General features: G+C 41.2%; 4 protein-coding genes, 2 long non-coding RNA genes and 3 other non-coding genes across 9 annotated transcripts; 3 read left to right on the forward strand and 6 right to left on the reverse strand.

The window, feature by feature from the left end:
- Positions 1–48614: 48614 nt before the first annotated feature.
- On the reverse strand, positions 48615–48721 carry LOC141616231 (small nucleolar RNA R71). The gene has a single exon (XR_012530588.1). It is a non-coding gene; the product is annotated as a small nucleolar RNA R71 (small nucleolar RNA).
- Positions 48722–60550: 11829 nt separating this feature from the next.
- LOC141612046 (uncharacterized) lies at positions 60551–63269 on the forward strand. Its single transcript, XM_074430748.1, has one exon. The coding sequence runs from the start codon at positions 61473–61475 to the stop codon at positions 62580–62582; it is 1110 nt and encodes a 369-aa protein (XP_074286849.1). The 5' UTR covers positions 60551–61472; the 3' UTR covers positions 62583–63269.
- Positions 63270–66045: 2776 nt separating this feature from the next.
- LOC141614291 (protein FAR1-RELATED SEQUENCE 5-like) lies at positions 66046–66741 on the forward strand. The gene has a single exon (XM_074433049.1). The coding sequence runs from the start codon at positions 66046–66048 to the stop codon at positions 66739–66741; it is 696 nt and encodes a 231-aa protein (XP_074289150.1).
- A 1676-nt stretch (positions 66742–68417) lies between these two features.
- LOC141615182 (uncharacterized) lies at positions 68418–70941 on the reverse strand. The gene is made up of 3 exons (XR_012529691.1): positions 70712–70941; positions 70528–70599; positions 68418–68638 (listed from the first exon to the last, which is right to left on the reverse strand). It is a non-coding gene; the product is annotated as an uncharacterized LOC141615182 (long non-coding RNA).
- A 3909-nt stretch (positions 70942–74850) lies between these two features.
- LOC141615183 (uncharacterized) lies at positions 74851–77367 on the reverse strand. The gene is made up of 3 exons (XR_012529692.1): positions 77144–77367; positions 76960–77031; positions 74851–75071 (listed from the first exon to the last, which is right to left on the reverse strand). It is a non-coding gene; the product is annotated as an uncharacterized LOC141615183 (long non-coding RNA).
- A 631-nt stretch (positions 77368–77998) lies between these two features.
- On the reverse strand, positions 77999–78777 carry LOC141615184 (uncharacterized). The gene is made up of 2 exons (XM_074433668.1): positions 78410–78777; positions 77999–78311 (listed from the first exon to the last, which is right to left on the reverse strand). The coding sequence occupies exons 1-2, from the start codon at positions 78743–78745 to the stop codon at positions 78090–78092; spliced, it is 558 nt and encodes a 185-aa protein (XP_074289769.1). The 5' UTR covers positions 78746–78777; the 3' UTR covers positions 77999–78089.
- A 6713-nt stretch (positions 78778–85490) lies between these two features.
- On the reverse strand, positions 85491–86582 carry LOC141614292 (uncharacterized). The gene has a single exon (XM_074433051.1). It carries the CDS (start codon positions 86580–86582, stop codon positions 85491–85493), a length of 1092 nt encoding a protein of 363 aa, XP_074289152.1.
- A 28810-nt stretch (positions 86583–115392) lies between these two features.
- TRNAK-CUU (transfer RNA lysine (anticodon CUU)) lies at positions 115393–115465 on the forward strand. Its single transcript has one exon. It is a non-coding gene; the product is annotated as a tRNA-Lys (tRNA).
- Positions 115466–138150: 22685 nt separating this feature from the next.
- Positions 138151–138256, reverse strand: LOC141615921 (small nucleolar RNA R71). The gene has a single exon (XR_012530306.1). It is a non-coding gene; the product is annotated as a small nucleolar RNA R71 (small nucleolar RNA).
- Between the last annotated feature and the right edge of the window lie 5923 nt (positions 138257–144179).

Consider the following 144179-nt stretch of genomic DNA (forward strand, 5'->3'; position numbering starts at 1 on the left):
ATCTTTACTTACTAGATGAAGGAGATGAAGAGGAAGGTGGTACGTCTTCCAACACTAACTTGAATCCCAAGATGAAGGTGTCTATGACGGTTTAGAGAGAAGGGAGAGAGTTTGGAGAGATAAAGAGAAAGGTGGAAATGATTTTAGGGTTAGGGAAGAGACGGGTTTAATCCCGTATTCTGAAAACAGCGTCACTCGACCGAGTGCCGAGTCCACTCAATCGAGTGTACTCCCTCGGCTGAGTTGCACTTCACTCGGTCGAATGTACCTTTCACTCGAGCGAGTGGACCCACTTGATCCGTCGCAACACCACATGGTTTAGGCTCAGGCCAAGTGTAAAGCTATCCTTCCCACCCGAGTGATCTCTTATCGGTCTAACGGTCCTCTTACGCGTCCCAAGGTCTAAGTACGTGTAACACCCCGACTATCTGGCCAAGATAATTGGAGCGTTACCGTCTCGATTTCCCAAGGTAGGGTTTCAAAACTCCAATCAAAGAACATTTTATTAATGTAATGTTTAGTGAATTATATAAACGTAAACAAATGAATAAATAAAACACAACTCGTGACATCTATACTCTTCTAGACAACGAGACTCGTCTCGTGATATCATCAAGCTCGTCCCGTCTCCCGCGTACTATCCAAACAACCTGAACACAACCTGCTCCCCATATGACCAAAGGATATCATATGGATCGACAAAGGCCACCCCAAAAGAGATAGGTGAAAAAGCACAGACATAAAAACGTCAGTTTCAATAAATAAATAAAGTGTAATGTGACTCGTCGAGTGTGTGAACAAACAACATGACTATGATATGAAGGGCATGATATCACACAACCGCCACTACGGTACCGGGACATGCCCAGACATACCAACAACCACACTAGTACCGGGACACGCCCAGACATACCGTCAACCACATTGATATCGGGACACGCCCAAGCATACCGATAACCACAAACAAGTACAGGGACACGCCCAGACGTACCAGGTCCGGAAGCCAACCGGATCCCCTGCCAGACGTCGTGTCTCAACCACACGAGTCCCTCCAAACTCAAGTCATTAAAGTACACATCTCTATTGGAGTAGGAAAGCTCCAAGAGGCGACCGAAGCGGAAGACGGTCTCCCAACCGTATCCTGTCTCCTCAACAACAACCAACAAATACAACCGCATATTATCCAACATATGTGACAGATACGAAGATGCAAAATACCACACAATATATCAATTACCGACTCATCCAATCATCTTAACCAATATCATGTTATAATGCAATGACTATTAAAATACGACTCAAATAACCATCCAAATGCGTATTGAAACTGTGTAGGATTAACCTGCCTCACAACAAATCTGCATAAGCAAAGCATCATATAAGTTAGGTCCGTCTCGTCAAACCGTCTCACAAAACACATTTTCTAAAATACAATAATAATACAAATACATATAAATATACTCATTTAATCATATAAATACATATACAACTACGTATAAATATACTAATCCAATACGTATACCAATACGTGTAATATATTAATATATTTATACCAATACATATAAATATACTAATACATTATACAAATATGTATACGACTAATTAAATAAATAAAACCGTCTTATAATATTCACATCCCGACTCAACCCAAATACTACCACCACCTCCGTTGCCACCGTGGACCACTGGTCACGGCCAGCCGCAGCACTAACGGCCACCACCAACGACCACCCTCGATACCACAACCACCACCAACAAACAACAACAAACACCAACACGCAACCACAACCCGCATACACCAACACCCCCACAACCAAGAGCCGCCACTGCCACCACCGTGGTCCCCCTGACCACGTTTGACCTAGCCGCCCCTGGGCACTGCCACGACGCCCTACCAGCTCCCGACACACACACGGCCCCAAACACGCACACCAAACCCGAACCCTCCCCATTTAACACCTAAACCGCCACTTACAGCCACCCTACCTACCACCAATGAACACCACCGGACTCCCCCCTCAACCCTCGACCAAACCAACCCACCACTTGTCTAAGTCAACCATGGTTCAAGGGTGAAAAGGCTGCCCTAACCCGACTTACCAAAACCCTTAAAACCCCTTTTTACAACTCGGTCAAAGGTCTATCTTGGGTGGCCAACAGCCGTCCATTGGTGGTCAAAGGCAGGTCAAGGTCGGGACGGGTCAAAGGTATGAATTAAATAATATAAAGGTTAGTATAAGACGGTTTACCTTACGATCTCGAGGCGAGGTGACGGAAATCTCCTTTTTCTCTCTTTTTCTCTCTTCTCCCTTATCTTTTGTGGATTTTGTGGTGGATTATGTTGGGATAAGGTTTGAGTGGATAAGAGTGGGATTATAAGGTGAGGGTATGTGTATAAATACATGTACCTTATTATTATTATTATTATTATTATTATTATTATTATTATTATTATTATTATTATTATTATTATTATTATTATTATTATTATTATTATTATTATTATTATTATCGTTCCGTCTCAACATAAGTCGTATAATTACAATAAAATATCATATAATTATTAAATACTGAGTATTACAATCTCTCCCCCCCCCTCCCTTAAAAAGAACTTTGTCCCTGAAGTTCACCTTACTCTCTCATTTCCTCAAATCTCATGCATTCTCTCGCACCTCACATGTTTATCAACCGTATACGCTATTTCTAAACATCACACTCATCCCGAAATTCTTCACTCAATTCTCACTACTTTCTCACATTCTGTACTTTCTCTTTCCTAAATTTCCGAATTATTACATCTACTCCCCCTAAAAGAGAACTTCGTCCCGAAGTTCGACTATCAAGCACAAAATACGATCTCGTACACTGATTACTAAGTTCCACAAATGACTATGTTCCAGGTTCGACATTCTCTCCTATTTATTGCAAATCTATAAATAAATCAGATATGGTTCCAATGCCATTGGTATAGCCCTACTCTATGAGCCTCCCAAACGTCAAAGTACAAGGTCCCGCCCACGGTTCGAAACCCTAATCCCATAACAACTCCCAACCCAATTGGGTCTAAGTCAATGCATAAATCTCGGGGTATAACTCGATTATTACTACAGATATAAATATCACGTCTAATCTCATCATGCACACGTATGCAAATCAATCATAAATATGTATACTCTATGAAACAACCAAATGATGCAACGTCACTCGTCATGTGACTCAACTATGCTCAATATCCCCATTTTTCGGATACCATGCCACGCATATACCGCGTCAAATCCACCACATGATCACACATGTGTTTTCAACATCCATTCCTATCTATTACCAACACTTCCGCTCATACGGAAGACCACAATCACAATCATGCAAACGATCACTATGCAACACACAACTTGTATATTTCCTCTTACTTTACACAACCAAATATAATCACGTCGATAAACATACATCAAACAAGGTCATCATATCATTTCTATCATCAATCTACTCGTGTCAAATGTTGATTCCCATTACTTGCAAAATTCTACACCATATGGTCAAACGTAAACAATTCACACATATCACACATCTAAGGTCAATCGTGGTCATCCAACACAAGTCAACCAATATAAACCACGAAATAAGGGTACATGCTCAATAGTTGGTCAAATATCCACAAAACAAGGGTCAATGCAGTCCACTCGGTGGAGTGTAGCAGGCCACTCGGCCGAGTAGGCGACCACTGGGTCGAGTGCATGGTACACTCGGTCGAGTGTCTCGTGGGGCAAAATGTTTTCATTCTCAACTTGGTTCTATACTTCCCATTTCATCACACAATTGCTAATAACTCCCGATGATGACTCTTATAGTACAATAAGCAACCGATTCCAACACAGCTATCGGCCTTATGGCCATCATTACTACACAACTTAAACAAAACATCCAAGGCATACTACCAACACCACTATATTATTTCATCCCCAACAACTGCACCATAGTGCGACACTCTAGTCACGACGATAAACAAAACACATTACTCTAACTCAGATGCACGACCTAAACACTCATCACTCTCAAGGAATAATAACGACATCATCATTCACTCAAGCACTTACAAAAAAATCACGATGTACACCGTGGGCGGTCCTCGATAACGCTTGGGAGGCAATTTTACAAATAAAATCTATACAACCACTCTCAGTGGTTGGAATCCGACACAACCACTTTCACATATCATGCCTATGTTGTAACACCCCCATCTACCAAGGAGCCTCAACAAGACCTTCTTTAGCAGATAAGGGCGTTACCATCTCGGTTGCCCGAGGACAGCAATAATCAAATGTGGATAAAAGAACGATTGTATTATATTACAAGTGAATTACAACAACTGACGATATAAAAGATACAACTCATAACTACTATCAACTATGTGAAGATATATCTGCCATGACTAGTGGTAAACTCATCCCTCAAAGAACCCAGCTAAGATCCATACATCAACCTGCTAAGACTGACTGCTCACCATAGTGGATCACGGGAGACATAACACAAATAGACAACACAACAAAACCACACAAGGTCAGTGACTGAGATAACAGATATACAAAAGCAGACACAACATAAGTACAACAACACACACACCACACCTCCTCCAACCAACCACACATCTCTGACTGCCCGAAGGTCCAGTCCTGCCAGTGGGGGACCGCACCCGTTCCCACCTAAGCCTCGCTCATCTATTCGAGCGATAAACCCATGTTCCTTAACGTGCAAATCCCTTGTGTGGCGAGTTCCACAGAAGACGAATCAAGGGCGTGAAGCCACTCCCGCAAGCGACTCCACTCAGCCGAGGACGCACCACGAGAACCACAGACAAACAACCACAATCAGTTGTACAAACAACAATCACCAACTATCAATCCAACACAAGACTAATCAACTACCACAACCAATCAACAATACAGACACTAAACCAACCAAACAACATCAACAGACTCTCTAGACAATCAACAGTACTGAGTAGGCGAACCTACCTTTAGCAAACCGCAGCGATTCCGCGTCCGATAACAAGATACCAATCAACTAATCAACCGCCAATACAACCATTACAACCATCTATTACTACCACTATAAACTTGCCTAAAAACAAAGATGACGATGATGACGACGAAATACCTATACAAAGCAATCCGGCGTCAAGACCGCTGCCCGACTCAAGCATCCCCTTCCTAAGGTGTAGACACTCACAAGGACTTCAAGAAGGTAAACCATGGTGAAGGAGAAGAGAGGTAACGGCATTTAGGTTTAGGGAGAATGTAGAGAAATGATTTGGGGTTTCACGATTAACGATTTATAATTCCCCGTTGCAAACCCCGTTACTTGATCGAGTGACCCCTACTCGATCGAGCTCCCAATTTACTCGATCGAGTAACAAGCACACAAAGACTCTCATCGTCACAAGTCGTCACTCGTAAAGTTTCCTAAGGTTAAGATCGGTGTCTAAGGTCAGTCAATGTCAGTCAACGGGTCCCTAAAAGGACGGGTATTACAGTCTTCCCCCCTTAAAAAGAACTTCGTCCCTGAAGTTCGACTCATCCTCCCTCATAACACCAGGTCAAAGAAACCAAGGCAACCACCACTGTTCGTCCGACACAGGTCAACACAACCGTTTAGAAAAACCATCTTGCTAGGAATGCTCATCAACCATCATCATCATCTACCTTAGCACACATTACATTACACAACACAACTTTCTATCAAATCACCAACTTCCGATTGAATCACCAAACACACAATGTACACAAGAACAACCCACTCGACTATTACTTGCACTCATCTCATGTTATTACTCTAATGTAAACAATACCACTATCAGACTATTCCTTCATCAATTACTTGCCAACAACTAACTGTTACAACACTCAAAACGACAGTCCTATTACTGATACACAACAACACATCATTCATTCCACTCTATTACTCAACCATACAACACAATTCTACTAACAACAATTCTACTATGCTACTAACATCCAATTTTCATGACAACATAGTTAATAATTACCTGAAAACAAGATACAACAACATGCTATTCTATTCAACAATTACAAACTACTACTCCATTGCACAATAACTACTACGAAATTACCCAACAACCATTTTAAATTACTACAAAATGTCATTAAAATACTATAAAATTGCCATAATTACGTCATTTTTCTTTGCGACATTACTCTTCCCCTCTTAAAAGGAACTTCGTCCCCGAAAGCTCGCCATCAAAACAACTTTACTACTACACAAGTCGATAAATTATTATTCCATATTGGAATAACGAACAAACCATATTACGCACTTTGACTCATGTCAACCACGATATTTCCTTGACATTACATAAATATGACTCATATATATATATATGATACTATCGAGAAAGTGAACAACACAACGAGACATCCTATCATCAATTATCAGCCATGTCATCACTGACTTCCTTATACGACCATACAAATTATGCAACAAGGGTTATAACCATTATATAATACATTACCTGAGACAATTTGATTTAGCATACGAAATTATATAAATATCACCGAAATTGTATAAATCATATAGATATGCACAACTATATAATCACCTCTGAGACGGGACAATGCTATAACATACCCACAACAAGAAACATTATAACAAGAACCATCAACTTGAAGATATAAACAAATGTTTAAACGAAATAGACGTCCAACAGGGGCACTCGATCGAGCTCATAAGGCACTCGATCGAGTTGACCTTATTCGATCGAGTTTACCAGGCACTCGATCGAGTATGTCAAGATCAGAACGCATCCAAAATGTCACCCCTGCAGTTACTCAATCGAGTGAAGGGCACTCGATCGAGTAGCCACGGGTCAAAATCCCTTAATGCACCATTTTGTAAGTCCAAGGCAATATATATATGAGCCGGAAATATATTCTAACACTAACATCCTGTATATGAAGTCTGAAAAACATCCAAAAGTGTGGCCTTATGGCCAAAATACAAACCAAAGTCTAACAAATGTGCCAAACGAAACAAGTACCAAAAACTACAAATCCATACAAACAAGATAGAAATAAAGGAGCATCATCACTCCAAGGTCTGCTCGTCCATCATCTCGTCTCCACCACCGTCTCCGGACGTGCCCGTACCAGCTGTACCCTCACCCGCGATGTCACCAACGCCAGAATCCGCTCCCACTTACCATGGTTCCAAGCAACCATAGGAGTAACTCGTAGGCTCTCCTCAAGTAGACCGCTCCATGCCAAAGGAATGAAAGACTTCGCTGTCATCCCCAACGCCTCTCCACCACACCAGCTACGCCACCTCGGTCCCGATGCCCTGAACATATGCCATCTCATGGAGGTTCCGGGGTGTCAAGGTGGAAGACACTCACTCTAATCTCAGGGCTGAAGAAGGAAGGATAGCTGGAAAACTGAGGCTGTGGAGGTACATGCTGCTCTGGCTGGGCCTCAGCCATCCTCTCCCTCACTCGTCGTGGTCCTCTCCCCACTCTAGGTTGTCTATCCTCGGGTCTAGCCTGATCCCTCTTCGTCGGCTCAGGCATCATCTTCAAAATATCAACATCAATGAGGTAAAATTGCCTATCAGGGACCTCCTCCTCATCATCAGAATCGGCTGCCACCACTGTCGCCGGTAAAGGCTCGGTCACGGGAAGGTGCTCAGGGTCAGATATCCTCATCCAACTCATCCCCCAAACTCTCTAGGTTAACCCACCACTCTCCAAAGTCCTCAACCATTTCTGGTCTAGAAAGTACTCACGGTCAAAGGTAGGCACCGTCAGGGTCAAAGGTGTATAGGCCGAGGATGCCTCAAAGGTGGTCAGTCTTTCCGCCAACCGTGTGGCGATGGCACCACAACTCAAGAAACGGGTGTCAAATGAGGCCATCAAAGCTAAGCTAGCACATATTATGGCCGGGGCACTGAAAGACACTCTCGGAGCTCGGATGGGTTAAGGTACGCCGCAAGCAACATAACCTCATGTGAGTTAAGCTTACTCACATCTCTCCGCTCATAAAGTAAACCGGCCAAAGCACGAAGAAAGATCTTCAAAGTGATGTGTTGCACATCATTGATCAACATGTTGCTAGAGGTGGGGGCGTTCTTACCGGTAAAGAAAGGCATAGAACTAATGGCTTCACACTCAGTCGAGATGTCCCTAAGGGCTCCCTTCTCTGGTCTAGCAAGGCCGAGGTGGGTGAGAAACATATCCTTGGTCAGAAAGAAGCTAGTGTTCATGAGATGGAATTCGACAGTCTTTTTCGCCGTATCATAATGAAAAGAACTCATGAACTCCAAAGTCAGAAAAGCATATGAGTGTTTCCTTAGACGGTACAACCCGTTCAAACCCAAAGTCTCAAATATGTGTCTCACATCAGTCTCAACTCCTAGGTCCGTCAAGATGGTGGTATCAATACAGCGGGTAGATCTCATACGTCATTTCTGTAACTCGATAAACGCATCTCTTTGCTTAAAATCAGCAAAGATGATGGTAGGGTATTCCGGCACAGGTGGGACGGTAGATCCCCCACTCCCTTCACCAACCTCAGGCTCAGAAGCCCTCCCCCTCTTGCTCTGACGGGTACCAACCATAGGTCTTGGCATCTGTTTTCAACACACATTTTAGATAGACAAACAATCACTTACTCAAATGTACATAAACTTGCATGTATAATCATAGAAAAAGAACTACTATATACACACTTTCACCAAACAATCCAAAAATTTCAAGTACACAACTCTCAAATTCTCATCAGACGGTCTTACAGCTACAAAAATTATGGAGAGTATTACTACAATTAACACATCAACTAGCAAATTTAAAGCATTAAACCTTCAAAATAGCTTTCCAAATAAACAACTATCAAAAAGATTTGGGGCGATTTTCAGTTTGGGGCACTTTTAAGACGGACTTTTAAGGCAAAATTTTGAGCAAAACTCATCAAAATCAACTCTATACATGTTACCCATAACATACCTTACTTAATTTTCCCCATTTCATACACAAAAGATAAAAAAAATCAATTTGAACCCCCAAACGCTAGAAAATTCGGTACATTCAAACCCCCAAACTGATTCGATTTTTTCTATTTCTAGCATCAAATATCAACTAATTAAAGCAGTTAAATCATGTTACAATAATTACAAGCAAGATTTCATGCATATAAATCAAATATTCAGAAAAAATTCCAACAACTTACATGTTTCTAATCAATTAAAAACATAGAAAAGGATGAACATTCTTACCTTGAATGATTAGCAAGTAACAAGGATGAATTAAACAAGAAGAACACCAAGAAGTCGAGCACCAAATCACAAGTTTTGAGAACAAGTAGAGAGATATAGAAGAATTAGGGTCTAGATGTGAAGGGAAATAGGAAGAAGAAAGATAGGAAAAGGGTATAAGAATCTCGTCTTTACCCGTGTACGGTTCACTTACTCGATCGAGTAAGTAAGGCACTCGATCGAGTGGCCTCTACTCTAACGAGTTGGAGCTACTCGATCGAGTTTTCGCTGGCAGTTTCAGCTATTTCGATCTTATAACTCCTCAACTAGATGGAATGAGGTCTACTCGATGGAGTAGGCACTCATACTCGGTTGAGTAAAATTAAGAACAAGGTCAAAAGTTACGAGTTTAGTTAACAATTCCTGCAAAACAACAGCTCTTGTCGATTCCAATGTGTATTTGGAAATCGTCACAGATTATTTCACTCATTCATGACACATCATTACTACTCAAACGTAACTCAACTACTTCATCCAAACGTGACGCATATCACTTCATTCTATATGAACACTACGCAAAACGACTTACCTTACGATTAACTTATTCATACGTACAATCAACATATTACTTTACTTCTAATCATGTACTTGTAAATTCAACAATCCAACTTATAATCACACTACTCTAAGCATTCATCTAAGAATAAACCATCATTTATCATCCGAGTTTGCTAAAAATAATTCGATCATGTCGCAACAAATTATCAATTAAATCATTCGACTTAGATAGGCCATATCATAAAAGTACTCAACAATTCATCCATCATAATTTCCAACTACTACTTGACAAACATTACAACTAGTACAAAACTTACGACTTACTATCATCATCACATACAAGACTCATAATTCCTTTGTAAACTAGTACGCATAGAAAGACTTAGAACGCATTATTATCACTACATCACCCAACATTGTCATGCACTATCGACACTTCACCATCTCTACTACATCCACCCACACTTCCATTCAACCATAACCCTACACAGCTCATCATCAGAATTAGACGCACTAAACATTAACAGATACTCTATCATAGTTATTTCTAACTTAACCCACACTAAGTACATGATTTCCGACTCGATATTCCCATATCTGGTGACTGGCTTATGCATAATGGGGCCATGATTTTGAAATGAGAGCGCCTACTCACCCAAAATCAAGTATCAGCTGCGGCTCCCAATATACATAGACCAGGTTCATTTTATTAGACTCATTACGTTCATTAGGCTAATTTGTTACAGGTTCCAAAATCGTCGCTCTGATACCACTTTGTAACACCCCCATCTACCAAGGAGCCTTAACAAGACCTTCCGTAGAAGATACGGGCGTTACCATCTTGGTTGCCCGAGGACAGCAATAATCAAATGTCGATAAAAGAACGATTATATTATATTACAAGTGAATTACAATAACTGACAATATAAAAGATACAACTCAGAACTACTATCAACTATGTGAAGTTATATCTTCCATGACTCTTGGTAGACTCATCCCTCCAAGCACACAGCTAAGATCCATACATCAACCTGCTAAGACTGACTGCTCACCGTAATGGATCACAACAGACACACCAAAAATAGACAACACAACAAAACCATACAAGGTCAATGACTAAGATAACAGATATACAAAAGCAGACACAACATAAGTACAACAACACACACACCACACTTCCTCCAACCAACCACACATCTCTGACTGCGTGAAGGTCCAGTCCTACCAGTGGGGGACCGCACCCGTTCCCACCTAAGCCCCGCTCATCTATCCGAGCGATAAACTCATGTTCCTTAATGTGCACATCCCCTCCCGTGGCGGGTTCCACGGAGGGCGAACTAAGGGCGTGAAGCCACTCCCGCAAGTGACTCCACTCAGCCGAGGACGCACCTCGAGAACCACAGACGAACAATCACAATCAGCTGTACAAGAACAATCACCAACTATCAATCCAACACAAGACTAATCAACTACCACAACCAATCAACAATACTGACACTAAACCAACCAAACAACATCAACAGACTCTCTAGACAATCAACATTATTTAGTAGGCAAATCTACCTTTAGCAAACCACAACTATTCCGCGTCCGATCACAAGATACCAATTAACCATGAAAACGACCTATACAACCATTACGACCACTATAAACATGCCTAATAACAAAGATGACGATGATGATGACGACGACATACCTATACAATGTAATCTGTGGATGCGGACCCACGGGGGTAAAAAGCGAAGCAAGCTTTTCCTTTCTTGGTTTGTTTGCATTTGTGGAGTCACTACCAATTTATTGTGGAAAATTGGAAACCGTTCGAATACCTCGTGTCATGTCAAGACACAAAGTAATGACATGAACACTAAGCACTCGTCACCCTTAGCATTCTATGTCTAGAATGACTCTCGTGGATGCCAATGAACACGGATGTTCACAGAGATCTGGAGTAAGGGGTGAGGGTACGTATTAGGAAGCTCTTTTGATCGAACACCTAATCCCGCCCGCCTAATGATTAGGGAAGTTATTCATACTCGATATGTTGTCGATTATATGCATGCAATGCAACATCCATTAAATTAGTCCTAGCATGTGAGAATTAATACTAAGTCGGTGAACACGTAATTTAGCATACAATTAGGTCGAAGTAGGAATTTAGGGTTGATTACATGTGAGAGCATACAAGCAATACGATAAAGAAAATACAATGAAAATACAATAAAGAAAATTACAGTAATTACATTGGATTAATTGATTTACGTCGAAAATACATCTAAAACAGATAATTTTAGAAAAGAAAGAATAAATAAATAAACGAACAGATATTAGGTGATAATACGAGTAATAGTTAATTAAAAACGTAATTAATAAACTAGGTCAAAGCAGAAACGGGAATTCAGAGACAGAAATCAACCGGGAACAGGCGCAGCAGAATTGCGTCCCTTGGAAGAGGTGTAACCGTCGCTGCGTCTGTTCCTGGGTTGAGTTATGGCTGTGAAGCCGGAACCGCAACTCGTTAATGCTCATTGGTGATTTTAATTCTTGATTAATGGATAATTGACTCGGATGAAAGTGATTAACATATTATTTACATGTGATTGAGGTCATAAAAACGGTAAAGCATGAATGAAACTAATTAGAACGAAATATTACAAGATTTATAAGATTATTAATTACAAATTAACAAACTAATCAAATTAATTAGACTAAACAGGTTATTAATGATGGACTAATGACGATGATGGTAAATAACAGATGCAAATATATCAAAGATGAATTCCAGAGATTCAATATGAGTAAATCGAACCTCTAAAACCTGAATTGATTTCAATGACGAAAACCCACAAATATGAATTATAAGGGATTTAAGTCGGGATTTCATGATGGATTAATTAATGATGATTTATTTACATGTTAAAATTATTATATTACAATTATCATGTTAAAAGAAATATGAACAATTGAAAACAAAAGTAAAACAAACGGACGAACAAAAGACGAAGGAAGAAGAAAGGAAGCAGGAACTGCGGCAGCCTCACGAAGAGGCGCAGCATGTACTGCGTCCCTTCGAAGAGGCGCAGCAGTTGCTGCGTCCTTTCTCGACGGTTGTCTTCTGCTAATCCGTAAAAAGGGTTTTTAAACAAGGTTTTACAAATCGATTTTAAGAATACTTTCGACATAAATCTTACAATATTAATTACGAAAATAAAGAACAATAAATAGAAGAAGGATTTACACCCTCAGACTTACATGTTTGAAGAAACGAGATGAACAAAGTTAACGTTTAGTGATGCTCGACTCGAATGTAGACGAAAGTGCCCTCTAGGAGGAAAACGAATAAGATTGATTAAGTTGATTGATGTGGAGTTGGTCAAATTGGTCGGTCATGCAAAACGAGAATGGTACTCAGAAAGATCCGAACTTACGTGGTCGAAAGTTCAAGCACGTAGACGCCAAAAAGTAAGAACGTGGTCTAGAATGCAAAGGGAGAAGAGAAGGGCGCACACTCGCGTGAGAAATATGTGAGACCGAAGGTCTCTATTTATACTAATCACACTGAGGAAGTGGGGTTTTCGGAGAAACTTTGGAAGTGAATCTCAAAAAGATACGGAAAATACGCAGAAAAGGACTGAGGAAGAGGCGCAGCAGGCACTGCGTCTCTTGGAAGAGGCGCAGTACTTGCTGCGTCCTTTCCTCAGTGGTTTCCTCATGCGGAAGAAATATTTCCGCGTTTCTATTATGGAATAGCGGATTAATCTCGTTTCCTTAATATTTTGTGTGAATATTACGGGAGATATTTTACCAAAGATCAAAAGATTGGAAAATATGGAATAGAAATATCCGGAACATTCCAGAACATTCTGACTCGGTTATTAGAAAATGAAGACGGTTTTTGACCCGAACTCTAAATGTACTCTAATTACTGCCAAAACGACCGTATCGGCACGTAGATGACAATTAAGAGGTAGACACAAGTGCTTGAGCGATCACTTGACGATAAACTTATGAACTGTCACAAATCGTTCCGTATACCAAACATGCGGCCCAATCATCACCGGGTGGTTTGCGGGAGGTGCATAAATGAGGTATCTACAGAGACCCCACTTTGACTAAGGCTCGGACAAGGCGAAAGTCAAAGTATAGCCATCAGGTTAATCGAAGATTACAACCTGATGACTATGGCGACGCGAGGCGGCTCAAGGGGTCTGAGCCAAGGACCTGTCGTCGGGAACATTTTAGAGTCTGTCGACTATCGGGGACTAGGAGGGTCGTTTAAAGTCCATTAGACTACGTAAGGAGGCTCACCAGCCATAAGAAGAGACCATACCTAAAATTCTTTGAAACTCCAGGGGAAACAAAATGCGATATTGGGAGGAGGCAGCAGGACGTAGTCAGGAACTGCTGGGAGAAATCTGCTTGTGTCGGCTTCAAACAAACTTCGTAGAAGCTTGGGGTCGATGTTGATCTCCATGTCTCGAGAGGGACGATTGTCTGTCCGTGTAATCTCGCTGGGGAAACATAATAGAGGTGTGTCGAAACACCTGTCTGAGAATATTCGCTCGTTGTGATAAGCAAGGTCTTGGTAAAAAATATGGCGACAGTTTGCAGCTAGCTTGGAAACACGGGTCCGGGCGAAGAATAAATGTCAAACGGACCAAATATGCGATATGACATCGAGGAAGAGGCGCACCAAAGATGGGCCCACAAAATAACGAACTCATAACGAATCTTTGAAAATTTGTATGGAGGGAAACTGAGGAAGAGGCGCAGCAAGAGCTGCGTCCCTTGGAAGAGGCGCAGTACCTGCTGCGTCTTTTCCTGAGCGTGGCTTTCCTGGGTAAAAACCCGATGAAACAGAGGTTTTATTTCATAATTTCGAAACATAATTCTCTAATTACTCTCTCAAATTCCAACTATTTTTCGTCAAAATTTGATCAAAAACTCGCATTTTCCATGACTAATCGAGGTATGTGTATTATTCTTGCATTAATCTTCTATAATTGATCAAATTGGACCGACAAAATCAGGGTTTCAACTCTAATTATGTCAAAAATTTGGGGCTTTTCCCCCAAATGATTTTGCCTTGCAAAATTGACCTTGTAAATGGCTAATTAGTAGTATAAGGATCATAACCATGTATTTGTTTCGAATTTTCGTTGAGTTTTGAGCATTTGAGTGAAATTGAGACGGTCGGGTTTGTGGGAAAATAGCCAAAGATGGCGAGAAAAGAGCGATTTTTGGAGCTCCGGAAACTCGAAAATCCCCTAATTAAGGCTTGTCGTCACTTGACGCGGCTTAAATTCACTTTAATTTTGCAGGTGATGAGGCTTCTATGTCAGGGAGAGCTCCCATGGACGTGGATACTGCTATTGACCCTTCTCGTTCACTTGAGGAGGCGTTAGAGCAGGCTTTTACTACTGCGGTGACGGCTGCTGAGGACGAGGTCCTTGAGGAGGAGGTTCTTGTGGAGGAGGAGGCCCCGAGACGGGCCAACGTTGGACAGGGTGGTCGCCAGCTGAGGGGAGCACCTGCGTGGGCTGAGACTTGGGACAGCAGGCACCTACTTTGTGTAACACCCCCATACTCCAAGTGCCTTACCAGGACCACTCAGGTATGAAGATATTACCATCTCGTTTACCCGAGGCATGATATTCATAAGACAATAACGAAACAACTTAAATAATATAACTTTAGTGAAAAGTACAACTGAAACCAAATCCCAAAATACGGGTACAAGTTCTTAAAACCAAGTTAACTGAAATACTGAAATGTCATAAAACTAAAAGACTACAGCGGAAGACTTCTATCGTCAGACGGTGGCACATCCCAGCTATCCCAGTACTCAACTCAAACCTGCTCAATTACTGCTCACCATCCCCGAATGGATCACCGCAGGTTTAAAAAACAACAACCGGGGTCAGTACTAATCACACAACTCAATATATCAACAATAAGATAAACAGACAGCTTAACCGTCACACACACACAACCACACCAATCCCAACAATCTCAATCACCGATCGTCCACTTTGGACCCGACCCGCCATGGGGGGACCGCAGCCACACCCACCAAATCCCCGCTCCTCATAATGAGCGATAACCCTGTCCATTAATGTGTACATCCCCTTCCGTGGCGGGTTCCACGAAGGGCGAAACTAGGGCGTGAAGCCACTCCCGCAAGTGACCCCACTCAGCCAAGCACACGCCTCGAGAACCAGAGACAAACAATCACAATCAACAAACCGTCACAATACAATTACTATATTATTTAATCAACCACAACACATCAACAATCATCCCATTATGGGACTAATACTGAGTAGGAAATCCTACCTGGAAACCACAACTATCAGACGGTCTCTACAGCTGTATCAAAAAGCTTCTTCTAGGAAACCTCCTCCTATCATACAACATACAAATGCTACCAAATCACAAACTACTCAAAAACCCCCAAATCCCTAGATTAGGGTTTAACCAACTTAAAGGAAAGACAACAAAAAGGGTACATAGATCTTACCCTTGACGCAAGGATCTCAGCGGTATAACAAACGATGAAAACCGACCTTCCAAACTCCGGGATTTGCTAACAATGCGATTAAGATTATGAACGTACTTGCTTTCTCTCTTTGACACTAAATTAGGTTTTGGAAAAGTGTTTAGAATGATGACGGAAAAGGTTATATATCTTAATCGCATAATTAACAAAACCCGAGAAAAAGTCCCAGTAAACCGGCTACTCGATCGAGTATCTAAGGTACTCGATCGAGTACCCCCTTACTCGATCGAGTATCCTAGTTACTCGATCGAGTACCCAACAGGTCAGAAACTATTTTAAAACGCAACTTACCCTTACTCGACAGAGTAAGGCCTACTCGATAGAGTACCCAAAGACTCATAAATACGGAGTATTACACTTTGGGCTGTAGAGGGTCACCTGTCCTACAGGATGGTGAAGAGCTTGGCAAATCGAATTCATCACTCTTCATTCATCTTCTTTCATTCCTTTTTGTTATTCCTTTTCTTCTTCATTCAAGCTAAAGATAGCTTTTGTTTTGAACCCAAATAGGAGGCCGGGAACATCAGATCATTCTCGGGCTACACGACGGAGATGGGGTGCTACGAAAGGCTGTTGGCTGAGGAGCGAGCCATCATCGAGCGGGGAGCGTTCGGTGCTTTGGTGCAGGCTTGGAGGGATATCACGAGGAGGAATATTCGGGCTAACCTCAGCCTGGTCCGAGCTTTCTTGGACCGGCTTTGGGATATGACCTCCACATTTCACATGCCTTTCGGCGAGGTGGGGGTCACGTTGGAGGACTACGGCATGATTTCTGGTTTGCCGTGTGGGACTGAGGTGGTGAAGTGGCTGGAGACAGCCATGAGAGTAGACTCGGCTGAGGCTAGGAGATTGATCGGCTGGAACTTGATGCCGAAGGCTGCTGCGGTGCCTGGATTGGTGCATAGTTCTTACGCCCGGGACTATATTGTAGGGAAGACCCCGGCGTCGGTGGTGATTGAGGGGAGGGAGACGGCTCCTCCTTCCTGTACTGTAGAGCAGAGAGTCCGTTTGTGGCTCTGCTGGTTCCTGTCTTCGATCTACCTCGGAGACAAGGGAGAAAGGCTATCGACGAAGCTCCTTCCCTTTCTTTCTGACCTGATCAACCTAGGTCATTGGGACTGGGTCACTGCTGGTTTTGCGGTCCTCATTCGCTTTATGAGGGCCATGGTTCGTCCGGAGTTGATGGAAAAGGGGACTTCTCCTGCCGTTGTTGGCCCTGGACTGCTGTTGGAGGTATAAACCTTCATCTTATTTTATGCAAGATCATTTCCTTTTCTTATCGAACCACGAAAGATCGTTGTTGACTATCTTCTTTTACAGGCGTGGGTGTACTTCTACTTTCCGGGCCTCGCGCCCAAGAGGACGGAACCGTTGGAGAGGGCCTATCCCGTTGTGAGGGATTGGGTGATGTGCCGTACGAGGAGCCGGCGTTCCTTTCACGACGTCTGTCGACGGGAGGTGAACGCTCTTCAGTTGGATGGCGTGAGTACTTTACCTTGCGTTTGTTTGTCTTTCCCTCTTACTTTTTTGAACTGATCATAAAAATGACCCTTCGTTTGCTTTTCTTAGTGGGTGCCCAGGCCTTGGGTGGACTACGCTGGCACTCCTCCTTTTGTGGCTGGGGTCCTTCGACCTAGGAGCTCGAGCCGGTTGCTGCTTAGGACGTCGATGGGTATTGTGTGGTACTTAGGCGAGCGTTTGGCTCGTCAGTGCTCTCGGGATGTCTTGACGGCTCCCATCAATCCTCCTCGGACGATGTTCAGGGAGCCTTCTGAGGCTGAGAGGGAGGCTGACCTGGCAGGCGTTGGTGGTGACGCCCTCCTTCTTCCTGGTGAGGACTACTCGGCGTTCCTCTACGGGAGGCTGGCGTACTGGCCGGTCGTGGTAAGTGTGTTACTCTTTCTTTTGATCATTTTGAGAACACGATGAATGATCATCGGTTAATGGAAATCATTTGACTTTGCAGGAGGTCGAGGCGGCGGGCATCGAGCCACCAGAGTACCCTGAGACCCTTGAGTACACTGACGCGACGAGGATGACGACGATCTCCGAGTTGCGCGACTTTGATGCGGCGGTGAGAGATGTTGGCTTGGACGAGTGGCAGCATCTGATTCGGAGGGTGAGTCTCCTAACTTGTATAATTTTGTGTAAGAACACATTTGCTTGAATCTGTCCAATTGTTTAAGAATCTCTTCTTTTGAAATGCAGGTTGCGCCATCCCGGTTCGTGGCTTTGTGGAGGGTAGCCAACCGGCTGCGGGCTATTGCCGTCGAGGCACTTGTTGGCGGCCGAGGACGTCAGGTATGAACCTTCCGTTTACTTCATTTTCAAATTTTCTAACTTTTGTCATGTTTGAAATGATTGACATGAGCCAATTCTTGATGTTTGCAGAGGGAGCGTGAGCTGGAGAGAGAGCTTGCCCAGTCCCAGGAGGAGACAGCTCGCCTGCTGAGGGAGCTCGAGGTCCACGACACCGAGGCTGCTGCTCTCGAGGCGAGAGTTGTCGAGCTAGGCGACGACCAGCAGTAGTTTGCTTGTTGTTTTTTTTCTTTGGCTGTATTTTGCACATTTTGTACATTCTTAGGACTTTGTTTTGGACATTCGGACTTTGTTTTGGGGCTCGAGCCCCCAGTTTGGTGTACATATCCCCTTTTGGTTGTATATATGATGGCCTGAGGGCCTTTGCTGCTGGGTTGCTTTGTTTGTACCTGCAGGTTAGCTTTGAACAGGTTCGGTAGATGACGGTTTATGCCGTCATGCTGCCGAAATTTACACAGAAATCACATAGAACATACATGTGTACACATGGCCTAAGTTAGCGCAAAACAACGACTCGGAAATGCAAAAAATTTGCCGGAAATGACCGGACGGTAGGGAGGGCTACCCCCTAAAAAAGGAAAAAAAAAAAAAAAAGAAACATATAAGTTTGAAATGTAATGTGGAACGAGAGTGAAATAATTCCCCAAAAAGAAAATTAAAAAGGAAAAGTATATGTTTGAAAATGAATAAATTAAATTGGTGAAATGATTCCCCAAAAAAATAAAAAAATAAATGGATAAGCGTGCTAAGATGACGAAAATGTCGATATCGCCTCGAAATGCGTGCCCGTGGAATTAGGAAACACGAAACATGGCAATTTGATGGATTTACCAAAATAATAACCCGTATGAATAGGAAATTATTATTTGAGGAATTAGGAAAGATCCAACGCGGAAAAAACACAGAAAGAAGGCTGAGGAAGAGGCGCAGCAAGAGCTGCGTCCCTTTGAAGAGGCGCAGCGGGTGCTGCGCCTGTTCCCCAGTGTATCCGTCCTGACGGATTTTAGGAAACAACTTTTAGAATAAATAGAGACATCGAGGGAGGTTTTATTCACATATTTCTTCCGTCTTTCCTTCGTCTTCTTACATAAAGCTCTTAAAAGAAGCATACATCATGAATACTCTAGAAATTCGTCTAAAAGAATGGACAAATGAGTTCTCTAATGTGGAGAAACATGACATGGGTGCTTATAATTTTGGATCACTTTTAAGCTTGAAGTTGATCAAGGTGGTCAAACCGTTCCTAGATGCTTGTCTTGATTATTGGGACCGGAATTATCATGTATTTGCCTTCCCCGGAGGCGACATTTGCCCATTTCCCGAAGAAATTGCTGTGATTGGTAGTTGGGACTCGGAACATTTGCCTGCTATTCCCTCTACTTCTCAAGGATATAAGAACAAGTTTAGGGACTTGCTTGGGTTGACAAGAGCTAAGGTGGACCGTCTTGTGACCTCAAAGGGAGTGCGAATGTTGGACTTCATTGATCGATTCATCAATAGGGCCGATCCCACTATCTCTTATGTTGCCAGGCAAAGGGCATTCAGATTTTGCCTACTACATGTATATGTCCTTCAAGGGCATGTTGATGAGAGGTGATCCTCGTTATTTTAGCTTGATTGAGAAAATGGAGCTGCGCAGGAGCCCGGCTTGCCAGTGCTTAGGAGAGATCCTGTTGGGGTTAGATAACAGGAAAGCCAACCGTGACCTTCCTTATCTGGGAAGTCCCATTATTTTGCAGGTAAAAGAATTTTTTATTCTTTTTTTTCGTTTTCTTTTTCTTTTTCTTTTTCTTTTCTTTTTCTTTTTCTTTTTTTTTCGTTTTTTTAATACCTGCTTTTGGTAGGTCTGGCTTATGGAGCGTCTTCTATTGATCGAGCCCCCAGTTAATGTTCCTGCTTATCATGCTCGCTCAATCGCGATGAGGACCAGGCTCTACATGGTGGATTTCACTCGAGTCTGCAACTATTGGGAAAACAAATTGAAGAGTGATGATGGTCCCTTGATTTTATGGATCCCACTATGATGGCATCTCAAATCTATCACTGGAGTATCATCCTTGGATCCTACCCGGTCTGTGCGCATTCCTGGCTTGGAGTTTATGATATGCATCTTCCCGGAGAGGTTGATGAGGCAGGTTGGATTGAAGCAGATGATTCTGAAGCTTGATACTGTCCCGCAGACTGCCGTAGTGCTTACCACTGAGAGTCGAAGAGAATGGGCCATCAAATGGGCTCAAAGAAATATGTGGTTCTTGAACTCTTCTGTTAGTGCTCTATGGGTGTCGGATTCCTATCTACGGTGGAGGAAAGCTACTACTCCGGAGGAGCGCGAGAGATTGAGGAAACGCGAGCCTATTGACTACAAGGTTCGTGATGTAGAAAAGGAGAAAGAGAAGCATTTGACTGAGGGAGAGGAAGAAGCCGGGTTTCGAGTTGTTCATCCTTCGAAGGAACCAAAGACTTCTCCTGCCGTCGAGATGGTGGTTGACAAGAATGGTAAATCTAGACCACGAGAGATACCATTGGTGATTAGGTCGGAAGTGGCGCAAGAGCGTTCGGCTTGAGGTCGGGACAAAAAATATGATAAAAACGACAAAGGCAAAGGGAAAATGGAAGAATAGCCTAAGTCTTTATTATTATTTATTATTATTATTGTAATAAGAAGGTGGGGTTTTTAGAATCCTAGCCTATTTTATTTTTAAATGTTTTATTATGTAGCGTATTATTATTGAAAGAAATGAAATAAAAGAGGTTGGTTGGGTTATGAAACCGTTACGATTTTCTATCATTATTCTTGTCGAATTCCAAATGCATTTTTAAATGTCCTTCTATTTACATTTAAAATAATTAATAGGTTGTATCATGTGAAGGATTGCCTACGTATTCATTTAAAAATGAAATCAAACCCTTGCACGTAGTTCAAGTAAATGAAAAAGAATAATTGTTCTAAGCAAGAGCTTGTAACGAACTTAGAAAATAAGCATGAGCTTTCACTTACTCCTAAAATGCATTTCAGTTTATTTGATGATATGAGGATGACAAATTGTCAAAATGCAAGAGCTAGATGATATTAGCTTAATTCAGCTTGGCCAGGGCCGTTTATTTCGTGCCACAAGAGCGACACGTGAGGTTACGCGTGGCGCGTTTTTGCTCCTATTCTAGGCATAGTAACATTTCAGTTGGTCGAGATTTGTCGGGTTGGAAAATTCGTTCCCATCTAAGTCTGTGATCCTAACCGCACCCCCTGGAAGTATGGACATGACTAGAAATGGCCCGGCCCAATTGGGTTTGAATTTTCCTCGTGGATCGACAGGTAAAAGAGCTCTAATTGATTTGAAGACCAAGTCTCCTTCTTTGATGTTCCTTGGCTTAACCCTTTTGTTGAAGGCTCGTTTGATACGTGCCTAATATGTTTGCACATTGTATAATGCACGCAATCTTTGTTCATCTAGGAGGATGAGTTCTTCATATCTATCCCTCTTCCAATCGGCTTTTGGGATTTGACTTTCGAGTAAAATACGCAAGGATGGTATTTCTAGCTCGACTGGTTGTACAGCTTCCATGCCGTAGGTCAAATAGAAAGGGGTGGCCTCAGTGGGCATCCTGACAGATGTACGGTATCCCCATAAAGCAAAGGGTATCTTGCTTGGCCAATCTCTATAGTTGTCAATCATTTTCTTGAGAATCGTGACAACGTTTTTGTTTGCCGCCTCTACCGCGCCATTAGTTTGTGGTTTATATGGCGAGGAGTGGTGATGTTTGATTTTGTACTTGGCTAGCAATTGCTCAGTCTCAGCTTGGAAATGTGATCCATTGTCACTGATGATCTCATGTGGGCAACCGTATCGACAGATGATGTTGGTTTGTATAAACCTTGCCACGTTCTTGGCTGTAAGACTGGTGTAGGAAGCTGCTTCTACCCACTTGATGAAGTAATCGATTGCTACTAGGATGAAACAGTGACCTCCTATTCCGGCTGGAGTGATCTTGCCGATGATGTCAATTCCCCAAGCAGATAATGGCCAGGGAGATGTCATGGTGTAAAGCAATGAAGGAGGGACATGTTGCACATTCCCGAAGATTTGGCAATTGTGGCAATGTCTTACATATTTGATGCAATCAGATTCCATTGTGCTCCAATAATACCCCAAACGTGTGATTTTATTTGCCATCATGGGTCCACTCATGTGAGGGCCACATTCTCCATCATGGACTTCTTCCATCACTTTTCGTGCCTGTGGATGATCAAGGCAGCGTAGGATTACACCAAGAGGTGTTCTTTTGTATAACTCTCCTTGCATAAGAACGTATTGGGAAGCTAGTAAGTGTATATCACGTTGTTCCCTTTTGTCCATATCCGGTGGATAGGTGCCGTTGAGTTTGAAGTTTAGGGTCGCTTGGAACCAAGGTTCCTCTGTGATTTCCTCTTCATCGGTGATTTAGTGCACATAAGCTGGCTCTGACCGCCGTTCGATGCATAAAGGCATTTATACCATGTTATCCGGCATATTAATCAAAGATGCAAGTTTTTCAAGAGCATCTGCAAATTTATTCTCCTCTCGAGGTAGGTGTAGGTAGGTTACTTGATCGAAGAATTAGGCTACTTGGTCTATTCTGGCTTGATAAGGTGCTAAGCTTTCACTTCGGATTTTTCAAGATCCCGTAATTTGGTTGATGATCAAAGATGAATCCCCATGCACTCGAAGATTCTTGATGCCTAAACCTATTGCCGCTTGCAATCTAATGAGACAAGCCTCGTATTCTACAACATTATTTGTCACCTCGAAGTCGAGTTTGACAGAGAATGGTGTATGCTCGCCTTCAGGAGAAATGAGCAACACTCTTATTCCAAATCCTCTTAAGTTCGATGATCCATCAAAATAAAGGTCCCAGGAGTCTACATCGGTTTGGAGTATATCTTCATCCGGAAACGACCAGGTGTCTATCATGTGTTTATCATTAATGGGATTTTCTGCGAAGAATTCGGCAACGGCACGCCCCTTTATAAATTTCAGAGGTACATACTTGAGATCGAACTCTGAGAGCATCAAAGTCCATCTTGCTAAGCATCCATTGAGAACGGGTTTCTCGAAGAGGTATTTGACAGGATCCATTTTGGAGTATATTTTGACGGAGTAGCTAAGCATGTAATGGCGTAGCTTCTTCGTTGCTCACACAAGAGCGAGGCATGTCTTCTTGAGTGGCGTGTATTTGCACTCGTACTCCAAGATTTTCTTACTAAGGTAGTAGATTGTCTTTCTTCTTTCCCTACGGTTTGAGCTAGCATGGCGCCCATGGCCATTTCGGTTACCGTGAGATATAAACCAAGAGGTTGATCTCGTTGAGGTGGCATGAGCACTGGTGGTTTGGCTAATATTTCCTTGATTCGGTCGAAAGCCTTCTGACAGTCATCATCCCACATGGTGTGATCTATTTTCTTTAACTTCTTGAAGATAGGTTCACAGATCATGGTGAGTTTCGATATGAATCGACTTATGTATTTCACCTTGCCTAGGAATCCTCTAACTTATTTCTCCGTTTGAGGTTGCGGCATTTCTATTAGAGCTTTTATCTTAGAAGGGTCTATTTATATTCCTCGTTGGCTAACAACGAATCCCAAGAGTTTACCAGATGTTACTCCGAATGCGCATTTCTGGGGATTGAGCCTCATGTTGTACTTCCGTAACCTTGAGAAGAATTTGCGAAGGTTCCCAATGTGCCCCTCTCTATCCTTGGACTTGACAATCATGTCATCTACGTATACCTCAACTTCCTTATGCATCATGTCATGTAAGAGCGTAGTTGCGGTGCGTTGGTATGTAGCTCCGGCGTTAATTAACCCAAACAAAGATAACATAACCAGTAGCAATAGGTTCCCCATTGAGTGACGAAGGCGGTCTTATGCATATCTTCTATGGCCATCTTGATCTGGTTATATCCTGCATATCCATCTATGAAGGATAGTAACGCGTGATCTGCTGTATTATCCACCAATATGTCGATATGTGGTAGAGGAAAGTCATCCTTAGGACTTGCTTTATTTAAGTCTCTAAAATCAACACAAACACAGATTCTCCCATCTTTTTTGGGTACGGGTACTATGTTAGCTACCCAGTCTGAGTACTCGGAAAATTTGATGAACCCGGCTTTGAACTGTTTATCGACTTCTTCTTTGATCTTGAGAGTCCATTCTGTCCTCATTCGACGAAGCTTCTGCTTCACGGGTTTGAAACCTGGTTTGATTGGGATTCTATGCTTTGCGATGTCCCTGTCGATTCCTGGCATGTCTTTGTAGGACCAAGCAAAAACGTCTTTGAACTCGTGCAGGAGGTCTATGAAACTGGCCCTTTCGGTAGGGCTCAAGGTTGTCCCTATCCTAAGTTCTTGTGGTTTTAGTTCGGTTCCTACGTTGATGGGTTCAGTGTTTTCTACTACAGGTCCCCCTTCCCCCTCTTGTAGTATTTCTTTGGCTATGTGGGGAGGTATCTCGATCGAGTCTGGGTCAGGGTCATCCTCAGTATCATAGTAGACAGAATTGTATTCAAGATAACAAGAAGAGTAAGTAGAACCTGATTTATTCATATTAAAATATGAGAACAGTTGAAACAAAGAAGCCATCTGATCTGTAGTCAGTGGCGGTAAAGGGACAGTCGTTGGGACATTTCCCGAACTACTGTTACTACTCAATACTAAGCTAGGAGAAATAAGGGGAGTGGGAATGACGACAGGAGGAGACTCTCTAGGAACTTCTCTAGACTCCGACTCTGACTCTGACTTGAATTCATCGTCTTCCAGTTCTCCTTTGAACATCTCTCCTTCTCCAGTGGTGAGCTTGAAGAGTCTTCCTTGATTGTTTGTCCACTTGATCGACTTTCTCCATCCTTTCTGCTGATTGGTGTTGGTTTTTGTGATTAACGCGGTAGGGTTGAAGTGATCGTCATGAAGTATCATGGTAATGATCTCATCCAGCGCGGCTCTAACAAATCGATCTTCTCCAAATAGTAGACTAACAGCTTGTTCGTCTAAGCAAGGTGCTTGACGAGTCTTGACGGTAGGAACCGTTTCTGGAGGAATGAAGTAGCAATCGTGAAAGATCTCAATTCCGGCTAGCTTCCTTTCGAGATAGTGCCAAGGTTTGGGAAATCCGTGAAAGATATCTTGACTTCCTTCCCTAACGAAGTATCCATTTAGGGTAGGAAGGTAAGGTCGCATTTGGATTCCCACATTCTTACGGTTTTGAACTTGAGCGAGCATCTCGAGAACTTCCTCTTTAATGGGTTTGTATCCTAGTCCAAGGGGTATTATTTGTGAGTTACCGTCTTTGTAGGGTGCAAAAGTGTTCCTTCGGATAGGATTCAAAGGCATTCCCGGAAAGTATCCCTGGGATTTGAGCATATGGTTGACCACTAAATTAGAGTAGGGATTGAAGTATAAGGGTGCCAACTCACTTTATATGACATTTAGATATGGAAGCCCCCAAGTTCATGTGCTGGATCTGCAAGGACTTTATTACTTGACTTCTTTTCGATTATTGCCTTGATGGGTGACGAAGTGATCGTCACCACTTTACCATTTAGTGGGATTTTGATTTTTTGGTGGAGGGTGGATGTTACCGCTTTGGAAGCATGAATCCAAGGTCTTCCCAAAAGTATGTTAAAGGATGCTTTAATATCCACTATTTGGAAGTTGACTTTTCGTTCAATCGGCCCTGTGGCTATGGTTAGGTTAACAAGTCCTACTACCTTTCATCGTGTACCATCATATACGCGAACACCTTGGTTGGTAGGGGTCCAATCCGACTCTTTCATGCCCAATTTGTATGCCGTTTTCAAGGGTATGACATTGACTACGGAGTCATCATCTACCAGGGTCATTGGCACATTCTTCTTTAAGCAAATGACAGTGATATAAAGAGCCAAGTTAGAACCAAAGGGTGGCAAATCTTCATCCGAGAAAGTAATGGAATTACTTAGCTTTGGTGATTCTTGGAAGACCAAGTTGACTACGTCATCGGGTGTGGAGTTATGTGCCACATTTAGTTTGGCCAAGGCTTGCAGTAAAGCTTGGCGATGTGGGAATGAGCTTGCCACTAGTTGCCAGACTGAAAGATCAGCCTTTGTCTTCTGTAGTTGTTTTAGCAAATGGTCGGTAGAGCCATCTTCATTATCATTTGGTGTGACCACATTGGTTGGACCGTTCGCCACGGGACCATTTTGAGAAGTGTTTTGGTATGGGCGTCCCGAACGAGTAAGGTGGTCTACATCTTGATCTTCACAATTTTGGACTATTTGCTCACTGATTTTGACTAAGTAGTGTTCAGTGAGATACTCATCTTCATCATCATCGGCCCATATTCCATTGACAGTAGCAAGTTCCCTCATTCTTATGATTTCGGCCTCCAATTGGATAATATGGTCGACTAGTTCATCAACTATGGCTACTACTTCTTGCATTGTAGTGTTTTGAGAGAAGACTAGTGGTGCACGTTCTTTAGGTGTTGCGTTGGGATCACGTAGGGTTGCCACTGCACTCTCTAGTTCCATGACTTGCCTATTCACACTTTTTGCCCATGCAATGAAATCGGTGATGGTTGGGGAAATGGTAGGGTAGTTCCCTTCATTCTCTATTGTATTAATTTCATCTTCGACTGGAGAAATGAGGTGTGAACAATCTATGGTAGATTCTTCACTTGTAATCACTATAATTCCAAGAGGATTCTGAGTGTTGTTAGGCTTACCTCCAGGTGGTATTGGTAGGCGACCGTCTTCAATCATGTCTTGAAGTACATTTTTCAGTTTGTAGCATTTTTCTATATCGTGTCCCTTGCCTCTATGGTATTCGCAGTACGAATTCTTATCCCAAAACTTGGATTTCTTTTCTGGTTCGCGTGTAGGGCCTATGGGTTGAAGTTTACCCAGTTTCATCAACCTTTTTAGAGCATTGGAATATGTGTCCCCAAGATTTGTGAATTTCCTTGGTGGGGTACTCTTCTTAGATGGCTCGAGAAGGTTAACTTTATCAGTTTTGCTAGTAGAGTGATACGTGCATTTTGTATAGTCTTTTTAGCCTATTTTATGCACGTATTTCCATGCTAATATCATAGTTTATTGCTACGAAATGCCCCGAATATGCTACTTTGGTTTATTTTGTCTTATTTGCAGGAATGGATCAAAAAGTAGTGAAATCAAGCCATTTACCGTCCGTTTTGCATGCATTTGGAGGATGAGTGAATTTGGAGCGGAATTATTGCTGTCTTGAGATGCGTGAAGCCATTTCGGGAGCTAATAGGACAAGTCATAGCTGAACTAACGAGATTTTGTAGCTGCTGAAGTCAAGATTCACTCGATCGAGCACTTTACTAGTCGATCGAGTGGTTTTAGGTCAATTAATAAGTCGATCGAGTAGAATTTATGATCGATCGAACAGAGTTATATTTTTTTTTTGGTAGAATGTAAGCTTTTCATTAATAATAAAACACTATTACACCACTAATACTCTTATCAAATTGCAAAAGGCTACAAAGCTTTACAAATTAAATTGGAATACTTAAGCTAAGAAGCCAATCCCTATCCCTATTAGGCATAAAATTCTGAAGTTTCTGTAGAATTCGCGCCTTAACTATAGATTGAATCTCCATAATCACTCTCTTTGGTGCAGCTAGTGTCAAAGAGAGCCTACACTCATTCCTTTGTTTCCAAATAAAGTATCAAGTAGCCATAAGAGCCAGTCTCACTACTTTCTTCTGCATTTGAGTACAGTTCAGATTAGAACCTGCCAAACTCATGCCCAACCAGTGTTCAATACCAGCAATAATCTGCAGACTATACACACAGCTACCAAACAGATGCTCGTGTGTTTCAACAGCTTGGGCACAATTCACACAACTGCTATTATCACTGATATGCAACTGGAACAGCTTATCCCTAGTCTGCAGTCCATGATGACTAATCATCCAACCAACTAACGAATGCTTAGGTATGTTCCAAGAATCCCAAACATCCTTATACCACTGGACAAGGGGGTGTGGGCCCTGCAGCCAGTGGTAACCAGCCTGAATTGAGTAACCCCTGGCATCTAACTGCCAGTGACCACCCACAAAACCAGAGTTCAGTACCTTCTTAACTTTACATATATTCCTCCAGTTCCAGTTGGAATTAGGAGAAGGTTGATATGTTTGCCAGTCTGCTCCCTTTAGATAGACATGGTCAATCCAAAGCACCCATAATCTGTCAGCCTTAGTATGTAACCAGTTAACTAGTTTGCCAAAAGTAGCTATATTCCACACCTCAGCACGTTTTATATTAAGTCCACCTTCCTTCTTCCTGCAACAAATTTTCTCCCAAGCAATCAGAGGAACTCTGTGATATTCAGACTCCCCACTCCAAAAGAAATTCCTGCAAATGGCTTCAATTCTTCTGATAACTCCTTTAGGGATAAGAAATATAGAAGCCCAATAATTATGGAGAGTATTCAACACAGAGTTAATTAACACAAGTCTTCCAGCATAGCTTAACTTCTTTGCACTAATACCTCTAATCTTATGCACAATCTTGTCCAGAAGAATATGACAATCTGCTTTAGACAGTCTTCCAGGTTGGATGGGCAGCCCTAAATATTTAAAAGGTAATACCCCTTGCTGAAAACCTGAGACCTGAACCACATCCATTCTCACTACATCAGAGACCCCATTAAACACAACCTCTGATTTAGAGGCATTAACCTTCAACCCAGAAGTTGTAGAGAAGGTAGATAGGGCCCTCAGGAGAAGCATAATGGACTTGATATCACCCTTACAGAACATAAGTAAATCATCGGCAAATAGAAGATGGGTGAGCTTTAAGCTCTTGCAAAGAGGATGATATCTAAAGTACCATCTTCTAGTAGCATACTCGATGACCCTCGTCAGGTATTCCATACAAATACAGAAGAGTAGAGGAGAAATAGGATCTCCTTGTCTCAATCCCCTTTTTCCATGAAAAAATCCAAAATGAGAACCATTTAAATTGAGGGTATAAGAAGGAGTAGTAATACAAACCATAACCAACTTCCTAAAATGATCAGGGAAGTTAAGAGCTTGTAGCATTTGATCCACAAAGTGCCACTCAATAGAATCATAGGCCTTCTGTAAGTCAAGTTTGAACATACACCTAGGTGAGACCATTCCTCTATTATACAATCTCACCAAGTCTTGACAAATGAGAATATTTTCAAGAATACTCCTCCCCTTAACAAAAGCACCTTGATTCTTACTAACTATATCAGGTAAAACCCTTGCTAGTCTATTACACATTATCTTAGAAATTGCCTTATAGATGACATTACAATATGAGATAGGTCTGAAATGCTTCACACTTGTAGGTCTATCCATTTTAGGAATTAAAGTGATAATAGTAGAGTTAACCTGTGTCAACAACCTCCCAGCATCAAAGAAATTAATAATAGCAGCACCAACCTCATCACCAACAATATCCCAAGAGTCCTTAAAAAATTGGCTTGAGTAGCCATCAGGACCAGGAGAATTATCATTAGGAATACTGAAGATGCTTTGCTTAACTTCCTCCAGAGTGACTGGCTGGGCTAAAATGATCCAGTGTTCATCAGTAAAGCAAGGACCTCTAGTAACAACATGTTGTTGTACAACAATAGTCTGAGTATGGGAACCCAATAAAGCCTGATAAAAGTCCAAAAAAGCTTCCTGGATATCAGCTCCCTCAGTACAGAGTCTCCCATCTTTATCATCAATCTGAAATACCTTATTCATCATAATTCTCTTTTTAATAGCCTGATGAAAGTAAGCAGTATTTAAGTCCCTCTCAATGGACCACTGGATTTTAGCTTTCTGAGATAAGAAGCTATCTCTAGCCACAGTAAGCTCCTTAAGATCACTAGCTAAATCTAACTCTTGTTGTAGAAGATTCAGATCCCCAGGATTGTCAACCAGAGCTTGTTGAACATTAGTTAAAGTCAAACTTGCAATAGCAGTTGTGTTCTCTATATCAGAAAAGCAAGCAATGTTTAATTTCTTAAGAATAGGTTTAAGAGCTTTTAGCTTTTTAATTATTCCAAACATTTTGGTACCAGGATAAGCTCTACTCCATACACTAAGCACACTTGATTTGAAATCTGCAGCTTTACCCCACATATTAAAATATTGAAAGCTTCTTTTTCCTCCTAAGTCTGCATTCCTATGCACCACAGTACAGGGACAGTGATAAAAAAGACCCTCGGGATTAAAATGAGCAATATAATCACCATTCATTGCCATCCATTCAAGATTCCCAATTACCCTGTCCAATCTGCTATAAACTCTATCAGAGGCAGCCTGCTTATTAGACCAGGTGTAAAGTGCCCCTGTAGCTGAAATATCATCCATACAGCATACAAAGACACATTCTTGAAATTGTTCCATTTCAATCTCAGTAGTGTGTCCACCAAGTCTTTCAACAGGAGATAGAATAGTGTTAAAATCACCAAGCCAGAGCCAAGGATCAGTACAATTAGTAGCCACTTGTTTAAGAAAATCCCACAGCTCCACCCTTTCATGTAAATCATTAGAAGCATAAATCATCGTCAAATAAAACTTCCTATCATCAGTTTGAGACTGGACAAACATATGGATATACTGTGCATTATAAGCCAAGAACTGTATATCAAAACAATTAGATTTCCAAAAGAACCAGATTCTCCCCCCTTTATGCCACCTGCAGTTAGTAGTCACACTCCACCCATCATAAATAGAAGTAGGTCTCTTTAGTAAATTACTAGGCTTTAGCTTAGTTTCTAGCAATCCAAAAAGGCCAACTCCATTGTTGTGCATAAACCACTTGACCACTTTCTGCTTATTCAGGTCATTAAGACCCCTAACATTCCAGAATCCAATACTATGCATCAGATATGGTTACTGGAGGGTCCTTACCACTCTCAGCCACTCCCCCTCCAGGAGTAGCATTACTTACCAAAACATCAGCAAAGGTATATGGGCTAAATCTCCTAGACAATCTGATACCATCCAACCCCCCTTGCCTATTGATCCTCATAATCTGCTTAGCAGGTGTAGATTTGACAACAGGAGTCCTTTTAACCTGACCCAATAGAGGGAAAGCCTCAGGTTTAAGAATAGTAGGGGACTGAACACCAGACTGAGCTCTTTGTACAGGCCTCCAAATCTGTTGTGGAATATTTTTTGGTTTAGGTACACTTCCTTGAATCTGCTTCTTCCCTTTTTTAGGACCAGGCTTCCTACATTGTGTAGCAAGATGACCTATACCAGTACAAATGGTACATGTAATAGGTTTCCACTCATAAGAAACATAAACATTAATCACCTTGCCATGTTCATCTAGAAATTTAACCACATGAGGCAAACACTGATCCATTTTCAATTCTACCAAAACCCTCGCATAGCTTAACTGAACTTTATCAACAGTAGGTCCATCCAATTGAACAAAGTTCCCCACAAGACCAGCTATCTTAGGCAGGCATCTCCCCCAGAATTTAAGCGGTATACCAGCAAGACGAATCCAAACAGGGACCACATCAACCTTACCCTTCTCTAATTCAGATGAAACTTCCCAGGGTTTAATAACTATGGGCTTATTATCAAACAAATAATACCCAGATTTTAACAAAGCATCCACACTACCCTGTTTAGTAAAACTAACAAGAAAGATTCCATTATCCAAGAATGACACTCTGTCAACGCCAAAATCTCCCCAAACATCATAGACATAGTCCTCAATAAGCTTCCATGGCGGATTAGCGCCTAAAACATAACAAAAGACAGAGTTTTTCCAAAATTCTACCTCAGGTTGTATGTCCTCTGACGTAAACTGAAGCAGCTCCACCAACTCTTCCTCCTCTGCAATAGGTTTCATGACCGGTTGATCTTTACCATTTCTTCTAAACACCCATCCATCCTGGGAATTGCCCTCTTCTTCCTTAGACAGATTAAGAACAGGAATCCCATGCATATCATGTAAAGATCGCACCTTTGTGGTTTCTGCAGAAGTAGGACCCCTAAAGGTAGGAACTTTAGGTCCCAGCTGTGAAGAGCCTGCTCTAGTACTACCCAGCAACGCATTCTTAGCACCAGCAGCTGAAGATGAAGATGAATTTTTTTGTAAAGGCGAAAAACGGTTATTGTGTTTAACGGCTGTCATGATTTTAGGTTTCCTGAATTTTAGAGCTTTTCTCTCTCTAGTTTATCTCTAGTTTATCTCTCATGATTTTATATTTGAAATTTGAAAACGGTTAACAGAGTTATATTAAGGTTTAGTCGATCGAGTACTTATTTTACTCGATCGAACGGTTTGAGCTCGGATTTGCTCGATCGAGTGGTTTCTTTTACGGGCTTGGGCTTTTTAGTTTTATTCCGTCGTTAGGTCAAATAAATCCTATTTTCTTATAAATAGGATGTTAGGACGTCATGTTTTGGGGGGCTTCTCCTCTCTTCACCTCTTATCATTCTAATACACTGTTTTTCGTTACTTTCTGCTCTGCCTCAAATTTTTCGGATCTTTACTACTGTAACTTTCTTCCTTTCCCTTTTCTCTTTAATTTAATTAATGATTATTGTTTTTCTTCCCTTTATTCTTGTTCTTTCTTTATTTATGTCTAGCTAATTTCTCTGTTAGGATTAGGGTAGTCAATGGACTGTTGTTAATTGTTGATTAGGTGTATAGATTTGTCGTTGTTGTTTTAGTCTATGTTGTTAATCACTGCTATAATTGTATCCTGCTAGTTGAGTCGACACAATTAGCCTATTTAACTTTGGTAAACCTTGACCTGGACCGAAAGGTTGGAAGGGCTGAGACCCGCAGTGAACAATAAGATGCTTTAGTGAGGGCGAAAGTTAAGCTAATAGCATTTTAGGGCGAATTGAGACCGAAAGGAGATATTCATTGCCCCTTAGACCGACACATCGACTAATCTGTGACCTTAGCTGTAATTGATTACGTTCATTGATGACCCGAAATCCTAGTTTTCTCTCTCTCTTTTTAATTTCTCTTATTCCTTTTTAATCTTATTAGTTTAGTTAAAATATTTCAAAACCCCCAATAGTGACATCAGACAAACCGAGTAGACAGGTGAATAGTGACCGCCTCTCTATGGAGATCGACCCTACTTATCGCTAGCTTCTATTAGTTATATTTAGGTATTTATTTTTGGTACAGAAACGACCGTATCAAATTTTGGCCGTAAGAACGACTTGTTGAGCCTTGATATCCACGACCTACCGTTTTGGACAAGAGCCTTTTACGGATTTCATCTTCGATCCTTGTTCCTAGTACGGTTAAGTCTTTGAAGGTCTTAATGTTTTGGTACCTCAAATGACTTGAATAGATGGGCTTGAGGTTGTCCACGAACTTCTCCACGAGGGTAGCTTCATTTGGACGTTCAACAAGTTGAGTACTAGTCTTCCTCCACCTACTTAGGAAGTCGGTGAAACCTTCTTTGTCATTTTGGGTAAGAACCTCTAAAGTGCGCATGTTGACTTGGATTTAAGCATTATCCGTGTATTGCTTGGCGAATTCAATTGCGGCATCGTCCCAGGTAGTGATCTTCTTATTCTCTAGAGAATATAACCATTGTTTTGGGATGGTGTCAAGAGATGAAGGAAAGATCCTTAAGAACATCTCGGGTTTAATGCCTTTGATAGACATGTAATCCTTGAAAGCACGGATATGGTTCAAAGGGTTTTCATGCCCTTTGAATTTAGGGATATCCGTCATGTTGAAGTTGGTTGGCAACTTGGAACTCACGACTTCATATTTGCAATTATTTTCCCTATAAATGTCATCCCCTTTGAGATACATCAATTGTTCCTCCAAGTATTGGAGTCGTTTCTCAGCTGTAGTCATACCTATGGGAGGGTTTTCATCCCCGAAGTTATTCACACATTCATCAGACACTTCACTTTCTCGAGGAGGCATCCTCGTTTCCATGGCATATATTCAGCCTTCGATTGTGTCAAGGCGATCATACACTTGGTCTTGAGTGACTTGGAGACGAGCTAGTGCGGCTAGGATTTGATCATTCTCATTCTTGAGTTGGTTGAACTTCACGTCGCTTGTTTCAGGCATCTTGGAAACTGGATAAGAGATCGACGACGAATCAAAACACGATCGACCATTCTAGCACACTTACTTGAAAATAAATGTTTTGACTCGTGAAGTGGGAGTGTGCCACTTGTGTCAAGTGAGTTTTGAGGAAATGACAAAGTTTGAAAATATTAGTCCTAGTCAACTTTAGTGTAGTTGTAGGAGTGGACTCGGAGTGAGGTTTTGAAATGGGTTTTGAGGCCCGAATTTTGACTCGACAATCGGACAGAGTTTCGACTGGTTTTGCGTTAATATTAGGCCTATGTTTCGAGAATTTTACATTTTAAAAGGGATTTTGATTTTACAAAAATCGTCATGGTTTTGTTTAGGAATGGTGATCACATATGGTACAAACATTATACAAGCATTATAACGGGATGCTGAGTGCATTTAGAAGGGTTTTGGCTTTAAAGGGTGGGTTGCCATACCGAACAATCAAACCCGAGGTCTGTGGAGAGGCTCGTACAAACAAGAGTAAGGCTGATTCCTAGTCCATTTCCTTAACTAGTGAAAGTCCTTGATACAAACAAGAGTAAGTACCATGGTATGGATGATGTTAATCGATATCCATCCTTAGGCCCAAATAAAAATTAGGACTATTTAGAGGGGACGATTGGTCGAATGAGTTGGGTTGGGCCTAGGAAAGCCGAATGAAACGATCTAGGAAGACTGAGTTATGAAAACCGACAGTTGTCTTGTACAAACTATTCCCTAACCTTGTTCAAGTTTCACCCTTGGCTACACGTAAGTGTATTTCCCTAGCGGAGTCACCAAACGGTGGACGCGGGCCCACGGGGGCGAAAAGCGAAGCAAGCTTTTCCTTTCTTGGTTTGTTTGCATTTGTGGAGTCGCCACCAATTTATTGTGGAAAATTGGAAACCGTTCGAATACCTCGTGCCATGTCAAGACACAAAGTAATGACATGAACACTAAGCACTCGTCACCCTTAGCATTCTATGTCTAGAATGACTCTCGTGGATGCCAATGAACACGGATGTTCATAGAGATCTGGAGTAAGGGGTGAGGGTACGTATTAGGAAGCTCTTTTGATCGAACACCTAATCCCGCCCGCCACGATAGCGGCCTCTTCTAATGATTAGGGAAGTTATTCATACTCGATATGTTGTCGATTATATGCATGTAATGCAACATCCATTAAATAGTCCTAGCATGTGAGAATTAATACTAAGTCGGTGAACACGTAATTTAGCATACAATTAGGTCGAAGTAGGAATTTAGGGTTGATTACATGTGAGAGCATACAAGCAATACGATAAAGGAAATACAATGAAAATACAATAAAGAAAATTACAGTAATTACATTGGATTAATTGATTTACGTCGAAAATACTTCTAAAACGGATAATTTTAGAAAGGAAAGAATAAATAAATAAACGAACAGATATTAGGTGATAATACGAGTAATAGTTAATTAAACACGTAATTAATAAACTAGGTCAAAGCAGAAACGGGAATTCGAGGCAAAATCAACGGAACAGTAGCAGCAGAGCTGCGTCCCTGGAAGAAGAGGCGCAACGATCATTGCTGCGTCATTCTGGGTTGAGTTCTGGCTGTGAAGCCGGAACCGCAACTCGTTAATGCTCATTGGTGATTTTAATTCTTGATTAATGGATAATTGACTCGGATGAAAGTGATTAACATATTATTTACATGTGATTGAGGTCATAAAAACGATAAAGTATGAATGAAACTAATTAGAACGAAATATTACAAGATTTATAAGATTATTAATTGAAAATTAACAAACTAATCAAATTAATTAGACTAAACAGGTTATTAATGATGGACTAATGACGGTGACGGTAAATAACAGATGCAAATATATCAAAGAAGAATTCCAGAGATTCAATATGAGTAAATCGAACCTCTAAAACCTGAATTGATTTCAATGACGAAAACCTGCAAATATGAATTATAAGGGATTTAAGTCGAGATTTAATGATGGATTAATTAATGATGATTTATTTACATGTTAAAATTATTATATTAGAATTATCGTGTTAAAAGAAATATGAACAATTGAAAACAAAAGTAAAACAAACGGACGAACAAAAGACGAAGGAAGAAAAAAGGAAGCAGGAACTGCGGCAGCCTCACGAAGAGGCGCAGCAGGTACTGCGTCCCTTCGAAGAGGCGCAGCAGTTGCTGCGTCCTTTCTCGACGGTTGTCTTCTGCTAATCCGTAAAAAGGGTTTTTAAACAAGGTTTTACAAATCGGTTTTAAGAATACTTTCGACATAAATCTTACAATATTAATTACGAAAATAAAGAACAATAAATAAAAGAAGTATTTACACCCTCGGACTTACATGTTTGACGAAACGAGATGAACTAAGTTAATGTTTAGTGATGCTCGACTCGAATGTAGACGAAAGTGCCCTCTAGGAGGAAAATGAATAAGATTGATTAAGTTGATTGATGTGGAGTTGGTCAAATTGGTCGGTCATGCAAAACGAGGCTGGTACTCAGAAAGATCCGAGCTTACGTGGTCGAAAGTTCAAGCACATAGACGCCAAAAAGTAAGAACGTGGTATAGAATGCAAAGGGAGAAGAGAAAGGCGGACACTCGCGTGAGAAATATGTGAGACCGAAGGTCTCTATTTATACTAATCACATGGAGGAAGTAGGGTTTTCGGAGAAACTTTGGAAGTGAATCTCGAAAAGATACGGAAAATACGCAGAAAAAGACTGAGGAAGAGGCGCAGCAGGCACTGCGTCTCTTGGAAGAGGCGCAGCACTTGCTGCGTCCTTCCCTCAGTGGTTTCCTCCTGCGGAAGAAAGATTTCCGCGTTTCTATTATGGAATAGCGGATTAATCTCGTTTCCTTAATATTTTGTGTGAATATTACGGGAGATATTTTACCAAAGATCAAAAGATTGGAAAATATGGAATAGAAATATCCGGAACATTCCAGAACATTCTGACTCGGTTATTAGAAAATGAAGACGGTTTTTGACCCCGACTCCAAATGTACTCTAATTACTGCCAAAACGATCGTATCGGCATGTAGATGACAATTAAGAGGTAGACACAAGTGTTTGAGCGATCACTTGATGATAAACTTACGAACTGTCACAAATCGTTCCGTATACCAAACATGCGGTCCAATCATCACCGGGTGGTTTGCGGGAGGTGTAGAAATGAGGTATCTACACAATCCGGCGTCAAGACCACTACCCGACTCAAGCATCCCTTTCCTAAGGTGTAGACACTCACAAGGACCTCAAGAAAGTGAACCATGGTGAAGGAGAAGAGAGGTGACGGCATTTAGGTTTAGGGAGAAGGTAGAGAAATGATTTGGGGTTTCACGATTAACGATTTATAATTCCCCGATGCAAACCTGTTACTCGATCGAGTGACCTCTACTCGATCGAGCTCCCAAGTTACTCGATCGAGTAGCCTCGGCTAGATCGAGTAACTAGCACACAAAGACTCCCATCGCCACAAGTCGTCACTCGTAAAGTTTCCTAAGGTCAAGATAGGTGTTTAAGGTCAGTCAATGGGTCCCTAAAAGGACGGCTATTACATTTGTACTTAGGTTAACGGTTACCTTATGTATCATCAATGATCAAACTCGTCCATACTTATACCTCTTCACACGGGTTCACTTGAAACTTAAAACAAATCCCTCACTGAATGACGGGCTACCATCTGCAAATCTCCAACTCATCTCTCGTTCTAGCACTCTCTCGTATTCCAGATTCCTAATTCTATCACTATTTATCCAACTCACGTCATTTCCTAAGCAGATTTTCACATCCCCCAACTACTTTTGCAATTCATATTATCACTATCTTTTCGACTCTCCGAGTACCTCAACTATTTCCTCATCATTTCACAAGTTCTAACTTAACCACATGCTAACAAAAACATCTGAATCGTGCTCAAAAGGTCATCCTTACATGTCCTGAAATGGCTTTCACTACTTATGAATCCACACAACTACTAAGTATCCTATTTTGATTTGCCATACTCAAAACATTACATGGGCCAATCACCGTCCTAGTGTTCCCAAATTCTTAAATTTGATGACTATGTCCAGAATCACTCGTCTTGTCGGAACATATGCCTAAGGCAAGAGTGAGAAAACACTCTTTTGGGGCTCACACAGAACTCTATGCTTGGAAATCTCGGGTTAACTCAACGGATAGGGCGATGAGAATTAAAATAAGCCGGAATGGATATGGAAAAGAAAAGAAATCAAATAACATGGAGGGGATATGAAATCAATGGTCAACACCTTAAAGAATGCTCTAGTACCACAATTGAAATATAATGAACTTTGAAAGACGATGCAATTTCGAGATTGAACTTTAGCACTTTACCAACTTGTAAAATATTCTCTCTCATTATGCAATTTTACTCAAATTTATTTAAATGTGAAACGCTATATTAAAACTTTACCATAAAGGTCATTTGTCTCGAACTTTCTCGAAAACATTAATACGGAATAACCCGTCATAGAATGGTACACGTCATTATAGGCCAACTTCAAAGTATTACAATTCAATTGATACAAAGCATAACTTAGAAAAGTCAAAATCCGGGTAGGTATATCATTTATTTTCGAAAAGAAAATTTAGGAACGGAAAATTTCTTATGTACAATCTCACAAAATGTCAAAATCAAAGATTAGAATAATAAAGAGTGAATAAAGTACGTCACGAATACAAAGAAATCTAAGCTTAGAATAATAAGGAAATAAATGAAGTACGTCACGAGCGTAAAATCAAAGCTTATGCATACTTTTCACAACATTTTCGGGAAATTTGTCAACCTTCAAGACGGAAAATTTTGATTCACACCCTTTTGTTACAAAATTCCAAAATAATATTATAGTTTTACAATACCGTAAACCATATTTGGGTTAAAAATCAAAATTATTCATATTCCTCACTTGGTTCAAGATTTTAGGCTAAACGTTTGCAACGAAATCCTCATTTTAAGACAATCTACCACACCACTAAGGATAACGGTAGTCTCTGTAAGACGATTAAAACAACGTTCACTCATGAAAATGAAAAGTGGGTCAAAACTTTTAAATTGAAATTTTCGCATACAAGGTAAAATCCGACATTAACAACAAGCGTTAAGCTTTTCTTGTTCAATATGACCCAACAACAAGCATAAAAATCCGGTTATCGACTCAAAAGCACAAGTTTCTAAGCTCATCCATGGTGGGAAAGAAAAAAAAATTATCATAAAAATCTAATTTTTGACCATTCTCCTGATATAGAAAATTAACCATTACTATGAAATTGAACAAAGTCATGTGATTGTTTTGATGTGTGCCTTTTTTATGCGTCTATTCACATGTTTGGCACACATTTCTATTTACTTATATGATTATTTCATTCTATTTCCTCCCGTATTTGCTACTTTGGGTGTATTTCATGTCTCTTGCAGGTTTGAGACCCACTTATGCATTTAGAAGCCAAATCCGTTCGGTAAAGGAACAAGAGAGAAGCTTGGAAGAGATTAGACGAGCTTAGGAGAGCAAGGAATGGAGTTTTATACATGATGTCTATTGACTTGCTGCTATTGTCGATAGACGGGGGGGCTTATATGTCGTTAGACATTGCCAATAGACACAGACTCCATCAAAGATTGAAGTTTTTACTCTTTGTCTATTGACAACATGCATGTTGTCTATTGACACCTATATGCTGTCTATCGACATTCAGCTGAGTGTCGATCGACCACCCTACACATTGTCGATAGACATGCTTCCCTCTGTTGATAGACACAGGTCCATAGGTCGATAGACATTGTCAATCGACACAGGAGACCGTTTTGGAGAACTTTCAGCTATGTCGATCGACACCCTCTGCAATGTCGGTTGACTTCTATACATACTGTCGATCGACACTGTACCTATGTCGATCGACTAAGTAGACGGATAGACGTGATTTTGCTCGATTTATTTCTTTTATTTGGACCTAGTATAAAAGCTCTTGTAATCTTTTAATTAGGTTACACTTTAATTTATGCAAGCAGACAGTTAGAAACATTACTACGTAGAAACTTTCTCAAACTTTTAGATCTAGATTGAATTCTCCTCTCTACTTTGCTCGTACTCGGATTTATTTTGGTAAGTAATTTTGTAATACCCCGTATTTTATATCGCTAATTGAGTCGAGTTAATTGTTTAGTCGTATTTGATATCGTAGGATCGAGTTATTCGTAAACTTGTTAAGACGGGTTAACTGAACAAAGTCACGACAGCTAATTCTTTTTCTACACTTACCCATTTACCCGTTGACCCAGGCCCGTTTACCCATGACCCAATTAACCATTTAACCTAAGTTTAACCTAATTCTACCCTAACACAAAACGCCCTACTCCCTCAACCCGCCACCCTCATTTCAGCAACACCAATCCCCATCTTCACGCAATTCGAGAGAGAGTGAGAGGGCGTGGGCATTAGCGGCACATCAGGGATGAGCTAGGGACTGTTGTCGACGACCGTGGGTGGCCGTGGTGGCTGTTATGGTGGCGGAAAGGTGACGGATTCGTGAAGGATCGATAATCAAATTCGTTGCTTTGTGTTCTGGACTGCTCGAACTGCTTAATTGGATTTGCTGGCACTTTGAGGTAGGGAAATACACTTGACCTATTATCGTTGTTGGTGAATTGTGTTGACTTGATTCATGGTTGTTGATTTACGTGATGGTTCATATACGGGAAGGTGTTTGACTGAATTGATTGTATCGAGTATGATATTATAACATCGGGTAACCGGCATGATTTCATGAATTATCAGTTCAGCGATTTATATATATTGTGTTGCATTAATTTCTTTTGAGCATTCATATGCATTGGAGATGGAGGATGTTGTGGTGGTGTGGTGTGGTGATGACGATGTTGTGATAAGGCCCAGGCGGGTTCTGCAGGACTTGCCCTGGTGTCCTCAGCTGCGAGCTGGCAGATCGGCTACGGTCGATATATATATAGTCTACCGGGGATCGGTATGGCTGGGTTGTCCGGGGTATGAGATATGAGATATGAGTTGAGATGGAGATGGAGGTGACGGAGGAGCATGCATATCATATTTTATTGTTTCAGTGTTTTCCCTACTCAGCTTTGCGGCTGACCCTGTGTATTCGTGTACGTCTGTGATGATCCAATTATTGGGGAGCAGATTGACAGGTATTTCAGAGACCGATGGGAGCTGGCCGGGAAGAGAGCTTGGATGACTGACTTAGTGCCTAGCCCACCTTAGTTTTATTAGTGGTTTTATCAGACTTTATCTTTTGGGTCGTGTTTTGGAGACTTTGTTTAATTCCAGTTGTAATCTCACTATAAACATTTTAATAAAGTACTGTGTTTCTTTCCTTTGTTATCTACTGTCTCGGATTTCCGAGATGGTAACGCCACCATTTATCTGAGGAGTCCTAGTTCAGGCCCTTAAATAAATGGGGGTGTTACAAAGTGGTATCAGAGCGAACGATCCTCAGGCCTAAACCAATGAACCCAATGAACATAGGAAGAGTCTAAATAAAAATGAACTCCGGGATAGAACTGTTAGGAGCACACTAAGGTAAGGTATGAGTTAGGGGGCCCCTCACACCGAACCAGCGGCCCTCTCAGTTTGACCCGGAAACCCTGAGTGTATATGAGAGAAAGGGTAGCAAAGTTGCTTGAGGTTGAGCATGAAATTCCTATATCGTTGCCTAAGTGTTAACTGATTGATACATTGATTATTGCATAATCGAGTGATGTATACCTTGCGACCAATATATTTTAACCATTCTGCAGGACAACGCTACGGTAAGTATTTTGTATGAATGATGACGTGAGCATATGATGTTGTAGAAATGAGAAATAAAATTTTCAAGTTCAGGTTAATAATCAATGAAGTGTTGTGGTAGCCGTGAGTAGGAAAATAATTGCGAGTCGATGATAGTTACCTAGTTGGATGTTGAATGATGTGTTGATTGTACTATTATGCCTAGTAATATGCGGTTATGTGATCCCGAAGCCATGCTAGTATAGTATTGTGATAGTAATTAGAAACACTGTTGAATTGCATGTTTTTAGTCATAGCAATCGTGATTTAGATGTAAGGAGTAGATCGAGATGCGAAGGGATTCTACGGGATAGATGGTTACAAAAGTACAGTGTGAGATTTAAGTTAGGATGAGTTAGTATCGATAGTATGGTTGTAAGAGTTTGAAACATAGAAAATGAATGACCTAGTGCTGAAACACGTTGTATGATTTTACTCTCGACTTGATCTTACTGCCATTTCCTTTCTGTTTATTGCCTAGGGATGAAAATTTTATGAGAGATAGCCTCGTGAGTTAGTGTTCATTTGGCGTTGGTTTCATGCTTATATGATATACGGATTAGGAGTAATAAATATTTTAGTGGGCTGTGGTCAGGAAGTTCCTGTGCAGTGATGTTTTGACCAACGATTTTGTAAAAATTCTCATTTAAATTGTATTAATAATTTTTGCATAATTCCAACTCCATCGATCAGAAGATTCGCATATGTTTTCAAATTAACAAACCACGAAAATTCTTGATGTCTCTATATTAAACGGTAGGTTTTGCAAATTGACCCAAGTCTTGGACCAATTGCTGTCACATGTTTGTTTGGACCAACTGAGTTGTAAAATTCTTTAAAAATGAATTTTTTTTGTGCTTTGGACCTAATTCTTTTTCCCCTGTGTTTTTAACTCTCCGTGTTTTATAAAAATAATATGAATCAAGTTTTAATCGGACGGTTATTTATTCGTGATCTTTGAAAGTTACAACGTGAAACATGACTTGTAAAATGTGCGTTCTAGGTTGAGTTTCATGCAGTTGTTTGAATAATTCATGAGCCTTAGTAATGTGAATTTATAATGCTTTATATGACGATAGTAGCACGCATGTTCAGTAGTTATGTATCTTAACAAGTGATAAAATTAAAACTTAGTTGATAACATTGTTGGCATGATAGCGTGAGTAAAATGGGATAGCTTAAATTGATTCTTAATCAAGGGTGAAATATTTTATACGAATCCAGTTGTTGCATATTTTATGTATGTTTGGCATGTTGTACTATCTCTAGTATGTTCATCATATTTGCATGATGGTCGGATATATATAAATATAAAACTATGTTGTCATATCTTGGTAAAGTTGATGGCGTTAAAAGTTAATTGATTGTTCTAATATCCACGCATGAATAATTATAATAATTATGTCTAAATGTTTACACATGGATGGTAGTAATGAGTATGTCTAAATGTTCACACATGTAGGATGCATCTGAGTTTTAATGTCTTTCATATGAGTTGTGTGCCCATAATTATATTTATTACCTTTATCGCATTAAATTATTTCAGTTGGACCTACACCTATAACATGATAATAAACAGTGTTGTTATTCCTTATTGAATATGTTCGTTATTACAATGTCATAAAATGCTAAAGTGAGTCTTGCAAATGTATGGGTGTGATATAAAGGAAACTAGTGGATATAACACGACAATTGGCATACCTATATTCTCGAGTCGTTACTACCGATTATATTATAATAAAGATTGTTATGATAACTATGTTGACAATTATAATAAGATAACCCTTTGATGATTCACATGATATGCATTGGTTTAAATGATAAGTCATTATAGTTACATTTAATTGAGCCTACGAGTTGCCTAATTATTCAATCATGCAAATCAGAGAAGTTGTTCAAGTTGCTAATCTTTTATCATAACTAGTGTTCTACAAAGTATATGATGGTAAATATATGTTTAAACTATTTATGCAATATCTCTTGTTTTGCTGAAAATGAATTATACTAAGTTGCTGGACACAAGTGAATGATATGGTTGCTAAAATGTGAAACATAGGTGTGATATGGAAGTAATGTTGTCGTTGTCATTGATCATATGTAGTTACTTTTATTGGGAAACATGTTTTCAGAATTGATATCGTGCAAACAATTTTTATAATTTAAAATATGAATTATGAGTATGTTGTTGATTGCTTAAATTCATCGACCTAATTCGTGACCTAAACCAGTGAGTGAGTAAATGGTTGTATGGACATGTCAATAAGATCCTGTGATTGTGATAGATAGTAGTGGTAGATCTATTTCTGTGATATGTTTACAAATGTGAGAAGTTCTTAAACTGTTTTGTTGATTTTGCTCTCGCTCGTTCATAGTCTATAATTGATCATCAAATTTATTAGTTGTGAAACCGTGTAAACCATGATTCCCTTCTTGTTGTTCTTTTAGTTGATGTTGTGTTTTTAAGTTACGCATGAGCTAGTAATAAATGTTACGTGTTGACAATCAGTTAATTCCTTAATAAAACCTTGTTTCAACCTTAATGTTGATGCGTAATCTCTTATCATGTACTCTTTCCTGTCACGTGTGGTTGATAATGATTTTGTTGCATAGGTATATGAAAATTTGAAAAGAGGTTACGAGGACGTAACCATGTTTCTAGTCGGGTAGGATTGTAAAATCTTAATGTTTATATTGCACTTATTTGTAGATTGTAGTTTTGGTCAAGTTGATGTTTCGTTGTGGGGTACCTATGCAAATGAGTTCTATATGTTTTGTTCCTACTTCTGTTAGTTGGTGGATGTGTAAAAGGAGAGTGTAGTTAAACTGTTGATATTGAGATTGAGATTGGCCACTAGTATTGAGTTGTGGGGCCTTTGTGCCGAGTTACGTTTACGGTTCAGTGTGACCTTGGTTATTGAGTTACTTGAGTTGAGATCGGAATTTTTGATGGAAGATGACGGTGTTCCCAGATGATTATTTAGTTGTTATACATTTGTGTTCTCATGTAGTTATTAGTTGTAGTTAGTTGGGTCAAGTGAAGATGAGTTAAACTTCGGGACGAAGTTTATTTTTAGGAGGGCAGAATGTAACATTTCGTGTCTGCTAGGTTTAATTGATGTGTCAAAAGTGTGTGTTAATGGTGTTAGAAATGCGTGACGTCCGTATGTACGATATACGATACCCTTCTGTTGTTTGAGTACGGGAGCGAACTTCGGGACGAAGTTCATTTTAAGGGGGGAAGACTGTAATACCCCGTATTTTATATCGCTAATTGAGTCGAGTTAATTGTTTAGTCGTATTTGATATCGTAGGATCGAGTTATTCGTAAACTTGTTAAGACGGGTTAACTGAACAAAGTCACGACAGCTAATTCTTTTTCTACACTTACCCATTTACCCGTTGACCCAGGCCCGTTTACCCATGACCCAATTAACCATTTAACCTAAGTTTAACCTAATTCTACCCTAACACAAAACGCCCTACTCCCTCAACCCGCCACCCTCATTTCAGCAACACCAATCCCCATCTTCACGCAATTCGAGAGAGAGTGAGAGGGCGTGGGCATTAGCGGCACATCAGGGATGAGCTAGGGACTGTTGTCGACGACCGTGGGTGGCCGTGGTGGCTGTTATGGTGGCGGAAAGGTGACGGATTCGTGAAGGATCGATAATCAAATTCGTTGCTTTGTGTTCTGGACTGCTCGAACTGCTTAATTGGATTTGCTGGCACTTTGAGGTAGGGAAATACACTTGACCTATTATCGTTGTTGGTGAATTGTGTTGACTTGATTCATGGTTGTTGATTTACGTGATGGCTCATATACGGGAAGGTGTTTGACTGAATTGATTGTATCGAGTATGATATTATAACATCGGGTAACCGGCATGATTTCATGAATTATCAGTTCAGCGATTTATATATATTGTGTTGCATTAATTTCTTTTGAGCATTCATATGCATTGGAGATGGAGGATGTTGTGGTGGTGTGGTGTGGTGATGACGATGTTGTGATAAGGCCCAGGCGGGTTCTGCAGGACTTGCCCTGGTGTCCTCAGCTGCGAGCTGGAAGATCGGCTACGGTCGATATATATATAGTCTACCGGGGATCGGTATGGCTGGGTTGTCCGGGGTATGAGATATGAGATATGAGTTGAGATGGAGATGGAGGTGACGGAGGAGCATGCATATCATATTTTATTGTTTCAGTGTTTTCCCTACTCAGCTTTGCGGCTGACCCTGTGTATTTGTGTACGCCTGTGATGATCCAATTATTGGGGAGCAGATTGACAGGTATTTCAGAGACCGATGGGAGCTGGCCGGGAAGAGAGCTTGGATGACTGACTTAGTGCCTAGCCCACCTTAGTTTTATTAGTGGTTTTATCAGACTTTATCTTTTGGGTCGTGTTTTGGAGACTTTGTTTAATTCCAGTTGTAATCTCACTATAAACATTTTAATAAAGTACTGTGTTTCTTTCCTTTGTTATCTACTGTCTCGGATTTCCGAGATGGTAACGCCACCATTTATCTGAGGAGTCCTAGTTCAGGCCCTTAAATAAATGGGGGTGTTACAAATTTAATCTCCTCTTTCGTTCTTCTTATTTAGTTTTATTTATTTCTCTTACGTTCAATTTAGTTTTAGTTTATGTTTATTTCTCTTTCGATCAATTTAATTATGAATCCTTTTTATTTGTCATCTACTTTAATTATTGTTATCGATTTCAACATGAGTAGCTAAATCTCTTGCTAGGATTTAGGGGATCCATGAAAAGTTAAGGGTTAATAATTAGGTGATTAGGTTAATAAATTTTATTAGTCTTTATTGTTAATTGCAACATTAAATATACGAATAGTTAATTAAAGGCCACAATTGGTTATTTGATTTGGTAAATCCTGACCTAAGATCAAAATCCTGGTAAGGATTAGACATGTTGTAAACATTAGAGTGCCCTAGTAAGTTGCGAGAGCCCGCTGGAAGCATTTTAGGGCAAATACTGATCTGAAATGACCTTTTCATTGCCTTTTAGACCGGTAATAGAGACTGACCTATGACCCTATCTTAGACCCGCGACAATTCATGGTGAACCGACGATCCTAACTCATTTCTCTTATATTTTTCTCGACTTAATTTCTCTCTTTAAACCCTTATATTTTATTGCTTTAGTTTAGAACACAAATCAAACAAACCCCTTTTTGTTACCTAGACAGACTTAATTTGACATGTAGAACGCTAAAAGTCTGCCTGTGTATACGATTCCGACTTTCCTAGCTATATTAGTTAGAGACCAGTTGGTTTATTTTTGATAGGTTGCGACAGCCTCATCAAATTTTGGCGCCGTTGTCGGGGAGGCGACGCATTTTTTCTATTTGTTTTATTTTAGTTTGTCTCTTGTCTCAAGGAACCTGTGTTCCTTAAGGCCGTTTCTCACCTTTTGGTGCTAGTTTTGTTTAAGCCCAGGTCTTTTAGGTCTGAGCTCATACCATTTAATCCAGAACCAGAGAGGACTCTCCGTGCTAGACGAAACTTTTGGAAGGAGATATATCAAGCAGAAGACTTGAGTACGCTTGATTCAGCTTACGCCGCTTTTATTGTAGAAAATCAGTCTTTAAAGAAAGACACCTCTACTTCTGCCCCAACTACGATCATGGCCACATTAGCAAGCCATTCAGAACCCACCCTTGCATCTATTCCTAAGGGATTCAAGTTGCCAACCACTGATGATGGTACCTTTGAGATCCGTTCGTCCTATATTAACCTGGTAGAGCGGAATATGTTTGGAGGAGGAGCTATTGAAGATCCTGCCAAACATATGGAGAAGTTCGTTACATACTATTGCTCAATCCCTTTGACTACCGGGGTAACGCAGGACCAAGTAAAACAAGTTCTATTCCCTTTTTCTCTACGAGATTGTGCTGCAGAGTGGTTGTGTGATTTGGACATACAAGCAAATGCTATTACTGACTGGAATACACTCGCTCTTGCATTCTACAAGAGGTATTTTCCACCACAGAAGACAAATGCTCTTAGAAGCCAAATCACGAGTTTTAAACAGGGCCCCACTAAAGACCTCAATGAGGCATGGGTTCGCTTCAAGAGACTAGTCCGCTCTGTTCCCCATCATGGTTTTCAGATCTGGTTTCTATGCAATCAGTTTTATAATGGGCTGTATGACGACCATAAAGCCTTACTTGATTCTTCTGCCAATGGGAGGTTTCAAAACAACACTACTGGTGCCAATGCTTGGAAATTGATCGATGAGATAGCTACTCACACTGCTGAGTATGGTAACCCAGAGGTAGTATAAGAGGGGGTAGTTCAGATGGCGTCGTTACAGCTCAGTTAGAGGCATTGACTGCACAAATTGCAGAGCTAAAGACTACCCAATCTTTGGGTAAACAGCAGAGCGTCCATGCTTTGGTTCAATAAGAGGTCCCTTGTGAGAGATGTGGTACTAATGGTCATATTGCAGCTAGATGTATGAGTACTATAGAACAAGTTCATGCCTATCAGTCTTTCAAGCAAGGTAGCCCGTACTCCAATTTCTACAATGTGCAAAATCCTACCCCGCCACCAACCAATGCATATGTCATTCCTCAGAATCGTGGTAATCAACCACAAGGGAACTATAATAGGCCGCCTCAACAACAGTTTCAACAGATGCAGCCTCCTCCTCAGGTTTCAAACAGTGATATGTCGGACATAATCCATGTTACAACAGCAAATGGCGGCTTCACGGAAGCAGGAGGCTCTAATTAATCAAATGTTGGCTCACAATAAAATTTTGGACAATCAAATTGCTAAATTATCAAGCCAAAATTCAAGTAGGTAGCAGGGTGCTTTGCCTTCTCAGCCAGATAAACCAAATGAGATGGTTAATGTTATCAACCTAAGGAGTGGTTTTACTTATGACGGACCGGAGATGCCTAAAGATGATGCTGACTTGGTTATTGAAGAATCGATTGTCAATGACAAGATGGTTGATCCATTGCCTATTGCTGATGATTCGACTTCTAGTACTGCTAAGAAGTCAAATGCTGATAAAGAGAAGAAAGCTGCTGAGCCACCAATTGTGATCAAGCTCCCTTTTCCAGCCGAACAGCTGAATACCAAACTTAAGCAACAATTTGGGAAGTTCATCAAGCTAGTCAAGAATCTCCAGGTATTCATTCCATTCACAGAACTCATTACTCAGGTACCTTCTTATGCTAAATTTATTAAAGAAATTTTGACTCGTAAGAGAAATTTTGATGAGGTGGAGACTATTGCTTTTATAGAGGAGTGTAGTGCACTCCTACAAAACAAATCTCCACCAAAGTTAGCTGACCCAGGTAGTTTTTCTATCCCCTGTTCCATAGGCACCCATACTTTAGCTAAAAATATAGGTTTGACTGAGTTTATCTTTAGCTAAAAAGATCCGGTTATCGACTCAAAAGCACAAGTTTCTAAGCTCATCCATGGTGGGAAAGATAAAAAAATTTATCATAAAAATCTAATTTTTGACCATTCTCCTGATATAGAAAATTAACCATTACTATGAAATTGAACAAAGTCATGTGATTGTTTTGATGTGTGCCTTTTTTATGCGTCTATTCACATGTTTGAAACATTACTACGTAAAAACTTTCTCAAACTTTTAGATCTAGATTGAATTATCCTCTCTACTTTGCTCGTACTCGGATTTATTTTGGTAATCAATTTAATCTCCTCTTTCGTTCTTCTTATTTAGTTTTATTTATTTCTCTTGCGTTCAAATTAGTTTTAGTTTATGTTTATTTCTCTTTCGATCAATTTAATTATGAATCCTTTTTATTTATCATCTACTTTATTTATTGTTATCGATTTGAACATGAGTAGTTAAATCTCTTGCTAGGATTTAGGGGATCCATGAAAAGTTAAGGGTTGTTAATTAGGTATTAGGTTAATCAGTTTTATTACTCTTTATTGTTAATTGCAACATTAAATATACGAATAGTTAATTAAAGGCCACAACTGGTTATTTGATTTGGTAAATCCTGACCTAAGATCGAAAGCCTGGTAAGGATTAGACCTGTTGTAAACATTAGAGTGCCCTAGTAAGTTGTGAGAGCCCCTGGAAGCATTTTAGGGCGAATAGTGATCCGAAAGGACCTTTTCATTGCCTTTTAGACCGGTAATTGAGACTGACATATGACCCTACCTTAGACCCGCGACAATTCATGGTGAACCGACGATCCTAGCTCCTTTCTCTTATATTTTTCTCGACTTAATTTCCCTCTTTAAGCCTTTTATTTTATTGCTTTAGTTTAGAACACAAATCAAACAACCCCCTTTTGGTTACTTAGATAGATTTAATTTGATAAGTAGAACGCTAAAAGCCTCCCTGTGGATACGATCCCGACTTCCCTAGCTATATTAGTTAGAGACCAGTTGGTTTATTTTTGATAGGTTGCGACAACCTCATCATGTTTGATAAAACTTGAATAAACATGTTTATATATAAAACCGTTTCGATTTTCAAAAATGAGGGAGATGTCTCAACTACATGGTCGAAATTGAGAAAACGAATCATGAAAATTGGAGTACCAAGCGTAATTCAAACAACAAATCACAATATGTAAACTTGGATTATTTTAAGATAAATCGATGCCGAAGTTACAAGGTTCCAGATAAAAGATAAGGTAGAAACAAATTTTACACGATTTCTCAGCTCACCAGGCTCACTTGGTCGAGTGCTCACGGCACTCGGTCAAGTGTAACTCCACTCGATCTAGTGACAGATTACTCGATCGAGTGGATACTCTCCAGAAGTTTTCCAATTTCTCAAATTTGCGCACTCGGTCAAGTGACAGGTCCACTTGGTCGAGTGAACTGTCCACTCGGTCAAGCGACTCTTCTAATCGGTCGAGTGACTGGTCAACTCGCTCAAGTACTACTCTACTCGGTTGGGTTTAGCCTCACACTCACTATCTATGGCACATTACCCACAAAAATCATAACTATTCTATCAACAATCATCACCATTCATGCTTTAATAACGACACTAGCAAGCTCAAATACGCATATGATGTTAACCTGCCAAGATTTGGGACTACCGTCCCTCATATCAAAACACACTAATCATATTTACAACACATAATTCACGTTATTCCATTCATCCATCCATCACATGTTATCAGATTCTACATAAACGATTCTATCATACTATAAACCTATATTACGAGTCACAAAACATATGCATTCATATCACGATTCACATAATGGTTCCCGTACTCCTAACCACCCACGTAGTGTCCAACTTAGACGATAGGCACTAGCTTTGGCATGAGGGCGCCTACCCATCCAAAATCAATCTTCTATTGTACTCATGCCGGGTTCATTTTACTTAGACTCTCCTAAATTCATTTTTGGTTCATTGGTTTTAGGTTCCAAAATCGACGCTCTGATACCACTTTGTAACACCCCGAATATCCGGCCAAGATAATTGGAGCGTTACCATCTCGGTTTCCCGAGGTAAGGTTTCAAAACTCCAATCAAAGAACATTTTATTAATGTAATGTTTAGTGAATTATATAAACGTAAACAAATGAATAAATAAAATACAACTCGTGACATCTATACTCTTCTAGCCAACTAGACCCGTCTCGTGATATCATCAAGCTCGTCCCGTCTCCCGCGTACTATCCAAACAACCTGAACACAACCTGCTCCCCATATGACCAAATGATATCATATGGATCGACACAGGTCACCCCAAAAGAGATAGGTGACAATACACAGACACAAAAACGTCAGTTTTAATAAATAAATAAAGTGTAATATGACTCGAGTTTACCTGTCAAAATCTGACCCGACCCGAAAACCGACCGTAATCCGACCCATAAATAACCCGCAAATAACCTGGTGTTTTCAACCCGAACCCGTTTTGACCCGTAAATAGCGGGTCAAAACCCGACCCGTAACGGGTTGACCGTTGGGTTAAGGTAATATATCTTCCTTAAAATTGATAATGTCAAATAGGTATTGACTTATAAAATTTTAAGGAAAGATATATGTATATATACGGAATGCCACGTCATCACCTTAAACCATATGCCACGTCATCACATCAAAGTGTGTGCCACACCGTCACTTTCACCATATTACGTCGATCCGTATTCTACGTCAGCACTCCCATGTCATCATTTCAGGCGACATGCCACGTCATCACCTTGAAGTGTGTGCCATACAATTACTTTCACCGTGTTACATCGAACCACATTCCATGTCGGCACTGCCACATCATCACCTCGATCACATGCCATGTCATCACTTCGAAGTGTGACCACAACGTCACTTTCATCGTATTACGTAGAACCGCATTCCACGTTAGCACTGCCACCTCATCACCTCTAATCACATGCCACGTCATCATTATCATCTTATTTGAGTCTCATTGTCGTACTTAGCACGTTAGTGAGGGTAATGATGATGATGACGAGGTGGTGATGGCGAGAATGGTGACAACTAAGTTGACTAAGACGAGCAAGATGAGAACAAACATATAAATGGTAGGAATTATGATATAAAAGAAGTTTTAAAAAATGACAGAAAAAGGTGTTGATCGACCCGTATTTTACCCGAAATAGACCCGACCCGTATTTTACCCGAACCCGAAATGACCGAACCCGTAACCCGCCCGTTTGACCCGTTTGACAGGTCTAGACTCGAGTGTGTGAACAAACAACATGACTATGATATAAAGGACATGATATCACACAACCGCCACTACGGTACCGGGACACGCCTAGACATACCAACAACCACACTGGTACCGGGACACGCCCAGACATACCGTCAACCACACTGGTACCGGGACACGCCCAGACATACCGATAACCAAAAACAGGTACCGGGACAAGCCTGGGCGTACTGGATCCGGAAGCCAACCGGATCCCCTGCCAGACGTCGTGTCTCAACCCCACGAGTCCTTTTAAACTCAAGTCATTAATGTGCACATCTCTCTTGGAGTGGGAAAGCTCCAAGAGGCGACCCAAGCGGAAGACGGTCTCCCAACCGTCTCCCATCTCCTCAACAACAACCAACAAATACAACCGCATATTATCCAACATATGTGACAGATACGATGATGCAAGATACCACACAATATGTCAATTACCGACTCATCCAATCATCTTAACCGATATCATGCTATAATGCAATGACTATTAAAATACGACTCAAATAACCATCCAAATGCGTATTGAAACTGTATAGGATTAGCCTGTCTCACAGCAAATCCGCATAAGCAAACCATTACAGAAGCTAGGTCCGTCTCGTAAAACCGTCTCACAAAACACATTTCCTAAAATACGATAATAATACAAATACGTATAAATATACTCATCTAATCATACAAATACATATACAAATACGTATAAATATACTAATCCAATACGTATACTAATACATATAATATACTAGTATATTTATACCAATACGCATAAATATATTAATACATTATACAAATACGTATACGACTAATTAAATAAATAAAACTCGTCTTATACTATACAAATCCCGACTAAACCCAAATACCACCACCACCTCCGCTGCCACCGTGGACCACCACCACTAGCCACGGTGTCCACGGCTAGCCGCATCACTAACAGCCACCCTCGACACCACCACCACCAACAAACAACAACAAACAACAAACACAACACGCAACCACAACCCGCATACACTAACACCCCCACTACCGAGAGCCGCCACTGCCACCATCGTGGTCCCTCCTGACCACGGTGGACCTAGCTGCCCCTGGGCACCGCCACGACGCCTTACTAGCCCCCGACACACACACGACCCTAAACACGCACACTAAACCCGAACCCTCCCCATTTAACACCTAACCCGCCACTTAAAACCACCCTAATCACCACCACTGACAACCACCAGACTCGCCCCTCAACCCTCGACCAAACTACCCCATCACCTGTCCAAGTCAGCCACGGTTCAAGGGGGAAAAAGGCCGCCCTAACCCGACTTACCATAACCCTTAAAACCCCGTTTTACAACTCGGTTAAAGGTCTATCTTGGGTGGTCAACGGCCGTCCATTGGTCGTCAAAGGTGGGTCAAGGTCGGGACGGGTCAAAGGTATGAATTAAATAATATAAAGGCTAGTATAAGACGGTTTACCTTACGATCTCGAGGCGAGGTGACGAAAATCTCCTTTTTCTCTCTTTCTCTCTTCTCCCTTATCTTTTGTGGATTTTGTGGAGGATTATGTTGGGATAAGGTTTGAGTTTATAAGGGTGGGATTATAAGGTGAGGGTAGTATGAGGTGACGGTATGTGTATAAATACATGTATCTTATATTATATTATCATTATTATTATTATTATTATTCTGTCTCAACATAACTCGTATAATTACAATAAAATATTATTATTATATAATTATTAAATACGGAGTATTACAGTACGGGTCCCACAAAGGCCGGGTATTACAGTTTTCTCATTGTGACTTGCACTTTCTGAGCTTCCATGGGTAGGTGTTAGATTATTTTGTTTCTTAGTTGATGTTGGTTTCGTTTGTTTTCTAGTTGTCGGTCCTTGAGTTTGCTGATAAGTTCAAGTTCTGAATTTTGTCTGCAATCCGTGCTTGAGGTTGTTGGGTGTACAAAATACTTTGTTATTTTTTTTATGGTTTGAACTATGTCTTCACTTACCGCTTATCAGAAGTTTCTTGAAGCATTTTCTTGTGCCCATGTTAACGATGGGTTTATGGAGGATGACGGGGAGAGGATGTTAGGTTGTCTTATGAATCTTAAGGGGTCACCTTTGCTTGAGGTTAAGAAGCTCAAATATAAGGGGAGCGATTTCTTTAGATAAAATTATTTTGATAGGGCTGCAACTTGTTACGACAAAGCTTGTAAGCTTGTAGGTTTGAGTTTTTGAATTATTAGAAGTGAAGATGTCCAATCATTATGTGACCTTGATGTGTCCTTTAACTCTAATCTCGCTGCTTGCCCCCTAAAACTTGAGGAGTTTCAAGCTGCTTGGGATTATTACTCCATGATTTTGGACACATTTCCTCATAACGTTAAGGCTCTTTTCCGTAAGGCGGTAACATCTATGAAGTTGAAAAAGTTTATGGAGGCTGAATTAGATTTGGTGGAGGCTCTGGTGGTTGAACCGAGGAACAATGATGTTCTAAGGGAACTTGAGGTGGTGAAAGGTCACCTTATCATTAAGAAAAATGGTAAAAGAGTGTTGGAGGTTGCTCCCGCGGATGGTGTGGATAGGAAGATCAAGAGCATGCTCAAGTTTCATATATTGATATGAGTATGAAGGAGGATGAAATTATAATGAGGAAGGTGACGGATATCCAAACCAATGATGGCACAAAATATTTTTTGAGCATACATGATATTGAGATTGTGAGGAGGGTGGTGTCTGATGCTCAAAGTACATGTGATATGGATTTAAACACTAACCCAAAGAAGAATGAGCAATTTTCTAAGACGATGGTTCTTGAGTTCTTCAAAAAGGGTGGAGGAAATTCCCGCCTAAGGATTTCGGGACAATCTTATCAAAAGCTCCTTGAAGGTAAAAGGTGAGCTTTTATCATAAAAAAGAATTGTCCACCATAACAGTTCGACTTCGAACCCTTAATTCTGAGGCGTCTAAGGAGAGAGGCATCATTAGAGATCGTGGTAAGAAGAAGAGGAAGAGATGTCCAAAAAAGCAGAAACTAAAGATTAGGGCAGGCATTAACGAAGATTTGACTCCTCTAATTATCACCAATGTTAAGCCCGCTTATCCCGACACAAGTCTGAGTGTGTCCTCAGCTCGTGATATCTCCACATCTCCCGGTTCCCAAATCCTCCATGGACCCACTAAGGTTGTTGCCCATGATTCAAGTATGGCGGTTTTTCCTTTGGTGACTGACGATGGTGCCACCTCTATTTGAACTCAAGTCCAGAATGGTTCTTATGACAACCAGCCTTTGTTTTTTCAGCTTATCGTAAGGGTAAGATGCATTCCTCTTCTCCTGATAAACAGGTTTGCAATCCGAGTACGTGTATGCTTTGTAGGTACCCCATGAAAGCATCATGTGCGAGAGAAAAAGAGAATAATCTTTTCCAAGAAGAAGCATGGCCTAGTAGATGAATCTCCAAGACACAACTTATTTACTTTCTCTGCAAGTAGATCTTTCTTTTTTAAAATCCTACGCCCTCGTGGCGGAAGTGTGTTTTGTTGTAGGTACTTCTCTGAAGCTCAGTTGATAAAGAAGAGAAAAGAAGTGTTAGCTCAATTGGACAGCTCCGATCGTCCCCTCATGAAGCCTACTTTATCTGTCAATGTCATCCTTTGTTTAATTTCTTACGCAAATAATGTAACAATAAATCCCGACTCTGAGAGTCGGGTGTGACTATGTAAAACTATCTTTACTGCTGCAAAAAAGAAAGGTTCTATTTTTAAGATAATATTATTGAACTTCTCAACATTTAACATTTGCTTTTGATGACATTTTTTGCCTTTAAGTTTACTGTTTACCTTGACTGTTTGGCCTGCAGCAATCCACCGTTTTCCTTCATTGTGTATGTAGGTGATAGTCTTCCTGCAAACATCAAACTGAATTCCCACTTCTTTCATTACATCCCTTTTCAGATTTTTATTAAAACTTTTTTCGAATAATATTTGAGTAATCTTATCTTTTTCTAAGTTGGTTAAGTTTTAGTCTTCATTTATTTGGATGTTTGAGAATATTTAATGTGGTAGGAAAGTTATTGTCTGGCTGTTTGCTTATAATATGGTCATTTTGACAACCATTAATCTATTTACAACATCATCAACTTTGCACAATGTTTAAATTTGGAAACCTGGTTTAAAATTAGGCGCAAATTTGAAAACGGTTTGATTTTGAATTTTGGTGCCAAATTTCACAATGCAACAACTCGAGTGTCCTTGAATTTGACAGTTTGCTAATTGGATGTCCAATAAGTTTTTAGAAGGAAGGATGAAGGTAACCCAATGACAAAGTTGAAGTCCAAATCCAAGATAATTTTATCACCTTTAATTTTGCATTCTAACTGTGTAATTTGTTTAAGTGAAGGGATTAGTGTGTAATTTTGTAATGTAACCTCAAATAGAGGAAATAACGGTATAATTTCAAAACATATGTTCTTTTGTTTCCTGCCTAATTGGAGGGAAGTTTAAATTGTAATGTAAGTTTATGTCTTTTGGAGGAAAAGCTTAAGCTTGTTAATTTTAATCAAATTTCACTAATTGTTCTTCTCTCCCCAATCACCTCCGTCCACTAAGTCCTTTATTTATTGTTTATTCCTTCCTTATTTTTTGTGCAAAATGGAAGGGAGAACAAATGAGTAAATATGAAGGAATAATTATTATTAACATGTCATATTAACCTGAAATAGTAGGTCAAAAATCAAGCGAGTCATTTCTAAGAAGATGATATACAAACTCAGGTTTATTATAGGTTAAAACATAGTTCAGTTGATTTTGAGAAGGTAGGTAATAGTATTTAAAAGTAAGTTTACATAGCCCAGGCGGGGTTGAACACCAACACTGAATTCTGTGATAACTGAATGATACCCCAACCGAATATATCCGAACAGATTTAACCGATAGACCAAATTATAATATTTAGTTTCTCATTAAATAACACTCATATTTTAAGTTTTTTTTCCAGCAATTCTTTATTTATTAATAGTATTATAAATTATTATATACAATGTGAAAAACATATTGTAGCACCCCCTTTTTACCCAGCCAAGGTAATTAGTAAATGTTACCGTCTCGGTTTCCTGAGGCAGTGAAATCGGAATTACAATTAAGAAACTCTTTAAATAAATAACAAGTTTAATGATTACATAAATGTAAACAAATGAATAAATGAAATACAACTCGTCTATGACTATGTCATCCATGTTACACTACTCGACTCCGAGTTCAAGGCGCGTCCCAACTCCCGATCACGGCAACAAGCAAAACCTGTACTTAACTTGCTCCCTATATGATCGGAAATATCATATGGATCGACACATGCCACCCCGGAAATAGGTAACAATTACACAGACACACAAATGTCACTTTCAGTAAATTAAGTGTGTGAATATGCAACATGACTATGATATGAATGACACGCTATCAAACAACTACCACCATGGTACCGGGACACGCCCAGACATACCGACAACCACACTAGCACCGGGATACACCCAGACATACCAACAACTACAAAAAGGTACCGGGACACGTCCAGACGTACCGGGTTCGGAAGCCAACCAGATCCCTTGTTGGAGAGAGAAGCTCCAAGACGTCGTGTCTCAACCACACGAGTCCCTCCGTAACTCAAGCCATTAATGTGCACATCCCTCTTGTAGAGGGAAGCTCCAAGAGGCGATAAGTATAACGGTCTCCCAACCGTTTTATGTCTCCTCAATAACCAAGCAATCACAACCGTCATATTCTCCGATATACATGAAAAATACAATAATGTAAGCTACCACACAATATGCCTATTACTGACTCATCAAGTCATCTTAACCAATATCATGTTATAATGCAATTCAACCAATTAATATACTTATCTCCTTAATGATACTATTAACCACTAAACATGTTACTCCCTCTCATCCACTCTTTTCTTCCCTATTTCCTAAAACAGATTATTCGGGTTTTCTTCTCCTTTCCTTTTTGAGAAAGTTTTTATTAATATTATACTCCTACCTCTCTCCACTTATCAAACTCCACCATATCCTTTATTAATATTTAATTCTAATTATTCTTACTTCTCTCCAATAACCAAACCCCACCCATCTTTATTAATATTTAATCCTAATTATTCATACCTCTCTCCAATTACCAAACCCCACTCATATCTTTATCAATATTATATTCCCCACCCTTAATCTCCGTGCCCACTTCAAAGGGGAAGAAAAGAGTGGATGAGAGGGAGTATAATGCAATTACTCTAATTATGTAACACTAATTACAACATTAACCACAACATATGTAATGACCACATTATTGAAACCGAGTAGGATTAACCTACCTTTTAGCAATCTCCTCAAGCTACTCGGATCGAACCGAAACCGTCTCAAGGGACCGTCTCATCCTATACAAATCACATAATAACTATCACAATACATCATATACTAATATATACTACAAAACCCCTTATTATTACCCCTTAATTACCCCTATTACCCATACTAATTACTAATTAATTACCCATGACGAAATCCCCCAAAAGTTAGGGTTTAAAAGACTAGAAAAGGGTAGATCTTTACTTACTAGATGAAGGAGATGAAGAGGAAGGTGTGAAATTCTCTAATCCAAGCTTGTATCCTAAGTAGTAGGTGTTTTTGAGGGTTTAGAGAGAAGAGGGGGAGTTTGGAGAGATAAGGAGAAAGATAGAAATAATTTTAGGGTTATGGAATAAAGGGTTTAATATCGTTTTCTGAACAACGTCACCCGATCGGTCGAGTGGATACCTTACTCGGTCGAGTATACTCTTTACTTGACCGAGTGGACCCACTCGGTCCGCTGCAATTCTACTTGGTCTAGTCTAGGTCTAGTGTAAGAATATTCTTCCCTCCCGAGTGATCTCCTATCGGGTCTAAAAGCCCTCTCACGCGTCCCACGTCCCAAGGTCCAAGTACGGGTCCCACAATGACCGAGTATTACATATACAGTACAATTTAAGCTAAACTTTTTTTACCTTTAGCGCAAGAAAATACTAACCCGAAACTCAACTGAACTGATATTGATACTGACCCGACACGAACCGCAATCGATTCAAAGTTTCACATATCGATTAAACTCGAACTGAACACTATCAAAATCGAACTGAAACTAAACTAAGGTCAACCCGCTCTGAATCGAACTTATTAAATTCGATCCGAAACTGAACCGAAAAATCCGTTTATCGGGTTTAACAAGGATACCACAAATTAGAAAAAAAAAAGTGAGAACGTAGAATGAAAATTTATTACCCAATTGAAAAAAAATCGCGATAGTAAAAGAAAGAGGAGAGAGAAACGGGAGCAAAATCTAATTGCTCCAACAAAACCCAGAAAATTTAGAAACGAAAAAAAAAAAAAAAAAACAATCAAAAAAAATTGACATCGAGTTGAAAGTATTGAAGCAAATGCAGTAAGCAAAGGGGGAAAGTGAGAAACGAGCTGGGTATTCCCCTAAATTTCCAATTAATTTCTATCGTTTTTCCACTCTTATATCCCAATTTCACAGCTTTCCCCAAAAATAAGGTCAGAAATTGATCAAACCTTGATTAATTATAGTCGAATATTGTTGTATATCTAATTTATTCATTGTTTACTTAGCAAGTTTGAATTTTGAGCTTAATTTGGTATTTGGGTAACTTCGATCGTGTATTATATTTGAAGCTAAACTTGAAATCCCAAGTTTAATTTGTTTAGTTGGGTAAATTTCAGTTGGAAATGTGGGATTTTAAGCAATGGTATAGTTCCAAGCTTTATAGTTTTTACTGTTTTCAGTTGAGGCGTTGTAAAGTTTTTTTATTCGCAATTTTAGTGATTTGAGGAGAATTTTTAATTGGGTTTTGTTTTGTTGAATTCTAGATATAGATTTGTATAATAATAGTAATAATAAGTGGGGAGTTTGAATAATTAGGGTTTGGGTGTAAGTTCTGCTTCAAGTTTAGATCTTTAATTGAAGTTGGATTGTTGTACGCCAGAATTTAGGGTTTTGAGGTGGGTGATGTATGTAAGTACATATTGTGTATTAGCGTTTCTGAGATTCGAGTAAGTTTTGTGTTGCTTTGGCTTATTGGGAATTCGCTTGATGATCTAAATTGTGGAGGTTGTGTTGTACTGTATTAAGTTAGTTATTAGTAGTTGTGTGGTGTTGTATGAGTTGGGGGAAAATGCAACAAGAGAAGAAAACTCGAGTAGATACAGTTGAGCTGAAAGCTGTGTTGCTCAAGAAGGTTGGGCAAGAGAGCTTCAAGAGGTATTTTCACTGTTTGAATAGATTTCTAAACCAGAAGTTGAGTAAAAGTGAGTTTGACAAGTCATGTTATCGGATACTTGGGAGGGAAAACCTCCCTTTACATAATCAGATAATAAAGGCGATTTTGAGAAACGCCTGTAGTGCTAAAACCCCTCCTCCGAAATCCCATGAAGTGGGTCCCACATGTTCGCCTGTTTATGAAGATGGGAGTTGTCAGGGTGCAGTTACAGCTCACCACCAAAGTTCAGTTGGCCCTGGTTGGTCGAATGGGGTTGTTCCTATCTCCCTCGTAAAGGGCCGGTCTGAAATTCGCGACAGGAGGCTCAGAGATAAACCCAGTCTTGGCCTGATTGAGAAGCCCGATTCTGTAGAGAATGGGGACTTAGCACCTTGTGGTTACCAGCGACCCTTGCATCAGCTAGGAGGACATGCTGAGCTGGCTGCTAATGCAGCGGCTGTTGAGCGTGGGGAAGAGGTGGGACAGGCTAGCCATTTGAAGCTTTCTGCGTTTTCTAGAAGCCCGTTGATTGCTCCGCTGGGAATTCCAAATTGTCCAGCTAGTACTGGTGGGGCCCGTAAAGTGTTACCAGGGACCCGGGTTGACGATTACATCAGCTGCTTTGACTTAGATGGACTGTCTGATAGCGAGACACTCAAGAAGCGAATGGAGCAGATTGCTGCTTCACAAGGTCTCGGAGTTACCTTGGAATGTGCTAATACGTTGAATAATATGGTGGATGTATATTTGAAGAGATTGATTAGTTCTTGTTTAGAGTTAGTTGGTTCGAGGTCTATATGTGACACGTCAGCAAATCCTATCAAAAAGCAGCAGATTCCCAGGAGGCTTATAAATGGTCTGTGGCCAAATAGTCATTTGCATATGCAAAATGGTGGTGCCCAAGTATCTTTGCTTGATTTCAAAGTTGCACTAGAGTTAAATCCTCAACTACTCGGAGAAAATTGGCCATTGCTATTGGAGAAAATTTCCATGCAGGGATTCGAGGAGTAATATGCATCAGAAATCACAACACATTTGGATTCTCCTTGTTAGCTCGTTGGGTTGGACAATCTGGCTTGTGGAGCGTGACAAAATGTACCTCATTGCATTAATGATCTCAATCTTCAATTATCTATGCCCAGCCAGATGACTTCTACTCTGTTACTTGGACACTTCACTTTGACATTGTGTCGCCTGTCTGACCTCCGACGAATTTTGGCCAAAATCATGATTTTTTTTTCTCCGACAGAATAGCTGCATCTACACTCTGACACCTTGTCACTTCTGACATTTGTATTAACATAGCTTCTAGCCATTAGATGAAGCTTGACGCTGCAAGATCAAATTGAGCACAAGTTATGGTGCAAAGCTTCAATTCCTGTGCCTGTACATGAAGATGTGTGTAATGTCAGTTTAGAAGGAGTGTCTGAGAAGCTAGAAATGGGCATAGATGGTCACTCTGTTGTATTTTTAACATTCTTATTGGCTATCTTGTACTCGAGTTGTGAAGGTTGCTGCGAAGAGAAGGAACCTTGAAAAAGTTTTGTGAGGATACTGTAATTTAGCTTGGTAAAGGTAAAATTTATATTTTGTTAGCTTGGTAAAGGTTTAAACTTTATATTTTGTAAGAGCTGCAATGTTGCTCTACATGTGTTTTAGATTAATTTTGATATCAATAACATATTTTGTTTAGAATGCCTTCTTTTTATTAATTCCTTCCATCCGAACTATTCTATTCATAATTCAAAGTTCCGCTCGTATAGTTGAAATATATGGGTGGGAACCTGAAATTCACAGATAGTACCATCTCTTGTAAAGAGCAAATTTGTATGTTTCTCCAAAGGATGCCAAGTCATGGTATTAAATACAGGTTTCAACACTGATCCCAAAAATTGGTGTTTGTGTTATTATAATCTCGATCGTTGTACTAGCACCACAAATACAACCGATACTGCTTCAAAATGCTCTCCTGGTAACATTTGAAAGTTTAATTAAGCCGTCATATGTGGTGTCACAACCTGGAGTTAGTACCGGTGCTGGCTTGAGTTGTGAACGACACCTTTATATACATCGACTGATGGCTAACCTCGACAGAAACAATGCCATTTCCAGATGCATGATTGATGATACCATTTAACTTGCTGTTTCTTATGCTACTGTCTGATCTGTCACTATAGTCATCTACTCTTGTGGAGGTTAGAATTCTTCAAGGAATCTATCATTATATATTACTTAAAGAAGACCCCAAAATAGCTGACATGGCGCAAGGAAATTTCAGAAAACTTGATTTGGAGGTCTCTCATTAATTGGACAAAATTGTCCATTCACTTTTTAATCTATTGATTCAGCGGAACTTACAAGTGCAAAATAGTCAGTCCATCCACCATCATCAATGCAATACCAGCCTATTCGTTTTCCAATGAGCAGTGAAGTAGTGCCTACCTACTTACCCAACCAGGTCTCATTCTTTTATAAAGAAATTGTTATTTAAATCACAGATCGATGAAAAACAAAAACAAAGAAGACAATTTTCAAAAAATTAATCGCAGTAATGACATTAGTGGAAGATTTCGAGTGAAATAAGATCCATCACGATCGAAAATGACTTCAATCAGGATGGCGACGGTGGAGTTGGGCTGATGCGCCGAAGAGATCTGGACCGTCGTGGGCGACTGCCGGTGTCAAGTGGTAATGACCAATGGCTGCAGGCATCTGGCGATGGAGGGTGGGGAATGGGGATGAGGGAAGTTAATTATACGAATGAAAAGAAACTAAATGATTTTGGATATCCGAAAATCGATCCGAACAGATAACCTTTTGGATTGGATACGGATATCCGGAAACTATGAATCTTTTTATCTTAAATGGAGGATTAAAATGTATTTGTGCTTTATGTTATGAATAATAGAGAGTTATGAGAGAATATAGAGTGCAGAAAGGTATTCAGCTTTATTTATATGAAGGGTATATATAGGGGTCCTGCTATACGTCGTCGACAAATTACTAAATATCGTCGACAATTAACGTAAATTTCCAAGTTTGCCCTCCATATCATAACTCCATATCCGTCTCACCAAAATGCAATTTCCGTCTCAAAACACAAATGCAATTTTCGTCTCACTAAAATATTTCAAACAAAAAAAAAAAGTCGGGTTTTGTAATTAACAACATGAACGGGAATGATTTTAACAACGATTCCAACAATGAAGCTAGTAACGAGGTTAGTTTACGATTTAGTTTTGTTAAAAATTTATGTTTTATTATCGTTTGAATCCCGAATTAGGATAGATGTCATGAATGTAGACGGAATTATGATAGAATTTGTGACGGATTTATTTGAAGAAGCAATTAAAAAAAAAAAAAAAAAAAAAAAAAAAAAAAAAATACACGGGCCCTGGACGAAAAGAATTTTCGTCCGGATTGTCTTGGACGAAAAATTCTTTCGTCAACATGGGCCTTGACGAAAGAATTTTTCGTCCAAAAAACTGGCCCGGACGAAAAATTCTTTCGTCCAAGGCCCATGTTGACGAAAGAATTTTTCGTCTGTGCTTTTTTTTTGACGAAAATTTCTTTCGTCCAAGGCCCAATTCGTGTTTTTTTTTTTTTTTTTTTTTTTTTTTTTTTTTTGTATAAAACAATTAAAATAATTAATTCCCGTCTTTGTATTATATTATTTTAATTTTTAATTTTTTCCGACAATTCAAATAATTAACGACCGTCTCGTCTTTGTATTATATTATTTTAATTTTTTATTTTTTCCGACATTTCAAATAATTAACGACCGTCTTTATATTATATTTTTTTCATTAATATTTCTGACTCATTTTTTTCATTAATATTTTTTATTTACTCCGACTCTTTCCGAAGCAAATGATAAATTAATAACTAATTTATTGAAATGCGTGCGCAGATGATTAACGATGGAGACGGTATTGATTACTCAAATCATTTTACGACAACCAGATTTTTTGCATCTAGTACTGAAGCGTTTAATTGGGCATATGAGATCGGGCTCCGACTCGGGTTTGGTATAAAAAAAGCAAGCAACAAGAAAGTTGGTCGTAACACGAATTTGAGACAACGTTATTTTGTTTGTCGGATGGGTGGAAAAAGTCCCGTAAATAAGGATGCGATTCTTTAATGAGGGTAACACGCTACTACCGCGTGGTGCAATTGCAAATTTTCAATGAAAGTTGTTGAATTAGAAGAGAATAAGTGGCAGCTTGTGATGAGATCCGGGTTTCATAATCATGGTTTAACGTTGTATTGTGACGGCGACAGATACTTTGCAAAGTTTGATGACGAGGAGTTGGCTTATATCGATGCCCAAGTTAGAGCTCACGTTAGACCGCAATTATTAGTGCGGGTTTGCATCGGCGAATCCGAAAAGTCAAGACCTAATCGGCGACAAATCTACAACCGTTCTCGTAAAGTAAGGGCCGAGGAAAGAGAAGGGAGAAACCCGGCACAACAGATGTTAGCACTTGCGGTTCAGCATAAGTACGTTCATTATTGGGTCACTGATCATGAGACCGATGAGCTAACCCACGTGTTCATGGCTCATCCAGAAGCCGTTAAGATGTTTCGATCATACTATTATGTGGTACAGATCGATTCCACGTACAAGACAAATGAATATCGTCTTCCGCTTGTTGAGATGGTTGGAGTCACACCCGTCGGGAAGAGCTTTGTCATCGCGTATGCTCTTGTAACGCATGAGTCCAAGGAGAAATATCTGTGGGTACTACGGAAACTGAAGGCCCTGCTCAATGATGCCGTTCAACCTATTGCTATTGTTACTGATTGCGAGGGTGGTTTGTTGAACGCGATTCCCATTGTTTTTCCAGATTCGTCTCACTTGCTATGTCTTTGGCATATATATTCTAACGTGGAGACGAAAGCACTTGATATCACGAAACAGGATAATTGGGCTAAGCACGTAACTTTTACCTTGTTTACTGCGGTTGTCGAGGCGGAGACCGAAGAAAAGTTTAATGTTGCGTGGGGCAAATTGGCAAGGGAATGGGCGGGAGTGGCGGCTTATATTGAGAGGCAATGGTTCCCGCACTTGGAAAAATGGGCCAAGTATAGAACGAACAAGATAACTCATTTTGGGAATACTTCTACATCCCGGGTTGAGTCGGCTCATGCGAATTTGAAGAGATGGTGAATAGCGCTTGAAATCGCGATTGATAGCATCTGGATTCGGTTTCATTCTTTGATGGAAACGCAACATGTTGAGATCCGACACTCGTTGGAGTTATCTAGATCGAGGCGGTTGACGGGGATTCAGCGATTATTTTCCAGACTTTCTTTAAAAATATCAAAGAATGCCATCTCTGAATTGCGTAAAGAATTCGAAAGAGGTGCCAAGATGATGGAAGATGCCTTGACGATCGATTGCGGTTGTGTAAAGGCTACTACAATTGCGTAAACAATCCTTAAAACACAATTTGACATATTTTAATTAAAACATTCCTTAAAACGCGTTTTGACATAATTAAAACATAAACCAATAAAAACATAATTAAAACATACCATACCCTAAATACCAAACCCTAAATAGCAAACCCTAAACCCTAAACCCCAAACCCCAAATCCCAAACCCTAAACCCTAAACCCCAAACCCTAAACCCTAAACCCCAAACCCTAAACCCAAACCCCGAACTTAATTATCTTCCGATGATGAAGATGACGATTCCTTATCTTCTTCATGATCTTGAATCTCAATTTCTTCAGGTTGGGTAGACATATATTGAGTCAACAAATTATTCAAGTAGAGATAAAGAATTCCTTGCCCCGGCACTCTACCAGCACATAAGTCTGATAGTCTTGGGTAATCGATCACGGTGAGAATGCGCTCAAAATATGTAAAGATATCACTTTTCAACCTACGAAACTCCCACATCTTCTCGTTTAGTACTTCATCAGAAACAACCTCATCTCTAACTGCTGGAGTTAGAACATGATCCGGATTTCCTTGTAAAATTATACAGAGGGTCCCAATTGGAGGTTCTTCAAGCATGTGCCATACAGTGTCACTGGGAACCACTGATTCAAGACGCTCAATTAGAATTGGTAAATTTTGAACAATTAAATCGATTCTTATTTGATAAACTCTGATTTTTTGAGCATTTGTGAGAACCATTTTAGGATTGGATGTTGTGAGTGAATAATTAGTATTGTAGTGAGTGAAGATGATTTGGATGTTGTGATTGAAATTGACATAGAATGGCCTATTTATAACCTATTAATTGTAACGGTTATTTTTGAATTACAACGGTTATTTTGAATTATAACGGTTATTTTGAATTATAACGGTAAAATTTGAATTATAACGTTAAAATTTGAATTATAACGGCTATTTTTGAATTATAACGGTAAAATTTGAATTATAACGGCTGTTTTTGAATTGTAACGGTTATTTTGAATTATAACGGTAAAATTTGAATTATAACGGTAACATTTAAATTATAACGGCTATTTTTGAATTATAACGGTAAAATTTGAATTATAACGGTCACATTTTTCCCTATATAAACATCTACATAATGTTGTAATTTTGCACTCATCTTCAACCTTTTCTATTTTCCAATCATCTTCATCATCTTCCATTTTTTTTCTTCAAATCTTTACTTATGTCAACATCATCCTCAATGTGGGGAACCCGACCAATTGAAGGCCTTGATTTTAAGAATCAAATTTGCAATCGTTGTCAAAGAAACGCTATCATCATGATTTCCGGGACAGCTACTAATCCGAAGAAAGCTTTTTTTAAGTGCGTAACTGTGACACCCCTCGATAGGGCATCAAAATAAAAGCGGAAAATACGAGGTTTTTAAAACCTTTTTAAAAGCTTAAAGTGCGAAGTCCACCATAAGCGGTCAAACAAAAATGAAAAGAAAGATAATTAAGTTTTACAATTTAAAACAAGTGCGTTGGGGAAAAGATATCCCACGAATAAACACAAGTCTAACGATAGGTGAGTCTAAGCAACCTATAACTAAGGTCCAAGGGTCAACGTTCTCGCTAGCTCACACGTCTTCCCCATAATCTGCATCACAAACCTGTCATTCATGTAAACATGAACGCATACGGTCGGTGGGGAGTAACTCAGGGTTCTCCCGGCCACAATATGTCAAAATGCACATAAGCAAGAACTTAATTAAACATATTAATCATGCATCATACTTGAATAATATGAACAAGAGAATATAAACGATAATCATAATGAGATAGGCACATTGCATTCTTAATGAGATAGGCACATTGCATTCTTAATGAGATAGACACATTGCATTCTTAATGAGATAGGCATGGTACATTATATTAAACATGCATTCAAGGTAACCAAAACATGGATATGAGATTAGGCATCGAATCATATGAAGAAGGTAAACAACGGATCAATTGAATGGAAAATACATGGATGGAAACCAATAGCCATTACTTGAAAACCTCTTAACAACCATAGCACGGGACGTGGCTACTAATGTCACATTCATACTTATGGCTTACATCTCACCATAAGAACGGATGGGAACATCAATCCCGGCGATCATATCGCAACTAGAGGCTTGCATCTCACCACTAGTATCCGATAGGACCAAGACTCTCACAAACAAGCATAGAAGACGTGCACTCTCGTATATAAGAACACACCAATGACCGTAACAAGCAAGACATTTACAAAGGCTTTGACTCAAACAAGACAAACCCCTAGACTCCAACCTCCTGGTAGGACGACGATCATAATACGGTCCTAGTCTAAATCTGGATCCAGACTCTCGGGATGGGCGACACCCGATTCGACAAACGATACCAAATCGTATCCAAGACTCGAAACATGGCACGCACTCGTATCCAAAGGTCGAGTAACCTCTAATCGGAAACATGGCACGCACTCGTATCCAAAGGTCCGAAGAAAGGCGGAAGGATATCCTAATTCGGAAACATGGCACGCACTCGTACCAAAGGTCCAAAGAAGGAAAGATAACCCAATCCGGAAACATGGCTCACACTCGTGACCAAAGGTCCGAAAGGGGTAAATAGGGAAAGTCGAGTAGTCACACAATGTAAGCCGTCACACTCCGGTCACAAATACGAGTAACAATGATTGCACAAACATAACGTAAACAATTCATGTTAAGCATGCATAAGTACAAGAGTATAACAAATATCAAGTACTCCCATGATAAAAGAGTCTCAACACATCATACACAAGCATTATAACCAAGGTTAAGATGCATACCCAACAAGAAACTCAAAACCCAATCTATAACAACAAGTTTAGTACTCGACTACAACAAGGGTCAACTTCAAACGGTCATAACTTGAGTTCTATACATGATAATGAGGTGAAACTAGTTGGAGGTGATAGCTTATCCTCTTACGGTTCTAACGGTAGGTCATAAGCCTCAAACAAACAAGTAACGAAGAAGTTATGGCCATTTTACGAAAACTGGTCAGGCTTAAACTGCAGCCTGCGATAGTGGCCGGAGCCTGCGGTGGGTGCCGGAGCCTGCGGTGGGTGCCGGAGCCTGCGGTTTTCCCCTGCCACCGGACTGTTTGCACGACAATTTCCTACCCTTTCCGAAAGTCGATTTCTACCAATTTTTCATCCCAAATTCCTCTTAAATATACATGTTAACACAATAATACCTAATAGAAACCACAAGAATGTAATTATCACACATCTTGATGAATTCAAGCACAAGATTTTGACCCAAAATCAAACAATTAATTCATCCAAACATCACAACTTTACCCAATTGAAAATCAATGTAACAACATGCTTAAAACTCTTCAACCAACCATGAGATGGTTGTTCATACAAACTCATTCAACAACATACATGTGAAACAAGAAAAGATTCAAACTTTAACATACATATGAACAAACTACAAAATATAAACACACAAATTTGACATAATGTCGAGTAACCCATCACCGTTACCTTTTTGCTCTTAATCTCTATTGTAATCGTCTCACAAGCAAGAATCCACTTCCGGGTCAACTAAACTTTCTCCTAAACATAAGAAAACACCAAATAAGACTAAAAATCGAAACTAGAAAAAGGGGTACCATGAGAAATTGGCTCGACAGCCCCATTAAAGGAGGAAAGGTAGTTCTTTTCTTACCTAGAAAGAAGGAGGGCGATGAGAGGAAGAGATAGGCGCGAAAATCACTTAGTTTGGATAAGAATTGAGCAAGTTATGGTGATTTTAGGGTTGAGAGCAAAGGGTTAACAATGGTGGAGAGGTTGTTGGGGGAAATTTCAGAAATTAGAATGAGGGAGATGAAGTTGTGAGGTGTTAGGTGAGGGTTTTATGAAAAGAAAAGAGAAGGAGAAAAGGCCCATAAGTTATAAAAAGCCTAACAACTCAAATTGAGTCAGTCTCTACTAGAAATTACGTCTCAAGCCCATTACAACTCAAGACGGGAAATATCATTATTATTATTATTATTATTATTATTATTATTATTATCCGACCAAATATTTATTTTTGTATAAGATAAGCTTTAAAAATATAATATTTATAAAAATCATGTTTAATAATGAAATTAATTAAATTAAATAATTTAAAATATAAACAAGACAATAGAACGGTTAATTAAATTATAATTGTCAAAATGGAAAATTCGCGGGTGTTACAATCACCCCAACTTTTAAAAAGTTTCGTCCTCGAAACTTGAAAATAGAAAGGAAAAGTAATATAAAAATAAAACCGAAATTTTGAAATCGGTAAACAAAACATTAAAAGGTTACTTATCGTAAGAATCGAAATCCTTTCAAAAATCCCAAATAAAATTTTCCGACATAACCAAATTCTCATCAAAGGAACGAAAATGCTCTCGTTGCGCATTCAAGAACACCACATTCCAAATCGAAGATATGGTCAAAAGCAAATCATTTGTATAAATCGAAAATCAAAATACTTTCAAAAACACTAATGAAGAATTTTCAAAAGTATAAGTCTCATTCATGGAACGAAATTGCTCTTGTCGTGCACACAAGAACGCTAACTTTCCAAGTCTAAGACAAATTTAAAACAAAAATCATTCGCCGACAAGCGCAGAACAAGTTATTAAACGTTTCAAATAACGTGTTCTAACATCCGATCAACGTCAAAATCAAAAGAAAAGGCAATTCACTCAAATCCTCTTTTGCAAAGGTCAAAATGGAAATAAAGGTTTCATTTCTAAATTCAAAAGGAAGTCAAATTCCTGAAAATATAATATTAAACTCTTGACAACGAAATCATAAGTAGACCAAAGCTAGTTAGAAATTGAGCACAGTTAAAAGTGGCTCGGGTTTAGCAATTAAAAATCAATATAATGAAGTCATACTCGTAGAACAAAAGGATAACTAAAACAAATTTTCATTTTTGAACTCTTAAAATAGGTAGGGTTTAGTAAAAGTAACATAAACTTTTAACGACGAACCACAAAAAAATGGTAGTTTGAAACGTTTTTGAAATTTTATGAATTGAAAAGTAACTTAGATATCACGAAAACAAGATACGCTAAGAGGGTTCAAACTTAACCAACGAAAGAGATATGATGAACTTCCTAGGAGAAGAGTTGAAATCGAATCTACCAGGCTATCAAAGATTGAATTTCATAGGTTAGCATCAAATTCTAAAGGAGGAGCAAGCATAAACGAGGAAGAGAGGTATGAACGGAAACACTTATGGTCAAAGAGGACGGGAAGTTAGGCAACAAGGAAACACTAGATACTTAAATCTCGAACAACAAAGTCACCCCTGCGGTTCGAAAACTTCCTAACCACTAAACTCATAACCACATAACTCCCAAAAATTTCCTCAAAATACTCACAATTTACTCCTATGCTACCCCGTGGGTCAAGTCACCCCATCACAATTGTGATTCCATAACTCTCAAATGTAAATCATCTATAAACAATTTCCACGAAAGATCAAAACTACTAAAAGAGTTACACACATAACCAACTAACGACTACTAGGAGTTCTCGCTATGGTAAAATCCTAAATCAAAGGTCAAAATCTCAAGGTCTTTATACTTTCTAACGCTCCAAACCAAAATCTTATTCACACCCGAATTCACAAGCCTAAATGATCACATTCCCCAAATCATAAAGACCACCAACCAAAATTAAATGGATTGTCATACGATTTTTCCTATCCAACTCAACTCAAGTTCCACTTATCCAATTTTGACGAAATCAAGGTTTGCAAAGAATCCTCAAGGGCATCACACTCACCCTACAACGTAGCCAACAAAGCCATCACTCCACTAAATAAACAAAGAGTAATAACTAGGTCAAGAAATGATAGGAAATTTCAAAGGGATACATGAACATGACGAGGTGTGAGATTAAAGGAGTCAACAATAAAGGTAACTAGTTAACACCAGCAAGAGACATTAGAATTAGAGAGGTATTCAAGGCAAGGAAACAACAAGTAACTTTTATGCTTAAGAATTAAATCTAATCAAGGTATAAGCGGAGGGAAGGAAGATGATTAATGGTACGAAGGGGGATTTTAGGGCTTAAACCATACGCTTTCTAAAACTTAAGGTTCTCCCTAACAAGGTCACGCCTATTAGGATATTGTACCATCATAACAAAACAACCAAATTCCAAAACATGGGTCGAGGCAATTCATGTCATTCCTTATATGCAAGTCTCTCTTAAAGGGTTACACCTCTATGGCTGATCAAGGTAAAAATAAACGCTCGCTTAAGGGTTGATACATTGGTTAGACTCATTGTTCACCTATCCTATCACATATTAGGATATCCCTAAAGTAAGTCTACCACTCAAGTATAACAACGTCTCTTAATCTCAAGTTCTCGACACAACCTCGATGTTTTAAAAACCAAAGAACGAATTAACAAAGACTTCTCAACCAAATTCTTCAAGGGAAAACTAATATCAAATCACATCACCATTCTATTTGGGACCTTTAACATCTAAGAATGGGTTTTCTTCCAAATTCATATCCTCAACTTATCTCATGTTTACTCTTAAGGTGACGACACTCAACCTACTAAGCTTTCAAATCCCAAACATAAACAACAAAGCCAAGTTCTATAATTTTAATCACATAGGCAACTTATTTCTGACACGAAGAATCCACCAATCAATTATACTTACTTGGTCAAGGAACTAGGCATAAGAATCACTAAGTATTTATCATCACCTTACCTAAGTCTTTTCTGACATCCTGACCTCTCAAAACTGGGGTTAAGGGTCAAAACACAAACAAACTCCACAAAAGCCAACTTATCCGACCGAGTTAACATTCCATAAGGCAAAGATGAAGGTATACACGAGGGGCATTATAAGGAGAAAAGGTACAAAGACAACTCCTAAGATATGGAATAAGAGTTGCGAAAGGCATAGAAGCACACAGATAAGGGAATATGACAAGGCACTCAAAGAGAGGAAGGTATCTTCGAGACGGTAAGGAAATCCTTCAAGAGAAAGAGTTCCTTAAGCAAGATGTTATGGAAGGAGAAACAAAAACATGGGATAGGTCGGGCGGGTACCAACCTAGCTTCCAAGGTAAAGCGAAAGAGAGTTTAGAAAGGAGGGATGAGCATCACGGGATAAAAGTAAGGAAAGGTGGATCAAGGATAGAAAACACACCCATAACGGTGTCGGGAGGAACGGCGGTTCCGACTTGATTCTCGACAAGAGTGACTCTTCTTGGCTCGGCTTCCGGAGCATGAGGGAGAGGAGGAGGGATAGTCTTCTTCTCGGGGCAATTCCTGAAGAGATGTCCGGGCTCCTTGCAATGGTAACACTTCAAGGGTACATCCTAGCATCCAATCCCGGGGTGATAAGCGTAGCTTTTAAGGTGAACAGAAGAGAGTTTCGAAAGAGGATAAGCACCAAGAGATAAAGAATAAGGCAAGATACACAAAGAACGAGAAACATTTTCAAGGAAGTAGAAGCATTCTTTAGAGGTTGAACAAATCTTCAATCCTCAGTAATAGGCACCAAATCTTGATCTTCGTATAGATAAGCTCACGGTCATTGATTCAAGGACACAACAATTATTAAATGACAATCAACAAACATGTTAGTACCTAACAAAGAGCAAACACACTACAGACTACCACCTTAGGTCCTTAAGTCTACCCATCTCTCATTCATTATTCAAGGTCAAGTTCAAGGTTAAATTCGGGGTACACGTGTGTGCGTCGGGAGCAACATATGCTCTGATACCAACTGTGACACCCCTCGATAGGGCATCAAAATAAAAGCGGAAAATACGAGGTTTTTAAAACCTTTTTAAAAGCTTAAAGTGCGAAGTCCACCATAAGCGGTCAAACAAAAATGAAAAGAAAGATAATTAAGTTTTACAATTTAAAACAAGTGCGTTGGGGAAAAGATATCCCACGAATAAACACAAGTCTAACGATAGGTGAGTCTAAGCAACCTATAACTAAGGTCCAAGGGTCAACGTTCTCGCTAGCTCACACGTCTTCCCCATAATCTGCATCACAAACCTGTCATTCATGTAAACATGAACGCCACAGTCAGTGGGGAGTAACTCAGGGTTCTCCCAGCCACAATATGTCAAAATGCACATAAGCAAGAACTTAATTAAACATATTAATCATGCATCATACTTGAATAATATGAACAAGAGAATATAAACGATAATCATAATGAGATAGGCACATTGCATTCTTAATGAGATAGGCACATTGCATTCTTAATGAGATAGGCACATTGCATTCTTAATGAGATAGGCATGGTACATTATATTAAACATGCATTCAAGGTAACCAAAACATGGATATGAGATTAGGCATCGAATCATATGAAGAAGGTAAACAACGGATCAATTGAATGGAAAATACATGGATGGAAACCAATAGCCATTACTTGAAAACCTCTTAACAACCATAGCACGGGACGTGGCTACTAATGTCACATTCATACTTATGGCTTACATCTCACCATAAGAACGGATGGGAACATCAATCCCGGCGATCATATCGCAACTAGAGGCTTGCATCTCACCACTAGTATCCGATAGGACCAAGACTCTCACAAACAAGCATAGAAGACGTGCACTCTCGTATATAAGAACACACCAATGACCGTAACAAGCAAGACATTTACAAAGGCTTTGACTCAAACAAGACAAACCCCTAGACTCCAACCTCCTGGTAGGACGACGATCATAATACGGTCCTAGTCTAAATCTGGATCCAGACTCTCGGGATGGGCGACACCCGATTCGACAAACGATACCAAATCGTATCCAAGACTCGAAACATGGCACGCACTCGTATCCAAAGGTCGAGTAACCTCTAATCGGAAACATGGCACGCACTCGTATCCAAAGGTCCGAAGAAAGGCGGAAGGATATCCTAATTCGGAAACATGGCACGCACTCGTACCAAAGGTCCAAAGAAGGAAAGATAACCCAATCCGGAAACATGGCTCACACTCGTGACCAAAGGTCCGAAAGGGGTAAATAGGGAAAGTCGAGTAGTCACACAATGTAAGCCGTCACACTCCGGTCACAAATACGAGTAACAATGATTGCACAAACATAACGTAAACAATTCATGTTAAGCATGCATAAGTACAAGAGTATAACAAATATCAAGTACTCCCATGATAAAAGAGTCTCAACACATCATACACAAGCATTATAACCAAGGTTAAGATGCATACCCAACAAGAAACTCAAAACCCAATCTATAACAACAAGTTTAGTACTCGACTACAACAAGGGTCAACTTCAAACGGTCATAACTTGAGTTATATACATGATAATGAGGTGAAACCAGTTGGAGGTGATAGCTTATCCTCTTACGGTTCTAACGGTAGGTCATAAGCCTCAAACAAACAAGTAACGAAGAAGTTATGGCCATTTTACGAAAACTGGTCAGGCTTAAACCGCAGCCTGCGATAGTGGCCGGAGCCTGCGGTGGGTGCCGGAGCCTGCGGTGGGTGCCGGAGCCTGCGGTTTTCCCCTGCCACCGGACTGTTTGCACGACAATTTCCTACCCTTTCCGAAAGTCGATTTCTACCAATTTTTCATCCCAAATTCCTCTTAAATATACATGTTAACACAATAATACCTAATAGAAACCACAAGAATGTAATTATCACACATCTTGATGAATTCAAGCACAAGATTTTGACCCAAAATCAAACAATTAATTCATCCAAACATCACAACTTTACCCAATTGAAAATCAATGTAACAACATGCTTAAAACTCTTCAACCAACCATGAGATGGTTGTTCATACAAACTCATTCAACAACATACATGTGAAACAAGAAAAGATTCAAACTTTAACATACATATGAACAAACTACAAAATATAAACACACAAATTTGACATAATGTCGAGTAACCCATCACCGTTACCTTTTTGCTCTTAATCTCTATTGTAATCGTCTCACAAGCAAGAATCCACTTCCGGGTCAACTAAACTTTCTCCTAAACATAAGAAAACACCAAATAAGACTAAAAATCGAAACTAGAAAAAGGGGTACCATGAGAAATTGGCTCGACAGCCCCATTAAAGGAGGAAAGGTAGTTCTTTTCTTACCTAGAAAGAAGGAGGGCGATGAGAGGAAGAGATATGCGCGAAAATCACTTAGTTTGGATAAGAATTGAGCAAGTTATGGTGATTTTAGGGTTGAGAGCAAAGGGTTAACAATGGTGGAGAGGTTGTTGGGGGAAATTTCAGAAATTAGAATGAGGGAGATGAAGTTGTGAGGTGTTAGGTGAGGGTTTTATGAAAAGAAAAGAGAAGGAGAAAAGGCCCATAAGTTATAAAAAGCCTAACAACTCAAATTGAGTCAGTCTCTACTAGAAATTACGTCTCAAGCCCATTACAACTCAAGACGGGAAATATCATTATTATTATTATTATTATTATTATTATCCGACCAAATATTTATTTTTGTATAAGATAAGCTTTAAAAATATAATATTTATAAAAATCATGTTTAATAATGAAATTAATTAAATTAAATAATTTAAAATATAAACAAGACAATAGAACGGTTAATTAAATTATAATTGTCAAAATGGAAAATTCGCGGGTGTTACAGTAACTTGCGATCGTTTTGTGTCGTGGTTGACTGAAGATCATTTAACAATAACAAAAAAGTTGAATATAGCATGTCAAGATGAAGGTGATGATGCATCAAGTGGAAATGTCATGAAAGAGCAAGTGATAGGTATAAAAAAGGAGATTTCGGAAATGACAAGGATGATGAAGTTTTATTTCAAGTGTATCTTGTATTTGTTTGTTTTCATTATGTTGGCCATTGTCATGAAGTAGTTACTATTTCCAGAAATGTATGAATTTGCATCAGTTGCTATGTATTCAAGAAATTTAAGAAATTTAAGAAATTTCAGAATTTAAAACCGTCATGTTTTTTGAAATAAACAACGTTCAAATAGTCAACTAACATAATCATCCAACATAAAAAATGTCTTCAAAAACGTACAACATAAATGAAAACAAACACAAACTAGTCTCCCGACTACTTATCATCCTCTTCATCGCTATCAGTGTACACACCATCTGCTCTACGCTGAACAACATCACCGGGTGTTTGACGAGGTCCTCGCTGACGTATGATATCCCCAGCCCTCTCAATCAATGGGTCGACGTTCTTCATCATCTTGCGGAGGAAGGCAAGCTGTTTCTTGTCATCCTTAATTTTTTTGGCCTCGTAAAACTGAAACATTACAGCACGTGCAGTCTGCAAATTGACAAGAACAACTAAAACATTATAAACATTATCGAGGAACAGTAAGAAAGTTAAACAATAATTACAAGAACTGTAAGTAATATTATTACCTCAGCAGGGATATCAAAATCCTCATGTGGCGCGGGGGCGTCACGGTGGTCGGGATCAATGATCAACGGGTGAGAATTCCCATTATACCAAGTCACATAATCTGGCTCCGTCTCACCCGGGAAACTAACTGGTCTCGATTTACGAGAAAGCTGAACCACGTGATCCTCCCAGCAATCCCAAAGATGATCAGTCTCCGCAACCCCAGCCCTAACCTCGTACCCTATCCCCGAAGCTGGACGATGCGCTGTCAATCTCATAATGGGATTGGGTATGATCTGCACATACCCAAACTGTCGTAAACACCGATCAGGCTGGTACGGCTCCGCTATGTCCATGAAACGAATACAACCGGTATACAAAGTACGAGGATGATATCTTTGCTCCGACGCGGCCCGTACGGATCCCACCTAATGGAAGCACAAGTAAGCCCATCTAACAACCTCCGATACTCCAACAATTTCTCCGCATTTTGAGCGAAGGGACCAACGGATCTCCAAGAACACGACCGAGGCTGAGTAGGGTCAATTGCCAAAGGTGGACCGGGTCTGAACATAGGAAAATACTCATAGATCCACGATTGCAACAAAGTCAAGCAACCACCAATAGTCTTCACACAAGCACGTGAAGCCACCCCCAACTGTCGGTACATGAAGGCAAGTACACCGGCTCCCCAAGCGTAGTGGTGTACACCATCAGCATCATACACTAAAGAAAACAACTGAGGACGTAACCTATCACCTGATTTGTCGACAAAAAGTGTCGACCCCAACACCACAGCCAAAAACCCCTGAGCAAAAACAACATCACAATTAGCTCTCGCCGTTTCACAAACTGCATCTACCAATATACCCCCACTCTTGTAAATAGGGACCTTCTTCTTAGAGTTTAACGACAACCTCAACTGCTCTGATGAAATCCCAAAAAAGCCACAAACATGCATAAGGGGATCCGCCAACGTCCCGTCATTATTCTCCACCTTACAACAGTTACCATCAACCCGAACGCCTAAGATCTGCGCAACATCGTGAAGGAGTATGGACATCTCCCCAAAAGGCATGTGAAAACTGTTGGTGTCGGGTTGCCATCTCTCAACAAAAGCAGAAATAAGGGGCATGTTATAATTCTCGGCCATGGAATCTAATAGGTGAGAAAGACCAGTACCGTCATAAACAGTCTTAACGGCCGGAGGGAGTTGCCAACAACTCAACAACCTCGTCTTACCAAACCGGTGGTAACCCGTCAAAACTGGTCGACCGACCTCATTAGGAGTCGACCATAAGGTGTTGGCAATGTGGCCCCCAAAGCTAGGAATCACGTGGGGAAAGTCAGGACCACCAGGAACACAATGATCGATCAACCAAGAGACATCCTTACCCGACTTCTTCTTCGGAGCCACCACACTACTAGAACTACCATCCGACCTCCGCTGGAAACGCCCCTCCTCATTCCGTCTACGTGGCACCCTACGCACTCGCTCAATACCCGCCTCCTCCTCACCTATCACATCACCAGACCGAACCAGCTCCTCCTCCACCCGCTCATCAGTCCACGAATCGGTACTACCATCTCCAACCTCAGACTCAAACTGGAGCCCCTTTCGAGCTCGAACTTGACGGTCATTTCCTCCACCGGCCATCTATTCAAAAAATAAAACAAAGAATTTATAAATATAAGTTTAAGTAAATTAAAAATTAAAAAAAAAAAAAACAAAATAACCCGGAACGGGGTTTATTAATAATAATTAATTAATATTTTACGTAAACTAAACGAGACGCAACAAAAACATATTTACAACAACTTGATTACTTAAATTAATAAAACAAAGACGGAAATAATATAAGTTTATTAGTAATAATTATATTTATATTTATAAATATAAGTTTAAGTTAATTAAAAAATAATAAAAAAAAAATATCCCCATAAGGTGTTTATTAGTAATAATTAATTAATATTTCACGTCGACAAAACGAGACGGAAATAATATATATTTACAACGACTTCGGCACGGACGACAATTATTATTAATAATTTATTACTTTATAACGATAACAAAATAAGACGGAAAAAAATTTATTTAAAAAAAACAAAAAAAAAGTATCGAGAAATTATAAAACAAAAAAAAAAAAAAAAAAACCGTGTAAATTGGGCCAGACGAAGGATTTCTTCGTCCAAAGCCTATCACAGACGAGAGAATCCTTCGTCCACAGCCCATAACAGACGAGAGGATTCTTCGTCTGGGCCTGGTGTTGGACGAAGAACTCCCTCGTCCAGGCCCAGTTCATGCGTGTTACTTTTTTTTTTTTTTTTTTTGTCTCGATTAATTGATACGATAATTGCGTTTGATTGTAATCACGTACGATAACGACTAAATCCGATTGAAATCATAGCACCTATCCTAATTCCGTCACTAATTTGGCATCTATCCTAATTCCGTCACAAATTTACAACCTTAACAAAATACTACAAAAAAAAATTTAATAGTAATCACATACCTTGTTGAATGTTTGAATTCGTGACGGAAATTATGCGGTCGATACGTTTTTTTGTTGAAATTTGAGTCGGGTTTTTTTTTTTCAAAATTTCGAATGTGAAAGGTTGTTATTGAATAAAATGGAAATTATAAGGGGGAGTGTGAGGGAGGGGCAAATTAGGAAGTTCATTAAAATTGTCGACGATATTTAGTAATTTGTCGACGACCTTTAGCAGCCAGGATATATAGTACAAGAGTATATCTATAATATGGTAATAGAATATATCCTAAAGATACGGTAATATATGGACATCCATATAATATCTCTAGATATTTCGTAACACTCCCCCTTGGATGTCCATCATCGGAGAAAATGCCTCGTTAAAACCTCTACTAAAAAAACCCTATGAGACAAAAATCTAATAAAGGAAAAAGAGTACAATAATCTCCATAATACGCACTAAGTGTTGCCTCATTAAAAACCTTGCCTGGAAAACCCAGTGAGACAAAATCATGGCTAAGGGAAAAATAGTGCAACGCGTATTTACTCCCCCTCATTAAAACATCGCTTGACATCCTTGAGACGACGTAGCCCAAGTTGATTGATTAGCTTCTCAAATGTCTTGCTCGGAAGTGCCTTGGTAAAAATGTCTGCGAGATTTTCACTAGAGCGGATTTGTTGAATGCTAATGACACCATCTTTTTGAAGATCATGAGTAAAAAAAAAATTCGGCAAAATGTACTTCGTTCTATCACCCTTGATGAATCCTGCCTTGAGTTGAGCGATGCATGCAGTATTATCTTCATGTAAAATAGTTGGTGATTTATTTCTTGGAGATAGATCGCATGATCCTTCAATATGATGAATAACTGATCTCAACCATACACATTCTCGACTAGCTTCATGAATTGCTAACAACTCGGCATGATTTGAAGAAGTGGCGGCTATAGTTTGCTTCACAGAGCGCCATGAGATAGGAGTATTACCACATGTAAACACATAGCCAGTTTGCGAACGACCATTATGTGGCTCAGAAATATAACCTGCATCTGCAAAACCAACTAACTCTGTTTTGCATTTATTAGAATAATATAAACCCATATCAGACGTACCTTGAAGATAACGGAGTAAATGCTTGACTCCATTCCAATGCCTTTGAGTTGGAGAAGAGCTATATCTTGCTAAGAGATTTACTGAAAAAGATATGCCGGGTCGAGTATGACTAGCAAGATACATCAAAGCTCCAATTGCACTCAAGTACGGTACTTCAGGACCAAGGACTTTCTCATTTGCTTCACGAGGTCGAAACGGGTCATTCTTCAGATCAAGTGTTCTTACAACCATAGGAGTATTCAACGAATGTGCTTTATCCATTTTAAACTGTTTTAGCACTTTATCAATATAGGTCCCTTGATGTAACAAAATTCCATTGTCAAGATGTTCAATTTGCAGACCAAGACAAAATTTTGTCTTTCCTAAATCTTTCATCTCAAATTCTTTCTTCAAACATTCGACGGCTTTTGTAATTTCTTCAGAAGTTCCAACAATATTAAGATCATCAACATAAACAGCAATAATCACAAATCCGGATTTTGACCTCTTTATGAATAGACACGGACAAATAGGGTCATTTTTATAACCTTGTTTTAATAAATATTCACTAAGACGGTTATACCACATACGCCCGGATTGTTTCAAACTATACAAAGATTTGTTTAGCTTGATTGAATATTGCTCTCTTGGACTTGATTTTAATGTGTCGGGAAGCTTAAAACCTTCAGGGAGTTTCATGTATATATCATTATCAAGTGAGCCATATAAATAAGCTGTAACAACGTCCATAAGACGTAAATCAAGTCCTTCCCTTATAGCCAGACTAATCAGATATCGAAAAGTAGTTGCATCCATTACAGGAGAATATGTCTCTTCATAATCAATACCAGGTCTTTGTGAAAAACCTTGTGCAACTAAACGAGCCTTATATCTGACTATCTCGCCTTTTTCATTTCTTTTTCGCACAAACACCCATTTGTAGCCTACTGGCTTTATTCCATTGGGTGTGCGAATTACTGACCCAAACACTTCTCGTTTAGCCAGTGATTTTAATTCTGCTTCAATAGCATCTTTCCATTTAGGCCAATCAATTCTACGTCTGCACTGATCAACAGACTTTGGTTCATGATCCTCATTTTCATGCATGATATCAAGCGCTACATTAAATGCAAAAACATCATCATCGACGTCGACTTTGTTTCGGTTTCATGTTTTTCTAGACATGACATAATTTATCGAGATCTCTTCACAATTTTTATTTTCAGGTACCTGAATCTCTTCTAGATTAATATTATCAGTCATGTCTCCAAGCTTTTCAAGGGGATTTTCAAAAGCTATCTTATCCTCAACATTGCCATTATCAACTTTTGCTCCTTTTTGTTTTCAAGGATTTTTATCTTTGGAACCAATAGGTCTACCACGCTTCATGCGTGCTTCAGACTCATTTGCAATTGAAAGTCCTTCAGGGACATTAATTTTAGCTGGAGCATTTACAGCTGGTATATGAGATTTTATCACTCCTTTTGGATCAGTGAAGGCATTTGGCAGTTAGTTTGCTAACCGTTGTAAATGAATTATACTTTGAACTTCAAGTTCACATTCTTTAGTACGAGGATCTAAATGCGATAATGATAATTCATGCCAACTTATCTCTTTTACCAGTTGCTTATTTTCTCCCCCTAATGTTGGGAAAAGTGATTCATCAAAATGACATCAGCAAAACGGGCCGTAAATAAATCTCCTGTAGATGGCTCTAAAAATTTAATAATTGATGGAGATTCGAACCCAATATATATTCCCAACCTTCTTTGGGGTCCCATCTTTGTACGTTGTGGTGGACTAATTGGAACATATACACCACAACCAAAAATTCTTAGATGAGAAACATTTGGTTCGTGACCAAAAGCCAACTTTAGGGGAGATGATTTATGATAACTCGTTGGTCTGATGCGAATTAGTGCTGCTGCATGTAAAACAGCATGCCCCCATGCCGAAATAGGCAATTTAGAACTTATAAGCATTGGTCTCGCAATTAATTGAATGCATTTTATTAATGACTCAGCAAGACCATTTTGAGTGTGAACATGTGCTACAGGATGTTCAACACTTATCCCAATAGACATACAATAATCATCAAAAGTTTGTGAACTAAATTCACCAAATATTGTCAAAACGAATAGTCTTAATGGGATAATCTGGATAGTGAGCTCTTAATCTTATCAATTGAGCTAGTAATCTTGCAAACGCTAGGTTGCGAGTTGATAACAAGGATACGTGTGACCATCTAGTTGATGCATCAATTAATACCATAAAGTATCGAAATGGTCCACTTGGTGGATTTATAGGTCCACAAATATCACCTTGTATCCTTTCCAGAAATGTAAGGGATTCATTCCCTATCTTTGTAGGTGATGGCCTAATAATCAATTTGCCTTGTGAACAAGCGGCGCATGAAAACTCACTAGTTTGAAGAATCTTATGATTCTCTAATAAATGTCCACGTGAATTTTCAATAATTTTTCGCATCATTAATGATCCGGGATGGCCAAACCGGTCATGCCAAACAATAAACTTGTTTTTATCTGTAAACTTTTGGTTTACTAGTGCATGAGATTCAACTGCACAAATTTTCATATAATACAAGCCAGAAGATAACGCTTGTAGTTTTTCCAACACACTTTTCTTGTTCAAATTTGAACGTGTGATATATAGGTATTCAACCCCATTCTCATTTGCTGTCTCAACATGAAATCCATTTCTATGGATATCATTAAAACTTAGCAAATTTCTTTTTGACTTAGGAGAGTACAAAGCCTCCTGTATTTCAATATTTGTTCCATTAGGTAACAAAATATTAGCTCTTCTTGAGCCTTCAATTAGTTCTGTACTACCAGCAATTGTACAAACATTTGTCTTTTCCTTTTTAAAACAAGTAAAATATTTCTTATTTTAAAAATTGTGTGCGTAGTCGCACTATCCGCGAGGCATACATCTCCATGTGTAGCTCCCATAATCTTCATAAGATAAATTATATGTAATAAGATATATGCGTAAAATAATGTAAAATTACTCCATATATGCATATATATAAAAAAAAACAGTTAATAAAAATACTAAACATGTTACGTATTTATAATAATGGAAGATTGTGTCCACTTTATTGATTGGTCAAAATGAATAACATAATCATACAGGTGTAAAACTAAATAGTACGTGCACCTACGTAATGCTTGCTAATTAAGCAAATAGGTACGTAAATCTTGTGTGTCTAACATTTAATAAAACAAATCAGTGACGTCAATCCTGTGTGTCTCACTTTGCAGTCCTTTTACGAGATAGTTGTACGTAATAAATTGTCTAACATTTAATAAAACAATGGTACGTAAACTCTAAAACCTTAAGCATGCACTATGATATAAATTTGCTTAACATAAATAAAACTATTCGTAATATCCATTAAATAAAGTTAACACTCATACTTGATAATATCCGAAAACAAAGAACGAATAGTAGCTAAATTGAACGAAAATAAATAACTTAAGTAATACTAATAAATTTAGTCCAATTTCGGGACACTTCCATCGCCAATCAAAGGGTCAACTTCTCCATTAGGATCAAAGGTCATAAAATCTGAGATGTCCAAATCCATAAATTTGCCAGATACGAAAGGTAGATTGTTATCACCATCAGCATAATTTGTCTCAAAATTTTCATGCTCAGCAGCAAAATTTGCTTCAATATTCTTCCCTTTATTATTTTTCTGAGACTGCTTGTAAAGATCAACAAGATGTTGCGGCGTACGACAAGTATTAATCCAATGTCCTGTACTACCACAACGGTAACATGGATTTTCACCAGTTTTCTTTATCTTATCATGTGGACGATCTTTTGGTTCCCCCTTTCGGTGAGAATACGATCTTTTAAATTTTCCACCTCTACCACCACGACAATTGTTTCGTCCTCGTCCACGTCCACGGCCACTACCTCTAGTGTGACCCGAATATTTATTTGTCGCATTCTCTATATGTAATGGACCAGAAACGGTCGCATTCACTTCTGGAAATGGATCAGTGCCAGTAGGACGGGACTGGTGGTTTTTTAACAGGATTTGATTATTTTGCTCAGCCACCAATAAGCATGAAACTAGTTCAGAGTATTTTTTAAATCCTCTCTGACGATATTGCTGTGAAAGCAGCAATTGTGAACTATGAAAAGTCTGATATGTTTTTTCCAACATATCTGCATCAGATATCTTTTCTCCACACAAAGTTAACTGTGAAGCGATTCTGTGCATGGCTGAGTTATACTCAATAACGGATTTGAAATCCTGTAACCTTAGGTGAATCCAGTCAAATTTTGCTTTAGGAAGAATTACTGTTGTAAGATGGTCATACCTTTCTTTCAGATTTTGCCATAAGATCAAAGGATCTTTCACAGTCAAATATTCATATTTGAGTCCCTCATGGAGGTGACGACGGAGAAAAATTAGGGACTTGGCCTTATCTTGTTCGGATGCTGTATTCCCAACTTTAATAGCATCACCAAGGGCATAAGACTTAAGATACATCTCGGCATCTAACACCCATTCAGAATAATTACTTCCAGAGATATCCAAGTCCGCAAAATCAAGTTTGCTTAAATTTGACATGATTAAACTATCAAGAAAATAAAACAAGTTAATTTAATATGATTAAAACAAATAAGATATAAATAAACGATTGACAATTAATAAAAACAATATAAATACATAATGATTAATAGACAAAATATGACGTGTAAAGTTAACAAAGCTAAGTGTAGTAGTGCATGTGAATTGCCGCCAAAGACAAGTTACATGTAAATCGTTTCGGTGAATAGTTCTTACTAAAGAGAGTCGTGTAAAAAAAATGCGGCAACAATAGTAATTAGGTAAAATTCCGTTTTTTCTTAATAAACACTACTCCCTCCATTCAACTCCACTTTGCAACTTTGGTTTTTACACGGATATTAAGAAGCGGATTAAAAAAGTATTAAAAGTACATGGGGAAAGAGAAAGAAGAGGTTAAAAATATTAAAATAACATAATGGTGGGGTTTTATGGTGGGTTTGGGTGGCATTTTTTGTAAATAAAGATTTTCAATAAGGATAGAATTGTCATTTTTTTAGCCAAATAAGGAAACCTGTAAAGTGGAGTTGAATGGACGGAAATGGAATACATGTAAAGTGGAGTTGAATGGAGGGAGTATGTTTCTATGAGAATAAAATTAAAATCATGAGGTCTTACCAAGTTCTTGCCGTTTCGGTGAATAAAATATAAACTAGGGTTAGAGATTCGTGCTGATAACGTTTTATGAATAATAGAGAGTTATGAGAGAATATAGAGTGCAGAAAGGTATTCAGCTTTATTCATATGAAGGGTATATATAGTACAAGAGTATATCTATAATATGGTAATAGAATATATCCTAAAGATACGGTAATATATGGACATCCATATAATATCTCTAGATATTTCGTAACACTTTACTTATATTTCACTAAACTGAAATAATTCACCCTTTTATATTTTGTGATAAACAAAGCGTCTTACTTGTGACGGGCTAATCTCGTCACAAGCTGAAGACCTCTCACAAAAAGGGAGAGGAACAAAGTGAGGCACCCCCATGTGCTCCCCCACTCACCTCTCATGGGTATTTTGTGAGAGAAAATGGTATCCGTCACAAGCTTGTTACGGATATCGCCGTATTCAATGAGATTTTGTGATAAAATATATGGGAATGTCATCATTAGAACAAAAGCATAATATTTGATTTTGCATCGACTGAATCAAATACAAATAAAATGAAAATAACACGATAAAAAGTAATGATCACAATGATGAACGAAAGCCTCTATTTAAACACAAAATAAATATGGAGTTCATCGAGTTTCGCAAAATTATAGGCTTTTTGGTACAATGGAATTCATTGATGATGATAGATGATGTTATTAAAAGTGTAAAAATAGGAGAGCAGTAGTTTTAGTACAAAGTACTCCTCCCAGTTACTATAATGTTCCCTCTTTCTCGAAACGGATTATTCAACTAATGTTCCATTTTCTATTTTTAGAAACTTTTACTCTTATTTTATTCATTCCTATCACCGAACCCCACACAACTCTTTTACTCCTATTTTATTACTTTTCTTTATGTTTTGGCCCCACAATTCTTTATTTAACTAATAATTCATCCCTCTTTCTTATCACCAACCCCATACAACTCTTTTACTCCCATTTTAATACTTTTTCTTAAATATTGTGCTCATATTAAATGGGAATAATATAGTAACTGGGAGGGAGTAATAAACTGGAAAGTGAAAAGGTGTGGGTGCGAATAAGGAGCATGTGAATAAGGTAGGTACTAGGTAGTGTAAAACTAACGGAGGAGTAGTGGAATAGTGATGTATTTCAGCCCTCAGGTTTGTTAATGGAGTGTATATGTCAATTTTTTTTTTCTTTTATTCAAAAATACACAGTACTGACCAACTTAACAATGTTAATGTTGAGCTCAGACGAAAGAAACATAGAGAGAGAAAACATGAGAGAGAAACACTCTCAATTTTCCAAGAATTGGAGTAGATCTGGAAAATATTTCCTTGATCTTCTTTCCTAACCATTCCTTTTTTAGCTTCAATTCCCTTCTTCACAACTATTTTTTCTCATCTTCATCTTCATGGTTGTTTAGATTTCTTTTCATTTATTTTTTTGATTTTCTCCTTCTTAAAGACTAGACTTTAATTTACTCTCCATTCTAGCCTAGGAGAGTTTATTCTAGTCATTTATCTGAGTTAATGAAGGTTTAAATGAAGGAGATAAAACATTATTTCAAGAGTTTTTCATTGCACCTAATTAATTCATGGTTGATGACTTGATGATAGAAATGTAAGTATATGATCTGGTTTGGAACTCAGAGCATTTACGTTTTGGATTCTGAGATCTAGAAATTTTTCTATTAAATCTAGATTTTTTTTCCAATACAGTAACTTTGGAAGTATTTGTTTAAGTTTATTTTTTATTTTATTCTTTTATTCTTTGTTTGGGGAGTTAATAGTTGTAACACCCCCGTACACCAGAACGCCTTACCAAGGACCATTCTAGTGTATGAAGGTGTTACCATCTCGGTTTCCCGAGGAAGTAGATCAAATTAGACAATAAAAGAACAACTATAAAAGGTTAATGTACCATATACAATATAACTCAATACAACCTATTAATACCAAAGATAAAACTACAACAACTCATGACACAGCTCTTCTAGACTGGTAACGTGATGACTCGATCCCTCCGATCCTAGCAGCCACAATCCACAGTACCTGTTAAGCCAACTGCTCACCATCCCCGAATGGATCACCGCAGGTTTTACAAAACAACAACGGGGTCAGTATTACTCAAACAACATAAGGCAAGCAATAAGGTAACTAGCTGATCATCCACACTCCCCGGTCTCCCGATCTCACATAGTAACCGACTACACACCGAGGCGTGTAGCCCTGCCAGATTACCCATCGCAACAGGTAATCCACGCCACCAGTGGGTGACCGCAGCCGATCCCACCAAGTCCAGCTCATCAACGAGCGACTAAAACAAATCCTTGTCCCTTAATGTACACATCCCCTCCTGTGGCGGGTTCCACGGAAGGCGAACTAGGGTGTGAAGCCACTCCCGCAAGTGACTCCACCACAATCACAACACACAACATCACAGCTGTCACAACCTCTCCACACCAACACCGTCACAACAACGCCCATACTCCGATGATCAGCAATTATCAATAATCATGAAACAATCATGCCATAACAATTAACATAAAAACTGAGTAGGAAACCCTACCTCGTCGCAAAGCATCTAAGACATCCATACACAGCCACGCACGACTCCAATAAGCACCCTAACAATGATAACCACCTCCTATTACACAACTATACTCAAATAATCACCCAAAAGAACACAAGGCAGAGACTTACCTAATAATACGCATCGGCGGTGACATAGACGGCCACCACACATGTCATCCTTCCCTAGCGAATCCCGTCCTTCCCATGGTGGAGGTTTAGGCTATATACATTAGAGTGTGAGGAGATGGGGTGATAGGAGAGGAAGATAGGCTAGGGTTAGAGAAAGAGAAACTGTCGAGGAAATGGGAAATGAAATGAATCTCGCGAACTTGCATTTTATAATAACGTGTCGACAGCAGCCATACTCGGTCGAGTACGGGAGTACTCGGCCGAGTAGACTCTACTCGGTCGAGTATAGGTGATACTCGGCCGAGTAGCCTCGCCAGGTCGAGTAAACACTCCTATAAAGCTCATGTTACAAGCCTGATCCTCACCCATTCATCCCTAAGGTCTGTTTGGTCAACAAGGTCGGTCACGAGTTCTTAAATATCCCGGGTATTACAGTCTTCCCCCCTTAAAAGGAACTTCGTCCCCGAAGTTCAGTCCACACTCCGCTCAACTCAGGGTCACGCACTGTGACACCCTCCACCTACCTAAAGGTGTACGGCCTCAAACCGTTCTGACACTACCGCCACACCACATTACTCATGCAACAATTATATACCACAGCTATTCCTCCAAGCAATACCAATCACTAACTATTACACATAACTTACGGAAATTAATGAATTCATCCGCACTCTCTTGTTAAAAGCAATACTGATGGGGCATATTCTGCACCGCTGACCAAGTCAATATATTGAGCAAGATCAAAGATATCCACAACAAGTCAACGACTCAGACAGCCTAGCCGATGCAACCCATCGGCTGTCACACCTGGTCTCGGCCGGCAACCGATCGGCCGGGACACATATCCGCGTACTCATATCCAAGACCCTCGGCCGGCCTGCCATGGGTCCAGCGGCCGAGGGTAGAACGGTCTTTCCACCTGCTAGCCACTTGGCCACTTGGCCACTACGTGACAAAAGGGGAAAGTCTATAAATTCTCCTCAACCCTCATTGAGGAAAGGATCGACAAATTAACCTAAGAATCACTATTCATCTGGTAATATCCTCCTTATCTCTCTACAATACATCCTTAGCCGAGTAATAACAACTTATCCCACTAAGTTCACTGACTTGAGCGTCGGAGTGAGTACGCTTGGCACAAAGCCAAGCCCTCAGTTCGTTCATTGTTGCAGGTGAGGCCGAGAGGAACGATAGAGACGTAAGGGATCCAACTCGAGACATCATTCTACAAGCCACGGGTGGTAACAATACTTGCTCTGGAATTACACCCGGAACAATTGGCGCCGTCTGTGGGGAAAGACACTAGAAGCTAGTCACATTCATTCCCAAACAAAAAAATATACACAAAAAACCCACCCCCAAAGCCAAGAAGATGTCGAAAGAACAAGAGGCATTCGTGACCGACGAAACCGAATTCTACCAAGATGATACCGTCCACAAATCTGGAGTTGTGCAACCCTCCGCCGGTCAAGTGATTCAACCGGAGTACGGGATGCCAACAATGCCGGACACTCCGCTGCCTGCCGACCAGGTCACCATCATGGGACATGTGGTTGACGTAGCGAAGCTGAAGATGCTCCTGGACCTAATTGGGAGTACGCCGGCTCACACTGTCACGCCGACAAGAGCGGCGGAAACCGTCCAAGAGACCAGGGCCCAAAATGTGACCCCAAGAAACTTGAACGGGGCATTGGGAGAAACCGACCCTGTCAAGACACCGGGGGAGCCCAAAGTGGTCGTGGTGAACCTAAGCCCTTCTCGCACTCGTGAGAAGACTGCGTCGCCACGGCACGAACGAGGCACACCCCGGAGGAGCGAGAGAAGCCCAACTCGTCAGAGTTGGAGAAGAAGCCCGACTCGCCATAGTCGGAGGAGAAGTCCTTCTCGCTACGAGGAGGGAAGCCGGACTAGGAATGCGAGGAGCCGATCGCCGCGTGTCGTCCGACATGTGGTCAGGCAACCCCTCAGCGCCTACGTCCTAGATACTCCGGTGCCGACTAAGCTGAAGTTACCACCTATAGCATACAAGGGGGAAGGTGACCCGACCGACCACGTCGAGGCTTACGAGTCTCACATGTCAGTATGGGAGCAACCTGATGAGGTTTGGTGCCGAATCTTCCCAACGACACTGCACGGGATGGCACAGAGTTGGTACAAGGGGCTACCCGACGGGTCGGTATACTGTTACACCGACCTAAAGGACGCATTCCTAGCCCAGTATTCCTGCAACAAGAGGAGGGCTGTGGAGACATCGGACCTCCTGACTATCAGACAGGAGGGAGGCGAGTCTCTCCGGAGTTATGTGAAGAGGTTCGACGCCAAGGTTCAGCAAATTCGTGAGCTGAACAGCGAACTGGCAGCCTTCGCGCTGATGAAAGGCCTCCCAAGGGGGGACCTAAAAAACGAGCTTATCAAATGTGGCGGCCTGACCTTTGACGCCGCCAGACAATTGGCTGATCAAGCCATTAAAGTGGAAGACTACCACAAAACCTGGGTAGGCCCTAGCGAGCCCAAGCCCTCAGAAAAGAAGAGCCGCCGGGAGGACAACCCGGACGAAGGACGCCGTGGCAATGATCGGTCACGGTCTGGTGAAGGACGCCGTGATAATAACAGGTCACGGTCTGATAAATCTGCCAGGAAACAGGACTCGACGGTCGCCGGGTGGAGTTCGGGATCGTACCGCCATAGGCGGTATAATGATAAAACCCCCCTCGTCGTATCGGCCGCCGAAGTCTTCGCCCTGAGCAAGCACGAGGGCCAGAAGTGGGAAAGGCCCCCCAAGCCGAAGGGAGACGGTGACACGAGCCAGTACTGTGAGTACCACGGCCACACCGGTCACCTTACTGACAACTGCCGGCATCTGAAGAATGCCATTGAAGAACTGATCCGGAAGGGGAGCCTCGGCAAGTACGTTGCCAAAGGCCATAAGACTGACGCCAGCAGTTCAGATAAGAAATCCGTCTTCGAACGGATAGGAGTGATCCATGTTGTCATCGGGGGCAACGAGAACGGAGGGTCCGCTCATGGGCACAAACGGCACCTGAACGAGCTATATCAGGCCATCAATTTTGTGCCCAACACAGCGATCCCCGCTTCCAACATCCCCGATATGACTATTGGAAGGAAGGACTACGAAGGAGTCATCGCTCCTCACAGCGACCCGCTTGTAGTCAATTTGGACATATCCAACCACCTGGTCAAGAGGTGCCTAATTGATACAGGCGCCTACACGAACATCATGTTCACGGAGTGCTTCCTCAGCCTCGGTCTGAAAGTCAAGGACCTAAGCCCCTGCACCAATCCACTGTACAGCTTCTCTGGGGCCGGCCTGGTACCACTGGGGTCAATCAGACTGCCTATGATGATCGGCGAAGGGAATGCGGCTAAGAATGTCCTAGCCGAGTTCGTGGTCATTGACGGCTCGTCCGCCTACAACGTTCTCATAGGCCGAGTCACTCTGAGCGAGGCAGACGCAGTGATGTCCATCCGAGCCCTAACAATGATGTACGTCTCGGACCGGGGGGAAGCGCATAAGCTCGTCTCCAAAGACGAGAAGGACGAGGTGGTCAACGCGTCCGGATAGGCGCGCAGGATGCAACATGCAGTCCCTTAAAGTGGCAAGGCAGTCAGAGAAAGGAAAAAGTCCATCCTTGCAACACGAGGGCGACCACATGGATGCAACTAGCGGCTGACTGGGAAGGTGTGCCTTTGATGAGCCATTAGGACGTTGGTAATCTCGGGAAAACTTTGTATAGCGGCGGAGGTGTCCAAGATAGCTGTGGGCACCCCACCGCATGTTTACACCTAATGAGAAATCGTCCCAAGTCTTCCATCTTTTCCCATCAGTCGTTATCAAGAAACAGATGCCAGCTCATACTGTCACACCGACAAGAGCGGCAGTCTCCATCAAGAAATATAGCACCGTCGCAGTCACTCCAAGTAGTAGACGCTTCGGCAGTCACTCCAAGTGGTAGACGCCACGTAACACGTTATCAAGAAACAGATGCCAGCTCACACTGTCACACCGACAAGAGCGGCAGTCTCCATCAAGAAATATAGCGCCGTCGCAGTCACCCCAAGTAGTAGACGCTTCGGCAGTCACTCCAAGTGGTAGACGCCACGTAACACGTTATCAAGAAATAAGACGTCAGCTTATACTGTCACACCGACAAGAGCGGCAGTCTCCATCAAGAAATATAGCGCCGTTGCAGTCACCCCAAGTAGTAGACGCTTCGGCAGTCACTCCAAGTGGTAGACGCCACGTAACACGTTATCAAGAAACAGATGCCAGCTCACACTGTCACACCGACAAGAGCGGCAGTCTCCATCAAGAAATATAGCGCTGTCGCAGTCACCCCAAGTAGTAGACGCCACGGCAGTCACCCCAAGAGGTAGACGCCGTCGCAGTCACTCCAAGTGGTAGACGCCACGGCCGTCATCAAGAAATAAGACGCCAGCTCATACTGTCACACCGACAAGAGCGGCAGTCTCCATCAAGAAATATAGCGCCGTCGCAGTCACCCCAAGTAGTAGACGCTTCGGCAGTCACTCCAAGTGGTAGACGCCACGTAACACGCTATCAAGAAACAGACGCCGACTCACACTGTCATAACCGACAAGAGCGGCAATCACCCTCAGGAAGCAGACGCCGCGGCAGTTACGGCAAGCACAGTCGATACTCGCAGAAACGGTCGAAACGCCTTAAAAGCGTTTAAACACAGGTGGGATGCGCACTATAGACTGCCTCGGCCAGGCCAAGGCGAAAACAAAAAGGAAACTCAGACGAAGACACTAAGTACAGTTGATATGCTCAACTATTAGTGCAAGGAAACTCAAAGTAAGGTAAAGACCTCGGCCAAGCCAAAGACAAAAGAAACGAACTCTTATTAAAAATGATAAGTTACAAGTGAGGAGAATACGGATGACGGCCGTCCCCATAAGGATAAGCCAAAACACAACCTACCAAAGTTGTACAAAATACAAGGAAAAGAAAAACAAAAGATTACAGGTATCATATGAAGCGCCAAAAGTGGCAGGGAGGGAAGGCTTAATAATTGGCTCCCGAACAGTGAAGGCCGTCCGAGACGCCGGGTGAGCCGGTGACGACCGCCCGTCTCCCTATGCCTGTTCTTTGCTCGCCATCGCCAGCAGATGAGCAAGATCTTCTTCGATGGGCAGCCCAGCGACGTTCTTAGCAGCCTCAGCCTCAGCAGCCTCAGCCTCAGCCTCGGCAGCATCAGCTGCCCTTGCCCTCACGGCTTCCTCTTTGGCCGCTTTAGTCTTCTCAGCGAGGGCTGCACTCTCCGCGGCCGCCTCCTTTTCTATCTTCACCCTCACCGCCTCCTTGGCCTTCTCCTCCACGGCCTTCTCCTTGGCTTCGAGCTTATCGTCAAACAGCTCGTCAAATTTGGCCCACGGAAAGGAACCAGGAAGAGGGAAGAGCTCCTCAATCACTTCCCTGGCAGCTTCTTCGGCCAGATCCCGGAACTCGGTGCACATGTTAGGGAGCATTTTGGTTTGGAGCATCTCAATGTCGTCCTCCTTTTGTCTAATAATGGCCTCCTTGCTCCGAATCACCTTCCCCTGGATCTGAAATCTGCCCCTGAATTCATTCCTCTGCTGGAGATAAAGGTCGGCATGCCTCTGAACAAGGTCGCACTTATCCAGCAACTTTGCAACTTCGGCCGCAGCAGCCTCGGCCTTGGCTCTCTCAGCAAAGACCTCCTTTTCAGCGTCCTCCCTGAGCTTCCTCTCAGCCAAGAGCGCTTTCTCAGCATCTACCCTAAGCCTCTGCTCATTGAGGAGATCCAGCTTCGCCTTCGTGGCCACCTTCCTAGTGGCATCAAGCTCAAAAGCGGACTGAGCCACGGCCTTCTCCTGCTCTATAATACGAGCACCGGCCAGCTCGTTCCATCTCGCCAGCTCCTCGACCAACCTCGCGCCTTCCGCTGCAAGCAGTCGGGAGGAGGAAGCCTTCTGGGATGAAGGGTCGGTGGTGACGTTTCGATCACCAGCCTGCAGCCGGGAAGGGGAAACCTTCTGGGATGAAGAGTCGGTGGTGACGTTTCGATCACCAGCCTGCAGTCGGGAGGGGGAAGCCTTCTGGGATGAAGAGTCAACGGTGACGTTACGATCACCAGCCTGCGCGGGTCTCTCCCCCACTTGCTGCTCATTAAGAGCGACGGCCTGATCTGAAAAATTTAACGAAAGCATCAGTATCAACATACAGACATGCCGAAAAAACCGTCATCAGCAGCGCCTAATGAGCCGGCCGAATCTGAGCCACAGAGTAGATCAGTACCATGCTTTGCCTTCTTGGCCGAAGGACGCATTTCCTCGCCAGCGGCAGAAGCAGCGATAGAGGTAGAGGCTGACCCCTTCCTCTTACGGACAAAGGGAGGCCCCTCCTCGTCAGAATCCTCCCCATTGGAGATATCAACGATCTCCACCGTTGCCTTCTGAACAGGGGGAGTAGGAGGTGGAACTGATGTCGACGCCATCGCCGCCGAAGACTTTGTTTTTCGTGTATGGCGCGGCATGTTACTAACAACCTTCGCCTGGGCCTCCACCACATTCAAGCTCCTCAGCCGCTGATCCATGAGATCATTCGGCGACGTCCTGCGATCATGGGCAAGAGCCTTGGGATGCAAGTTAGCAACGGTTTTATCTTTGTGCAGTCCCATTCTCCAGAGAATATTCTTAGACAGGTCCGGTCCGAAGTGGTCTGCGAAGGAAACAAAGCAAGAATTAAATAGAAGAAATAAACCAAAACTCGAGAAACAGGAACATTGAGAGCGGCGATAGGCCTCGCACCGACCCCACTCACCCTGTGCTAGGGCCGGTATGAGGCCGACATGACAGAGCGACTCATCCTGGAGGATGATCTGCGTTGGGGGAATCCATCTTTTCGGCACCCCACTCTTGTCCGCCTCGAAGAGCCTCATCGCCAGCTTCTCATCCTCCTTAAGAAGGACCTTGCCGGCATCCATCTTGAGCTTCTTCCGGGTGACCCATCTGTCATGCTCCGCCTTGGTTTCACACCGCAAGTTAACTTGGTGCTGAAAGGAACGGGGCAGCGGGTAGTCATCCGGCACCTTAACATACACCCACCGACCCTGCCAGCCTTTGCAGGAAGAAAGCTTGTCAACAGAAACATAACCTTGCTCCGTTTGCACACTGTACCATCCGACGCGGCCAGAAATTGATGGCCGGAGTGAGTGAAGCCGGCGGAATAAATTCACCGTTGGGGCCTCTCCCTTGAAGAGACAAAGCCAGACAAAGCCGACTATGGTCCTCACAGCCAACGGGTGCAGTTGGGCAACAACAACGTTCATGGCCCTAATAATGGCCATAACGTACTCATTCAGCGGAAACCGGAGCCCGTACTCCAAGTGCCGCATGTATACGCCGGTGTAGCCCGGCGGAGGGCAACAGACGGCCTGACCCTCCTCAGGGATAACAATTTCGTATCCCCTGCCAAAGAAAAAATGGCCCTCGAAAAATTTATCGCCGGAACAACTGGCGAGCTTATGGGTCCAAGCACGGTCAAGGCGGACCTTACATGCGTCGCCATGGTCCATAACGTACTGCCTCTCCTCATTAGGACGAGCCTTTTCAGCATCACCACCAAAATCGTCTGCGTCGTCATCGACTTCATCATCGTCATCCCATTCCTCCAAATGTCGAGGATCAACTTCAGGAGAAGGAGACCTAGGGCCCCCAAACCTTATCGGGATGGCCTCTAGTATCCCCTCCCCATCAAGACGCGACGGGGAACCCCCCATCGCCGAAGCGCTAGTCCCAGCGTCAGCAGAAGACATGATAGCAATGATTATTTAACAAGAGAAGAAAGGAAATTTGTTTGTTTACCTCGAAGAAAAACACTCGCCGGAGTAGCAACCCTGAAAATTAGAAGACAAAGAAGGCCTTGGAAGTTTAGAGAGAAGAAAAATTTTGGAGAATGAAATTGGTGGCCAAATTCACGGGATAACTGCCCTATTTATAGGAAAAAGCCCATAAAGAAGGACCAATCGAAACACCCATGAAGCGTCGGCCAATCGGCGATCAAAAACGACACGTGGCGGACATGCAACCACGGAATGTCAACCATCGCAACAGTTAAACGTCAATCAACGCAACAGTGATCAAGCGTCTTCAACACGCCTTTTCATATCTCTGCCCGTTCATCTTCCTCAACAAATTCCTAGGTATCTGCTCTCCGCCGGCCATACGATCAACCATGCTAAGGAGCACCGGCCTGGGGGCAATCAAAAGCAACTGGCACTCCCAACCCTGGTCTCGGCCAGCGTCACTTCCTTTTCCACATCGGATGCCCTTTACACATCCATGCGGAGGGGGGATATATATGGTACGACCTGATAAGAACCAGGCCGAGACAGAAGAAGCCGACACAGAAAAGTTTCAAAAATTACTCTCGCAGAATATACGCTCAGCATACATCGGAGCCCATACCACGGCATAGACTACGCTGGGGGCAAATTGATGGGGCATATTCTGCACCGCTGACCAAGTGAACATATTGAGCAAGGTCAAAGATATCCACAACAAGTCAACGACTTAGACAGCCTAGCCGATGCAACCCATCGGCCTGTCACCGGTCTCGGCTTTGGCAACGATCGGCCGGGACACATATCCGCGTACTCATATCCAAGACCCTCGGCCGGCCTGCCATGGGTCCAGCGGCCGAGGGTAGAACGGTCTTTCCACCTGCTAGCCACTTGGCCACTTGGCCACTAAGTGACAAAAGGGGAAAGTCTATAAATACTCCTCAACCCTCATTATGGAAAGGATCGACAAATTAACCTAAGAATCACTATTCATCTGGTAATATCCTCCTTATCTCTCTACAATACATCCTTAGCCGAGTAATAACAACTTATCCCACTAAGTTCACTGACTTGAGCGTCGGAGTGAGTACGCTTGGCACAAAGCCAAGCCCTCAGTTCGTTCATTGTTGCAGGTGAGGCCGAGAGGAACGATAGAGACGTAAGGGATCCAACTCGAGACATCATTCTACAAGCCACGGGTGGTAACAATACTTGTCCCTTAATGTACACATCCCCTCCTGTGGCGGGTTCCACGGAGGGCGAACTAGGGTGTGAAGCCACTCCCGCAAGTGACTCCACCACAATCACAACACACAACATCACAGCTGTCACAACCTCTCCACACCAACACCGTCACAACAACGTCCATACTCCGATGATCAGCAATTATCAATAATCACGAAACAATCATGCCATAACAATTAACATAAAAACTGAGTAGGAAACCCTACCTCGTCGCAAAGCATCTAAGACATCCATACACAGCCACGCACGACTCCAATAAGCACCCTAACAATGATAACCACCTCCTATTACACAACTATACTCAAATAATCACCCAAAAGAACACAAGGCAGAGACTTACCTAATAATACGCATCGGCGGTGACATAGACGGCCACCACACATGTCATCCTTCCCTAGCGAATCTCGTCCTTCCCATGGTGGAGGTTTAGGCTATATACATTAGAGTGTGAAGAGATGGGGTGATAGGAGAGGAAGATAGGCTAGGGTTAGAGAAAGAGAAACTGTCGAGGAAATGGGAAATGAAATGAATCTCGCGAACTTGCATTTTATATTAACGTGTCGACAGCAGCCATACTCGGTCGAGTACGGGAGTACTCGGCCGAGTAGACTCTACTCGGTCGAGTATAGGTGATACTCGGCCGAGTAGCCTCAGCTAGGTCGAGTAAACACTCCTATAAAGCTCATGTTACAAGCTTGATCCCTCACCCATTCATCCCTAAGGTCTGTTTGGTCAACAAGGTCGGTCAACAGAGTTCTTAAATATCCTGGGTATTACAGTCTTCCCCCCTTAAAAGGAACTTCGTCCCCGAAGTTCAGTCCACACTCCGCTCACCTCAGGGTCACGCACTGTGACACCCTCTACCTACCTAAAGGTGTACGGCCTCAAACCGTTCTGACACTACCGCCACACCACATTACTCATGCAACAATTATATACCACAGCTATTCCTCCAAGCAATACCAATCACTAACTATTACACATAACTTACGGAAATTAATGAATTCATCCGCACTCTCTTTTTAAAAGCAACACACTAATTAGCAACCATACACAACTACAAAACAATAACCAACCACAACATTCTATACACCCATACTCAGTATAACATAGGTACAAAGTATAACATTCATATCACTTGAGTACACTATGGATACAACTTCAAGGAAATATAAATGCAATTCCGAATACTAACATACATAATATACACGTGATTCCAAATATTATAGACATAATTAAACATTTATTTCCACGACATTACTCTTCCCCTCTTAAAGGAACTTCGTCCCCGAAGTTCACCGCTAAACACTTTCCGTACCGCGAACCAACACATACGTCCCAACTGTGACATTACCCATAACTATAAATGACCTCACTTGATATTACAAAACTTACTCTATGACATTATGATGCCTGTCGTTGCGTGCACCAAAAATAATATTTATAAAACCAAACTACAACTAGCAAGTGGTAGTAAGGGTCGATCCGCAAGGAGGTAGGGAGAAAATAGTTGTTATTAATTCTAGTCTAAGGGTAACAGTGGGGGGGGGGGGTTGATTTGAGTTATATCTAAGTCTAATAACATAAACTAATTAAGCAGATAAAAGTAATAAAGGATGCAGACAATGATAAAAGAAATGCTAAGACGGTCGGTTCACTATAGCTGCGATGGCACAAAATCCTAGGTAAGTCCGAAATACAATCGTGTAGGATGGGTAAAACAAGTCCTCTCGGTCCAAGTTAACTAGTAACTTCTTTCGGCCTATGCTACTAGTCCCTAAGTCTCACTAATGCTAGCTCTCGCCCTGAAAAGTGATTCCTAAAGCCTAAATTACATTATCTCTCGATCTCAGCAATTTAGTCGTCTCAACTCGTTAATTAATGCCCTTTCCTATCTTTCGATCTATGGGTTGGTCAAAACTAAGCATCTAACAAGTCTCCTCTCGGTATCATTGTTAAATATTGCACTTAACGAATTATACGGTGCTAATCAGACACGAAGTCAGTCGATCGACCAGCTATCCCATTCGATCGACCAACCGGCTCAGTCGGTCGACTAGTTAAGCCAGTCGATCGACCAAGCCCTAATGCGGGGTCACCTATTCTAATGCCATCTACGCCATAGATCCCCTACATCTTAGCACGAATGATTTAGCTAGACATATTAGCGATAATAAAAACAGTAAAATTAACAACTAAAGCAAACGAATTCATAATTGAATTAACTAAATAATTAACTAATATGAAACGATAAATTAGCTTTGGGAAATCTAACTAGCAATTCTAACTATGGAAGAATAAAAGAAACGAAATTGAACGGAAGAACAGAGAATACCGTAAAGAGGAATTGCAGCGAAATGATCAAACCCTAATGCAAAAGAAAATTTTATTGACGGAAAATTTATCTAAACTAATGAATACTCGATTGTATGATAGGAACTGAAAACTAAGCTAATGAATGATGAGTAATGAATAGGAAAGAAGTTACGTTATATAGGAATGTCACGTAAAACACTTATTCCTAAACCTAATTACAATGGCTTCCTCGTCTTTTAATTTGCGCTTCAGCTCGTGGGATGGTCGATCGACCACTGGGTCCAGTCGATCGACCACAGGCGCTGTACAGTAATGCATTCTGACAATTCCTACAGCGCGCACCGATCTTAAAACAGCCTCCATTTCTTCGTTACTTGGTCAAATCAGGCGTTCCACGCGGCGTTGGAAAGCTAAGAGGATAAGCTTTCACCTTCAATTAGAATCACTCGATTATCAGCTCTATAACTCGAGATATTGCCATCTGAAGCAGGCTGCAATATCGTGAAGTGCTTCTTTGCTTGTTTAAGCTTTGCAACTTGTACGCGACCATGCTTTTGCTGTCTTTATGCCTTGAAACGCGCACCAAGCTCATTCCTCGAGTCAATACCTCATGTCAAATTCTACGCTAAACACTCGGGAACGGATTCGGCTCATTTTCCGCTGGATTCTTCACATTTCTACAATATTACACAAAAACACAAAAGTAGACGGAAATAGGGAAAACAGTAGCTTAAACTACACAAATGGGCTCTGAAATGCGTGTAAAATAGGGTGTAAAACATCATATAAATGACACGCATCAAACTTCCCCAAACCAAACCCTTGCTTTTCCCCAAGCAAGAACTAGACTCGATCCTAAAACCTAGTGGAACAATTTCAATCTCAGAGCGAAATGCAACCATAAAGCCTAAACCAATTTAATGCTATAAATCAACAATCAATTAGCAATATGAATCATGCAAACGAGTTATGTAGTCGTTAAAAATCGCTGAACCGTCGACCTTGCAAGACTTTTAAAAATTGGACTCTCACGGGTCACTCTTCTCTCATGAAGCAAAGGGTAAGCATATATATATATGTACGAGAGGAAGAGAAATAGCCACTCACCTAGACTACTACCCACATAATCATGCATGCAACTATTATGATAGACAATTCTAACTACCGTACATACATTCCAACAGAACAAGGTCCTGTCACAGCCGAGGGCTTACAAAAGTATGGTAGAGTGAGGCAATGGGTGAGAAAAGGCAAAATATTTATGGGAATGTGGAGGTATAGGTGATCAAGCTAGTACCTAAACAAAACCATATGACAACATCCATTTCCAACTCAACTATAGAATTAAGCACAATGCCCTTCATTTGGCACAAAACTCACCAAACCGAACTGAAAATACTCCTCGATAAATGTAAATAAAACATAGGAGTGAAACCGTCTCAAACATTTTTCCATTTTTTTTCTTTCTTTCTTTTCTTTCTATTTTTTCGGTTTTTTTCTTTCTTTTCATTCACGTTTTTTTTTTCTCTCATTTTTTTTCTCTTTTTTTCATTTTTCAATTCTTTTCTCATCCTCCTTTTCTTCATTAAATACCAACTCCAAATTACTGGATACAAGCCAAACTTGGCACAATAAATTATATACCGCAAAACAATCTACACTAGCTTGACAAGGCAGGCTAAATTTGGATGTAGCTAAGGGTCAACAGGCAAATTTGACTAATGTGGAGTTCAATGGGTAAAGATTAAATAAAGGGAAAATTGTAAGCACCAATCTGCATGTGACACCAACCACTAACCCGAATGTATGCAGGCAAAAAGCAATTGAATTTCATAAAGTGCAAATTAATGATACATGATATGCAAGGAGTAACTAATCACAATCCTACATGAAACTGGACACAAATGACACCAGTTATATGAGCTCTAATCCTTAGAAATTAAAAGTAGGTTGCCAAAATTCAGGTCAAGTCTATAATCCAGCAAATATTTTAACAAAAACTCGTAGGTATGCATATGTGATTCTACTAATAACATGTCAATTAAGTAAGGCTTAAGCGTAAATAGCTGAAAATGCAATGTCATCATTGAAATACTACCGTTCCGACTCAACCTATATGCTAAAATAAACGTGAAATTTTTTAAAATTTTTTGAAATTTTTGAAATTTTTGAAATTTTTTGAATTTTGAATTTTGTATATATAGGAGATAAAATAAAAAATGCAAACTGAATAATTAAACGTGAATGCAAAAACATATGAATGCTATATAATGCAAAAACCCTTCCCCAAACCAAATCACACAATGTCCCCATTGTGCAAAATCATGTAATGAAATAAAAGGGAAATGAGAATTTGCGATAAATTAAATAAACCAGACATGAAAAGGACTCGGAAACTCACAAGACTTTAAGCGCAACAAAAGGAAACCTCCCCAAACCAGCATGAGCTAGGAGGTTTCAGTAGCCAGCAGTGCTATCATAAAGTACCTGAAAAGAAAGAAAATACCGCGCATTATCCGAGAAAACAAAAATGAAGCGGTAAATTACGTGCAAAGAATTAAATTGAAGAAAGAAGTACAGCAGCTACAGTGGTCGATCGACCGATGGTCCTGGCCGATCGACCAGTTCACAATGATCAGAGGGTACTGTACTGCTGAGGGCAGTCGATCGACCAGCTAGGTCAGTCGATCGACTGACCTACCTGACGAAACAGCTTCTTTCTTCGAATTAACTCAATGAATTGAGTTAACTTGGTCTAATAACCTGTAAATGCACATAAAAACGCGCCCAAAATTGCGCTAAACCCAATTGTAACAGTCTAAAGACGGAAATTAAACTAAGCACACACTAAGAGTTTTTATTTATTTTTTAAACAAGTACGAATTTTATTCGCAAAACTAAACAAATCACATCCGGGTTGCCTCCCGGCTAGCGCTGGTTTCAGACCGGTCCCACTCGACCTCTTTTCCTTCAGCCAATTACTCTAATTGAGCCCAATCAAAGCAGTTCAAAGCTCACAGCAACCTGTCATACATCTGCGCATGTGCTACACAAAACTGTAAGTAGCACCATAAGATAGAAATAACATAGGAAATCAAAATGTAAAAACATTTAAGCCTAACAAATTTCCTATGGCTGCTCCTAAAATCATCCACAAAATAATTCTGCCCTCCATCTAAGGGCGGAATATAAAAGCTCAAGTTAACCACAGGTGGAGAATTAGAGAGCTCAGGAGCAATTGACTCAAAAATAACGCGAGTAGAATTAAGATGCTCAGACGGGTATGAACCGTGAGGTGGAGAAGTCTGGTCAACTAAGGGAGAAGGTGGATAATCGTCCCAAATGCATGGGATAGTAAAGTTAAATGGGTCAATGGGGTCTCTTAAAATAGGCTCATCATCTATATCATCATAAGTATCCCATTTGACCTCAAGACTGTCTAAATCTACCTCCTCACTCTCCGCATCGCTAGACTCGTCAAGATGGAGATTCTCAAAGAGAGTCTCCAAATCATCCTCACTATCTGTGTAAGAATCATAAAGGGATTGTTGACTATCCTCATAAAAAGGATTGTCAACCACGCTAGTGGTCTCCTCTATGTCTCCGTCAGCATTTCCTAGATTGGTTTCTAAGGTCTCACCCACCCCCTCATTCAAGTTAACATGAAGAGAAAAAGTAGGTTTAAGAGATTCAGTAGCAAACCAATTAAAGAATTCTAATACCTCAATTACGGGGATTCCTTTGAAATCCCACTTACCTATAGACTTGAGGTATGCTCGCATAAGGTCATTCATATGCCGGAAAATAGTGCAGCATATTTGGAGATCAGAAAAGGCATCTCGTCTGGGCTCAATAAACTCCCAAAGTCTGGCTAAATAAGCACCAAAGATTTCATCCTCTTCCTGTGGAAAACTTAGAACATGAAACATGAGAACGGTCTCAAGGAACCGAAGTTCCCTGAGACTAAAGAAAGAAAGACTAAAATTAAAGACAACTAAAACTAGCGCTGCCTCCCCGGCAACGGCGCCAAAATTTGATGCCTGTCGTTGCGTGCACCAAAAATAATATTTATAAAACCAAACTACAACTAGCAAGTGGTAGTAAAGGTCGATCCGCAGGGAGGTAGGGAGATAATAGTTGTTATTAATTCTAGTCTAAGGGTAACAGTGAGGGGGGTTTTGATTCGAGTTATATCTAAGTCTAATAACATAAACTAATTAAGCAGATAAAAGTAATAAAGGATGCAAACAATGATAAAAGAAATGCTAAGACGGTTGGTTCACTATAGCTGCGATGGCACAAAATCCTAGGTAAGTCCGAAATACAGTCGTGTAGGATGTGTAAAACAAGTCCTCTCGGTCCAAGTTAACTAGTAGCTCATTTCGGCCTATGCTACTAGTCCCTAAGTCTCACTAATGCTAGCTCTCGCCCTGAAAAGTGATTCCTAAAGCCTAAATTACATTATCTCTCGATCTTAGCAATTTAGTCGTCTCAACTCGTTAATTAATGCCCTTCCCTATCTTTCGATCTATGGGTTGGTCAAAACTAAGCATCTAACAAGTCTCCTCTCGGTCTCATTGTTAAATATTGCACTTAACGAATTATACGGTGCTAATCAGACACGAAGTCAGTCGATCGACCAGCTATCCCAGTCGATCGACCAACCGGCTCAGTCGGTCGACTAGTTAAGCCAGTCGATCGACCAAGCCCTAATGCGGGGTCACCTATTCTAATGCCATCTACGCCATAGATCCCCTACATCTTAGCACGAATGATTTAGCTAGACATATTAGCGATAATAAAAACAGTAAAATTAACAACTAAAGCAAACGAATTCATAATTGAACTAACTAAATAATTAACTAATATGAAACGATAAATTAGCTTTGGGAAATCTAACTAGCAATTCTAACTATGGAAGAATAAAAGAAACGAAATTGAACGGAAGAACAGAGAATACCGTAAAGAGGAATTGCAGCGAAATGATCAAACCCTAATGCAAAAGAAAATTTTATTGACGGAAAATTTATCTAAACTAATGAATACTCGATTGTATGATAGGAACTGAAAACTAAGCTAATGAATGATGAATAATGAATAGGAAAGGAGTTACGTTATATAGGAATGTCACGTAAAACCCTTATTCCTAAACCTAATTACAATGGGCTTCCTCGTCTTTTAATTTGCGCTTCAGCTCGTGGGATGGTCGATCGACCACTGGGTCCAGTCGATCGACCACAGGCGCTGTACAGTAATGCATTCTGACAATTCCTACAGCGCGCACCGATCTTAAAACAGCCTCCATTTCTTCGTTACTTGGTCAAATCAGGCGTTCCACGCGGCGTTGGAAAGCTAAGAGGATAACCTTTCACCTCCAATTAGAATCACTCGATTATCAGCTCTATAACTCGAGATATTGCCATCTGAAGCAGGCTGCAATATCGTGAAGTGCTTCTTTGCTTGTTTAAGCTTTGCAACTTGTACGCGACCATGCTTTTGTTGTCTTTAGGCCTTGAAACGCGCACCAAGCTCATTCCTCGAGTCAATACCTCATGTCAAATCCTATGCTAAACACTCGGGAACGGATTCGGCTCATTTTCCGCTGGATTCTTCACATTTCTACAATATTACACAAAAACACAAAAGTAGACGGAAATAGGGAAAACAGTAGCTTAAACTACAAAAATGGGCTCTGAAATGGGTGTAAAATAGGGTGTAAAACATCATATAAATGACACGCATCACATTACACGATTGTGACTCATAGCAACAGAATGTGACAGCAATTAAGTATTCTATATAGATCCAGCGGTGAGGTTAACAAATGATAACACTTTATTCGTTAGCCTTTATGTTAGACATGTGCCGACCACCAGGTTCATTTATCCAGTTGGGACGTTTATAACTGTAACCAAATAGGGAAGTTACGATAGATTGCATTGAATCATCAACTTGCAAATGTACACGACTCGGGGCAATTATGACATGTTCTTACTATGTTTTAGTATTCCCACACTAAATAAGAACTCCTCCAGTACTATGACCAAGTTTAGATCCTTCATGTTGACCGTGACAATATGTCTAATCTTCATAAATCGATATACTACCCCAAGTACGTACATACCAACATAGACCGTTTACGCTAAATGATACTATGAAACACCCACCCACTTTAACATGTAGACAACCACATACATCTGACAGTTAATAAGCAAACATCACAAGAGATCTCTGTAAAAGTAAAATTCGGCCGAGTATGAATGGTTATTCGGTCGAGTAAGCTCTACTCGGTCGAGTATAAGGATATACTCGGCCGAGTAAGCCCTACTCGGTCGAGTTGTAACAGGCAGAGAGCCAACAATTGCAATCCAACATCCTGTGTTACCTGCATCCAAACATACTACCACAATACGGAATATAACCGATTCCACGAGGTCCACAGTTAAGCCAACAGAAGGGTAACGGCCTTAAGGCCAAGTACAGTCATCCAAAGTAACTAATAAATCTCGAAAGTAAACATCCAAAATAAAAGTAATAAGCCCAACACAAAAGAAATAAATCCAACACCAAAGAAGCCAATCCAAGCAATCTAACAACACAAGGTCAATAACGAGGACCCTCTTCCATGTCATCATCACCACCTGCGCTAGAAGTACCTGCGCCTGAACTGCCCACACCTGGAAAACCTGCTGCTGCTGCTGATGAATCTCCTCCTAGCTGACTGCCATAGTTGGCTCCCCACGGTCCCGCAAGGCAGCCAAACTCAGTCTCCTCCGGAGGTCTCCAGTAACTCGGGTCAACTCCGTAGCTGTGGAATACTCCCGTGTCCACTCCCGGTCCCCTCCACCAGACAGGCTGTGCTAGCTGTGTCCCTATGCCCTGGTTAAAGGTCATCTCATGCATGTTGCGGAGCACCAAAGTAGTGGAGATCCGCTCGGCCAGTCACTCGGGCCGCCCCGGGTCATGCACGTGGGGGGGGGGCAAGTCTTGTAAGGGCAGAAGTCAGGGGCGGAGTAAGAGGGCTCAGGTACAACTGGATCTACCCTAGACTGCCTCACCCTACGACGCTCTCGAGGTGGGGGAGGTGCCTGCTGCTGCCCCTCAGGCACGGTGACAGGCTCAGGTAGGTCCAAGAGGATCCTTGGGTCAATCAGATAGGTATGGGGCGCAGGCCTAGGAATAGCACAAGGCTCCCACTCAGCCAAATGGTCAACAACAGGGAGGCGAGCTGGGTCTGGAAGCACCATACACATAGATCCCCTCACCCTCCAGGCATAAGACCCGTCATCCATCTTCCTCAACCATCTGTTCTGACACAAGTACTGAGCGTCCATGGTATGAACAGTCTCTACATACTCATCCCTCTCCGGAGGTGGGGCCTCAAAATCTGTCAGGCGCTGAGCTAGGCGGGTCACTATGGCCCCGCAAGCAATGTGTCGGGTATCAGACTGTGCCATGCGCTCAAGACTAGAGCACACTACCCCTGGAGCACTATAGTAGAACGGTTTCTGACGGTGTAGATTAAGATAAGACATAAGCAACATGACCTCGTGAGAATTAAGCTTGCTCACGTCGTCTCTCGAGTACAGCAAACAGGTCAACACCCTCAGAAACATGCGAAGGGAAACGTGTTGCACATCATTGATCAGCATGGCACTGGCACTAGGGGCAGGTCTGCCAGTCAAATATGGAAGGTAAAGAGGTGCACCGCTGTTCTTAGCCACATCACTAAGGTACCCCTCCCCCTCGGCCTCTAGACCTAAATGGTCAGCAAACTCGTCTAGGGTAAGCTCATGATCCTCATTCATAAGACGAAAAGAGACAGTCTTTCCCTTTTTGTCATAAACATAGGAGCTCAAAAACTCCAAGGTCAAGTGGGGGTAGGATTTCTTCCTCAGGTGATATAACCCCTCCATACCCAGAATCCGAAAGATGTGAAATATGTCCTCTTTGATCCCTAAAGTCTCAAGAATTCCAGGATTAATACAGCGGGTGGGACGGAATGAACGACGCATAAGGGCCACAAAAGCCTTACGGTGATTGAAATCAGAGAATATTACCGATGGATGTGCTTCCACCGGTGGAACTACAGGTTCACGGCTTGACTGACCCGTCTCAAGCTGGACATTAACACGAGTTCTTTTGGTGGGTAAGCCTCTGGTATTCACCATACTGCAAAAAAACAAGTTTTAACAGGGGATTGACACAACAACTCTTATAGCAAAAGACGGACTGTTTTCAATTGTATACAGATTTTGAAACGATCTTTTAAGACACATTTTATCAGAAAATCACCAAATACTTTACAAATTATATGATTAGAAGCTTTAAGTTGCCTCAAACCAAAGGATAAACATCAAACAAAGAGGGTTTCAATTTTAGCAACCCTAGGATATAGAAATCAAATTTTAAACCATGAAATTGCTTAAATAAGGGCATACACGAGGTTTATATACGATTAAATCCAAGAATTACTGAGATGAATACTCGATTTCAGATGCTCACAAAGAGAATTCGAAGTATAGCTGAAATTATACCATAACTTTGAAAATAAAAAGAGAAATCGACTTAAAACCTTACCTTAGATTGGTTTATAGCAAAGGAGAATGAATTAATCACCAAGGATTGACCCCAAAAGCTTGAGAAAGGAAGGGTATGGAGTTTTAGAGAGAAGGGGATGTGAAGATGGAAGGCGGAAATAAGAATGAATGGGACGAAAATAGGGTTTTTGTATAACCCGTGTAAGTCCCGCTACAGCAATACTCGGTCGAGTGTTGGGCATACTCGGCCAAGTGTCGACTACTCGATCGAGTATCCCCCTTGCTCGGTCGAGTTTTCAAGGACAGTAGCGATTATAATTTTCACCAAACGGACACTCGGTCGAGTAGCTTTATACTCGGCCGAGTATGGTCTACTCGGTCGAGTACAGTACTCTACTCGGTCGAGTTTCCAAAAGTGAAGAGGAAATCATAAATTTTCATTGTTCCTTCAAAATAAATAACATCGTTCGGAGTTCCGTGCAACCGGCTCGTCACTATTAGAGCTTAGCTCTACCACATAAACACATATCGACACGTATTTTGTACATCCACTACTAATTCGATCATCATTTCTATCTTCATTCCTCACTTTGCTATGAAACGACTACACCCTACCTTTTAGCATACTTAGCAATTAATTACTGTAGTTGCTTGGTTTAGCTCCTATAACACATCATCACAGATTCCGCTACTCACAAGATATACACCTTAACCACATTTACCAGGCAGCAATCACTACACAACGCAATCATCGTTTAACAAATTGATTAACTTACCTCTGGTCGCACATCGCAACCATTCCATCACCCACTCTAAACTTTTTCCACACACATTGACACATATTATCATAAACATAGATGCACACAACAATCATCATTAAGCAATCAACGACTCTCACTAGCTACCATTTTCCCGTGTCTGGCTTAAGTTCGATGGGGCCATGATTTTGAAATGAGGGCGCCTTCTCACCCAAAATATAGCATCGGCTGGGGCTCCCAACGCACATACATCAGGTTCATTTTAGTTGACACCCTACATTCATTAGATTCATTGGTTCAGGTTCCAAAATCGTCGGCTCTGATACCACTTTGTAACACCCCCGTACACCAGAACGCCTTACCAAGGACCATTCCAGTGTATGAAGGTGTTACCATCTCGGTTTCCCGAGGAAGTAGATTAAATTAGACAATAAAAGAACAACTATAAAAGGTTAATGTACCATATACAATATAACTCAATACAACCTGTTAATACCAAAGATAAAACTACAACAACTCATGACAAGCTCTTCTAGACTGGTAATGTGATGACTCGATCCCTCCAATCCTAGAAGCCACAATCCACAGTACCTGCTAAGCCAACTGCTCACCATCCCCGAATGGATCACCGCAGGTTTTACAAAACAACAACAACGGGGTCATTATTACTCAAACAACATAAGGCAAGCAATAAGGTAACTAGCTGATCATCCACACTCCCCGGTCTCCCGATCTCACATAGTAATCGACTACACACCGAGGTGTGTAGCCCTGCCAGATTACCCATCGCAACAGGTAATCCATACCGCCAGTGGGTGACCGCAGCCGATCCCACCAAGTCCAGCTCATCAACGAGCGACTAAAACAAATCCCTATCCCTTAATGTGCACATCCCCTCCCGTGGCGGGTTCCACGGAGGGCGAACTAAGGTGTGAAGCCACTCCCGCAAATGACTCCACCACAATCACAACACACAACATCACAGCTGTCATAACCTCTCCACACCAACACCGTCACAACAACGCCCATACTCCGATGATCAGCAGTTATCAATAATCACGAAACAATCATGCCATAACAATTAACAGTAAAACTGAGTAGGAAACCCTACCTCGTCGCAAAGCATGTAAGACATCCATACACAGCCACGCACGACTCCAATAAGCACCCTAACAATGATAACCACCTCCTATTACACAACTATACTCAAAGAATCACCCAAAAGAACACAAGGCATAGACTTACCTAATAATACGCATCGGCGGTGACATAGACGGCCACCACACACGTCATCCTTCCCTAGCGAATCCCGTCCTTCCCATGGTGGAGGTTTAGGCTATATACATTAGAGTGTGAAGAGATGGGGTGATAGGAGAGGAAGATAGGCTAGGGTTAGAGAAAGAGAAACTGTCGAGGAAATGGGAAATGAAATGAATCTCGCGAACTTGCATTTTATATTAACGTGTCGACAGCAGCCATACTCGGTCGAGTACGGGAGTACTCGGCCGAGTAGACTCTACTCGGTCGAGTATAGGTGATACTCGGCCGAGTAGCCTCAGCTAGGTCGAGTAAACAATCCTATAAAGCTCATGTTACAAGCCTGATCCCTCACCCATTCATCCCTAAGGTCTGTTTGGTCAACAAGGTCGGTCAATAGAGTTCTTAAATATCCTGGGTATTACAATAGTGAAATTCCTTTTGAGAGTTTCCTCTTTGATACCCTTTTTTATGCTTGATTCATGGTAATCTGAAAATCTTTGATTTTCTTTTACCTTTTCATCCGCAAGGATGTTATAGATTGATTTCGATCAATCTAGTTTCTTTACCTTATCACAAAAAAAAAACCTTAACAATGTTAATGATGGTGTTTTTATTTCGCGTCCAAGGTTTAGAAATTTATGAGCCTCACTCGGTGATTGCCATTTTAGTATCAAAATTTTTTTACTTTGACAAAGAACTACGGTGTATATCACAATTTCTTATTTAAGATGAACAATATCGTTTTAACATATGTCAGGTTAAATAGAATGAGTAAAATAAAAGAAGGGCGCTAATTGTTTAATAGAACGGTCTTTTAGTATAAGATCAGTCCATTAATAAACAAGCCCAATAGTTAAATAAGCAAAAAAACAAAAAAAACACCACAGTACCAAAAAAAATTAGAGAAACCCACCTGGCAACTCCATCCCATGACCTTCATCGCACCTATTCATCTCTCTCAGCCATTGATGTCTCTTATAAATGGCAACCTCTACTCCAATTTCATAAATATTTATCATTCATATCAAAATTTTATCAAACGCCCATGATCTTGTAAATAAAACACTTGGTTTTTAATCTGAAATTGTTAGTCATTAATGTAAAAACTAACCTTATTGTAAATAATAAGCAATATTCTAAACATGAAGTTTTCAAGATAAGATTGTGAATTTGAAGCTAAATTTATTAGAAGTTTAACTCTGCATATGAGTAAGTTAAAATTGAGAGTTAACTATGTAAAGATTTTAGGATCCAAGATTTTGTGTTAAACCCATAATTTTCAACTTAAAATTCAAAGTTTTCAATCTAAAAACACAAGAATTTAACTTAAAAAACAATTAGTCAAAATCTAAAAACATGAGTATTTAACTTAAAATTGAAAGTTTTTAATTTAAAATTGAAGGTATTGACTTTTAGTTTCAAACCTGAGATTTACAAAATCAAGTTCCACATCTAGGTAGTTGACATAGACCCCATTCTTCAACTTTAGTCTTAAAAAAGGGAGGAATGATAGACAGGTCGAAAAATAATGATGAAACAACAATTGCGAACGTGGAGGAGCAAATTATAGAGGAGGTAGAGTAGGCGGCCATGGTCAGAACGCGGGCTGTAGATGTGGTGGACGAGTTGGCGACTTGGCGGCATATGGACGTGGGTTGTAGTTGACAGTTGTGGGAGACTGACGGAGAGTATATGTATAACAGTAAGTGTATAGAGGAAACGAGGGGTTTTCATTTTTTTCTCTCTTATTTTGTGTTCTATTGGGCTATTCTCTTCTATTGGGCTCGTCCTATGCTATAGAACGGTCCTATAGGAGAATTGCTGAAAGAAGAGTTTTTAGGAGTTGGCAAAATAATATAATTGTATCCGTTTTATTCAAAGAGGGGTACATGGTACACCCGTCTTAAGATAGATCAACTAAAACTATATTTATTTTCTATCTACAAGAGAGTATTCTTATATGAGAATGAATGGCTCATTTTACATAATTAAGATAAATACTATTTTATTGTTTAATTAGTCTCATTTCTAACCCCTATTTGAAGTTCAAAATCTTTATAGTTTGAAATTAGTTCATTACTTAATGTACGTGATGAATATATCTATAATCATCAATACAAATATTAAAGTAATAATAATAATAAGAGTATCAAAAGTAACAGTGGCGTAATCTTTGAAATAAATATTATTATTGGTAGGAGAGTAATGAAAGTAAAAAAGTTCATTGTTAGAGTAATTTAATTAAAGATAGTAACAATGAGAGCACTAAATGTGTCTCAGTATCAAGTTTTTAAATTTTATTTTAATCATAATTTAAAGGGTTATTTGATAACTTATACTTTGAATAGCTCACTTTTTCAAATCTTATACCTAACATAACTTTCTTTAAAATCTTATACCTGAAATAACATTTTCTTCCAAATTTGATACCAAATCTCAAAAAAGGCCCTAAATTGACGATCTTATCCTTACTAATTAAACATCATCATCCTTTCCCACACCTATTAACACACACCTCCACGATTACCACCACTAAAAAACCATCAAATTAGTAAGGGTAAAATCGTCAATTTTGGAATTTTTTTAAAGATTTTGTATCAAGTTTGGAAGAAAATGTTATTTTAGGTATAAGATTTTAAAGAAAATTATCTTTAGAATAAGATTTGAAAAAGTGAGTTATTCAAGGTATAAGTTATCAAATTACCCTAATTTAAATTATGTATCCTAAGAGTTTGCTTGAATTGAGGGTAAAATGAGGGAAATGAATATGGGGGTAATAGGTAAGGTACATTTACCATGTGTTGGCATGAGAGTAATTATTCACCTCCTGAACTTATTATCTTCATGAAAGGATAATACACTATCCACCCTCCCTCTGGGTAATGATTAAGAGAGTACTCAGTAATTATTACCCTTATGCCAAACCTATCGTCAATAAACTCATTACCCAAGTAATTAACTTCCCCGTTAATTATCACCCAATTAAAATTTACCCCTCGAATTATTCCATGTATTTGAGGCAAGTCCTAAATGGTAAAATTCTAAAAGATAAACATTTATATGTTGTGCGAGACTAGGGCATCAAAACTATCTATAGATAAACCGTATTATAAACCCGTAACAAATTTAATAAATAGACTTAATTTCTAAAAAATTAACACAACCCCGCAAATTTTCACGGGTCTTATACTAATTAATAGTGATTTTGCATCATCTTCATTTCTAGGAAATCAATAATAAAAACTTACATAATCGTTGTAGGCTTTGGACGATTACGAGTAGTTGAATAATGTTTCATCGGTCGAACTTGAGTAATCTAGCAGCATTTTTGACAACTTGAGTTATCTTTCAATGTCCACAACTACAAATGGCCTACTCCTCTCTGGCTCTCTCCTTGTTCTTTGTACCAAAAAAACATAAAGAAATGACGGGGAAGAGGAAGCCAACAATTTATAGGCGTGGAAAAATATAAAGCATGCATTATATATATTACATGCTGAAATTGAACCAGAAGCCCGTCTAGCTCAGTTGGTAGAGCGCAAGGCTCTTAACCTTGTGGTCGTGGGTTCGAGCCCCACGGTGGGCGTTTTTTATTTTTATTTTTTTCCTATTTCAAAATTCCAATACTTAATTCAAGTAGAAGCGTGTGTACATTACAAAAAGGGTGTTGCTCTTTCACATACACATTTTACTCTTTCACATACAGAAATTACCTTTTTACCCCTCTTATTTTCAATTTTCTCTCATCCCTCATCTCCCATATTATCCATCAAATACGGAGTAATAAATGTCGCCCCTTCTCCGCCACTGTCACCACCTTCATTCCCCTACCTGACCACCACCAACCACCCTTATCACCAACGACCTACCCACCAGCGACCCATCTCCCAGAGGCTGACCACATACTTTATCCGTTTTCCCCCAACCAACGACTATTGTCGTGAGCCCCAGCCAATTCATGTTCTCCTATGAATGAAATACTAATTAATTGGAAAAAAAATAAAGGAAAAGACAATCAGATCTTGAATGACAATGACAATTTGATTGAAATATAATATTGGCAAGAAATATTTACAATGAAATGTGATGCATTGCTAAGTTTCGACAAATTCAGCTTTGTATATTGCCGCACTAAATCTTTCGACAAATACATTTTTCATGCAAAATGCAATTTCGTGTAATAAATAACAGATTAATGTAATTGTTTAATCAATCGAAATGATTAATTGTTCGATACAAGAATTAAGATCTATAATTTGAAGAATTTGAGTGAAATTTAATTAGGTTTTAGGAGTAAGAGAGAACAAGGTTTTTTAGTTGAGGGGAGGGTAGTGATTGGAAATATTATGGGAAAAATGTATGTGAAAGAGTAAAAACCGTATGTGAAAGAGTAATACCGTACAAAAATAGTGAAATACACAACTCTGAACAAAAATGTTTCCATTCAAACCATTTCACAATAATGCCAATTTACAACAAAACCTCAACCTCAACTCTTTACAATCAAGCACACACTTGATTTTTTACATGAAAAAAAAAAAAAAATCAAAACAAAAAACTTGCATACAAAATTCAATGAAAATCATATCTAGCATGCCACTGAATTCTTGAAACCTATTCAAATCCAATCAAACACAAAAAAAAATGCATTAAACTGACCAAAAATAAGTAGGAAAAATGATGAAAGACTAAAAAACTCTCCAACAAACAGTGAAATGTTGGATTGTATGTTATTTTTTGGTATTTTCCAAGGAAATGACAGTCTCAAAGGCACCAGCTAACGCTAACACCTTATTCTTCCTCTTCCCTCCTGAGTTCCCTGCTCCCATTAGTTTACTTGCTGTTTCTTCTATCACATCATTATACTCTTGCTTCTCCTTTTTCCCTGCATTACTAGTATTTTGTGATGCCTTTCTAGATGGACTAGACGTGCTCGATATTTCATCCTTAGCTTTCTCTTCTTTCTCAACTACTAACTCTTCCGTCTTTTTGTCGCTTATTGTCTTGGGTTTCTCCACAATTTGTGCTTCATTGTCACCCTGGTATGTCTCCTCTACGACCTCTATTGTCGGATTAGTAGTAGCTTCCTCTGGATGATCAACAACTGTTTCTTTGGCAGTCTCGGGTTTATGATCAGGTGTTACAGAAATGCTGTCCACGCTTAGACCATGTTCTGCAACCTGATCATATTTCATTGGTTTAACCTCATCTTTGCTGTCTTTGACAGTCCCGGCTTTATGATCAGGTGTTGTGCTCTCTAGACTTAGACCTTGTTTCGCAACCTGATCAAAAATCATGGGTTTACTACCCTCATCTTCGTTATCTAATTTGACAGTCTTGGGCTTATGATCAGGTGTTGTGGTCTGCAGGCTTGGGCCTTGTTCTCGAACATGATCATAATTAATCGATTTCCCCTTATCTTTGACAATTTCGGGTTTTTGATAAGGTGTGGCGCTCTTCAGACTTGTACCTTGTTTTGCAGAATGATCGAAATTCATTGATCTACTCTCATCTTCATTTGCCTTATTAATTTCCAGATGTTGTTGGTCAATGTACGCGACAGTTGGGTCACCAAGCTCCTCATTACTATCTGGCATCTCAGATATCTCAGGGAGAGACTGAACCTCGCATTGAATGCCTATAAATTCTTCTTCTATAGTCAATTGATCAGTACAAGGGTGTTCAATATGGGTCACGCTCGTAGGCGCGTTTGTACCCTTTTTAGTGGTCGAGCTGCTGGAGGAGAGTGCACTCTTCTTAAGGGTCCGCGACTTGGAAAATGCCGGTTCAACCTTATTATCCCTAGGGCTGAGGGATGAGCTAGCCCGAGCAAAGGGTCGTTCTGAGGCTGGTCTTACAGATGAGACAGAAGAAGTGCCTGGTTTATGTGAAAAGGAAGATGACCGGGTATGTTTAATCCCGAGCGCTCCAGGGACAAGATTGTTTCCCTTGGGAGCTAGGGACGCGGGAGAAGGCCTGTCAAAGGACATTCTCCGGTTAAGAGCAGGTTTGTCAGTTGAGGGGTCTAGGGAGGATGATTTTTTAGGGAGTCTAGAGAAGTCGCGATTTGAGCTCATGGTTGGTTTCAGGTAGTTGGGGACGGGTTTTGCAGACGTAGCCGCTGATGAGGTTGTGTCATTTGTAGATGAAGAGGATGTTGGGGTTGATGAGGAAGGTTTAGGTGATTTTTTGAAGGAATTAGAAGGGGAAGTGCCCCTCTTTTCTTTGCCAAATGTACCACCCTTCACTGTTGATGCCATGTAATCTTTTTAATTTCTTTTCGTTATAGATTATAGCTCAACTCGAGCCTGCATTATAAAACAAAAACGATTTTATGTCGTATTATAGCGTGTAGTACTGCAAATCAAATGAAATTTGTTGTCAAAAAGTAAATGCTAAAATGATTCAAACTATATATACATCTATAAATTAAGTCAAAACGTTTAAACCAGAAAGCTTTATTATATATTTGTCCTACGAAATATTGCAAAATAAATTGTACCTAGTATTATACAGAGTAAGTGATTGTAAGAGGAGAAAGTAAAAGAGAAGGTAATTCTCAGAGTACATACATGATATACAGAGCAGGAAGAAGCAGGCCAAACGTGGTTACCATAAATAATGCTAGAGTTTTGACAATTAAAACAACAAAACTGGTCGTTTCAAATTAGTTTAATCAAACTAAAATGTTCGCTGGATACACTGAATTGACGGGGCACATTGTCACTACGTTACCTAAGACTTGGCATACCAATTTCAATCGTCAGATGTGTCTCCAAACATTATTTATCCACGTATTCAATTCATTATATTTTCGGAAAATAAAATGGCAATTTTGCAAATTAAAATAAATTGGATTAAATGAAAGTACTCGTATAACCATAACCCTTAGCTAACCCATTCTAGATCTTTTATCGCACTTTCCTAGAACATAGCATTTGTGATGACCTTCCTCATCTTTGCTCTATAAACAAAATTAAACATAAATAAGTGTGAAACTTGAGGGGTAAAATTGCGAATTCAAGTAACGGCTTTACTCTCTAAACAAAATTAAACATAAATAAGTGTGAGAAATTTTAACAGGGGTGAAGCCGTTATCCCTGATTATAATCCAGTGCAATTATTGAAGTAAAAAAAATCCATAAAAAGTAAGGTCGTTACTTGAAGTAGCGGCTTTACTTCTGTCGGATTTTCTTTTATCAAGTTGTAGTGTGTTATTTAGTATGTACATACTACGGAGTAAAGTCGCTAGCTACTTCACTCTTTATCCTAAGTGAACCCATTCCCTTATACTAAAAGAATAAGAGTTTCTTAAAATTTTCCCGTCTAAATGACTTGCTATAAATATTTTCCGTTTAAAAAGGGTAATATTTTTTCAATTTGTATGAACATATTGAAACGATTTTTTAATTTTGTTATATAAATAAAATTGCACTAATTATAGGTACGTTGTGATTGAAATATTTCATTATTATTTTTTAAAACTAAACATGATGGCCACGAACATTTTTTTAGCAAATACGTTCTAATTAATTTTATTACTCTTTTGAAACAAACGTATTACAAGTTGAGAGTATTCATAGATTGTTTTTGTTTCTTTACTTCTAAAAGGAAAAACTTACGAATAATATACGTTTCCTTACCGTTTAACTTAATATCTATCTCTGCTCCATATTATGTGAACATTTAAACTTTGGTTAATTTTTGAAATTTTTTAATTTAACATATACATAAATATATTTATTACAACACATATCCTTCCATTTTTCAGCTTTTCATAAACACTCCTGCTCGAGCTACTCGGCTAACTCTGGGTTTTTGAAGAAACCCGTGATTTGAAAAGAAAAACCAACACCCGATCTATGATGAAAATATTTTTTTATTCTCTTTATCTGATTATATTTTCAATGTCATTCCTTCACGTTTATATTACACCTTTAGTGAACATACTGATACAATAAAAATATTTTTTTAAAATAAAGTTAATCTTTTGCGGAGTATAAGTGTTGAACCTCTTTTTTTCTACCTCTTAATAATATATTTCTTAATTAAAGTTCAAATGGAGTTATTATAGTGGTAAAATTTTTAAAATATCTAATATCTCTATCTAAAAGTAAATTTCATAATTAAATTTCAAATGGAGTTACTACAATAGTAAAATCGTTAAATTCTCAAATATCTCTATCTAAAAAACCGCGCATTTGCACGGGATCCATACTAGTTCTCTACTAATAGTTTCACCCAACCTCCATTTGCCAATATTATTTCACAAACCTTTTGAGACTTGAAAACCCAATTTTTTGTTTGAATAGGCCAGGTTGTTTATTTTGGGAGCGTCTCCAAGACTTCAACATGTTATATAGTAGAGCAGCGTCGACCTAGACAAGTCTAACCGAATGGATAATAATAACACAGTTGTGAACTTGTGATAGCAATCGGAGACGACTGAGCGAGCTAGTGTGATTGGGAAAATGGGGGAGAAATGTTGGGATGATAAATATATAACTCCGTAGTCGTCGTGTAACAAGTTTTGTATCATTTTCTAATAATTTTGTATGAAAATGTAGCAGAGAAACAAATGAAGTACATAACTTAATGTTTTGAAATCTACAAAGTTCTACGTATATAATACCAAAAATAGGAGCATAACACAACACATGCAGGAATAGGATAATCCAAATTGTACACATGCATAAAATAAGTATAAACCATTAAGTATGATCATAGATCATTTTCTTACTACTTATGAAATATTCATGGTCAAAACACAAAATCATATTTAGATGAAAATTTATGTTCTAAACACAAGGTCTACCTCAATAACCCCATTTTTAACCTTCCGGAGGTACAAATTAATGCTCAAGGAAAAAAAAATTCTTAAACATCAATTTTGATAGACAAAACAATCTTAGAATGAAATAATCCATAATAGATTCGAAGGAACGTGACGATATGTGATGAATGGATCATATGATATTGAGCAAATATCATCATCAAAACACATAACAAGATAAAATGAAAATCATAGATGATAATAAAGATTTGTACCTTTTTTTTATATATAATTTGTTGAGACCAAAAAGAATGAAAGGCTACAACTCCATGGAAGAAAAAAGATAGAAAGTTTTATGAAAAAGGAAGAAAATAAGAGAGAAGGGAAAAAATATATGGAGGGTCAAACAAAGAGAGGTGGGAGGGCTGTAATACAAATGGAAACAAGGAAACGGCACGGCATCATTAACAAAATACCCTTCCTTCCGTCTCGGTTAATAATTTACAATTGTTTTACACACGATTATTAAGGTAATGAGAGAGAAATAAATTTATAATTATTAAAAAGTCAAAAGCAACATGAAATGAGGAGGAAATGTAATGGTTCTCACTAGACTTGACAAAATGGGTCAGACCCGAATGACCCGACTTGAAAAGGCTGACCCTGAGGCCCGAAAATGACCCAAACTTGCTTGACCCGAATACGACCCGAAACACGAATGAACCCGACCCAACCCAGACCCGACCCGAATATTGTCTGACTCAATGTTGACCTGACCCGAGGTGATCCAACCCGAAAAGACCATACTCATAATTTACCCGATCCCAAATGGCTTGAAATGAGTAGTGACCCAAAATGACTAGTACTAACTACTAAGTCATATTAATTAATATTATATATATCAAAATAAAGTTTCGTTGGTTTTAATGGTCTCTAATAAATAGTTAAATTTACAAAATATTATTTATTAATCAAAATAGTACTAATTAAAGTGCTTAGCCATTGATTCAAAAGCAACCCCACCCAAAATGATCTATACCCGAAATTGACCCGACCCGATGTGGACATGGGCCACGGGGGGTGCTTGGGAACAAGCGTTTGCATTTGTGGAGTCGCCACCAATTTTTATGAGAAATTGGAACCGTTCGAATACCTCGTGTCATGTCAAGACACAAACATGCGGCACAATCATCACTAGGTGGCTGGCGGGAGGTGCAGAAATGAGGTATCTTCACCCGACAACAGGTCACCCGAAATTGACCCGAAACCAGAAAGTGACCTGACCCGACCAAACCCAACCCGACCCGAAATATGTGACATGCCCGAAATGACCCGATCGACCCATATCCAACTCGATTGATTCGTTTTGCTATGTCTAGTCCTCACCCAGCACATTGATTGGTTTACTAACTAGAAAAGAAAAGTATATACTATTGACTGAAACACCTGAAAAAAGAAAATATAAACTATTAACCAGGATAAAGAGAGTATTTGTTTTGTATTTGGATCATCAAAACCTGATAATATTGTTGTACAAAAAAGTTAATAATTTAAATTGTTTGTTTTTGTTAGTAAAAGGATAAATAGACGATTACTCTCTTATATAATCCATTTTTCGAAATTTACTCTCTTATATAATCTATTTTTCAAAATTTACTCACTTATATATTTTTTTTTAGAAACTTACTCTCACCAAATGTCAAATATTACTCCCATTTAATGATTCTGATCAAAAAAATAAAATATGACGGATTTGCCCTTGACTTATGTTCATGTAATATTGACTTTCAAAAACACATTAAATCTCTCTCTCTCTCTCTACAATCACATTGAATCCACGCATTCTTTAACCAATAGGCCTAAATAAGTAACCATCATCAACATCATCATTAGTCTCGACACTATACTCATTATCATACATAAGTAAATCATCATCAACATATATTTCTTCCGTTCTTATTTAAGCCACTTCACTTCTTTAATCAACATTTAGAAATCACACTTTAGATGCTTATTCTCCAATTTCAGCTCATTTATACATCTCTTTGTCAGTCAGTCTGTGTTTGTCATACCATTGAAAGAATTTGTAGCCATGAAATCCATTATTTGAGTTATAAAACTTACAGGCCTCAAATCTTCTCCCGGGATTGTTAGGCGTCCAACACTTTACTATAGCAATGAGTATGCAACAAAAATATTTTTGTGTTTCATCACAACTACAGTAGGAACTTGTTAACATTGCAACGCAAAAATCAACAATATACCCAAACTGAATCTGGGTTTCTAAAAGAGAAATATTCAACAAATTGACCAATTTAAGGGATTTAGACAAACATATATAATGAGAACAAAGTAAAGATAGAACATACCTTCCAATTGAATCGTTGATAATATTGCAGGGGGGTACGGTGATTTATTCCATTCGGATCGACGTGAGAGTCCAACTCCATTGCATTGTCAGTATCTGTGTTGTATATTTGAAAGAGGTTGACCTCCTTGCCTCTCTCATCGTACAATCCTCTCCTGACGAGCCCCCCCTTCTCCTCGGCAGACTGATCTCTCAACAACTTAGTATGTCACGATCAACAACAAAAGGGTAGTGAAATACAAATAAAAGGGTGCGGAAGACTGATCTCTCAACAACTTATTGAAAGACCGTCTCTCCCAAGTTTTAGTGTTTTCTTTTCCATTAAATCAAAATTAGAAGATTATTTTGTAGTTACTTTAATATGCTGACACGTCAAACTAAGATTAAAATGTGAGATGCCATGTCAGCAAAATTGGCTATTACATTAAAGAAATACTAGGTTCGTGAAGATTCACGGGTCTGCCTTGATAATTTTAACTAGTTCTGAAACCCGTGAATTTCACGGGCCGTTGAAAATTTGATGCTTTTGTTTCTCTTTTACATAGTTTTGTATGTTTATTGTCATTATGTATATAGCTAAAAGTTGAAATGAACACATACGATCAAATATTACGGAGTAATACGAAATAGTTGAATAAAACAAATGTTAATTTTAGTATATCATAATCATTTGTTCTTAAAAAGTTTCACCAAACACTAATTCTATGATCTACCATGGTCAATTGCTCAAAGAATATGACTCATAAACATCACCCTTTGTTGAATAGATTCCAACAATTTTCTACCTTAACCTACTAAAGGAAAATGCTAATGTTTTCCCCCCACAGGCCACAACCGTCCATGTAATCAGTATAATGTGATCTCAGAGAGCCGCGGTCGTATACCTGATATAAATAAAATAACGTGGTTATAAGTTAGTAAAACAAAAGACAAAAATATAGAGATCTAATAGCTCTCGATAAACATATATCAAAAAATTAATTAATTGCTCTATAGAAAATAAGACACTAACCCGTTACTTCTAAGAAATACATAAAAAATATTGACAACTTGTGAGAAAGCTAATAAATCAAAATTATAATTAATTTTGAGTATATACTATATCCATGTTAACTCATGCAATGTTCTCATATTAAAAAAAAAAAAAGACACGTAAGAAAAGACGAGATCGCAACAAATATACTCATTATTATATGAAACAATCATAGAATTCTTTAGCAAATGTTAACACGTCATAACCTCAAAATATTATACCCATTCGGTACTATGTGCAAGAGAGATCAATTACACTCTATAATTCTAAACCCACCAAATAAATTCACAATATGAGCTAATATGAAATTAATAGCAACATAGAGTTTAAATGCCAATACCTAATGTTAAGAAACAAAATCAAAGAGAGCGGCATGTAGAATAACCAGCCAAAATAATATTTTTTTATAAAATTTATTACATATGTTCCGGGTGTAATTCCAGAGCAAGTATTGTTACCACCCGTGGCTTGTAGAATGATGTCTCGAGTTGGATTCCTCACGTCTCTATCGTTCCTCTCGGCCTCACCTGCAACAATGAACGAACTGAGGGCTTGGCTTTGTGCCAAGCGTACTCACTCCGACGCTCAAGTCAGTGAACTTAGTGGGATAAGTTGTTATTACTCGGCTAAGGATGTATTGTAGAGAGATAAGGAAGATATTACCAGATGAATAGTGATTCTTAGGTTAATTTGTGGATCCTTTCCTCAATGAAGGTTGAGGAGTATTTATAGACTTTCACCTTTTGTCACGTAGTGGCCAAGTGGCCAAGTGGCTAGCAGGTGGAAAGACCGTTCTACCCTCGGCCGATGGACCAATGGCAGGCCGGCCGAGGGTCTTGGATATGAGTACGCGGATATGTGCCCCGGCTGGCTAGTTGCTAGGCCGAGACCCAGGTGTCAGGCCGATGGGTTGCATCGGCTAAGCTGTCTGAGTCGTTGACTTGTTGTGGATATCTTTGACCTTGCTCAATATGTTGACTTGGTCAGCGGTGCAGAATATGCCCCATCAATTTGCCCTCAGCGTAGTCTATGCCGTGGTATGGGCTCCGATGTATGCTGAGCGTATATTCTGCGAAAGTAATTTTTGAAACTTTTCTGTATCGGCTTCTTCTATCTCGGCCTGGTTCTTATCAGGCCGTACCATATATATCCCCCCTCCGTATGGATGTGTAAAGGGCATCCGATGTGGAAAAGGAAGTGACGCCGGCCGAGACCGGGGTTGGGAGTGCTTATTGTTTTTGATTGCCCCAGTGCCGGTGCTCCTTAGCATGGTTGATCCTGTGGCCGGCGGAGAGCAGATACCTAGGAATTTGTTGAGGAAGATGAAAGGGCAGAGATATGAAAGGGCGTGTTGAAGACGCTTGATCACTGTTGCGTTGATTGACGTTTAATCGTTGCGACGATTGACATTCCGTGGTTGCATGTCCGACACGTGTCTCGCTGGCGATTGGTGACGCTTCATGGGTCATTTCTCGATTGGTCCTTCTTTATGGGCTTTTTTTCTATAAATAGGGCGGTTGTTCCGTGAATTTGGCCACCAATTTCATTCTCCAAAATTTTCTTCTCTCTAAACTTCCAAGGCCTTCTTTGTCTTCTAACTTTCGGGTTGCTACTCCGTGAGTGTTTTTCTTCAAGGTAAACAAACAAATTTCCTTTCTTCTCTTGTTAAATAATCATTGCTATCATGTCTTCTGCTGACGCTGGGACTAGCGCTTCGGCACTGGGGGGTTCCCCGTCGCGTCTTGATGGGGAGGGGATACTAGAGGCCATCCCGATAAGGTTTGGGGGTCCTAGGTCTCCCTCTCCCGTAGTTGATCCATTAATTTTGGAGGAGTTGGAGGATGAGGATGATGATGCTGATGATGATGAGAGGACTCCTTCTGATGGTGAGAGGACTCTTTCTGTTGCTGAGAGGCCGCCTATCCCGGACCATGGCGAGGCCTGCACAACTGGTCTTGATCGCGCCTGGACTAATAAATTCGCCAGCTGTTCCGGCGGGACTCTTTTCGAAGGCCATTTCTCCTTCGGTGATGGGTACAAGATCGTTATCCCTGAGGAGGGTCAGGCGGTCTGTTGCCCTCCCCCTGGTCACATCGGCGTGTATATCAGGCATCTGGAGTATGGGCTCCGGTTTCCTCTGAATGAGTACGTCGTGGCCATCATCAAAGCTATGAACGTTGCTGTGGCCCAACTGCATCCGTTGGCCATGAGGACGATAGTTGGCTTTGTGTGGCTTTGTCTCTTTAGGGGGGAGATCCCAACAGTAAACTTATTCCGCCGCCTTCACCATCTACGGCCTTCGATCTCCGGTAAAGTGGGGTGGTACAGCGTGCAGACGGAGCCAGGCGTTGTCTCCGTGTCCAAGCTTACTTCTTGTAAGGACTGGCAACGGCGGTGGGTGTACGTCCAAGTGCCTGAGGACTACCCATTGCCTCGGTCCTTCCAGAGCCTTGTTTACTTTCGGTGTGAGAGCCGGGAAGAATATGAGAAATGTATCTCCCGGGGTAAAGTTAAGATGGACGCTTCGATGGTCCCTCTTACTGCGGAGGAAGAACGGGCGAGGCAGCTGTTTGATGCTGAGAAAGGATGGCTGCCCCCGACTCAGATTATCCTGCAGGATGAGTCTTTTTGCCGCGTCGGCCTCATACCGGCCCTCAATCAGGGTGAGTGGGGTCGGTGTGAGGCCCATCTTTGCCTGTTGTATTCCTGTTTTAGAGCTTTGTTTCGCTTCCTTTATGTAACTCTTGCTTGATTTCTTGCAGACTGGTTTGGCCAGGGTCTGTCCGAGAAGACCTTAAAGAGGTTGGGGCTTGATAAGGACGGGAAGGTTGTTCAACGGCGTCCTACGGCTAACAAGCTTGATCGCAGAGTGGCTCCCAAAGAGCTGATGGATAGGCAGCTGAAGGCTTTGGATCCGGAGGCGGCCCAGGCACGGGTTCTCGGAGGCGTGCCGAAGAGAACGAAGAAGGCGGCGTCCAAAACGGCGGCGGCGTCAGTGCCAGCCCCATCCTCGACTCCAGCGGTCCCGAAGGATCATTTGGAGGTCGTCGATATCACTGGTGGGGTGGTGACCGTTGCTCAGGTCTCCTCTCCTCTGAGGAAGAGGAAAGTGCCACCGTCTGCTTCCACCGTTGCTGGGGAGAAAACTGCCCCAACCGGCCCTCCGACTAAGAGGGTCCAGACTGGTACGGACCTAACTTGCGGTTCAGACCTAGCTGGTTCGTTGGACATTCCCGATGACCGACTTTCTGATGTGTCGATGCGTGTTGACGTGGATGCTCTGTGTAAATTTTTTGTAGATCCGCCGTCGGTAGCTGCCGTTCTCACTGAGCGGTGGCTCGAGAAGCAGCCTTAGAAGACAGGTGATAGAAATGTCACCGTTGACTCCTCGGTCCAGAAGATTTCTTCCGACGAGCTCGTGGCGGAGGGTGAGAGAATATATAAGAGGCTGGCGAAGTGGACCCGTCTAGCCGGCTCCCACATCATGGAGCAGGAAAAGAGCGTGGCCCAATCTGCGCCGTTGATCGCGAAGCTCAAGCTTGATCTCTCCGCTTCAAGGGGGAAGCCGGAAAGCTAAGTGGACCTCTTTGCTTGCCAAGAGGCGTGTGGAGGAGGTTGAGAAGTCTGCTGGTGGCCGAGAGAGCTAAAGTTGAGGATGCGATGCTTGCCACCGCCAAGTTGATGGAGGAGCGAGACCGGTACAAGGGCGCTTATGACGCCGTGGTTGCCAAGAGGGACGAGTGGAAAGATTTGTTCCATAACCAAAGGAGGCGCTTAGGGATACACGGGCTTCCCTTGCTCAAAAGGAGAAGGATATCGAAATGCTTCAAGATGATCTCCTCCCTAAACCGTGCGCCCAATACCGGACCAGGCCGAGGAGGCGACCAGGAGGCAATCAAAAAGCTCATCCCGACGGCTCCTTCCCGTGGGATAAATTTGAGCACTTTCGGATGAGATGGCGATCTTTGCGGAAGCGGCAACAAGGAGAAGGAGAAGGCGGAGGCGGCGAAGGCGGCTCGGATAGGCCGAGGCCAAGGCGGCCTACGATGCAAAGGTGAAGGAGGGTGAGAGGCTAAAGGAACTTGAAAATGTCGAGCCCTCTTCTGAGCCGGCCACCGAAGATGCTGCTGCTACTGATGGAGGGCAGCAACAGGCATAGGGAGACGGGCGGTCGTCACCAGACTCACCGGCATCTCGGATAGCTTTAGGCTGTTCGGGGCCAACTATTGAGCCTTTCCTCCCTGCCACTTTTGGCGCTTCAAATGATATGTCTGTAATCTTTTGCTTTTCTTTCCCTTGTTTTGTTAGTAAAACTCCTGGTAGGTTGTGTTTAGGCTTATCCCTATGGGGACGGCCGTCGTCTGTACTTTCTCTGTAATTGTTTTCAATAAAGTTCGTTTTATCGGCCTTTGGCTTGGCCAGGGCTTCGATCACAATTCCTTGTTTGTCTTTTGGCGTTATTAATTGAGTGCCTTCGTTTCTACCCTCGGCATGACCGAGGCAGTTTGAATGCATGTCCCAACTGTGTTTAACGTCTTTAGCGTGTCGACCGGCGTGTTCCCCGTCGCTCTCGGCTTTGACCGAGGCAATCGGGGTTGCGGCTTCGACAGCGTTCGTAACTGTGTAGGCATATTGATCGCTAGATTTGCGTCTCAATTGCACTGAGTATACGTTTCTTCTAGCGTATCGACCGACGTGTTCCCGTCGCTCTCGGCTGGCCGAGGTAATCGGGGTTGCGGCCGACGGCGTTAAATAGCTGTGTAGGCATATTGATCGCTAGATTTGCGTCTCAATTGCACTGAGTATACGTTTCTTCTAGCGTATCGACCGACGTGTTCCCCGTCGCTCTCGGCTTTGGCCGAGGTAATCGGGGTTGCGGCTTCGACAGCGTTCGTAACTGTGTAGGCATATTGATCACTAGGTTTGCGTCTCAATTGCACTGAGTATACGTTTCTTCTAGCGTATCGACCGACGTGTTCCCCGTCGCTCTCGGCTTTGGCCGAGGTAATCGGGTTGCGGCCGGCGGCGTTAAATAGCTGTGTAGGCATATTGATCGCTAGATTTGCGTCTCAATTGCACTGAGTATACGTTTCTTCTAGCGTATCGACCGACGTGTTCCCCGTCGCTCTCGGCTTTGGCCGAGGTAATCGGGGTTGCGGCCTCGACGGCGTTTACGAATCGTGTAGGCATATTGATCACTAGGTTTGCGTCTCAATTGCACTGAGTATACGTTTCTTCTAGCGTATCGACCGACGTGTTCCCCGTCGCTCTCGGCTTTGGCCGAGGTAATCGGGGTTGCGGCTTCGACAGCGTTCGTAACTGTGTAGGCATATTGATCGCTAGATTTGCGTCTCAATTGCACTGAGTATACGTTTTTTCTAGCGTATCGACCACGGAGGAGATAAATACTGACGGAAAATTTGGATGTTTCTTCACTAGATATAAACACGCGCCGGGGTGCCGACAATGGTTTTGGACACCTCCGCCGCTTATACAAAGTATTTTCTTAGGTTGTCAGTGTTCCAGTGGCTCATCAAAGGCACGCCCCTCATGTCTGTCAGCCGGTATGTACCCGGCCTCATCTCTTCAACTACTTTGTAGGGTCCCTCCCAGTTGGCCGTTAGTTTTCCATGAATATTTCCTTTGTTGGTGGAGGCCGACTTTCTTAGGACCAGATCTCCTGTTTTTAAGTCCCTTTTGTGGACTCTTCGGTTGTAGGCTCTTTTCATCCGGTTTTGGTATACTGCTAAGTTGAGGCGTGCCGTATCTCGGCTTTCTTCGACCAGGTCTAGGGAGGCTCTTAGGCCTTCCTCGTTTTCAACTGGGTTAAAGGTAGCCGTTCTGAATGTTGGCACCGTCGCTTCGATTGGCAGGACTGCTTCGGAGCCGTAGACTAAGTGGAAGGGGGTGTACCCCGTCGCTTCTTTCTCCGTGGTCCGAAGGGACCATAGGACACCGGGTAGTTCATCGGCCCACCTTCCCTTAAGGTCTTCAACTGTCTTTTTCAAACCGTTGAGGATGGTTTTGTTGGCCGCCTCCGCCTGCCCGTTGCTTTGTGGGTGACAGACGGAGGAGTATGCAAACTTGATGCCAAGCTCTTCTAACCAGTTCATTATCAGGTCACTCCAAAACTCTCGGCCGTGATCAAATACCATAACTTGGGGTAATCCGAAATGGGTTATAACATTTTCCCAGATTACCTTTCGATTTGCCATGTGTGGTTTTTGTCGATCGCTACCGCTTCAACCCATTTGGTGAAGTAGTCAACAGCGACGATCAAGAACTTCCTTCCTCCGAAGGCCGTTGGGAATGGCCCTAGCATATTCATCCCCCACTGTGCGAAAGGGAGGGGATTAAGCACCGGTTGTAGGTCCCGGGAAGGAGCGTGTATTACCGGAGCATGCATTTGACAGTTCGTGCACTTCTTGGTTTTAGCCTTGGAATCCGCAAGCATGGTGGGCCAGAAGTAGCCGGCACGGAGAGCTTTGTGTGCCAGCGTTCTTGCCCCCATGTGATGACCACAGATGCCTTCGTGAATTTCTGTCAAAATTAGCTCTGCGTCGGCTGGGCCGACGCATTTCAAGAGTGGTCTTATTACGGACCTTCTGTATAATTCTCCTTCAAACAACAAGTACCTGGCGGCGATCCTCTTTATCTTGGCCGATAGATTGCGGTCCTCCGGCAACTCATTTGCAAGTTTGTATTTCATTATGGGAGTCATCCACGTTGTCACGGCCTCGATGTTGCCCACCGTGCAGAGTGCGTCAGTGATGCTTTTAGCGGTCCTGATATCCACTAGCACGGTTCGGCTGATATTCTTGATGGTTGAACTGGCAAGTTTTGAGAGAGCGTCGGCCCGGTTGTTCTCAGATCTGGGAACGCATTGGATTTGGAAAGATTTCAATTTCGCTATGTCGGCCTTTACCCTTTCCAGGTACCTTACCATTCCGTCGTCCCGGGCCTCAAACTCCTCTCTGATTTGGTTAGTAACCAACAGTGAGTCTGTCTTCAACACAATGTGTTCTGCTCCAGCAGCCCTAGCTAGCTCGACTCCGGTTATCACCGCCTCGTATTCGGATTCGTTGTTCGAGGCCGAGAAGGTGAATTTCAAGGCATACTAAAACTCGTCCCCGTTTGGGCTGATGATGAGGATGCCGGCTCCTGAGCTGTTCGTCGTAGAGGAGCCGTCGGTGTAAACCTCCCATACACCTGGTTTGGCTCTTCTTGATATGTGCATTCGGCCAGGAAATCTGCAAGTGCTTGCCCTTTTATCGAAGGCCTTGGTTTGTACTTGAATGCGAAGGCGAGAGTTCCACCGCCCATTTGATGAGCCTACCGGATCGTTCGAATTTTTCCAAAGCTTTCTCCAATGGCTGATCGGTTAGGACCGTCACGGGGTGTGCGTCGAAGTAGGGTTTTAACTTCCTCGCGGCAACGACGACGACGAAGGCCTTTTTTCAATTAGTGGGTAATTTCTCTCGGCGGGCAACAGGCGTATGGTGACGAAGTAGATTTGGGTGTTCTTTGTTTATCCTCTTCTCGATGATCACAAAGATCGATCGTGGCCGAGGTAATCTACTATGTATAGGTATAGCGTTTCCCCAAAGACCGCCCACAGACAGAGTTGGGAGAGTCGAAGATGAGCTTTCGATTGCTTGAAAGCCGTGCTCGCTCCTCCCCCCACCAAGTCTTTGTTCCCCTTCAACACTTTGAAGAATGGGGTGCTTTTGTCGGCTGACCGAGAGATGAAACGGGCGAGAGCCGCCATTCTCCCGGTCAGCATCATAACCTCTTTTCGATTCCTTGGTTCCGGCAGGTCTAGGATTGCTCGGACTTTGTCCGGATTGGCATCTATGCCTCTGGCGCTGACAAGTACACCTAGGAATTTACCTGCCCGGACACCGAAGTTGCATTTCATTGGGTTGAGCTTCATCTTGTATTTCCTTAGTGAACAAAATGTCTCGTGTAAATCGGCCAAATGCTCGCTGTCAAATTTGCTTTTTACAATAGCATCGTCGACGTAAGCCTCAATGTTTCGTCCTTTTTGATTTTGGAACACTTTGTCCACCAGCCTTGTGTATGTTGCTCCGGCGTTCTTCAAACCAAACGGCATCATTTTGTACATGTAAGTGCCGTTAGCAGTGATAAATGCGCATTTAGGCATGTCTTCCTCGGCCATAAATACTTGGTGATACCCCGAGAAGGCGTCCAGCAGGCTCTGCATGGTGTAGCCCGCCGTGGCGTCGATTAAACTATCTATTCGAGGCAAGGGATAACAATCTTTGGGTGATGCTTTATTAAGGTTGGTAAAGTCTACACACATTCTCCATGCCCCCGATGACTTCTTCACCATTACAACATTGGCTAACCACTCAGGATAAGTACAAGGCATGATGAAACCCGCCGCTAGTAATTTATCTACTTCGGCTTTGATGGCCTCATCCTTCTCGGCCGAGGAGTTCCTATTCTCTGCTTGACTGGGCGAGCGGTGGAGAGTACGTTCAGCTTGTGAACAATCACCTCCCGACTCACGCCTGGCATCTCGGCCGCTGAGTATGCGAAAACATCTTTATTCTTCCTCAGCAGGTCCAGGAGGTCGGCTCTGAATTTTGGTTCCAGGTTGACACCGACGGTTACGGTGCGGCCCGGATCAATCTCTACCTCCTCGGTCTCTGCTCCTTCGACCATGCCGATGGTCCGGTCGTTCCGGATCGGGGGTGTACTCGTATCCGGAAGGATTTTAGTTCGAAGCGACAGCTCTCACCCTCTCTAGATACTTTATCGTCCCGTAGTCCCGGGCTTCGTACTCTCCTCGATCCGGTTGGTCACTAAGAGTGAATCTGTCTTCACCATGATACGCTGCGCCGGCGGTTTTTTAGCTAGCTCAACTCCGGTTATCACCGCCTCGTACCTGGATTCATTGTTTGAGGCCAATGAGGTAAGCTTCAAGGCGTGCTCAAACACGTCTCCGTTTGGGCTGATAATAACGATGTCGGCCTTCGAGCTATTCGTCGTGGAGGGGCCGTTAGCGTAAACCTCCCATAAACCGGGATCCTCCTCGTTCTTCGAGATGAGCTTATGCGCCTCCCCCCGGTCCGAGACATACACTAATGTTAGGGCCCGGATGGACATCACAGCGTCGGCTTCGCTCAAAGTGACCCGGCCTATGAGGGCGTTGTGGGCAGACGAGCCGTCAATAACCACGAACTCGGACATAACATTCCTGGCCGCACTTCCCTCGCCGAACATTCGGCGGCTTGATTGATCCCGGGGTACCAGGCCGGCCCCCGAAAAAAAGCGTTCAACGGTTTGTAGGGGCTCAAGTCTTCAACCTTCGGGCCGAGGTCGAGGAAACATTCTCTGTACATAATGTTCGTGTAGGCGCCCGTGTCAATCAGGCATCTCTTCACCAAGTGGTTGGCTATGTCTAGGTGGACCACAAGTGGGTCACTGTGAGGGGCGATGACTCCCTCGTAGTCTTTCTTCCCAATGGTCATGTCGGGGATGTTGGAAGCGGGGTTCTTTGTGTTGGGCACAAAGTTGATGGCCCGATATGGTTCATTCAGTCTTTGTTCGTGCCCATGAGCGGACCCACCGTTCTCGTTGTCCCTGATGACGACATTGACTACTCCTACTCGCTCAGAAACGGATTTCTTATTTGTCCTGTCGGTATCTGTTTTTCGGCCCCCGGCTACGTATTTGCCGAGACTTCCCGTTCGGATTAGATCTTCAATGGCGTTTTTCAAATGCCGGCAGTCGTTTGTTAAGTGGCCGGTGTGGCCGTGGTACTCACAAAGATCGGCTCGTGTCACCGTCACTTCTCGCCCTAGGGGGCCTTTCCCACTTCTGACCTTCGTTTTTGCTCAGGGTGAAGACCTCGGCGGCAGATACGACTAGAGGGGTGTGATTATTGAACTGCTTCCGGTAGTACGGTGCCGAACTCCCCCCGGCGCCCGCCGAGTCATGTTTCCTGGCAGACTGGCCAGACCGTGACCTATTATTGTCACGGCGCTCTTCATTCGGGTTGTTCTCCCGGTGGCTCTTCTTCTCTGAGTGGTCGGCCCTGCTGGGGCCTACCCAGATTTTGTGGTAGTCCTCCACTTTAATGGCTTGATCAGCCAATCTTCTGGCGGCGTCAAAGGTCAGGCCGCCGCGTTTGATGAGCTCGTCTTTTAAGTCTCCTCTTGGGAGGCCTTTCATTAGCACGAAGGCTGCCAGTTCGCTGTTCAGCTCACGAATTTACTGAACCTTGGCGTCGAACCTCTTCACATAACTCCGGAGAGACTCGCCTCCCTCCTGTCTGATAGTCAGGAGGTCCGATGTCTCCACGGCCCTCCTCTTGTTGCAGGAATACTGGGCTAAGAATGCGTCCTTTGGGTCGGCGTAACGATATCCGACCCGTCGGGCAGCCCCTTGTACCAACTCTGTGCCATCCCATGCAGTGTCGTTGGGAAGATTCGGCACCAAACCTCATCAGGTTGCTCCCATACTGACATGTGAGACTCGTAAGCCTCGACGTGGTCAGTCGGGTCACCTTCCCCTTTGTATGCTATAGGTGGTAACTTCAGCTTAGTCGGCACCGGAGTATCAAGGACGTAGGCGCTGAGGGGTTGCCTGACCACATGTCGGACGACACGCGGCGATCGGCTTCTCTCCTCGTAGCGAGAAGGACTTCTTCTCCGACTCTGGCGAGTCGGGCTTCTTCTCCAACTCTGACGAGTTGGGCTTCTCTCGCTCCTCCGGGGTGTGCCTCGTTCGTGCCGCGGCGACGCAGTCTTCTCACGAGTGCGAGAAGGACTTAGGTTCACCACGACCACTTTGGGCTCCCCCGGTGTCTTGACAGGGTCAGCTTCTCCTAATGCTCCGTTTAAGTTTCTGGGGGTCACATTTTGGGCCCTGGTCTCCTGAACGGTTTCCGTCGCTCTTGTCGGCGTGACAGTGTGAGCCGGCGTACTCCCAATTAGGTCCAGGAGCATCTTCAGTTTTGCTACGTCAACCACATGTCCCATGATGGTGACCTGGTCGGCGACGGCGGAGTGTCCGGTATTATTGGCATCCCGTACTCCGGTTGAATCACTTGACCGGCGGAGGGTTGCACAACTCCAGATTTGTGGACGGTATCATCTTGGTAGAATTCGGTTTCGTCGGTCACGAATGCCTCTTGTTCTTTCGACATCTTCTTGGCTTTCGGGGTGGGTTTTTGTGTGTATTTTGTTTGGGAATGAATGTGACTAGCTTCTAGTGTCTTTCCCCACAGACGACGCCAATTGTTCCGGGTGTAATTCCAGAACAAGTATTGTTACCACCCGTGGCTTGTAGAATGATGTCTCGAGTTGGATTCCTCACGTCTCTATCGTTCCTCTCGGCCTCACCTGCAACAATGAACGAACTGAGGGCTTGGCTTTGTGCCAAGCGTACTCACTCCGACGCTCAAGTCAGTGAACTTAGTGGGATAAGTTGTTATTACTCGGCTAAGGATGTATTGTAGAGAGATAAAGAAGATATTACCAGATGAATAGTGATTCTTAGGTTAATTTGTGGATCCTTTCCTCAATGAAGGTTGAGGAGTATTTATAGACTTTCACCTTTTGTCACGTAGTGGCCAAGTGGCCAAGTTGCCAAGTGGCTAGCAGGTGGAAAGACCGTTCTACCCTCGGCCGATGGACCAATGGCAGGCCGGCCGAGGGTCTTGGATATGACTACGCGGATATGTGCCCCGACTGGCTAGTTGCTAGGCCGAGACCCAGGTGTCAGGCCGATGGGTTGCATCGGCTAAGCTGTCTGAGTCGTTGACTTGTTGTGGATATCTTTGACCTTGCTCAATATGTTGACTTGGTCAGCGGTGCAGAATATGCCCCATCAACATAAAATCACCTAGGATAAAAACAGTTATAAGCTCTATAATACGTACATAGACGCAATTAAACATGCAATATGATACGTGCATTTTATATAGCCTTTTTAGTCTTATTTTGCACGTATTTGTATGCATTTTTATAGCGTTATGTATTGCAATATGCCCCGAATTGGCTACTTTGGTTTGTTTTGTCTGAATTGCAGAAACGAACCTGAAACTGGTGAAACCGTACTCTTTTCGTCCTATTTAGCATGCATTATTGAGGAGACAAGAATGTTAGAGCGAGAATTATGCCTTGGAGTGCGTGAAGGGTTGTCAACGAAGCAGTCAAAGTCAACTTGAGAGGCTGATATGAAGAAAAGCACTCGATCGAGAAGTCTTTTGGTTCGATCGATTGGTTTGGAGGACACGAGAGATCGATCGAGTACTTTTAGTTACTCGATCGAAATGCTGATTTTTGGATGTCCTCTATCGAGAGGTATTTTGGCTCGATCGAGAGGATTAGCTGATGAAGACCTCGATCAAGTGGTTTTATATCACTCGATCGAGAGGTTTTTGGTATTATGCGGGCTTAGTGACCCGTGATTAGTTTTATTTCGTTAAACCTTTTATTTTCCTATTTAAGCTTTCGCTAATTAGGTCATTAGTACGTTTTTATCATCTTAGAACTCTCTAATCTTTCCTTCATACTCTTTACTGTAAACTTATTCTCCTTTCCTTTAATCTCTTGCTTGGATTTTGGATTGTTCTCTACGCCGGATTGCTTGAGATTGTAATCATTCTTTCCTTATTAATCTTAATCTTATTGTTCTTTGCTTTAATCCTTGTTTCTACTTAATTATTTCTGCCCTAATCAGTTTATGCATAATTATTGTTGTTTTACCATGTCTCTAATTAGTATATTCATTATTATTATTGTTGACGCCATTAGTAATATGAGTAGCTAATTTCTCTTATGTCGAGATTAGGGAATCCACGGTAAGATTGTGACGATGTAGCGAATAGACTAGATGATTTATTTGAGAATCTGTACCCATGGCAATTTAACTGTAATACCGACTTAGTTGAGTGCACGCTTCTAAGTTACCTTTAATCTGGTTAAATTTACTTCTGGATCGGAAGATTGGATTAAATAGACCTGCTATGAACAGTAGACTACCCTAATGAGGACGGAAGTTAAGTTAGTGGATATCTAGGATAGAAAGTGGACCGGAAGGACCTTTCCTGTATCCGTCTCACAGTAGATTGTCTAGGCTATTTGCAGCTGAGTCGATAGACTACCTTGGTGAACCGAAATCCTGGCATGTTTTCTCTTATTTGATCATCTTATTTACATTTTCTCACTTTTATTGCTCTTAATTAATTTCTCTTTCCTTTAATCCTTTATTAGTTTAGAAAACCCAAATCAAACCCCTCATTTTGTGACCCTAATAGACGGACCTTTAACAGATATCTTGCCTCCCAGTGGAGATCGACCCTGCTTATCACTAGCTTCTTTGTTAGTTTTAATTAGGTTATTTTTGGTACAAAACGACATTATCAAAATTTGGCGTCGTTGTCGGGGAGGCAATAGCCCTATCTGTTTTTGTTTTTCGTTTATTTTTATCCGTCTCAGGGAATTTCTATTCCTTGAGGCAGTTCTCACTTATTTCTTTCAGTGTTGTGTATGCCCAGGTCAAACAGGTCGGATTTAGTTCCAGCTAATCCCGAGCCAGAGAGATCTCTTCGGCATAGACTTCGTCTGCAAAGAGAAATTCAAAAGGAAGACTTGAGTACTTTCGAACCCGAGCGGCAACACTTCTTATTTGCAGAAGAAACGTCTTTTGAAGAAGACAACCTCATTTCTGCCGACAAGCCAGTAAAGATGCCTTACAATGCAAGTCACTCAGAGCCCAAAGCATCCTCGATTCCTAAAGGTTTCAATCTCACAACGAAGCACGGTAACACTTTAGATATCCGTCCGTCTTACATAAATCTGGTGGAAAGAAATATGTACCGAGGTGTGGCGGGTGGAGATCCGCGAAAGCATATGGAAGTCTTTACTGACTATTGATCTACTATTCCCGCCACTAAGGGAGTAACACAAGGCAAGATAAAGGAAGTGCTTTTTCCTTTTTCTCTGACTGACTCAGCTCGTGAGTGGCTGACTGATCTTGACCGGACTGCTGCTGGTATCACCAACTGGGAGACTCTCGCACTTGCCTTTTACAAAAGATACTTTCCTCCACAATGCACTAATCAGCTGAGGGGTAAGATTACTAGTTTCAAGCAGGCACCTGATGAGACTTTCTATGAAGCTTGGTGCCGGTTCAAGAAGTTGATGAGGTCTCTTCCTCGCCATGGTTTTGATCAGTGGTTTTTGTGCAATCAGTTCTACAATGGGTTGTACGATGACCATAGAGCTATACTTGACGCCTCATCCTACGGGAGATTTCAAAAGAACATTGATGATGATAAGGGATAGGGCATTATTGAGGAGATGGCGACCCATTGTGCCGAATATAGGAACCCACGGGACGGTATTCGAACAGTCCATATGGTTGATAAGGCAGCCGTGGCTCATCTGGAAGCCATGAATGCTCGGTTTGATAGATTGGAGCTGCAATCTGCTGGAGTTCAACAGACGATTCATCTGTTGACTAGACAGGAAACTGTCACATGTGAGAGATGTGGAAGCAATGACGGTCATACTGCTATTGACTGTATGACTATTGACTGTATGACTGAGAAGGAGGACGTTCATATTACAATAATCAAGGGGCGGTCCATCCCAGTTTGAGGTGGACAAGTCAGAATGTTCTCAATCCTACTCCTCCACCGCAGGAGCAGCAACCTTCTGTCCCTCCTCACAAGGCTCAACATGGCTTCCCAAAGCCTCCTTCTTTTCCTCCACCGAACCAAGGAGCATCATCTTCAAGTGGGGTAAGTGAGCGAGCTGAGTTAAAGTCAATGCTTCAGTCGTTGACAAAGCAATGGCAGATGAGTAATCAACAGAAGGAAGCTTCGATCAAGTCACTTGAAACCCAAGTTGCTCAGTTGGCCGCGAGCCAATCCACAAGAAAACCGGGTCATTTGCTGTCTCAATCCGAGAAGAATCCACATGAGACGATTAACTTGATTAATTTGCGAAGTGGTCGTTCCTACGAAGGACCAAAATTGTCCGCTGATAAGGATACTTCAACCCGAGGGATGCTATTATGGAGGATGAACAGTCATCTGTCGCTGAAAATATGCCGAGTACAAAGGAAATACTCAATCGACTGATTTGAGGTGGTCGATCGAGTAGAAATGATGCTGAAGTTACTCGATCGAAAGGAATTGTTGGTCGATCGAGTAGTCTGGATAATCACGGCATCGATCGAGAGGTCCAAACCACTCGATCGAGTGAAAATATTGAAGAATCTGTTCGATCCGAGTGAAAATTTATCTCGATCGAACACTGTTGCTATTGAGGAACTCGATCGAGAGGCTGGACATGCTCGATCGAGTGAAATATCACCTGAAAAGACTCAATCGAGAGGTAAAAAGACTCGATCGAGTGAAAAAGAACTTGAACCTACTGAGACGTTGGAAGAGAGAAACAAAGGGCTCGAGATCCCTATTACGCTGCCCTTCCCAAGGCGATTACAGAGCACTAAAGCCAATCAACAGTTCGGTAAATTTGCCGAGCTCCTGAAAAGCCTACAGGTTACTGTTCCGTTCGCCGAGTTGCTAACACAGGTACCCTCTTACTTAAAGTTTATGAAAGAAATTTTGTCGCGTAAGAGGCACATAAACGATCATGAGACGGTAGCTTTAACTAAGGTAGGGACTGCCCTAGTTCAAAATAAGTTGCCACCTAAACAGTCAGACCCGGGTAGTTTCTCGATTCCGTGTCATATAGGAACCCATTTGATTGACAACGCGCTATGCGATCTTGGTGCTAGCGTGAGCATCTATTATTTTAGGGTGGACACTCACACCCCTATTATTTTAGGGAGACCATTTTTATTCACTGCTCGAGCAGTGATCGATGTCGGGGGTAAGACACTTACGTTTCAGGTAGGAGATGAGGAATTGATTTTTCATCAATATAAATCTCGTAGGGCTCCTATGCAAGCTCAACCTTGCAATGCCCTATCCTCTACTGACTCACAAATATACACTTCAGCTGAGAGTGTTGAATTTTGTGCTGCTATTGTAACCCCTCCGCCTCAGACTGAGAGCGAAAAGGAGGAACATTCTTCTGTTTTCCTTGCTGCAGGTACAGATGAAATAAATGCTTGAGTTGTCAACGGTCAAAGTGCAATTAAAGTCAATCAAAATGGAGATGCCGATGTCAAAACTGATGGGAAAGACAAAGAGACGAAGAAAGTTCGTGCATACGTGGACGTTAACTATTCTCCCTCTACTAGTTCGAATTCAAGCTCATGGAGATCGAAGAGGACGGTGAAAGACGCTGAAAGGACCTCCTCCAGTCAGAAGCCCTCCTTTGGGCTACTGAAATGTTTTGGGAATTGAGCGGGGAATGCCCCGTTGTAACAAATTGTAAAACTTTTTAAACTTCCGTCGAACTTCTTTTTTTTGCATTTTTAGAATTGCTAGACTTTAGTTTAATTAGCATAGCGAATATCGACTATAGACTGTTATTTTGCGATTTGGTATTTTCGGGATATGTTTGCGAGTATTGTTATGCGGGTTTGGGGAGATAATGTCGCATTGGGATGAACAATACGAGAAAAGGACTTGATCGAGTACTTTTTGTACTCGATCGAGAGGAATGAACAGGAAAAAGGTTCGATCGAGGGTTCTCAGCTGCTCGATCGAATTGGCAAAATTGAAGAGTTCTCGATCGAGTATAATTATGTTCGATCGAGCGGAATGAAGGTCAGACTCCTCGATCGAGTGATTTCAAATCACTCGATCGAGTGGAATTGCAAGTTATACGCAGGAAATAACCTTTTAACTTCTTATTTTTCATTCTTTGGTTTTCTTATTCATTTGCTCTCCCCCTTTCGTGCGACAATCCCCCAAAACCTCCATAATCTTTGCCCTAATATCAAATCCATCACCCACATTCTAATCTTTGCTATTATATCGACTAAAGTCCTCTACTTTTACCCTAAAAATCCTTTTTTGTTGCGTTAATTAAGGGAATTAGGGTTTGCGGTTTTTCGATCAAAATTCCGCCTATTTGCATCAATTTTAGTCAATTCTCTTGCTTATCTTGTGGGTTTCGTCATCAAGTAAGTTTCCCCTTTACTATTTTGTTGATTAATTGCTTTATTTCGTAATTATGTAGTAATTTGGGGATTAGGGTTTAAGGTTTCGTTCGAAAACCCGACTGGAATTAGGGTTTTTTGTGTTTAATTAATTCAATTGCTTATTATTCTCCTTGCTTACTTGATTAGGATGGAAAGTAGTTCACTGCCTTCGACAAGTTCGACTGTAGTTCCGTCCTCGACTGAGACGGTGGTCCCTGCTGTCACCACCGTCACTACGACTGTTAGTACCGCTGCTACTACCCCTGTTTTACCTGTTGTTACTGGTACTACTACTGCTGTCGCTAGTTCCGCCTTTGTCGCGGCTAGCTCTGTTTCTGCCTCCGTCTCAGCTAGCTCTGCTGCTAGCTTTGCCTCTGCTTCTACTAGTACAGCTGCACCTTCTACGTCTGGTACGGTGACCACCCCTGATGCGTGGTCACCAGCTGCTTACTGAGCGGCCTTAGTACCTCGTTCCGTCATAGAACGGGCTTCTTCTTCAGGTACTAGAGGCCGGGGTCGCGGACGAGCCACGCCTACTTCTGGCCCCGTCACTATCCGAGTTGACGACTCACTTGACCCGCACCCCGACTACCCTGAGGTAATTTTTATTAATGTTATACATCGTCAACGTTTCTTTGCCTTAGAGAGCTGTGATTTTCTGTCTACTAAATTTTTGTGTCGTAGGTCACTTGATAAGTTAGGTATATACGAGCCCGTACTTGAGATTTTGAGAGGGGCGGGGATGACGGGACTGATTACCATGAGTGCCTTGACCTTCAAGAAGCTGACCCTCGAGTTTTTCCGCTCCTTTACCTTCTCTTCTGGCGCCTACGCCTTGACCTTGGCACAGACCAGTTATGAGGAGCGCAAGCTCGCGCATGTCCACCTTCCCCCGACCCGTTATTTATTGCGTCTCATTGGTGGGACAATATTTGGCCGTAAAGAACCTAACAATGTGAACAACATTGAGCTGTCTATTCTTGGTGGGTACCTGAACATTGACAGTGAGGGACCCTTTGTGCTTAACATTGCTTACTTGACTGCTCAGTACTTTCACAAGGTGGGGCAGAAGACTACGGGCACCATTGTTTGCGGTGACACAGCCACTTTTCTTGCCCGTTCTATCTTCCTCGCCTTTCCTCGTGACCTATAGCACCTAAACACTGATAGGTACCTTGACCTGGCAGCTATGCTGTCTATGACTTGGCTAACTTCTGACCATCAGACATAAAAGAATTGCGATTCCTTGTCTGTACCCTTGTCTTGCACCACTCTGCCTTGTCTCGTTCCAATGCCCACTGTTAGGGGCAAGATACCTCCACCACTACCCATGTACCATCTCCCACTTGGTCCACCTCCTACCATGTCCGCTTCTAAGAAGCGGAAGAGACCTGAGACCGGAGAGGGATCCACACCTTCTATGGGTGGCCAGACTTCCACGACCAATTCTACCCCGATCCCTACACCTACTCCTACTCCTGCACCCGACCAGACACAGCCGGTTTACCCGGCTAATTGTAACACCCCCTCATACCAAGGTGCCTTATTAGGACCACCCTACCATGAAAGTGTGTTACCGTCTCGGTTGCCCGAGGTTAGTACATATCAAAAGCGTCTGAACTGAGCACATTTATTAAAGTACTGAAAGGTATAAAGTTTACAACATCCAAATCCAAATACTGATTTAACAAAATACATCTCCAATGTCTGACAATAAAAGAAATCAAACTAAGACTCAGACGGTGATGCTATGACTGGTGATGACAATACTCCCATGACTGTCCCCAAGCTCACACTAGCAATACGTGTCAAGCCTGCTCACCATCCCCGAATGGATCACCGCAGATTCTACAAACAACAACGGGGTCAGTATTACTCAAATATTAAGACAATTAAACGAAGTAATCAACTGATCATCACCAATTCCCAATCAACCATTCTCACACAGTAACCGACTACACACCGAAGTGTGTAGCCCTGCCAGATTACCCATCGCAACAGGTAATCCTCGCCGCCAGTGGGTGACCGCAGCTGATCCCACCTAGTCCAGCACCTCAACGAGCGACAACAATCCATGTCCCTTAACGTGCACATCCCCTCCCGTGGCGGGTCCCACGGAGGGCAAACTAGGGTGTGAAGCCACTCCCGCAAGTGACTCCACCACAATCACAATCACAATCACATAACATCACAGCCGTCTCAATAGTCTCACACCAACATCGTCACAATAATCTCCATACTCCGATGATCAACAGATAACAATAATCACAACAAACATGTCTTACAAAGAACAGTAAACTGAGTAGGGAAACCCTACCTTAGCAATCAACAGTGGAATGAACTCGAACAATCAGAAAGGCTCCTCTACGAAGTCTTCTCCTATACCATAATCATATAACACAATTACACATTGCACAACCCCCATATTCCCAATTCCGTAAATGTACAGTAACCCCAACGAATACGAATAACATAGAAATAGAACTTACCAACAGTGGGATGAGGAATTATACGCAAGAACTCCGAAGATTTCACACACAACAAAGCTATGGGATGATTAGGGAGTGATTAGGTAGAGATTAGGGTTAACGTAGAAATGAGGAAGTTGAAATGATGTTTTAAAATAACTGACGCGGAATATAAAAATAATCTTAAACACTCCCTAATCAAACCGTCAAAATAACACTCGCCAGACCGAATACTCGGTCGAGTAAAGTTATACTCGACCAAGTATCCGCTACTCGGTCGAGTATTCACTATACTCGGCCGAGTATTCATCGGCAGAACCAAAACAACTCACAACAACAGCACTACTCGGCCGAGTAGGCTCTACTCGGTCGAGTAGTCACCAAAGAAAATCCGTAGTATTACAGTCTTCCCCCCTTAAAAAGAACTTCATCCCGAAGTTCACACTCCACTCTAAAACCAGGCACAACACAACGCAACACGACTATACTAACCACATATAACAACACCAAAGAACTACACAAGTCACCACAAAATTCACTACCCCGACTCAAAGCAAA

The sequence above is a fragment of the Silene latifolia genome, chromosome 11, assembly GCF_048544455.1.
Source record: "Silene latifolia isolate original U9 population chromosome 11, ASM4854445v1, whole genome shotgun sequence".
Lineage (NCBI taxonomy): Eukaryota > Viridiplantae > Streptophyta > Magnoliopsida > Caryophyllales > Caryophyllaceae > Silene > Silene latifolia.

Bases quoted from the DNA above. Each gene is read 5' to 3' on its own strand.
- LOC141612046 (XM_074430748.1), top strand. From the start codon at position 61,473: ATGAGTTGGGGGAAAATGCAACAAGAGAAGAAAACTCGAGTAGATACA.
- LOC141614291 (XM_074433049.1), top strand. From the start codon at position 66,046: ATGTTAGCACTTGCGGTTCAGCATAAGTACGTTCATTATTGGGTCACT.
- LOC141615184 (XM_074433668.1), bottom strand. From the start codon at position 78,745: ATGGACATAGCGGAGCCGTACCAGCCTGATCGGTGTTTACGACAGTTT. The intron at 78,312-78,409 runs GTAATAATATTA...GTCAATTTGCAG, and splicing joins ATTTTGATATCCCTGCTGAG to ACTGCACGTGCTGTAATGTT.
- LOC141614292 (XM_074433051.1), bottom strand. From the start codon at position 86,582: ATGTCAAATTTAAGCAAACTTGATTTTGCGGACTTGGATATCTCTGGA.